Consider the following 135,313-nt stretch of genomic DNA (forward strand, 5'->3'; position numbering starts at 1 on the left):
GATGAAGGCGTCTTGTATAGGACGTCGAAACGTCGATTGTTTACAATAAAACTGCTGGATGAGCAATACTTAGTCATACATTATGCCTGGCAGCAATAGCTTATTTCATGAATTTAAAGGTCTGTATGGACCCAGCGTCCTTTCGCAGTTGCGGAAATACGTTGATCTAAGACGTAGCATTGTGAGACACAAGATGCACTTATTTTTCAACCATAGATGCCTTAGTGACAATGTGTTGCCTCGGTCGCTTCGGTTCAGATCGCCTCATAATTCGGCCGCGGGTAAAAAGATAATGTGGAAATGCGGAATGGCCTTCATTCGACTGCGCATAGGCCTTTCTCACCATCGGATAAGGGAATGCTCTGAGCTCTCAGAAGAACTTTTGCTCAGATTAGCCGCAATTCTTTCACACCATCACATGTGTCGCTTTGAACTGTATGTTAAATCGGGTAACGAAGCCCTTCAACGCCAACTTACGATTAACACGGAACGTCATCTCTGTTCGATTGTCCCAAAACGCCAGGAAGCCGTAAATGCAACCGGACAGCTTCAGAAGAAAAATTGGGTCGTTAATCTGTCCAGCTATCAGCCGAACGAAGTGGAGCTAAAGGTCCTGCAACTAGGAACCAACTTTGCAGTGGCACCAAGAACAGTTCCAAAGGCAAGTATGCTGGCCTGTGTTGAAAAGGGTATTTATTCTTTGCCGTTGCATGTCAAAAATCTAATACAAAGCAAGCTTGTTAATTGCATTAAAAGTCACAGGGGCAATCCTTGTAATCTTACGACATCCGAGCGTCGTGCAGTCACAGATCTAAAAGCCAATGACGACATTACCATTTTACCAGCAGACAAAGGTAATAGTACCGTTATTTTGGACCGCAAGGTTTATGAAGACAAAATCCACGAGCTTTTGCATGATTCAAGCACGTACAAGAAACTGCCACGTGACCCGACCCGAAGAACGGAACAAGTTCTTAACAAGTTTGTTGGTGTTTTGCACAAGGAGAAGAACTGTATTTCAGATGCGATGTTCCATCACTTGCACAGCACAGATGGTTCTGCTCCAAGGTTATATGGATTGCCGAAAGTCCACAAGAAGAATGTACCTCTTCGTCCAATCGTGTCGTTCATCGGAAGCCCCACTTACAACCTAGCCAAGTATTTGGCTCGAATTTTAGCGCCGTTGATCGGAAACACGGAATTTACCGTCAGAAATTCTGCAGAGTTTGTAAAATCTTTGAATGCGCAACAATCATTGAGTGAAGACGAAACGTTGGTTTCATTTGATGTTACTTCACTGTTTACCAACGTACCAATCGACCTAGCATTGGAAATAACCAAGTCACGGTTACTCGATGATTACAGCTTTAAAGACAGGACCACATGGACACATGAAGACATACATAGAGGTCTGGAGATTTGCTTGCAACAAACTTACTTCAGATTCAGAGGTTCCTTTTACAAGCAAATGTATGGCACGGCTATGGGCTCTCCTGTGTCAGTGGCCGTTGCCAACATGGTCATGGAGTCTGTGGAGGAACGCGCCTTGCAAACTTTTGACAAACCACCACGATTTTGGCGACGATATGTAGATGATACATTCTGTATCATTCATAAACACCGGGTAACAGAGTTTCTACGACATTTAAACAATGTGCAACGAGGAATTGCGTTCACTATGGAATTGGAAAGCAAGAACCGGCTTCCTTTCCTAGATGTGGAAATTTTGAAAGCGGCGGATGGTAAACTTTCCACGCGTGTGTACCACAAGCCGACCAGTACCATGCGCTATTTACACTTCACATCCCATCATCCTTTGTACCAGAAAAGGGCTGTTGTCAAAGCACTTAAAGACCAGGCCAGACGCTTGACGACAGACCCAGCATTGCTTCAGGCGGAGTTGCACAGGGTAAATGAGGCCCTGCGGTTAAATGGCTACCCGAACTGGATTCTCCGTGATCACAAAAAGATTTCACGGAAAGAAATCCAGTACAAAGAACGTGCCTTCGTCACCTTACCTTACATACCAAGGTTAACAGACATAATCCGTCGTATGTTGACCGATTTCGGAGTATCGGTTGGGATCAAACCAGCAAACACCCTACGCCAGATGCTGTCGCACCCAAAAGATCCTCTAGATGCTACTGCAACTAGGGGTGTGGTGTATGCTATACCGTGCGGGGAGTGTGACGAAATATACATCGGTGAGACTGGTAGAAGTCTAAATACGCGCCGGAAGGAGCACGAAAGGGATGTGGGCAAGAAGGATGCGAAGAAATCAGCGTTGGCAAACCATGCAACCACTCACCATCACAGCATTAACTTTTCTGCTGCTCAAGTGTTGGTGAAGGAAACTGATTTTCACAAGCGAAGTTTCCTAGAGTCTTGGAACATCCATTCACGCGCCAACACAATGAACGTTAAAACAGATGTTCTAATGCCGATAAATTATCGGTCGCTTTTACACCACTGAGCTTGTTTTATCGCTACGGTGGTGCGAGTTTGCAGCCGCGTGATCTTGTTATCGCTGTTTTACATGTGTGTGGTTTGCATTTTGTCGCTTTAAAAGAAATTTGTCCTGCAAGTTATGTCATTATCCTGATGAAGGCGTCTTGTATAGGACGTCGAAACGTCGATTGTTTACAATAAAACTGCTGGATGAGCAATACTTAGTCATACATTATGCCTGGCAGCAATAGCTTATTTCATGAATTTAAAGGTCTGTATGGACCCAGCGTCCTTTCGCAGTTGCGGAAATACGTTGATCTAAGACGTAGCATTGTGAGACACAAGATGCACTTATTTTTCAACCATAGATGCCTTAGTGACAATGTGTTGCCTCGGTCGCTTCGGTTCAGATCGCCTCATAATTCGGCCGCGGGTAAAAAGATAATGTGGAAATGCGGAATGGCCTTCATTCGACTGCGCATAGGCCTTTCTCACCATCGGATAAGGGAATGCTCTGAGCTCTCAGAAGAACTTTTGCTCAGATTAGCCGCAATTCTTTCACACCATCACATGTGTCGCTTTGAACTGTATGTTAAATCGGGTAACGAAGCCCTTCAACGCCAACTTACGATTAACACGGAACGTCATCTCTGTTCGATTGTCCCAAAACGCCAGGAAGCCGTAAATGCAACCGGACAGCTTCAGAAGAAAAATTGGGTCGTTAATCTGTCCAGCTATCAGCCGAACGAAGTGGAGCTAAAGGTCCTGCAACTAGGAACCAACTTTGCAGTGGCACCAAGAACAGTTCCAAAGGCAAGTATGCTGGCCTGTGTTGAAAAGGGTATTTATTCTTTGCCGTTGCATGTCAAAAATCTAATACAAAGCAAGCTTGTTAATTGCATTAAAAGTCACAGGGGCAATCCTTGTAATCTTACGACATCCGAGCGTCGTGCAGTCACAGATCTAAAAGCCAATGACGACATTACCATTTTACCAGCAGACAAAGGTAATAGTACCGTTATTTTGGACCGCAAGGTTTATGAAGACAAAATCCACGAGCTTTTGCATGATTCAAGCACGTACAAGAAACTGCCACGTGACCCGACCCGAAGAACGGAACAAGTTCTTAACAAGTTTGTTGGTGTTTTGCACAAGGAGAAGAACTGTATTTCAGATGCGATGTTCCATCACTTGCACAGCACAGATGGTTCTGCTCCAAGGTTATATGGATTGCCGAAAGTCCACAAGAAGAATGTACCTCTTCGTCCAATCGTGTCGTTCATCGGAAGCCCCACTTACAACCTAGCCAAGTATTTGGCTCGAATTTTAGCGCCGTTGATCGGAAACACGGAATTTACCGTCAGAAATTCTGCAGAGTTTGTAAAATCTTTGAATGCGCAACAATCATTGAGTGAAGACGAAACGTTGGTTTCATTTGATGTTACTTCACTGTTTACCAACGTACCAATCGACCTAGCATTGGAAATAACCAAGTCACGGTTACTCGATGATTACAGCTTTAAAGACAGGACCACATGGACACATGAAGACATACATAGAGGTCTGGAGATTTGCTTGCAACAAACTTACTTCAGATTCAGAGGTTCCTTTTACAAGCAAATGTATGGCACGGCTATGGGCTCTCCTGTGTCAGTGGCCGTTGCCAACATGGTCATGGAGTCTGTGGAGGAACGCGCCTTGCAAACTTTTGACAAACCACCACGATTTTGGCGACGATATGTAGATGATACATTCTGTATCATTCATAAACACCGGGTAACAGAGTTTCTACGACATTTAAACAATGTGCAACGAGGAATTGCGTTCACTATGGAATTGGAAAGCAAGAACCGGCTTCCTTTCCTAGATGTGGAAATTTTGAAAGCGGCGGATGGTAAACTTTCCACGCGTGTGTACCACAAGCCGACCAGTACCATGCGCTATTTACACTTCACATCCCATCATCCTTTGTACCAGAAAAGGGCTGTTGTCAAAGCACTTAAAGACCAGGCCAGACGCTTGACGACAGACCCAGCATTGCTTCAGGCGGAGTTGCACAGGGTAAATGAGGCCCTGCGGTTAAATGGCTACCCGAACTGGATTCTCCGTGATCACAAAAAGATTTCACGGAAAGAAATCCAGTACAAAGAACGTGCCTTCGTCACCTTACCTTACATACCAAGGTTAACAGACATAATCCGTCGTATGTTGACCGATTTCGGAGTATCGGTTGGGATCAAACCAGCAAACACCCTACGCCAGATGCTGTCGCACCCAAAAGATCCTCTAGATGCTACTGCAACTAGGGGTGTGGTGTATGCTATACCGTGCGGGGAGTGTGACGAAATATACATCGGTGAGACTGGTAGAAGTCTAAATACGCGCCGGAAGGAGCACGAAAGGGATGTGGGCAAGAAGGATGCGAAGAAATCAGCGTTGGCAAACCATGCAACCACTCACCATCACAGCATTAACTTTTCTGCTGCTCAAGTGTTGGTGAAGGAAACTGATTTTCACAAGCGAAGTTTCCTAGAGTCTTGGAACATCCATTCACGCGCCAACACAATGAACGTTAAAACAGATGTTCTAATGCCGATAAATTATCGGTCGCTTTTACACCACTGAGCTTGTTTTATCGCTACGGTGGTGCGAGTTTGCAGCCGCGTGATCTTGTTATCGCTGTTTTACATGTGTGTGGTTTGCATTTTGTCGCTTTAAAAGAAATTTGTCCTGCAAGTTATGTCATTATCCTGATGAAGGCGTCTTGTATAGGACGTCGAAACGTCGATTGTTTACAATAAAACTGCTGGATGAGCAATACTTAGTCATACATTATGCCTGGCAGCAATAGCTTATTTCATGAATTTAAAGGTCTGTATGGACCCAGCGTCCTTTCGCAGTTGCGGAAATACGTTGATCTAAGACGTAGCATTGTGAGACACAAGATGCACTTATTTTTCAACCATAGATGCCTTAGTGACAATGTGTTGCCTCGGTCGCTTCGGTTCAGATCGCCTCATAATTCGGCCGCGGGTAAAAAGATAATGTGGAAATGCGGAATGGCCTTCATTCGACTGCGCATAGGCCTTTCTCACCATCGGATAAGGGAATGCTCTGAGCTCTCAGAAGAACTTTTGCTCAGATTAGCCGCAATTCTTTCACACCATCACATGTGTCGCTTTGAACTGTATGTTAAATCGGGTAACGAAGCCCTTCAACGCCAACTTACGATTAACACGGAACGTCATCTCTGTTCGATTGTCCCAAAACGCCAGGAAGCCGTAAATGCAACCGGACAGCTTCAGAAGAAAAATTGGGTCGTTAATCTGTCCAGCTATCAGCCGAACGAAGTGGAGCTAAAGGTCCTGCAACTAGGAACCAACTTTGCAGTGGCACCAAGAACAGTTCCAAAGGCAAGTATGCTGGCCTGTGTTGAAAAGGGTATTTATTCTTTGCCGTTGCATGTCAAAAATCTAATACAAAGCAAGCTTGTTAATTGCATTAAAAGTCACAGGGGCAATCCTTGTAATCTTACGACATCCGAGCGTCGTGCAGTCACAGATCTAAAAGCCAATGACGACATTACCATTTTACCAGCAGACAAAGGTAATAGTACCGTTATTTTGGACCGCAAGGTTTATGAAGACAAAATCCACGAGCTTTTGCATGATTCAAGCACGTACAAGAAACTGCCACGTGACCCGACCCGAAGAACGGAACAAGTTCTTAACAAGTTTGTTGGTGTTTTGCACAAGGAGAAGAACTGTATTTCAGATGCGATGTTCCATCACTTGCACAGCACAGATGGTTCTGCTCCAAGGTTATGTGGATTGCCGAAAGTCCACAAGAAGAATGTACCTCTTCGTCCAATCGTGTCGTTCATCGGAAGCCCCACTTACAACCTAGCCAAGTATTTGGCTCGAATTTTAGCGCCGTTGATCGGAAACACGGAATTTACCGTCAGAAATTCTGCAGAGTTTGTAAAATCTTTGAATGCGCAACAATCATTGAGTGAAGACGAAACGTTGGTTTCATTTGATGTTACTTCACTGTTTACCAACGTACCAATCGACCTAGCATTGGAAATAACCAAGTCACGGTTACTCGATGATTACAGCTTTAAAGACAGGACCACATGGACACATGAAGACATACATAGAGGTCTGGAGATTTGCTTGCAACAAACTTACTTCAGATTCAGAGGTTCCTTTTACAAGCAAATGTATGGCACGGCTATGGGCTCTCCTGTGTCAGTGGCCGTTGCCAACATGGTCATGGAGTCTGTGGAGGAACGCGCCTTGCAAACTTTTGACAAACCACCACGATTTTGGCGACGATATGTAGATGATACATTCTGTATCATTCATAAACACCGGGTAACAGAGTTTCTACGACATTTAAACAATGTGCAACGAGGAATTGCGTTCACTATGGAATTGGAAAGCAAGAACCGGCTTCCTTTCCTAGATGTGGAAATTTTGAAAGCGGCGGATGGTAAACTTTCCACGCGTGTGTACCACAAGCCGACCAGTACCATGCGCTATTTACACTTCACATCCCATCATCCTTTGTACCAGAAAAGGGCTGTTGTCAAAGCACTTAAAGACCAGGCCAGACGCTTGACGACAGACCCAGCATTGCTTCAGGCGGAGTTGCACAGGGTAAATGAGGCCCTGCGGTTAAATGGCTACCCGAACTGGATTCTCCGTGATCACAAAAAGATTTCACGGAAAGAAATCCAGTACAAAGAACGTGCCTTCGTCACCTTACCTTACATACCAAGGTTAACAGACATAATCCGTCGTATGTTGACCGATTTCGGAGTATCGGTTGGGATCAAACCAGCAAACACCCTACGCCAGATGCTGTCGCACCCAAAAGATCCTCTAGATGCTACTGCAACTAGGGGTGTGGTGTATGCTATACCGTGCGGGGAGTGTGACGAAATATACATCGGTGAGACTGGTAGAAGTCTAAATACGCGCCGGAAGGAGCACGAAAGGGATGTGGGCAAGAAGGATGCGAAGAAATCAGCGTTGGCAAACCATGCAACCACTCACCATCACAGCATTAACTTTTCTGCTGCTCAAGTGTTGGTGAAGGAAACTGATTTTCACAAGCGAAGTTTCCTAGAGTCTTGGAACATCCATTCACGCGCCAACACAATGAACGTTAAAACAGATGTTCTAATGCCGATAAATTATCGGTCGCTTTTACACCACTGAGCTTGTTTTATCGCTACGGTGGTGCGAGTTTGCAGCCGCGTGATCTTGTTATCGCTGTTTTACATGTGTGTGGTTTGCATTTTGTCGCTTTAAAAGAAATTTGTCCTGCAAGTTATGTCATTATCCTGATGAAGGCGTCTTGTATAGGACGTCGAAACGTCGATTGTTTACAATAAAACTGCTGGATGAGCAATACTTAGTCATACATTATGCCTGGCAGCAATAGCTTATTTCATGTAACTGAAATATTACTCAAAACACAATGCTCCGTGGTTAGGCAAGATCGGTGTTTTTGGTCCAGTATTAGTCCCTACATTGTTTTATGACCACAAAGTAACTAAGTCGAGTTGGGCTTTTTGGGTCGGTTAGGTTCGGGTTTGGGATTCAGTTTAAACATAACAGACTCGATACAATACCTGATTTTAAATTCGGGCAAATTTGTGTTTTTTTCACGCTGGTAAATTTTTAGACCTAATTTATTTGAAAAATGAGTTTATCACGCAAACAATGTAATTTAACCTAAGTTTTTTTTATGTCACCATGAAAATTGCTCAGTTTGTCGAGTTTGCGGTTGTCATGTAATTCCACTTTTCTCTCTGAAATATTCCAATTGGCGTAAATACATATATGATTCATATCTTTTTTAACAGTGCACGAGGTGGCGGAGCAGGTGAATCAGACGCCGCTTATTCTGACTCGGTTCCATCTGGACTTGGAGGCGGTCCCGGTTCAGTTTACATCTTCGACTCTTCTACCAACTATCAAGTGCTGATTGTGAAGAACGACAACTCGCAAACGCGACTGTGCTACGCTCTGGTTGACAATCACATGCGAGATATTCTTATACTTGACGAATTGCATTTGAACGACTCTTCACGTGTCAGGATGTTGGATAGCGAAACGTCAAAATTGAATTTGCAGATCAATGAAATGATTGGAGACCGAACTGGTAAATTTCGGATTTTTGTTAGTTGGTCATTAGCAGTTTAAATGTGGCCGAGAAGCCCAAGCTGCGAAAGCTATTGTATTGTTGCTCCCCTTTACTTTAGGGGACACATATAGTTTTGTAAACCGAACGCTTGTTTCGCTCCTTTTTGTCAATCTTTTATGTGACTCAAGTATTTATAAACAGGTGTAACTGATGTGGCCCCTCATATTACTGATGATGACATGACTATTTGCCGAAACGTTTGAATAATAAAGCATGTCGCTTTTTAAGTCTATTTGGTCCGTTATTTTCCTCATTAAATATTGACAAAAACTTTAAGTTGATGCTTTTTACCAATTTGTCCTTTAGAATCAAAAACTATTCACACCTATTACAGTATCTTTGCATAAACACGTGTGTGGAGACCCAATCGTAAATAAGACGTATAATATATAAATTGCCAATGTATAGGAAATCCACGGCTCTAGTTTAAAGCAATAGTCGCAAAGTCATGTGCAAAATAACAATCCAAGGCGAAATCAATAAAAAAATAAATTGTGGTGATTTGGGAACGGCGGTTAAAGCTGTATACTACCTTAATATTCATTTCTATGTGTTTTACGACAGTAACAGCAAATTTTTTTTAAGGTGTTCTTCACATCATGAAGAACCGCACCATTATCATCCGACCTGACTCGAAACAAAACGAGACAAGCATTAAACCACCAGTGAACTTTGAAGTCGATTACCGCGGAATTCTTAAGCTCGCAACACACGCTCATATCTTGGGTCTGGGCGATCCGGCTCTGAGACTCGACGGTGAGGTTCACGAAGTACAACATCTCGTGCTGGGACAGAACGTGGTCGCTGTATTCGGAGAGACTGGTCGTATTTTCGCAAATGCCGAGGCATCAGGCACCGATTCCCCGCAAAATGGCTTAAAGACTGCCGAGGTCCAGCTCGCTTCGTTAACTCTCGAAGCTGGAAGCAAGATGGATTTCCCCAAGGACACTGGAGCGAGCTTGGTCACAGGATCAATGCGTGTCAAGACTGGAGCAAAGATTGTTGCTGACTTTATGTTGCTGGAAGCCGGAGATGTTCACACCGAGCCAGGCAGCATGATCACGTGTTCAGGAACTGAGCGATCGTCATCGAATTCACGTGACGTGACTGGACAAACGCTAGAAGTGCAAGATGGCGGCGGTCATGCCAGTGTTGGAGGTTCTGGAAAGGTAACAGCTTGTTGGTCGTTAATGTTGTGTGGAGGCTATGCGATGGGTCCTATCTCTATCTGGTACCTTGCACGAGGCTGTTGTACAATGCCGGCAGTTCTACCGACTTTTTGCTCTAAAAATAAATAAATAGAGCATTATTAATAGCGATCTTTGTTCCAAATCAATGTTTTCAATTGACATAAACGAATTTACACATACAATTTTCAAATTTGTCTCCAAAACTGTTTTACTTCGCCAATGCCAATGCAATCTCATGGCATTAACTATGATAATAGACTATAGACTGCTTCTATAGTCTATTATCATAGACTGAGTATTTGTTCAAATGTGTACACGCGTTGTTATGAAACCAATTTCCTTTTAGAACGGCCATGGAGGAAAAACTCACGGTTCAGTGACGGCTCCAACAGATTTCGGTACAGCAGGTGGAAATTACGAACCTCAACCGTACACAGGAACCGCATCCACAGGAGGCGCTGGTGGTGGCTTTATCTCAATTAAGGTCGGTACAACATTAACCATCGACGGTGTTATCGACACTAACGGCGCCCCTGGAAGAACATCATACGGCGGAAGCGGTGGTAGTGGAGGTTCTATCACTCTTTATTCAAGGTTTGTTTTTGCTCCAGTTTGCAAGTTTATATTTGTTGTAAGTTAACTTTGTATTTTCGGAACACTATACACGGACTTGAAGAGTAATTTAATCATAAATGTAACTGTCAAAGAACTTCTTTGTTATCGTATGTGACGTCACTTCACACACCAGGCATTCACCTTTTTTCTAAGTGCTTTATATACCGTGTTCTACAGCTCGATTGACAATCTGCACTGATGATGACAACAGTGATTGTTGAAACGTCTGCATAATGTATTCTATATATACATTTTTTTGACAGTTATGTTTATGATTAACTTTGTATTTTCGCCTTTAGAAACTTGTACGGATTTGGTTCGCTAACCGCTAGCGGTGGATCTGGGACATCACAGGGCAACACTGCGTTTGGTGGAGGCTCCGGAGGAAGGATTGCAATTCATGTGTCGCAGATTTACGACTACAAGGTACATGCATGAAGCATGGTTTGTTTCTTCATTCTCTAGGTAAATCCAATTTCACGCACTGTTTTACTATGCCCGTTTGTTTTTCTACGAACTCTTTCTCACCCTATCTTTTTCTCTCTTTTCTGTCACACGACTTTTTACACGTGACTTTATAACGGTTTTAAAAGTTGTAACGTTTTCAAGTAAAGGCTGATTGTCTTCGAATGAAACAAAATGTGGCTGTACTGCATCTTTCCAGCACTGTCTTTCCTCACATTTCCTCATTTTTGGTGCGTGTGTTGGACTCGCAGTATTTACAATTGAAAATCGAAACACCCCTTTAGAAACATCATTCGATGTGTGTATTTTATCTCTATTTTACCTGTTTATTTAGGGTTCAGCAACCGCCCTGGGGGCTTCTGGTTCATCATCAGGAAGCATTTCAAGATATGAGGACAGACATGGTGGTCCAGGCTCTGTATATATCCAAGAAACTCGTAACCAACTACCTTACTACTCCCTGCTTATCGATGGCAACAGCCTTGACGTCTTTAAATACGTCTCACTTACCGAGGCAGACCACAACGTCACTGCTGTATACGATCAGCTCACCATTGTACGAAACGGCGCATTCCGAATGGTACCAAGTGTCACAACAGGCGGTGAACTTAGGTCTTTGTCGATTTTACGGTTTGCCGGCGACAAGACTGGTCTTATTCGGGTTTACGACAGCCAAAGGGTAAGCGTGGGAATTGACAAGAACGGTTTAGCTGTGGGTGCAAGCACCGATGGTAACGCTACGAACAACGCCTTCGCACGGCCTTACGTGAACTTCATTATCCAATCTGGCGGTGAAATCATTCTTAACCGTCGCTTTTTGGTCTCTGGTATCGGAGTTTCCTTGCTCAACGATCCAGACTCTGACCAGTCCCAGTTCGGCTTCGCGCATTTCTCGAAGGTTTCGTTCTTGCTGGACGGCCGGATGACCAATGTTGACCACTTCCACGTCGGCCAAGACTCGGACGCCGTAGTTGACACCAACGCACATTCAGCTGTGATGGAGAAAGGTGATTATGTGATGATCGGAGAAGCTGGGCAGTTCCGTTTCGGTAGCGTGGACTTGTACACCGGGGCTACACTCAGGTAAGCAAATTAAGAGTGTATAGTCGAATAATAACCGGTGCAAATAATTTTTTGCAGACATAGTTTAACAATACTTGTATTTTTCTATTTTGACAATGTGGAAATGTAATTCTATTTGAATAAGAATTTGATGTTTTCCACTGAAATATTTATTTTGAATAACAAATAAAAATGTCTACATTTGTGATTATAAATGTCACTTTTTCACTTAACATGCAAGGTTTACTCATTGTTATTGACTCAAACTGATTGTTCAGATTTATGCCTGACCTGGGTATGATCGGTGACGTGTGCTTCGTGCGCTTGGAATACAATTCGGCTCTCATAGCGGAGAGTTTCTACCTGAAGATCGGCGAACTGGAAGTCGATGCTGGTGCACGAATGTCGGCGTCAGGTGGTGACAGAGAGCAGGACACCATCCACAGCAGTCATGGAGATGGAAAGAACGGAGCGGCCGGTGTGTCTTGTGTTAATTTTTTTCCAACAAATTTGTCAAAAGATCGAACTAGCCTACGAAGAGCTGTGCAGAGGAAACCGATTAATCGCAGAAACAATTTGTAAAGCTTGATATGCAATCAACCGGATTTGCGAATAACTGGATTTGCGATTTGCGAATACGATTTTCTTGACAGATGGTTACGGATTTGATTTACGACTGCTATGCCATTAACCGATATGCGATTAACCGTGTTTTTCTGTATTACAAACACAAACATATAAAACTTTGTTTTAGTGGCACAGCTGTTGTAGTCTTATAGCGTGGGTTCAATTCCAATTACAAGTCGATCTTCTATTATACGTTTTTTTTCGAGTAGTAATCGCCCGAGCGACGGTTTGAATTGGTTTAAAGTACTGTGATTTAATTAATTTGTCTTTTTCGAAAGTTTTTCATGCAATTCAACAATTATTTGACAAACTGTTTCTTTTAGCTCTTTTGGTAACCGTTTAAATACATGAAAATTGTCGCAGGTGGCTACGGTTCTTATGGAGGTCACGATGGGTCACTTGCTGATCGCGGAGGTTACTTCGGTACACTTTACCGACCCCGTCTACGCGGAGGATCGGGATCGGATAGCTCAGGAACCAAAGCGAGAGGAGGAAGCACAATAGAGTTGCACGTTGCTGTTCAGCTCACTGTTGAAGGTAAGAAAATAATTGCTCATAATGGCAAAATGAGAAAACGTTGATGTGACCTACATAGATGGCTATATTAGTTCATAGAAATGGTTGATTTTCCCAAAACAGAAAGAGGGGGAACCAAGTCGTCTTATTAGGCAAAAATGTCTGGACATCGTAAAATAATCAGTTGGACTTCACCAAACAAAAAGTGCGACGCAAAGATCATTGTATCTGACTTTTTTGATACATTTTGTTACCTTTTCCAAGTGTATCTTTTTTTGGTTATTTTAGCCTAAACGCATACAAAATACAACAACTTTTTTTACGTCGAACATGTGTGACATGGTAAATTACATGACTGGTACCGCTTTGCAAAGTAGATTTTGCATTTAAAGGGACAATCGAATCAAAGGGAGCATCTGCATCTTCTCATGGCGCCGGAAGTGGGGGTTCCGTCTTTGTGGTAGCTCATCACTTTGCCGGACATGGTACAGTGTCAGCAGATGGTGGAGCAGGTTTGACTGGTGGTTCTGGTGGAAGAATTGCCATCTACACGAACCAGACAACTGGTTTCCAGGTTGGTTGATTGCTTTTCTTCGTTGGTGATTTTCAATGATTTGACAATGAAGCTGAATTTGAAAAAACATTTTGACCAAATTATTGATTGTTGTGAAAAAGCAAAATGTCTCGCCAATTATATTACATGTAATGCAGAGATAAACTATTCGTTATCTCTACAACATATAAAATTTGCGTGTTTCATGGAGTTTTTGTTTAATCCCGTTTCGAAATGTAACAAAAAAGGATTGTACTTGTATTGACAAGGTACAATTCCATCTAATTCTAAAAGATCCCCGACTATAGGACAAATATTTTGTGTTCGTCAAATTTGACAAAACATTCGATCTTATCTAAAACTTTTTAGAGTGCTTTTTATTGCGTGCCTATTTGCTAGGCTGCTGTAAATACTGGTTAAGAAAAAAATGCCTAAAACTGTAATGATTATTTACCAGGGCTTTTACAATGCACGCGGTGGTGAAGGAACCTGCGCGAGCAACTCGATCACGTGTCACGGTTCCCCCGGGTCCGTGTACCTCAACGAGCTTGTGCCTGTTGATCCCAACAACGTCACAGCCGACGCGGCCCGAGAAGCGGTCGAAGTTTTGATGATTGACGGTGCCGGACGCCCCTGGGATTCCAACTACTACGTCCTGGACGAGGAGGACGAGAACGCCACTACAACTCATCACGTGACCACCCTCCAGGAGATTAACCTTCTTAACGGTGCCGCTTTGCAGCTGCCTGATGATGGACGAAATAGAAGTCTGGAAATTATCAAGTAAGTAAAAACTATGATACTTTTCTTTGCGACACTTGTTTTTTGGCTGTTTATAAAGGTAATTATAAAGGTTTTATTAGACTGTTGCTTTACCGTTTGCTCTATCCCTAAAAAAATATTGCAATATTACAACTTTTTATGACACAGTTAACATTGACAAACTTTAATGCTTGCAATATAGTATATATTTTCCTCTACATTGCTATAAAAGACCAAAATGAAACAATCTTTCGTTTTTCCTTTTTTTCTGCGTAAATCGTATCAAGGGCCTAATTTATTCTTCGGTTAATTTGCAACTGTGTTTTGTAGGTTTTCAGGCGATCTTACTGGTTTGGTTCACATGAAGGATAAACATACTTACTACATGTCTGTAGCTGAAACAGAAGCCACCATTATTAAGCCCAGAGCCAGTTTGTGGATTGATGAAGGGGCGAGTGCTCATCTTGCTACAACCACCGACATAATAGGTAAAACTACCTGGTTTTCATCCAAGCAACGCGGTTAAGCGTTTAAATATCTTTTGTAAATAAATTTCTGCGTTTACTGTAAAAAATGCCCAACTGTTAAAAGTGTAATATATCCATTTCGTCTACCGTGAATCAGTGTTTTTTTAAGGTGTTTTGGGGGACCGAAACGTTTTTTTAAGATGTTTTTGGGGGACCGAAACGTTTTTTTAAGATGTTTTTGGGGGACCGAAACGTTTTTTTAAGGTGTTTTGGGGGACCGAAACGTTTTTTTAAGATGTTTTTGGGGGACCGAAACGTTTTTTTAAGGTGTTTTGGGGGACCGAAACGTTTTTTTAAGATGTTTTTGGGGGACCGAAACGTTTTTTTAAGATGTTTTTGGGGGACCGAAACGTTTTTTTAAGGTGTTTTGGGGGACCGAAACGTTTTTTTAAGGTGTTTTGGGGGACCGAAACGTTTTTTTAAGATGTTTTTGGGGGACCGAAACGTTTTTTAAGGTGTTTTGGGGGACCGAAACGTTTTTTTAAGGTGTTTTGGGGGACCGAAACGTTTTTTTAAGATGTTTTTGGGGGACCGAAACGTTTTTTTAAGATGTTTTTGGGGGACCGAAACGTTTTTTTAAGGTGTTTTGGGGGACCGAAACGTTTTTTTAAGATGTTTTTGGGGGACCGAAACGTTTTTTTAAGATGTTTTTGGGGGACCGAAACGTTTTTTTAAGGTGTTTTGGGGGACCGAAACGTTTTTTTAAGATGTTTTTGGGGGACCGAAACGTTTTTTTAAGGTGTTTTGGGGGACCGAAACGTTTTTTTAAGATGTTTTTGGGGGACCGAAACGTTTTTTTAAGATGTTTTTGGGGGACCGAAACGTTTTTTTAAGGTGTTTTGGGGGACCGAAACGTTTTTTTAAGGTGTTTTGGGGGACCGAAACGTTTTTTTAAGATGTTTTTGGGGGACCGAAACGTTTTTTAAGGTGTTTTGGGGGACCGAAACGTTTTTTTAAGGTGTTTTGGGGGACCGAAACGTTTTTTTAAGATGTTTTTGGGGGACCGAAACGTTTTTTTAAGATGTTTTTGGGGGACCGAAACGTTTTTTTAAGGTGTTTTGGGGGACCGAAACGTTTTTTTAAGGTGTTTTGGGGGACCGAAACGTTTTTTTAAGATGTTTTTGGGGGACCGAAACGTTTTTTTAAGGTGTTTTGGGGGACCGAAACGTTTTTTTAAGGTGTTTTGGGGGACCGAAACGTTTTTTTAAGATGTTTTTGGGGGACCGAAACGTTTTTTTAAGATGATTTTGGGGGACCGAAACGTTTTTTTAAGGTGTTTTGGGGGACCGAAACGTTTTTTTAAGGTGTTTTGGGGGACCGAAACGTTTTTTTAAGATGTTTTTGGGGGACCGAAAATTTGCCAGTAGCCTAATAAATAATTCGTTTAAGCAAATATTTTTTGTATTTAAATGAAACACTTGCGGTCTCTTAAAACTACTTAGCGGTCACCCAAACCAAACCTTAAAAAAAACCTGCCGTGAATATTACTTTACAACTGAAATTAGCCATCGCGTTTATGTAGACCAGCGATCAGCATGAATCATAGTACGCCTTAGAGGTCGGTCCCGGAATAGCTCAGTCGTGGGTTCGAGTCCCACCGCAGGCTATATTTTTCTGGCCTATGCCTTGCCATATGTGTGAATTTTGGAAGACCGCCTTGATTCGGTATAACTCTTAACTGAGATGTCGGATTCTTGTTTTCATGAAAATATTTTTGAAACACGCAACCATAAGCTTAAAATAGCGTAATACTAACATACGAATAATTTTTCTTTTGGCTGTTTTTAAATGCAATTTATTGGCAATTTGAAATATTGTAACCTTATACACAGGAATTGGATCAGTTGCATTCAAATGGTATGGGGAGATAGTAGGAGTTCATTATTTGAGGATTGCACCAACACGTGCTGCTTTGATCGGACCAAACGCAAAAACATCACACGTCGTTGATAATGTTAAGGAAGTCGGAGTTCCTGGTCATTTCAGGTTTGACTTGAACTAAATGGGTATACGATATGATCTATTGTACGTTATACTGAAGTTTGATTCCTAAATTTATTAAAATTCACTTCAGGTAAAAAAATGTCGCTTTCGGACTTTTGAAAATTCGGGTTTTTGAAAGTCGGAGGAATAAAGTTAGTTGGAGGAAATGAGTAAACTTTCACCTCTTTGTTTTAAATGTGCTCAATTTAACGACGCTTGTGCACAACCAAAACATTTTCATTGCTTTAGTAATCATTGTGAATTATCGCGTGTTTTGTTTTTAACAAAATTATTTGGCATAATTTTGTTTTTGGAGAGGCTGGTTGTTTAATATTCAGGTTGAAACCATTTAAATGGTAATAAACCGTGTGTAAAAAATGTCTTTTAAAATCCGTGTATAATCCATTTATGTTCTCATGTTGTTTCGCCGCTTATTCATTTTTTATTTGTAAAACGCAGATTGACAACTTGGGAATTGGGAGCTTTATCATCAGCCACTATACCTCCCCCACACGGCATGACCTTTACTACCGTCACTCTCGACATGAAATGGTCGTCACAGATGGCAGCAGAGAGCTACACCGTGATTGCAACCGACGTCCATCTTGAACCGAGCGCAACAATGTCGTGCAGAGGAAGAGGAAAGGAAAGCGATCTGCCTGGCACTCCGACCACAGCCCGCGCCGGTGCATCTTACGCCACTTTAGGAGGAGACGGTTTGTGCAATTTATTTTCAGCAGCACTAATGATTTTATAGCGACCCGTTTATACGTTTTTTGTGAAGTGAAATCTTTATTGTACTAGAACTTTTAGTTTACAATTACGTATTCTGTAAAAAAAAATGTACATAAATTCTTGAAAAGACGAAAAGGTTAAATACAGTGACACAGGATTAATAACAAACTGTTAGTTTTGTTAGTTAAATCATACTAATACATTGTCTAAGAACCTTGTGTCAGAGGCGCTTTTAAATGATGTTTGGAGTGAAAACTATAAAATATTAGAAAATAGATCGACGTTTCCAGCAATCTCCTGACCTAAAACATGCACATAAAACGCATATTGCTTTATTTCTGTCATTTTTTACCAACTTGAACCTCGATTTTTACGGTTTAACAACATTATCCTTTGAATTATAATATATAAGCCTGACACTTTTAACGTTTATTAAGCCTTTTCCGTTTTTATTGAACGTTAATCCCGCTGGACACTTTACGATAGGACGAACAAAAAAAGCTGTTTTGTGTCAAATAAGATTAAGATTATCTTAGTATACGAATGTTAAAGTCGTATCCATACATTAACGATATAATTTGATATATGTACAGGAAATGGAAAAACCTACGATTCGATTTACGAACCAACAATCGGCGGATCACGTGGTGCAGCAAACGGTGGAACACAAGGGTCACGTGGTGGAGGTGTTTTCCGCATTGAGGTCGGGAAGGAATTCTTCCTGGATGGAATATTGGACGCAAGAGCCGATGACGCGACGTCAAGTTCTGGCGGTGGAAGTGGAGGAGCTGTCTGGATCACAGCAGGTTTGTCAACGGATGTTTTGATCTACAATTTTTAGTGGAATAAATACATAATCAGACTTTGTTTTTCTGCTATAAACCGGCTTTGTTTTTTTCTGCTACAAAGCAACTAATTTATTTTTCGGCCTGATTTGCACTTGGAACCCAAAATAAAGTTTTGTCTTATGAGCAAGAAACAATGCGATTGGTAAAGCCAAAAACATAATGTCATTAGGTTCATATAAGGTTTGTCTGTTGAAAAAACTTATGATTTTTTAACTAGTAACATTATTCCTTGAAATCGGTTTTCCATACGTGCGTTTTTTTGTAAATAAAAACTGTCCTATAATTCCAAAACATGTATCCGAAAAACTTAGTAATACCAGACTAAACATGTAATTTATTTATAAACGTACCTGTCAGTGAGCTTGTGTAGAGAGAATACAGACGTTTTAGCAATCGCTGCACTGATGATGACAACAGCGATTGTTGAACCATCTGCACTAAGATATGTTTTACATACACATGCTCTGTGGCGGTTATGCTTACAATTAAAACATGTATATTACTCTGTAGTATTGTGCAAAATGCAAAACTAACATCTCAAATTCCTAAATTTTGAGTGGGTTTATTCCTTATGCCCAGACGGCTCGTTTAAAGTAGTGATGTACCGAATCGGCGAAATTTCGATTCGGCCGAAACCGAATATTCGGCGGTTTTGCCGAATAAATTCGGCCGAATCAACCGAATCATTTATGACGTCACGCGAAGTCGTAGTTTACGTGTTTGACATGAAAACATAAGTTTATCTACCAGGCAATTAGTGCAGAATGGTTGTGTTTCGTCCTTATTTTAGTTCTGTGGGGTTTAACATTGCCTCAAGCATGATTGCCAACCCGACAATGAATTACTGATTTTTTGTCTGCAGTGGGAAAAGCGTCAATGTGTTAAAAAATAAATGCGATTTTCGTTGGTAATAAGCAGAAAGACGCGATTTTCGTTGGTAATAAACAGAAAAGACATGTTTAACGCTTTAAATGTGTGTTCGTAAAAGATTCGGTTTCGGCCGAATCGCAACAAATTATTCGGCCGAAACCGAATCTTTGCAAAAATGACCGATTCGGCCGAATAAATTCGGCAAACCGAATATTCGGTACATCTCTAGTTTAAAGACGTTTAACTTTCTATTTCAGATTCTTCAAAGGGTCATGGTGAAATTGACGTCACTGGAGGTTACGGCTACGGAGGAGGAGCGGGAGGAAGGATTGCTCTTCACGTTAGAGAGAGCGTCTTCCGAGGTGCACTGACTGCCGTGGGATCCAGAGGTAGCCATGACAACGGAGGAACGGGAACAGTTTACATTGAGGATGTGAGATACGAAACTGGAGGCAATGTGACAGAATTCCACTACACTACTCTTATATTGAACAATCAGGTTGGTTAGAATAAAAATGCTACTGTGTTTATGTGATATGAAACTGTAAAACTTGTTGCCAATTGTCGCTTTATAATCTTATAATGTGCACTTCTGTGACAAATAACCTCGTGTCCTATTCAACGTTTGCCCAGAAGTTGCTAGAATGCTTTTATATGTAACTTAAAAATGCACAACACATGCGCACACCACCAGTTTTCACAATCGACTGTCTCAGTCAACAAAACAAGTCACTGATGAGCAAGAAGGTCATATATGTGTGCACTAATCGTTTGTACTCGCGGGCATTTTACCAATCAATCCCACGTGCCTAACAAATGCACTCACATTCCGCACAAAGCACGAAGACTACACGCAAATTTTTTACAAGTATTTGTTTCAATTTTGTGTGTAAGTTGTACGACCTAGCTCCAAATATGAAGCAAATTTGGGAATATTTTAAACCTTAAAAAAGAGTATATTTAAAAATGTCATTTCTTAGTTAAATCAAGTTAGGAAACAATTTAGTTTAGAAAAACAAGTGGGATTTGGGGAAATACAACAATATAGTTTTTCCTTATCTCTTATCGACACAAAGTTAATCAAAAACCGTATTTTATTTGCAGAACTTCCTTCCGGTCAAACCTTTCGTTCTGAGCGAAGTAAACCCACGTAACGTAACCTCACGAGACCAAGCCTTAAACAACGGGGCAAACTTTACATTTGACGAGGTGTCAATGTGGGGAAGCGTGAGGTTTGAAATTGCTACACCCAAACCAGTCACTACTCTTAACTCAGCCGGCCTACACGCCAGTGTTACGATGGTCAACATACGGGGAGATGGCTCCTCTCTGTTGTACATCCAGCAGAACCAAACTTACTACGTGGAGTATGTGCCTGCGGAGGAAAGGTAAGTTTCGACGTCGAAAACAGGACCGACTTGTAATCAAGTCCTAAATGAGAGCCCGAACCCGAAAGTATAAGCCCGTAGTCCGACCCGATTTTAATCGTTTTTTAAAAGACTGTTTAGGCGAGGAAGTTTCATTGGCGTGGCTACATGAAAGCCTACAAAAAGTATAGCTGTACAGAATAGTGATAACATACACAATGGATTATAATAGATAATGGCTTAAACACGACCTTTTAGGGCTGTTGGTCATTAGGTTATACCCAGCAACCAGCTACTTAACTGAGGAATTTTTATTTTCCAAATTATGGACACAGAATGTGAAGTCAGACCCGAATCAAGTTTAACTTTATATGTTCTAGCAAATAAGACGCTTAAAAATAACGTTTAATATACACGTGAAGATAGAATAGTATGTTGCTTTATGAAAACTTTATGGCAATAGATTTAAGTTCAGAAAATATTACTGCATTTGTCCTCCGCTAAATCCGCTTTTCCAACACCTTTATTTTTTAAATAAGTTACTGACGATGTTGCTAAATTCAAATAGGGTCAGAAATGAAAAAATCGAAATAGGGTCAAAAACTAAAAAAGCCTTCAAAACTTGAATCTTTAAGATGATGTAATTTTTTACCTGTGGCATCTAGAAAATCAACTTTTACGTTTGTTTTGCGCGCAGGCGGTCAGTCCCACCTGTGAATTTCGAAGTTTTGGAGCAAGGTGATTTGATGCTTTCATCAGATGTGAGATTGATAGGAAACGAAGACATCCCCATGATATTACGTGGTCGCTTGCTTAAGGTTCTTAACCTTACTTTGCCTGAAGGAAAACATCTCCTGCTTGGCGAAAATGCGCAAATAATCCCGGAATACGACATCGTAACTGCAACTGGTAAGTAATGTTAAGTTTTCTAGTTGTAACCTAAAAAACATCTTAGGCTTGCCTGCAAAAAATTACATTTTAAAGTGGAAGAGGTTTTGCTCTCTTGGAACGCTCTTTAGAAGAAACTGATAGATTTGAGATTCTATTTCAATAAGGAAACTGACTTTATGTTTCTAATTATAACCAATTGGTTTAAACACCCGAAGATATGTGAAAGTTAAAAAGGACAAAAAATTTTTAATGTAAAATCTTTTTCTATCCATTACAGTAGAAGTTCTTAACCGTTTTAAACACATTACACTTTTACGCTAATCTCCAGCTATGCCGAAACCCTCTCTAACCCATTTTTCACCAATTTAAGAAAGCTTTTCGTATTTCATTTCACTGTAAACCGTAGAACGGAATACGATTTATTAATTTTGAATTCAATTTTGACCAAAAAACATATTACTAATTCAATGAGCATTTTCACAGGATATAGATTTAGTCTGGACGTTCTGACGATGGAAGCCTCTTCTGTGGTTGACTACGATTCAAACGAACCTCTCCGTTTGGAGCTCGGCACACTGACGATGAGATACGGAGCTCACATGAATGCCGACACTCTCTTTATCACAGCATTTAATATCGACATGGAAGGAGGTTCTTACCTTGATGTGACGGGACTTGGACCAACTGCAGGACAAGTAAGTTTGAATGTGGATACTAACAAGTTGGCCAAGCGCTAGTACTTTGTAATGACAAAGATGTTGGTTCCAATTTTATCTCGGTCGCTTGTGTTTCACTGAGCAAGAAACTTAAGCGCCATTTGCAGGCATCTCGACGACGCACGCATTGTGAGCATAATTGACCGCCCACTCAGGATAAAAATGAAACAAAAAAACAATTTAGAGACGCCAAATTACTTTTGCATTGTTAGACGTTGGCCCTACAGTATCTAGTCCTTTTCAATCCTGTTAAATACATGATTTACGGAACCGAAGATTTTAACGTAGTTTAAAAACGTGGTTTACTTTTTCGTCTGTTTTCGCAACAAATACCTTTCCAAATACTTCACACTTTCGATTTAGTATCGTTTAGAAGCATTTTAGTTGCCTAATATCCAACTCAAATCTCTTGCGGGATTGTATCATACTAACACGAAATCCAAATCTTTGGCAAATAAGCAAATCCTAGGATAGCCATATTTTGAATTGAGTTGAGTTTATATTATTATATTAGACGTTTAAGTGGACTCGAAATTGGGACCTGAACTCGATCTTTTTAAAACATAAAGCCTGAAATAGGCCCGAAAGTTTCAGCCCGTTAAATTCAAGCCTCAACCCGAACCAAAAAGCCTGACCCGATATATAACTGTTATACAGCATAGCTTAAATCTCTTTATTGTAAAGTCATTCCAATTTATTTCCAGGGACCTGGTGCAGCAACCGAATCTGGTCATGGCGCTGGACACGGTGGTCTCGGTGGAGGAAACGACAATAACAATGTCACATCTGGAAGTGCTGCTGCTTATGGTTCCTTCGTTACTCCGGAACATTCTGGAAGCGGTGGGTCAGGAAACCAGGTATACCAAGTCTTTATCAAACTCCTAGATATCCTCAGACTTTTTGGATTAGTTCTTTTACCAAATCTGGTTCATAAAATGTATGGCCAATCTAAATTAAAATCAAATTGTTTTGGGACTGTGTGCAAAAGTAAAAGAATTAAAAAGAAGCAGAAAGGTGAAAGGTCCTAACATTGGTTTTGTTTGTAGGGTGGTCGTGGTGGAAGTCGAATTCGCATCGATGTAACGCACACTCTACATTTGGACGGATGGTTGAAAGCGGATGGTGGCAATGCTGGTTCTGGTTCCAACGATGGTGGTGGATCTGGTGGTTCAGTCTACATCACAACAGGTAAATACTTTCCGCTGCTATGTTATTTTACTGGCTGCATGAAGCTTGTTTCTACACTTCAACAAGTTATAAAAAACATAAAACTTTGCTCTAAGGTCTAAGCGACCAAGGTTTTTTTTGTGGGCAAAAACTGACGTTGTTTTGTATTGGTTTTAGGTTCATTCACTGGACACGGATATCTGACAGTGAATGGTGGAAATGGTGCGGGTACAGGAGGCGGCGGAGCTGGTGGAAGAGCTGCTGTCAAATCCAAAGTCTCGACTAGATTCAGCGGAATTTACAGGTACTTGTCTCAAATTAGAGACTGCACTTTTAAACCTAAAAGGAAACAAAATACCTTTATGGGTTTATTAATTGTTACAAACCACCTAAAACGTGAAATATTATCTTGTGCGTTTAGCGCTATTGGTGGAAGCGGAGCTGATGTTTCGACACATGGTGGCGCTGGAACGATTTTCCATATCGGTGAAAGCATGGAGCTCTTTGACGGACGACAGCAGGTAAAAACCCTCACTGCATTACCAGTACTTAACCTTAACCTCATCCTATCATGAATCTTTACTTTACAGTCGTCTGCTGACAGTGGCGGATTTTATGGCAACTTGCTTGTAGACAACCATGAAAGGAAATCAGTGGCTCCCACTGTTTTAATGTTGGAGGGCGACGCAGCCTCTGCGCGTCTATCAGAGCTTCAGATTTACAACAGCACTCGAGTCGTGTTCGAGGGCACCGACACAGTTGTAACAGTGGACGGGTAAATAACCATTGTGAACTGTATGTTGACTGTATGCGTTTGTAATTATTTTATCTCAATCGAATGCATGTTTGAAATTGACTTGTAGATTATACCAGCGAGGTAGGAAACCTATGACTTGCGAGTGTCGGACTCAAATCTTAGTTTGCAACCCAAGAAGTGATAAATGTTTTGCTTTTTAATCGTAGTGTTGAAATTTCCTTCCCGTGTATTTTAATCATTTAAGCGTTTTAAACCATATTTATTTGTATGCGAAGTTAAAAACATAATCTATGACTTTCAAGAAAATACATTTTAAAATATGTGACTTATTTGGCTGTTTCGGCTAATAAGGTTCCAGACCCCTGCTGCGTACAGTACAAACGTATATTTTTGGGTCAAAAAAAATATTTGTGACATTTAACGCGAAGAGCTGGTGATTTTTTAGGATGTTCGTTACCAGACCACCATTCTGAGTCTATTGTTCTTGAGATGATTTAACCACGGCATGTTTTGCTTTACAGCTTTGCTGGCGATCGTACTGGTCAAATTCATCTCCGCTACTTCCAGAAAATGCATGCTGAGTCAACTGGACTCGCTTACGGGTTCACTGTCGCTCCTGTTGCATACTGGGTAAGGACTGTGCAGTTCGTAAAAAAAAATGCCAGGTCATTGAGCTGAAACAGTGTAGCAGACAAATGGTCCTTCAAATCTAAATTTTAGTATTAAATAGACAGTAAATTAAAGGTCACCGCGTTATAAATGTACAAACGCATATCGATAGAACAAGCGCAGTAGAGTAGGACCTTCGCTTACAAGTGCGTTTTTTCTTCGACTTACGACAGGTTGATAAGGACGCAGAACTGGTTCTTCCCACACGAACCGTGTTCCTCGGTACAACAACCAGAATCGAGGGTTTGCTGAGTGGAGCGAAGCGCGTACAACTCGCTAATGGAGCCAACTCTGTATTCACATCTACTGCAAGGTAAATAGGCAATAATAATAAAAAACCTTTATTTGAGTTTGAAGGGTTTGTAAAAAAACAACGATATTATGTGGCCTATGTCAGTGATTCTCAACCGGTTTTCCGCGGAACACCACTTTTTCGTAAAAGATCGTCAGGTGTTTTGCAAGAAATTTATTACTTTGACTAGCGTTCTTTGGAATACCGGTCGAAAATCACTGGTTTAACGCAATGGGCGTAAATAGCTTTATTTTTATGAAAGTAATTGTCCACTATTACCAATGTGAATGTTCCAGTGGTAGAGGCTTCCTTTATTATTGTGTAATAGTGTAATTCCATAAGAATGTAATTGCATGGGCATGTTGCTATACAGCTTGTGTGCAAACTTATATTTTATTGCATCACTTTTGTTAAGGTTGAAAAGAAGAAAAAAACACTGTTTGATGTAAAAGTTACAGTCTTTAATTTTAATTGTTCTGCTACAGAACTGGAATATGTGTGGACGGCGTGACGGTTTCTGCAACAGAACCTGGCAACCTTACGTTTTCTAGCATTGAAATACACAGGTAACCTATCAAAACTAAATCTCCAAATCTCAACACATCTAACACATTACCCGTTCCGTCACACAGATCTTCGGAAGTAAAAATTGAAGAAACAAGCGAATCCCTAACCCTGAGCGTCGGTGATTTGCGTCTCAACTACCAATCTCTTTTGTTAATGAACAAGGGAACTGTGGTCACTGACAAGGCAGACCTGGAAAGCCAAGGTGTCTTAAGCATGGTTGGAACTGGATACAACGCCGAAAAAGGGTACGGCAATGGCAGGACCGTCGACGGCGTAGGGTAAGTGTGAAGTTTGTATGTAAGACTTGCTCCCATATAAGGAGTAATGTTGATTTGGTGACTGTAGGTTGGGAGCGGGCCATGGTGGTTACGGTGGTTCACTGGAAAAAGACGAAAAAGGTGGAGACGCTTATGGGTCCCTGTACGCTCCCAGTCATCTCGGAAGCGGAGGCGGAAACGGAAATGTAAGTATATGTTGTAGTTTAACCTGCTAACACTACATCAGTTTATAAGCTCTGAAAGGAGAATTACTTAAAATATATCTTTCCCGGGCTTGTGACTCGACTTTGGTGGAGCGCAAGTCCCGGAAAGACAACCGTCGTGGGTTCCAATCCCTCCGCCTGTGCCTTGCCATGTGGGAAAGCTTGGAGACCGGCCTGATTTGGTATAATGCCTTTAATGGGCCTGGCGTACTATGACTTAAAATTTATGTTTTGTTTTTAATTCATTAAAACTTGAACTGCTGGAGTTTTAATTAATTCAAAACGTATTTGAATTAATAGTAGACAGCACTGAAATCCACTTTGTTCAGGAAATCTGGAGTTCAACGTTTAACTTTCATGCTTTCAGGGAGTCGGAGGCAGCGGTGGTGGCGTACTACTGTGGCTGAACGGCGAAGATTTCTTCCTAGACGGTTTAATTGACGTGTCCGGTTCAAATGGTGAAGGAGGAAATGCTGGAGGTGGAAGTGGAGGTTCTGTTATTATTCGCTCTCTCAACTTCTCCGGTCAGTTCAAAAATTAAGATTTGGTGGCTGTTTTTAACAAAAGTGCAATTACAAATGGTGTGATGTCTTGAATTTTTTATCTTAGGTCATGGTGAGGTTCGCGTAAATGGAGGCAATGGGGTCAATCAAGGTCACGGAGGTTCGGGAGGAAGACTTGCCGTTCGCGCAAAATGGAAGTACGATTTCCCTGGTAAGAAAATTATTCTCTTCACCAAATACGTATCTTATTCGATTTAGTTAAGTGTCCCTACTAAAAAAGTAAAAAAAAACGATCGTTCTCCTTCCTATGCAAAAATATAGCCACTGGAATCCGCTTTAATCATTTACTTTTTGGTTTCAGGTTATTTGCGTTCGGTCGGAGGCAGTGGGCAAATTCCTGGTGCCGCTGGGACCTCGTACGTTGAAGAAACAGCTCGTGGACCGCAGTATGCGCAGATGAAATACGAACAAGCAGGAGCTACTGTGCCTCACGTCTACGCCAATCATACACTAGTGATCGTAGATGCTGAAGACACACACGAATTCTTGCATCAGGACAAGTTAGTTTTCAACCTAATCATAGTCGTATTATGTTAACCTGATTTATTGCCTTGTTCAAATAGAATCATAAACAGACGATTAATAAACATAATCGTATAACATATAATGCAATAATTGATTTCGAAACACATTCAGAATAAATATTAAGTCAACTACATCTGTGCTTTAACTGTTGAACAGACTAAGCTAGGTCAAGCGAGTTGCTCCTTAGTACTTGTCACTTGGACAAAATTAGTCATGCATGGAACTTAGTCAAGCATAAATAAATGAAAAACTATTAAAATCGATACGACATCTAGCACAGGAACTCACACTAGACAGGTTTGCTAAATTCCGGTAGATGGCGCACGCAAATGTTTTAAATATAATTTGTGTAAAAAATGCTGAAGGGTAAGACTATTAGGGGTGGTCTGTGGTTTTGTAATAAATAATCATAATAATAATAATAACGATAAAATCAAACAAAAAAAAAAATTTTTTTTTTCTGTTAAATTTAGCCCCTGGCCCTATCCCAGTCTCCCTTTTAATTTTAAATAACTTCCATTTATCGGTATTTAGCAAGCTTTTTCAGTGTGAGTTCTTGAGTTAGTAGCTCTACCAAATCAACTTGAGACAAATTGAAAAATGTTTTGCTAATGTGCCATATCCGTTTTAATGAATTCACTGCAGGTACGCTGAGCCTTGGATGTACACAATGATTCAAGGTGGTTTAAGAGAAGAAGACGAACGGGAAAACGACGATTACGAGTTCAGTGAAGCGAGATTCACTCGACACGCCAACGTGAGATTTTTCCATCAGTCTCATGACGGTTTGGGCCAAGACTCGTCCAGGTAAAATAAACTATCAGAATTATTTGTAAACTATTTATTTTATTGCCTTAAATGGAATTGTGAAATCGATACAATCATAAAATATATTTACACATCATATATATAGTAGATGCAGAAACACGTTAAAGTAAACATAAAGTTAACTTGGGGCGGGAACTGGGCCGAATGGCCTGGCGCGCCTGACCCATATTTCGTCCTCGGGAGTGTCCTGGGATCGAACCCCGTGAACGACAAAGGGCAATTTTCAGTTCTCGGACTGTCGCCTGATTGTCGAAAAATACAATAAAAAAAACTGCAAACTGCAACTAAACAGACTAATTGCAAGGTCATACAGGTTGCCATATGGCCAAAACCAGCCAACCAAAAACCAGAGAACATTAGTCAGGCATAAATGAAAACAGCTGTTACGCTTAGCTGGGGACAAATTTAATAATACGTGTAGTGCAGTTTCATTTTCATTGTCAGTTTATCAAATTGTCGTTGATAAACGGTTTAGTAAAAAAAGCAAGGACACCAAAACAACCATGGGTTATCGAGTTAAGTGCCTTGTTCTTTAAAAACCTATTAAATGCAACAGATTATGAAACCAGTGAAAAAACATACGTGTGCACTTGTAGTATAATTGTAATTGTTTCTGACTGCATTTAAATAAACGCTTTATTAATTAATTTTATATTGTTTTGCAGCGACAAGACAGTTGCCATAGTCCACAAATTCTTGGGCGATCGCACGGGTAAAGTTCATCTGAGATGCAACCAGACTCTCTTCGTCGAATATTTGAGAAACACCGCTAATGAGTCAGCTGCTCCCTGCAGTTACAGGTGAGGTCAAAACAACCATCAAGATTTAAGTTGCATCGTTATGCGTTATGCGAGATTTTATTTTATTGGTCCAGTTTCGAAATTAATTTGTTTTAGTGAAACCCTAACGCAGTATGGATTTATTTCTTTTGAATACGTGTTAAACTTTGCTTTAGAATTCGTATTTAACGTTCGTGACCATACAACACTTACATACAAATGATTATTTAACTAAAAACACAAAACGTAAAATAGTAAAGAAACATAATTAAGTTGTTGTCTGAATAATGTTCAGTTTATTAGTAGCTCAGGCATGTTTTCTAAATGTACAAAATCACTCAGGTATCTTACAAAAAAGATGCGATGCAAACAGTGGCGTATCCAAGGGGGGGGTTTTGGGGGTCCGGACCCCCCCCCTTTTCAAAAAGTTGTGCGTAAATTAAATAGGCCAAAATCGTTCCGTTTACCACTGCGTGATAACAGGGAGTCGTTATCTCAAAGACGTGAGCCTTCAATCTCTTGTATTCGCTTGTTATCTAATCGCCAATTGTGACGTAACAAGGGTTTAATAAGGAGGTTTATGCGCTAACAATCGGAAAGTTACGTTCCGGCTAGGACGCTGATACCAGTTTCTTGCTAAATGGTAACTGCACTAAGTGCAACATATCAAACTGTTTTTGCATTTGAACAATGTAAAAGTGTTAAAAACGTGTAATGTTGTGTTGCTTTGATCCGCCAAACACGTAATAGTTTGTCAAAAACATTAGATCGATGTAAATCGAGTTATGTTATTAGGGTAATTTGTTACTTGCCAGGCACAATTTATGCCTTCTGCAGTTACCACCTTTAGTGCATTCGTGACTTTGCGCAACTTAACAGTAGGATTACCGCTTCAGCAAGAGATTTAGTTCTTTAGAAATTGGACCCTGTTTTTTTAAGCAACGATTTTGATTACCTGACAGTCACGCTTATTTTGCAGTTGCAGTTTGTCTGAGTAAGCTAGATAGCAGCGGCGAAATCAGAAAACTACAAAGCTTTCGCTAAAATTACCTGTTCTTCCTGTCAATTAGATGGGTAGAGAAACCGCCAATTTTGGAAAAAGTGCTTTGCCGCATAATGCGTCGTTTTGAACGACGTGTGACATCATAATGACGTCATTGGGGATTTCCCCCAAAAAAATTGTTGGACCCCCCCCCTTTAAAAATTTCTGGATACGCCCCTGGATGCAAATAAACATAAATGAAATATCTGGAAAATCTGCAACAAGTTTCAAATTTTTCCAGGGTTGATGTCGGTGCTGAACTGATTATGCCAACAAAGTCGGTATTGGTCGGCACACGATCGTGGATTGCTGGGATGTTGGTGGGTGTGGAAGATCTGAAGATCGGTAACGGTGGTGATGTTGTCTTCCTAACAACTGCACAAACCGCTCTTATCGAAAACGGAATCAAGGTAAAGTATTTTGTTACATTTTTAACTATTTTTGTTAGTTTGAATGTTTTTTCAGTAACAATAGCAACTATATACTGAAGAGTCTAGCAAATTGCATACCTGTTGATCGCATAATTTTTTTAATTGCTTGGGAGTGATAAACCTCAACCGCACCCATTTCTGATTGTCCAAAACTTCTTGGCAAATTGGTTATGTGATTTACCGCATTTGTAAGTAGTTAGATATGTATTTTGGCATTAAATAGACTGGATAACTATTGTGCTAGGAATTGTAAACGTTTTCCTTGTTTGAGCATATTGTCGTAATCTTCTTTGCTCGGCCAAACACTTTTCGGTCAATCTGACGTCACACATATATGACGTAGCAAACTGTTTGGCGAGTTTTTATTCTTGAAAGCTTTAATGTTACAAACATTTCTAAAAAATACGTTTGTAAAACGAATTTCTTCAGTCGCAAAATGAAATCGTTTATTCAATATTTATTGCATCAAGGTAACATATACTGCAAACGCTATAATTTTATTACTTTAATAGCACCAAATTACCGATCCTGGCACATTCATGTTCGGTTCGTTGGTTGTGATGAGAAACGGTCAAATCGAGTTTAATAAGATCGAGAAACCTGTGGAAATTGATAGCGGATTGCTTAAGGTACAATACCAAGGAAATATGTTCCTGCATCACGCTTACATCACTTCTGGTTATGGTGTCGTCGAAAGTGAAGGTAAGTTCGTTTAAAGTTGTTGCCGATAAACATGTGCAAAAATATTTTGTTGCGTTAGTGTTAAAAGTTGGCTGGGCGGTGGACCGTCAAATGTCTGGTTTTTTATGTGGTTTATGTACGTTTTGTGATCCCCACTAGGTAGTACATCATGTAGCAAGTCACCTGTGTACAAATACTTGAGCAGGTTGGTTTGGGTTCTATGACGCATATTTACATTTTAAATCTGATCGCGATCTACACCTATTAACGTTCTGTGTCCAAACCAGACGATGCAAAAAAAAATGGCCCAGCCCTTAAATTACTATTCTGTTGCAAATTTAATACTTTAAAAAATGGTTCAGAAATGGCACTATTTTTTGTGAAAACGCAGCACCTTCGTACAAAAATATTATTGTAAAAGAATTATTAACCCAATTGATAATAAGCTACAGACACTGCACACTGTTTCGGTCAATAACGTCTCATCAGTGCAGCTAGTGACAAGATGATTGTGTTTTAGGTGTTCTGCACATGGACAGTGCTGGTTACCATGCTGGGGAAGGTCCAGGTGCTGGAAAGATAGTAGGCGATGTTGGGACTGGTGGAGGACACGGAGGTGTTGGTGGTGCTCCTGAAAGCGAAACTGGTGGCAACGCTTACGACTCTGTGTACAAACCTGCTGAAGCTGGCAGCGGTGGAGGCAACGCAGGTTTGTGATTGTAGATGTTGGTGTTTTGACAAATATTTTTTTGTTTAAACCGATGTTTCGTAGCCTGAGTTTTTTTTTAGTCTTACCCTTTTTAATTGAGTTTTCCTTTTTTGTGCCTAATTTCGTTTTGACAAATTAAATTTATTTGTTTTAGGTTGAAACCGATCTAGAATTTAGGCTTGAAACTCAATGGAATTTGTTGTTTTAAATTGTTCTATCTATTGCCTATGCAGTGTTTTTTTAATTTCCATTTGTTATTTCGTGCTTTTTTTCAGACTGCCTTTTACAAATGAGTGTTTTTTTTGCCTGGGTAATTTTTCTTCTTTTGATTAGCCGATAATTATTTACTCATGACTTGGTTTACACTTACAGACTACAACTTTAAATTGACCTTACAATGCTAAACAAGTATGGAATTGGCCCTTTTTATCTTTCAACCGAATATGTTTGCACCAAATTTAGTGGTCAATTTTTGTGTCGTACAGGTTCGGTGAAGGGAGGTTCCGGTGGAGGATATCTTCACTGGAAGTTAGGAAAATTGTTGGAGATGAACGGACTTCTTTCAGCTTGTGGAGCGAACGCTACTGGGTCAAACGCTGGTGGTGGTTCCGGTGGTTCAATCCTTATACAATCGACCAACGTTACTGGACATGGTAAGATCATTTTAACTGGTACACTGTGTGTGGTACTGAATACAAGGTAATGAGTAGCAGAGTAGGCCCCAAATGGACATTTTTTTGTTTAACCACCAAGCTTCTTAAAATGTATGATAAGGTGTTTATTAGTTGACCTTATTACCGACTATTCGGCGACTTTTAACTCATTTAGTTTATCAAGTTGTCCAGTCCGAAACCCGGTCCGACATGACAATATTTGAAACATAGACCAAAATAAGCCCAAAATTTAGTGAAATTGCGACACAAAGTGTGAAGTCTAGCCAAAGTTACCCCGAACCTGACCCCAAAAACCCTGACCGACTTAAAATTGTGATTTGCAATGTTAAGTTTCCAAAACATCACAAAAACCAAAACAAGGTGAACATATTGATTTTATTTTTAGGTGAGTTCAGCGTTCGAGGAGGTAACGGAGGTTCGGACCGCGGAGGAGCCGGAGCAGGAGGAAGAATTGCGATCCTCTGCACGTGGAGATATCAGTACGGAGGAGCGTACACTGATGCGGGAGGACTCGGCGGCGGAAACTCACTCACTGGAAAATATGCTTTGAAACATGGCGCTGCAGCAGGTAACCAACCAATAAAGGCTGATTGATAAGCAAAACCTTACAGTAATGTACGCGATAACGGAAAAAAGTGATGGTGCATTTTCTTCTACTCTATTTACATAAACTATACTTGCCTAAAATCGCTATCCGTTTGCAGCCTAAGGCTGTACGTTTTTTGACACCATTTTAGGTTTTGAAATAAACATTAATTCATAACTGGGCGTGTGTCCTGAAAAGAATCCCACCGCAGGCTAGATTTTCTAGCCTGTGCCTCGCCATATGGGAATGCTTAGTGACCGCGGTTGATTCGTTATGACGCCTTTAATAGGCCTTGGCGTACAATGACTTATTTTAAGTTTCAATTATAGATCGTTAAGGAATTTACCACAAGTGAGTGTACGTTACCTGCTTTTGTCAATAAATAAGGAAACAAACAGTAACCAACATCTTAAACAAAACATGCATACACGTGTGTGTTGTACAGGCACGGCTTATGTGGAGGAGAATCTGCGTCCACCGCAATATCGTCATCTCAAGTACAACCCCGAGCAAAACACGACCTACCTGGCTGTGGATCACACATACGTACATGTTGATAATGAAGGTCGTGACGTACCACCTCCAAGCGTCATCATGGAGGAAGGAACACGTCACTATGAGTTCGATGAAGCGGAACTGACCGGTCACGCTCGACTGATATTCTACCATCCGGATTCTGAAGCTCATAAGCAGGTTGGTTAAAAATCAAGTTGTAATATCCACGTTTTCAACAGTAGTGCAGAATAATAAGCTGTTGCATTTGATACATTAAACAAGGGGTGCCCAAACTTTCTTAATGGGGATCAATTTTTATCAGGTAAAATTTTTATCGCCCACTGGCCGAAGTTTCAACGGTAGATTTAGAACACGAATATACGGGATTTAAGGAAATTGTAGGATTTTGTTGCTTCGGCACCATGTATACTTCCTTTTTGTCGGTAAAGTTCCATGAAGTTTTTGCGCGATTGTTTGCAACCCAAAAACCTAATCGAAACTATGGCGGGCCATATGCAACACAAATTGAAACCACAGCTGCGGGCCACAGTTTAGGCCCATAACGGGAACATGGAACCAACTTTTTTTATAAAACCCGAAACATGCCAGAACGTTGGTAAAAATGCGACACAAATCATGCCAAGTGTAAAGACAAGCCCGAACCAAGTCCATTTTATTGAAACTCGTGCCCGAACCTGACGCGATTTACAACTCTGTGGCCATGTTCTGTATGTATTAATTCAAAAATATGTACTCTTATTAAATTTATTTATGGAGCAGAATGCAACACACAGCAACGGAACAGCTGAGGAACTTGACATCAGTGTAACAGTGGAGATTCACAAATTTATTGGAGATCGAACCGGTTTACTTCACATGTTCGGTGGACAGCGGGTGTTTGTGGAATATACACCGTCATCTTGGACCAAAACCATCGCACCGTGCAGTTTCCTGATTGAAGCAGGATCCGAAATTATCTTCCCCCAAGAGGTTGATATTTTTACAGAAGTTTTTCTATTTTAAAACATTCTGTTTTAAGGTGTTTTGTATTTTTAACGATTGTGCATAGAAAAACTTTGGAGTTTGCAAGTTGAGGAACTGAAATATTGCTGTAAGTTAGTTTAATTTGTTTGTTTGTTTTCAAACGAACAAAAATACAAAAACAGGTTATTTCGATATCACACTTATCACAATCGGCTTGAACGTTTATGTCGATGAATGCTGTTTTCTTGTAGACTTTAGTTTTATAAGTGTGTCTTTATTTGTGTTCAATAGGGGCGCAATTATTTGCGTTGTTACAGTCAGATATGTTACTGTGGTAAACGATGGTTTATTAACTACTTTTCTGTAAACAACGAGATAACCACAATAATTGTCAAGAAGAAACATGTGTTTATACAAACAGCATAGAAATGAATAAAAGGGTAATTTTTGACGTTACAGATATACAGCAACTTCGGTTTTTACCATTTTTTTCCTTACTTAATTATATACAAATGATAGTGCATCAGGCCGATTGAAGGCGTCATACCGGCCGGTCATCATGTATTCCTTCCATATGTTGGAATGCATGGTGGTCAGTCGGTATGACGCCTTCAATGGGCCTGATGAGAAAAAATACTAGAAAAATTTATCCTGCGGTGCGATACTACCCACGACAGGAGTTTTTCCGGGACTCGCACTCTACCAACTGAGCTACGCAGTGGAGAATCCGCTGAAACTCGATGTTTGATTTTGACCTGGACGAGTACAAATTGCTATCATGTAATCCAAATTATTATTGCTTTTATGTCTCATAGACACACTTGGAGGGAGTTCGAAGCACTTTTGCCGGTCGCATCACAGGCATCCACAAGCTCTTTGTTTCTCGTGGCGGCGACGTTGTTTTCATTTCAACCTCGAACACCGCGATTCCGCAAGATGGCAGCAACGCGACGAAGGTTTCATATAGTCACATGACCAACCCCGGCAACTTTTCGTTCAGCTGGTTTTACGTGAAAACTGGTGGAACTGTCGAGTTCACTCAAATCGTCAATTTCATGCTGCTCATGTCAACTGATGTAAAGGTCAGAAAATTATTATTTCAACTTTTTTTAGGATTTGTGTCACCCCGTTTAGGAAAATTAGTTTAAAAAACAGTATTTGTTTTTTGAGAGGATGAATTTTTTGAGCATTATTTCTAATAAAACGTAGGTTCTGATTCTGAATTTGATATAAATGTTACAGTGAAAACGCCTAGTTGAAAAGCCTTTTTTGGTTTCGGTGATCGAAAATCACTTTATGATACAATTCACTGTTTGTCTAATACTCGAGGAGCTGATATTATTAAGTTGGTACTATTTTATATAACCTACGCGCTTGTAACTTATTTCCAAACCCAAATATATTTCCCAAACAAATGAAATTTGAATGTTATACCTCGAATTTAAAAATGGAATCATTAAGCTCGTTGCTTGGTGAAAGAAGACTATAATGTCTGAAGATTGTTCATGGTCGTTCGAAAACAAATTGTTCGTATTTGAGATTGTAACATACATATATATAAATTTCGCCGTAATCACATACAATCTTATAAGGGCCAATGACTTTTTCATGAATTTTTCCCTTTTTCCGTGGACCAAAATCTGAGAACCACATGTATCAAATATTTACAGATAAAATACTTCGGCAACTTGTACGCAAACATCGCTGAGATTCAATGCAGTTGTGCGAGAATTGAAAGTGGCGGCAAATTCCATTTGGACGGACGCGGACACAAGGCTGAAGAAGGGCCTGGTGCTGGACGAACAGTTAACGGTGGGAGCAATTTAAAAAGAAACCCAAAAATACCTTTGTTTTAGATTCAACACTATTGTTAACGTTTTTTAACATTCCACTTGTGATCTGATTTTATCATCGATTTGTTATGTTTGTTTTTATAGGAAACGGTCTCGGTGCAGGACATGGCGGTCAGGGAGGTGGCGTTGATGTTACAAATCCACCAACTGCTTACGACTCAGTGTTTACGCCAAGTCTGCCAGGAAGCGGGGGAGGTAAGAAAAAATGCTGTTTCGCCAAAGCAATTCTCAATAATCTTAGTCTTGGAACCGAAATCAATACCACATACGTGTGCAAAAACCGTACAATACATTTCATAAATGGAGCAATATATGAGACAAGAATAAAAATTTTATACCAAACAGTATTTTTTTTTTAAATCAAGAATTTAAAATTTATACCAAGGCGTTATTTTTTGCCAAAACATCTTACTGTTACATTTGGCTGTTCACTAAACCCATTGAAAATTTTGACTAGTTTCAGGCTTTAAAAATTTGTGTATTTATTTTACTGCCTGATTCTAATAAAATCTGATGAATAATTAACAAATTAACATATTTATTCAACGCACATACATGAGTTAGCATATAAGTCAAATTCAACTTCAACTGTAAACCCACTGCAAATGAACTTTATGACTTTGCGCAAGGTCATGCAAGTTGCTGGGACAAGTCAGGCATAAACACAAAATAAATAAACTTATTAAAATCAGTGAGGGGCAAACTAATGCCAACAACATGCTGAGAATAACAACCTCAAAACTAGATTAATATTATTAACTTATCTCAGGTAATGGTCTCAGTGGAAACAACATAGTGGACCAGGGTGGATCAGGTGGTGGCTACTTACAGTGGTTTGTCGGAGACCTGATTGAAATGGACGGTTGGCTTGCGTTGCGAGGAGAAAACGGACAAGGACAAAACTCTGGAGGAGGATCTGGCGGAACTGTGCTCATCAAAACCTTTAATATGACAGGTTTGTTACGTTTTTAAGCTTTTTTAGCATTTATTCTACCCGTCTTGCATTGAGGCAGAGATTATCGAACTTGTAAAAACGGTCAAAAGGCTTAAATTTTCGAGAATGTTTTTACACGTATAGTTCGTATTCAAACTACTGCATATGGTTGGTTTAAAGCAGTGCCTTTTTCAAATTTTATCGAACAAGGAGCTTTTCAAGCTATCTGTACATAACTCTCCAAATCGCGGAAATCTCTCGAATTTCTTCCTTCTATCGCATTCTTTGTTGTAGTAACGCTATACACGGACTTTGTTGTTTAGTTCGAGACTTTTGCCAAACCCCTTTTTGAGGTTTACCAAGAATCAAACAAGGTTAAGGATAGGTTTTAAATCTTACAATCAATACAATACATTTTTTGCCCAGGACACGGTTTGGTTGACGTACGTGGCGGAAACGGTGGAAGCTCGCAAGGTGGAGGAGGAGCTGGTGGAAGAATCGCCATCCACTGCACGTAAGGGATCTACACATAAGTACAGTATTCAGTACCAATTGTATTTGTTCCCTATCATGTTTGTTCTGTCAATCCGCTTGTTTGGCTTCTGTTGGTCTTAGGTTGCCAAGATTTGCACTTAAATCTATTTTTACGCAATGCTTCAATAATTTCCAGCCCGGGGTTCTCTACCCCTAAGGGTCTGTGGGATGGTTTTAGGGTTTTTTTAGAACAAAAAACATATTTCTACAATAGCTTTAGGTAAACTCTGCGTAAAGGTTCGTAAACCCAATAATTAAACTTGAATTTAAAAATGCTACCAAAAGATTTAGGGAGCACCCAACTATTTGCATGAGTTTCTAGTTTATTAATCAGCTATTTAAAATGACCTATTTGAAAAAGCATAATTAGCCAAAAATGTGCATTGATTTGTCAAACACCATTAACTCACGGGGCAAGTTTACATTAGGTACCGCTACTCGTATGGAGGATCCTTCCTTAATCGTGGAGGCGCTGGTGGAAACAGCCCAGAGAGCAGCTTCTTATCCGAGAACGCTGGTGAATATCAGGACACTGACGCCATAAACATCGTACACGACCCACTTGGTGGCGCTGCCGGCTCTTCGTATGTCGAGGAAAACTTGCGACCGCCTCAATACAGAATCTTGAAATACGATGAGAACGCGAATACAACTTATCTGCAGGTTGATCACATGTAAGTACAGTTTGAACACGTTGCATTAACGAATGAATCACATTAAGCAAAAATGATTCAAAATAATTTTCCGCCAAAATCTTTTTTTTCTGTGTAAACCCCATTTATTAAAAAAAAACTTACATTCGTTAAAAACTTTCCGAAAATTCAAAGACTATTGATCTACGCTGTTGCTGTTTATGGTATTGTATTAGAATTCTGTTGGTAAAAATTATATTTCAAAGGGTAAAATTTATCGATGTTATCCTACAAAAGTAACCAGACATGAAAAGCCAATACCCAACTTCTTGCCTTTTTTTTAAAAGTATTTGCATGCGAACATGCAGGTTTATACATTCCATGAATTTCACAGGTATGTTCATGTGGACAACGAGGGTATCTTGGTACCTGTTGCTTCAGTGTTGATGAACAACGAAGCCATCTACTACGAGATCGACGAAATGCATCTTACTGGTGCTGCTCGCCTCATCGTGGAACAACCATCATCAACTAACGAGACATCGGCTGAAGCTCCCGATGACCTAGGTAGAACCGGTCAATTGGTCAATGTGGTCATTCATAAGTTCCTGGGTGACAAGACAGGCAAAATGCATATCCGGCATAATCAGGTAACGCTTTTAATCATGTTAGGTGTTATAACAAAGCATGTCCGTTCCTGGGGTTTGCATTATCGCAAGTATATTTAAACGGAATAGGTTGTGCGCCCATTACTGTGTCTTTTTTATTAATCGTTTTTTTTAAATGAATGTTGTAAATGTTTAAATGTTGTTTTTGCTTTCCTCCTATCCCAATGAAATTAAAACGGTTTGGGAATAACGGTTTTGTAAGGTATTGTAAATTTACCATTTGTTCTGTTGCTATATTTGACCCAGAGTTCGGGCCAAAACAACGGAATTACGATCTCTAATCCCCTTTACTAAATCCTTGACCGGTTGAGAAGTTCTGACTCTACAGTTTAATCTGTTTGCAGGTGGTTCATGTAGAAGTGAAAGAATCGACGAACAACAGAACAGAGGCTCCTTGTAGTTTCTTGGTCGATGAAACAGCTGAAATCGAAATGCCAACTGAAGTTCACTTCCAGGGTGTCGACACCGACATACATGGTAAACAGTGCTACACGTGGCTTTTTGAATTACATTTTGAAAAGCACGCATCAAATTTTTCTCTTCGAACTTTAAAACCTATTACAGACTCCAGGTAATCGCATATTTAACTTCCAAGCTTCTTTAAGACATCAACCGTACTATCCCTTTAAGCGGACATAACAAGGGTTAGTCTTCAGGTTCACACTCCTCATGCAATTAAACAGCTTGTGCGATAAAGTGATCTGCAATTAACCGGATGCGTCTCTATTAGTTTCCTAAAATGTGCGGTTGTTTGGATGTCACAGTTCCCAACGTTGCCTTTGTGTCTAGGTTTTCAATCCCTCCTGATAAATCACTAACTTAACCTCGTCTTCGACAGGTACAATGACCGGAGTCCATTCGATGTTTATCGAAAACCTGGCACAAGTTCACTTCACTTGCACGTCGCGTACAGCCCTCAAGGTTGCCGGAATCTACCAAATCGTTACAGACCAGGGCAACTTTACCGTGAGCGTGGCTGACATCAAATATGGAGGTTCCCTCAACTTCACTGATCAGTTCGAAGATGATGGCAGAGACATGCTTGTTACCATTCCTGATTTGGAGATCAAACACACTGGAATTATACTGCTTAGAAATAGGGCGACCATCGACAGTGGTTTGGTGGACTTGGAGAGTCAAGCCTTTATTACTCTGGATGGAACCGGTTATGAGGCCGGTATGGGACCCGGAGCAGGTGAAAGTAGCTCATCTGGGGCCACAGGGGCAAGTCATGGCGGCGCAGGAGGACACTTGGACAATGGTAGGTTTGGTTAATAATAAGAATAATCCAAATCCTCCGGTGTTATAAAAATACGTTATACAGTCCGTGACAACTTGCTCATGGTTGCTTGTTTCAGATTTTTTTTTTTTGGAGATTTGTAAAAAGAAACTTTATGTGTTTAGAAATTTGGGATAAACACCGGTGTTTTTTCCACTTTGTTAAATGTAATTCGCCCACATACGGTCTAGAATTGCAAAAAAAAGGTTTAATTTTTTATCATGCTATTAACACAAAATTTTGAATGAAAAAGCCATACTCACTCAACTGAACAAGAAATGAATATTTCAAACCAATGTACAATACCAGCTAGTCAAAGTCCTCTTTTTCGGTCGTTTCTTAATCCACAGTAAATGTAATACGAATACCGGTCAATTTTGTTTTAGCAATGGCAGTTAGCAATTCTATGAACGATACTCACGACACAACCGCAATCTACCACGGATTCTACGGATCTGTCTTCACTCCAACAACCAAAGGAAGTGGAGGAGCTGGACCTCATGGAGGACTCGGAGGAGGATCTCTGATCATGAAGGTTATTGTTTTATCTTCTTATCTTGCAAAAACACAGAAATTTAACAATAGTTGCAAATTGACAACTCGTGAAAGAAACGGTTACCAATACCATGCAAGTATATGCACTATACATAAACATTCTTTGCTAAAAGTCTTAATTGGTAACTGTTTTTTAGAACTTGAAACAGTGTTTAGGCGTTGTGCAAATCAATTAAATACTTTCGATAGGTCATGTGTCAAAAATAAAGTATGTTTCATGTTACTTAAAAATCCTATCGCTGAAAACCACTGTACTCCTCCCTTCACAAGGAACAGATTAATTTCATCTTGAGTACATTCCTAACTTTTGTCAAAATAGGTGGGAAAAACTTTGCACCTCGACGGCTTGCTCTCCTCACACGGAACCCATGCTACTGGTTCCAGCTCGAGCGGTGGATCAGGAGGCAGTATCCTTATCGAAGCGACCAACTTTACCGGCCACGGAGAGCTCTCAGTGCGTGGTGGCGACGGCATGGGACACAACAACGACATTGCAGGCGGCGGAGGCGGTGGTGGTCGTATCGGAGTGCATCTTCGCCACCAGAACAACTACGGTGGAAAATACACCACCGAGGGAGGTAGTGGCTATGTCGGGTCCTCGGCTACTTTAGCGGAACCGATAGACGGATCGGCCGGCACGCTGTACAAGTATGAGTCGCGACGTGGGCCGCAGTACAGGGAGCTCAAATACGGCGTTGAGAATGTTACCAGCTTTAAGCCGCAGCATTCCCTCTTGAAGATAGATGCTGGCGCGAGGACTGGCTTTACAGGCGAAGCTGGACTCACCGCTCTGCCCACCATGGTCATGGAGGACGCAACTGAGTTTTATGAATTCGATGAAATCCAACTGCATGGTGTAGTCAGTGTGCTGTTCTACCACCCCACTGTAAGTAGTGGCAAATATTTGTATATTCAAGATACTATGTCGTTATAAATGTTCCCTATAGGCAAAGTATGTATACCAACGGGCTAGTGTTGCTAAGTTGGTAGCATATCATTCCCTAAAAAGCTTTTGCGTTAGTTCGAACTGCATTTTAAACTAGATTTTTCGTGCAGGTTTGCGTTTATAACGACTTGATTCGGTATAATGCCTCTTTCAGCCAGACTCGTTTTGCTTATAAAATCTGCATCATGACATTAACGTGAATAAATTGCTTTGTTTTTGCAGAACACTGACACTGTGGATATGGTTGCCCATGAACTGACCGGCGACAAGCAAGGTATCATCACCGTTCGAGATCGACAAACGCTTTATGTACATTACGTCGAATCAACACACACATTCCTTGACGCTCCATGCAGGTTCGTACAAATCAACGTTGATTACTACGTTTACTAAAGACGTTTCCCAAATCGTTCAGTAAAAATGGGTTTAACTTGAATTTCTTTTTTTCAGCTTTGACATCAGCGAAGGAGGTGAAGTTGTTTTGCCGACCACCGTGATCTTACTTAGTCGAGTCACTAGATTAGCTGGCAGAATGACTGGTGTACATGAACTTGTGGTTGAGAAGGACGCAATCCTTTATATCATCGGATCAGCACAAACTAGCCAGGTTTGTCTTTAACAACTTTTTCAGATACTTTATTATGTGTTTTTTTTACTCGATTGCTAAAGTTTTACAAACATTATGACTGCACTAATAACAATTTCACAGAAATACTAGTTGAACGAGAAAAATAACAGCCCTGATTGACCTAAAAAGCGACATGCTTTATTAATCAAACAGTTTAGTCAAGCGCTAACGCGATCACTGGTTATATGAGGGGTCACATCAGATACACCCGTTTATAAACACTTGCGTCACATAACATATTGATAAAAGTTGCAAAACAAGCGTTGCGTAAAAATGTCGTTTTTTAAGTCTATGTGGGCCTGTTTTTTTTCCTCATAAAACTTATGAACAGATCCGCGTATAGTATTCCGGTTAATTTGGATTTAGGAAAAATGGTACAAAACTCTGTTGTGTGTTTTTATTTGACAGCTATTCGACAAATCGAATCCATACGACAAACGTCGAACTGGTGTGCAAGTTCCAAGCACGCTGCTAATGGGAATCCTGACAATTAACAACAAGGGACATGTTCTATCAAGACTCCCAGCTACAACACCAACAGACACTTTTATCCCGACTTTTAACGCCGCCCAACTTACACTGAAGAAGGGAGGTTTGTTCACATCAGAGACAAGAAGACTGAGGTTCGAGAGCAGCTGCACTTCGATTGAATCAGGTCAGTTTTACGAGGTTGGTCATCGAGACGTTGTAAGTTCGAATCCCAACGTTGGTTCTAGTGCCAAAGATTCGTTTTATAGTAAAAGTCTGTAAGTTGAACCTATAGTTTGTACACTGCTGTTGTTGTCATGCTGAACTGGAACTGTGCCAATTAATAGGCGAATAAGAATAATAAATTGGAGAAACATCATTTTGAATTTAAAATAAATATATTTCGCCTATACCGACTTGATGTTTTAATAAATTGGAAATCAATAAGCAAGGTTCATTGAATCAAATTTATAAAGTTCTTCTGGCAATTGTAGGTTCATTGTAGTCTTTATCCACCAAGCAACGAGCTGGGAGATTCTAGTTTGAAGTTTAAAGTGTACAATAAGTTTGGAGTGTTTTCTTGTTAATATAAAACATATAAAATGAATGACTTGCTTGAGACATATCAACCCTGCCGAGTAGATAACTTTCTTTGTTTTTTTAGGTGCTATCTTATCGGCTGACAAAGCTGGTGATGGACCGAACACTGGACGTGGCACAGGAGTTTGTGGATCTTATGGATGTTCTGGAGGTTCTTATGCATCCAGCGGTGGAAGCGGATACAAAGTTTCGCCAGTCGGAATCAACAAAGTTCCTTACGACTCGATTTTCCGACCCTTGTCGCCTGGCAGCGGCGGCGGAGGTAAAAAACAAAATGTCAAATGTTAATATCTAGCAGACGTACAACCCAAACTTTAAAATGCCTGGCTTTGTATGCACCTTTTCAGAATATTGCATTTCTTTGAAATGTTTTAGTTTTGTATTTTGGCCTATGCGTTTGTGTGGTTCCAATTTGCAACATCTTTTTTTGGTATTACAGTCATAGTTTAAAAAACATTGCACGTATCAGTGGTGCAACCAGCGTTAAATAAGGGAAGTGTGTAATAAACTGCCAATATATTTCTTTGCCCCAAAACGCTTGCATTCGCCAATACTTGAAGTTGCTATAAGACAACGGTTCCCTAACTGGGTTTGCCTGACAGTTTGCCTGGATGGTTCCCAACTTGTTTTAGGCCAAGAACTACTAGCCCAAATTAAGTCAACTCGACTACTTCATTGTTGCGAAAAAATACAGTCAATTTCAATACATACCCTAACTAATTTTATCTTTGGGGTCACCGCAACTTGGCAAATGTTATCAAGGGGTCACGGAAAGGTTGTGAACCGCTGCTCTAAGAAGTTTGATTCAGACAGACATAAATCTACTTCCATGGTCCGTGTTACAGTACTTTGTTACTCGGCCTATATCTTCGAATGTTTTCATAGGAACTGTTGGAGGACGAGGCGGTGGTCACATTGACATTATAGTGGGTGAGAAGTTTGTTATGGATGGAGAGTTGTCTTCCAGAGGAGAAGACGCAAGATCCAACACTGTCTCAAGCTCCGGGGGTTCTGGAGGAAGCATCGTAGTTGCAACTTCCACTTTCTCTGGTGTCGGAGCCTTCACCGTAAGTTGGATGTTTGTACGCAATGTTTCCACTTACACAACGTCGATTTACGTATTAGAACAGTCTTAAAAAGTTAGCATGAAGACAATTGTTAACTGAGAATGGTAAGTAACAGGTGTCAGTCAATGAATTTACACGGAATATATATATTTCTTGAGTTTCTTATTCAAATAGAAGATAAAGATTCCAGTTAGGCAATATATATATATATATATTCCATTGATTTACCTTGGAAATATCTTCCATTCTCAGTTATTTATTCTCATAAACAGTGATCGTCAATGACCATGCTGTCTGTTAAACGGTCAGGTATTGTTCAGTATAATTACTCTTAGTGGACAATTGTGTTTTTTTTTCCTTTTTTACATGTATATGTTTACAAGTGTTCGAGAACAAACGGTTTCATTCAGGATGGTGCTTTACCATGTGTACTGTTTCTAAAGCTTTTTGGAGCCGATACGGTAGAGCATGTTAACAAATTTCGATACAACCCAAATAAAGTCTTTAATTCGAAGCATAGCAATTTTGAACAAAAAAACATTTAACCAATTTGTATGCATGACACAAACTTATAGTCACGACACTTTTTGTACAGACACTAGGCGGCCGAGGATACTCTTGGACCAGTAACAACCAACAATACGGCACAGGCGGTGGAAGCGGTGGTCGCGTTGCAATGCACTTGTTCCTGAGAAGAAGCAACGTACGAGCCTCTGCATCGGCCGACGGCTACCAATTCCGTGGAACAACAACCAACCATGGCGGCACTGGATACGGATACGGGGCTCCTGGAACGCTGTACATCGAAGAAGGCTTTGGAGAGCTTGAAACCAGTCAGTCTGCTGCTGCTAACGATTCGTCTAGACGTCGACGCAGCACTGACAACACAGGTGAGATAAATCTTCACCCAGAAGGTTGCTTTAATTTGAAGCATGTAATTCGCTTTCCGATGACCGGCCTTTGGTGAACTGTTGTGGTTGATATACAACTTCATAACAAAGTTAAAATGAACATAAATTCACAACTAAGAGCAGCCCTGAATTGCTATGTGGACCAGCAATCACGGCACTCGTATGTAAATCACAGTACACCAGGTCCATTGAAGGCGTCATACCGAATCATTCGGCCACCAAGCATTTTCACATGGCCAAGGCGTAGGCTAGAAAAAAATCTAGCCCGCGGTGGAATTCGAACCCGCGACAGGAGTCTTTTCGGGACTCGCGCTCTCCCAACTGAGCTACGTAAGCTCAGTGGTGAACCCGTTTGAATCAGAAGCACCTTTGCCTGGGTCGTATATTGCACATGTCAGCTTCGTAGTAGGAGATCGCCATCTACTCCTGTCATTTAGTGAGATATTACATTGTTTTTTTAGACAAACGACAAATACTGGACCAAGAAGCTTATAAGATGCTGATCGTGGACAACGAGAACCGACAAAGCACCCAATACTGTGTTATGCTGGGCTGGTCAAACGACGAAGAAATCTATTCGCAGAATGACAACCGAACTTCCAGACTTAGGCTAGATGAACTGCGCCTGACGAGAAAAGGTTGCGTTTATCTGAGGAATTCCATAGACGTGCAGAGTACACCCAATGTTGCTCTGAGCGTTTGGAGAATGACTGGCGATCGTACGGGCCAAGTGTTAGTTGCCGACAATCAGATGATGATTGTGTCGACTGGAGAAGACCGAACTGAGATTGACAACAAGATTATTCTGTACAGGTAGTTGTACAACCTTTATACGAAGCTGCATTGTTACCCTTTTAAAGTAACACTGTCTAGTGCTTAATCCTTCCTGGTGCATTTTAACACTAAAGTTGCCATATTTGTTTTTTTTTCAAATATTTTAGGTCAAACTGACTAAAACAAATCTTTAAGAAACTAATGCAGTACTATATTTTTAAAGCATACTCTTGTTTCCAAAAAAAACACAGAGCCTCTGGACTACTTTTTGCAATGAATGAAAGCAAACCTTGTCAGCTAAAAAAATCTACATTAGATAATGACTTTTTCACAAAAACAATATTATCAGCTTTTGGAACCCAACTAAACTCGGCAGAACCTAGCCTTAAACTCCAAATATCCATTTGTTTTCAGGGACGGCTTACTGAGACTTCCAATGTACACTCGTACGAACACATACATGCAACTTAGCGGACACGCCGCTGGAGCTCTACACATGACTGTCGCTACAAGCACTGGAAGTTTGGATCTACAATCAACCGGTTTTACATCGACAAGCGAATGTTTGTTAAATACTAACAGCAGCAGCAACATCACGTGTGTGGTCACTGACGAGGAACGCGGCCAATATCGCTTCAGCACTCTCACTATGAGAGCGAACTCCTATCTATACTCCGACAAGTCTGGAATTGTAAGCTTCGCAAACGGGTACAGGACCATGAACTTGAGTGTTTGCGAAAGGTCAGTCACTATTTTTGAGGCGTTTTACAACATTTTTTGATGATTGTGTCGAACTTGTCATGATTTGTCGCTTATTAAAGCACCACTGATCTTTGAAACGCCCAAATAGACACCTACTGGTTAATGTACCGTGTCAAATTTTAACAGTTTTATTGAAAAATTTTCCTGTTTTTTTAATGAATGTTAATTTAAGTTGAAAACCTCTGATTGTACCAGATTTATTGTGGTTCTGTCGGGATAGAAGTTCCAAAAAACCGCTTGGTATTGAATTTTGTCTGTAGTCTCTGCCCTATGTAACATTATGTAACTTCTAAGAATTTGCATAAAAAACTGTTTTATTTTCCGGCGCGTTGTACGAAAATTGGGTAAAATATACTGATTAAATTCCTTTGCTATCCAGATTTGACATTGATGCGGGAGCTCGGTTTAAAATTGGCGACACAATTCAAGTGAACAGTCACCAGTTTAAGCTGGAATTGGACGCTAAGATCGACGCTGACGTATCTGGATACGCCACAGGCGGTGGTAGTGGTGGAGGATACACGTGTAGCAGATGTGGTGGCGGAACTGGTGCTGGATACGGAGGAGTTGGTGGTATAGCTGACGGGTAAATGTCTATGAATTGTTCTACCTTGTAATTTGAGTATGCCACAAGACTAAACTTGGCTTCTGAGCGTAAGTTTTAAAATATTTTTAAAATATGTTTAGAAAAATAGAATTTTTCTGCCCTGATATTAACAGGTTAACAGATCTGTCACCAATTTATTCAAAATCTTAAAAAATACCTGACGGGCTAACTTATGGGAAAATTTATTAATGTACGACTATGCTTTATGTGTACAGCACATGTTCTGGTGGACGACAACATGGTTCAACGTGCTTCCCGTCAGTCATTGGCAGTGGTGGAGGCAGAGTCAGCAGCAGCAACAATGCTGGAGGAAGAGGTAAGCTTGCCACACAAAGCGATATACACAGTTCAGCGCGACCTTCTGACAAATATATGTTTGTGTAGCGACTTTTATATAAGACAGATTCATAGTCATGGTCACCAAAATTTAACACAACATAAAGTCAAAATACCGCATCAAAAATTTTGGTTTTCTGCTTGTACAAATGATTGAGATGCATATAATATAGGTGTGTGTCCAAATTGATAACTTTAGGTTTACAACATCCTGTTTCATTGTACGCCTATTCTTTCACTTAGGTGGTGGTGCACTTCATCTGACCGCCAGTGGTCTTGGTTTAATTGACGGAATAGTAACATCGCATGGAGGCAACGTCGGAAACAACAACGGCGGTGGATCTGGTGGCAGTATCCTTATCAACAACCACTGGTTCGAAGGTTGGGGTAACTTGAACGCCGACGGTGGTTACTCGACCGGTTCCACACACAACTGTCAACGTGGAGGTGGTGGTGGCGGAGGCCGTATCAAGACCCACTCGCGTGTTGGTGTGCCTAAACCTCTGTTCTGGTACCGATCGGTGTTAGGAGGCTCGGGTACCACTCACGCCGGCGCTCCTGGCCAGCTCTGCCCTATTTCGACGACCGACTACTTCACTCACTTTACCAGCAGTGACGAACTTTCCACTTGCGGCTGCTTAAGCGGAGTCAACGAAACTGTAGCGAAGAGAACACACTTGTGCTCCGACAGAGGCGACTTCAACGACATCACCCAGGTTTGCGACTGCGACCCCGGCTATGTTGGCTTTGCTTGTCAGCATCAGTGCGACGCTACATCGACTTGCAACGGCCGAGGAACCTGCGACCCAGAGGCGGGCTGTTGCGTGTGTGATCCTGGCTACGTCGGTTTGCGATGCGAGCACACCTGCAACTCGGAGACCGATTGTCATGGCAACGGAGTATGCAACGACATGGGAGAGTGCGAGTGCGACCCGTGCCACCACGGAGTCAACTGCGAGTTCCATTGTGGTCTCCATGTCGACGAAACTACCGGGTTGGACCACGGAGTTTGTGTCGAGGGACAATGCCAGTGCAACTCTTGTTATTCAGGTACAACTAAGCTTTTTTGTTGATTTTTCGCAGTGTATTTTTTTGTTTTGATAACCTAGTTGCTGTATAAAATATTTGACACATTACCTTAATATAGATAGGTGAACAGACGCAAAATTTATATTGTCAAATCTTATGTTAATTGTACATATCACTGTGCGTATTCAAATAGAAAAAAGAACGTGCCATTGGTAAACACTAAAAAGTATTTGGTCTCTGAAGTTGGCGTGTAAGCTCACAACAAAGGACCAACAGTAGCAAAGGTAGCGAAACATCATACATGCTATCACATGTACTAATTCAGCAATGTGAAAAATTAAAGAAAGGGCATAGTAATTACATTTACTTAAACTAAATTAAATTAAACAACTTCCTCTTGATCTAGAAATAATATGCATTACTGCACTTTTTTAGGTCAAGTACATATATTGATTTTGGTACGGAACAATACTTGTAACAAATCCTTGACTTTTTTTCTATGCAGGAACCTACTGTGACATTGAATGCTCACTACGCGGTGCATGTACCCTTAACGGCACGGCATCCGAATGTGCGTGCGATTATCCGGACTTCTGGACTGGTGAAAAGTGCGAAGAACCGAGATGTCCAGGTGACGTGATTGTACCAGGTGAACCCACGGACGAACCAGGTGTTACTGCACCATCCACCACCAAATACTGCTCTGACAACGGCTTCTGCAACACCGCTCTCCATACTTGCTTCTGCGAACCTGGCTGGATCGGTCACGACTGTGGTACCCCTGACTGTCCTGGTGAACCTGATTGCTCTAACAACGGAGACTGCATCGTGCCTAACGGAAAATCCACACCAGAATGTAAATGTCATGGCAACTACTACGGAGATTCGTGCGAAAAGTTTTGCCACAACGGCGATGTAAAACAAGCCAACCTTTCGGCAACAGTTCGATTCGACCCAGTTACTGGATTCCAGTTCTACATTCAGCTTGCTGATGAATGTGAATGTCACTCATGCTGGACTGGACGCGACTGCGATGTGCTCTGCTCGGGCTATGGCACCTGTAGCAATGAGAGTGTATGTGCCTGTGATCCTCTATCTGGTTGGCGCGGCGACCTTTGTGAAGTACCTGGTTGTCCTGGTTACGGTGAAGATTGTACCGGTCACGGAGAATGCAACAGCTTTACTCACGAATGTTATTGCGATGCTGGCTGGCGTGGTGTCGCCTGTCACGAGCCTGACTGCCCTGGCGAACCGGATTGTAATGGACGTGGCACCTGCGTGGCAGAGGAGCCTGAAACCGGAGTCCTCTTTGATATCTTTGGAAGAGCTGAATGGTCTCCGGTTTGCAAGAACTGCTCAGACGGTTGGATGGGCCCGGCTTGCAACGATCCTTGTGTACATGGAACCCAGGTGCGAACATATTTTGTATGAAAGCTTGTGCAAATTATATAACTTGTATTGTGATTTATTGTCAGGTGCCAGCTGACAGTGGCAACTGTGAGTGCGACCCTGGTTGGTCTGGCGTAGGATGTAACTCAGAATGTTCTGGAAACGGGAAGATCGTGGACGGATTCTGCAAATGTTTCTACCATACGGGATTCAAAGGAGAACTTTGCGACGTACCAGGTCAGCTTATACTCCTTTTGAATGTTTAAAACCCAGTACACACGATTTCTATTATTTGCATACAACCTTGTAAAGTTGTATTATCGCCTTATCCAAATTGAATTATAAACAGATGCGTAATTAACATAATCATAGATCATACATGCGATAGTTGACATATTAAAAGTATACACCAATTAAGTTTAACTGCACATCAACTGCAAATGAACAAACTGAGTATAAGGTCATGTAAGTAGCCATTTGGCACATGGACAAAATCAGCCATACATGACACTCAATTAAACATACACAAAAGAACAACTATTAAATTTAACAAACTTATTGCTCAGTCCGGTTAATTGCAAAAAAATGTATGGATGTAATAGATGAGTGATAAACCGAAATCGTCCGCAGTACGTTTAAAATCTATAATCTGTTTGTAGGTTGTCCTGGCCTGGATCTTGTAGATTGCTCTGGACGTGGTGATTGTGATACAGCGAATGCTGAGTGTACTTGTAATCCAGGATGGAGAGGAATCGGATGCGAGTATCCTGATTGTCCAGGTTTGTTAAACATGGATCTGCATTATGGTGATAAGTGAACAACACGATACAAAATACTGCGACACTAGCCCATATTTACCCTTGCTACATGAATGCCAAATGTTAGATTTCAAACCTTTGTCTTAAAAAGTTACGAGCAAAATGATAGGGTTTGTAAAAGAATTAAAAGCAAAAGCATCATTATTAGGCATTTGTAACGTTAAATATTGCTTAATATTGTTAACAGGTGCGCCTGACTGTCATGGCCGTGGAACATGTGATTCGCAAGTCGACCCTCCTGTGTGTGTGGACTGTGAACTGGGTTGGATGGGAATTGATTGCAACTCGCCATGTGTGCACGGTGGACAGGTTAGTTTCAAACCAAGATTTCCATCAGCTCCGGGTTCTTTGACAACCAACATTCAACGGTTGTCGCCTAAAACTACAGATCGGCTAAACTAATCAAGCCCTTGGGATCTGATTATAATGTTAATTACTTCCTTGTGAGCTCCCGCCACATATCGCTTTATAAACGGTGTAGCTGCAGCGGGTTCAGCCATTGTTCATCAATTGTGCCTGACACATTTTTGCGCTCCATGACATTTTAACGTTGCGTAGCGATTTCTGGCTTGGTGATGGTTTTAGTGCAATTGTGTTACTATGTTGTCTTTCACCAAGCGAAATAAACTTAACTTAACTCATTAAATCGCAAACCCTAACCCTCAAACCTGTGTATTTTTAATTTTTTCAAAAAAGTATAATTTGCCCGCAGCGGCAGAGAGTGATTGGTGGAGTTTAACATGACCTAGTGGGCTAAGTAGACGTGTAGTTTTTAAATTGGATGTAACCGACATTTGACAACCCGCATTTTCTAGGAACCTCCAAACAGTGGAAATTGCTCATGTGATCCTGGTTGGTCGGGTGTTGGATGTAATTCGGAGTGTTCGGGACATGGCACTGTAACTGATGGAGTTTGTGAGTGCGATTATGCTTCTGGATGGAAGGGACCGTTGTGTGACGTGCCTGGATGCCCCGGAACTGGCGGAATCGATTGTTCTGGAAGAGGTAACATAGCAAAGTCACCTAGACCTGAAATGAGAGGGTTGTTGTTTTCTTACTAAAAGTGTAGTTTACAAATTTAATTCAATCAAAACATATTAGCTACGACCAAGCGTGGTCTTGATACGAAGTGTTGATGCCGTATTGAGTTTTCTTATTCCTATATCCTTTAGCGAAAAAGAAACCAGCTAAATTCATTTCATTGCACTCCGCACTTTTAAAGAATATACAACTGGACTGCTATGACAAGTTCTCAACCTTTTTCACGTGTTTACCTTTTGGCAGATTTCGATTGTAACACCCAAGTTTTTTTTCACGCTAAAAATTTAGCGCAAAAACCCCAACTTCGCTTTTCCAACAAAACTTGTCACTTTCATTGGCCCCTAAAGCACGCCACCTTACCCGGGTTAAAAAAAACCTTCTGCTATTGGCAACTGAATTCGACAACTTATTTTGAAAATATACAGGAACATGCAACAGCGCTTTAGCGTTTTGCGAATGCACACCCGGTTGGATTGGCATCGGTTGTGAAACACCTGACTGCCCTGGTAAGCCGGATTGCAACAACCGCGGAACCTGCGACGGAACGAACTACGACCCACCTCGATGTGCTGACTGTGAGCAGGGTTGGATGGGTGACGGATGTGAACAAATCTGCGAGCATGGGACGCAAGTTCCACCGAACAGCGCACAGTGTGTTTGCGACAGTGTAAGTTACTAATTTGCTGATGAAGTGAATTTTATAAATTAGCTTTCTTTGCTGTCGATTTTGTTGGTGTGTTTTGATTCAGTAGGAATTTACGCATGCTTTGCCTTCAATTAGGAAACAGAAATAAGAAAATATGTTTATTTATTTAAAATATTTTCAGTGCTATTCTGGCTCCGGTTGTAACGCCGAGTGTTCGGGTCGCGGTAAATGCTCAACAAACGGAACAGAGTGTGAGTGTGATACTGGATATTGGGGAGATTTGTGTGAAATCAAAGCTTGTCCCGGTGACACAATATCATGCTCAGGTCATGGCACATGCAATGCACAGGAACAGGTAAACATTTGTTTCTAAAACAACATGTACTATTGAGCAGTGGTTTCCAAGCTGTGGTTCGAGGACCTAATTTGAAAAAGGGGACCAGTGCTATACCAACAGATTTAAAACCACTGATGTAGAGCGTAGTAGGTGAAAGACATTTCCACCAACCCAATATACATTTTTGCAGTTATTTTCTCTTGCAACGTTTGGTCACAAAAGATTTGTTTTAATATTGTACAAGTTAAGTTGGATATTTTATCCCAGCTGACGCAAAACTGTCCAAAATGAGAAGTTATTGTGTTTATTAAAGTAACAGACCGAGGGCTTTTAAATTTTGATTTAATAATACATTACAAGAATTTAAATAAGAATTTAATAAAGAATGGTCAATAAATCAATGTTCATTTTAAACCATTTCAAATGCCTGATCATGTTGTCACAAGGTACAAACTTGTGCCTTTGATTATCAGTAATGTAGTACTTTCTATAACTTTTACCAGATGTAGTACTGTTGTACGAAACATTATTCATTTAGCAGTCAACAAATTTTATAGGTTTGCCTCTGCGACGAAGGGTGGTCAGGCGACGGTTGCTCGCAGCCTGATTGTCCCGGCGAACCGAACTGCAACGGCCGGGGTATCTGCTCCATTAATCCCTACTTTAAATTGTTGCCTGATCAGTTCGATGTCGGCGCTTTCGTGAACAGACTCGTTACCATTCCTCACTGTGTGAAATGCGAGAGTGGATGGATTGGGGCGTCCTGTGGAACGCAGTGCGTGAATGGCGAACCAGTAAGTAAATTACAATACTGTTTGTTTCTATTGCACCGCCATTTTAGCGCCTAAAATACATCTAAACAAAATGTGCTTCACGAAAAATTGGAGTAAATAATACAGTATTCGGTATCGAGCGTTGCAATTTAATTAGGGCGCAACAAATCTGGTAAACGTGAAAAATGATCTGCAAAAGCTGAACCGAAGTGTGTATAGTTGTTTTCTGCAATTGACTAATTCATCCTAAAATTGAGCCTTGCATAAAAGTCGAAATCCGAACCCCGAAAGCATAATTCGCTTCAACGCATAATTCACTTCAACGCATCATTCAGATAAACGCATAATTCACTTAAACGCATACGCCCACTTAAACGCATAATTCCACTTAAACGCATAATTCCACTTAAATTGCATAATTCACTTAAACGCACAATTGAGATAACGCATATTTCACTAAAACGCATAATTCCCTAAAATCCCTAATAAACGCATAGTTTGCTCAAACGCATCATTCAGATAAACGTTCAAGTATGAATCTGATATGACCAAATGTTACGAACATAATTATGTGTTTTGCAGTCGAGCGACGGTCAGACTTGTGTTTGTCATCGCTGCTACAGCGGCCTCGCTTGCAACATCGAATGTTCCAACCAAGGAAAATGCGATCCTGATCTACAGGAATGTGTTTGTGATCGAAATGTAGGAGATGCTTGGGTCGGTGACAAATGTCAATTTCAAGGTAACGTACCTGAGCAATCACACACGTTAAATGTTCGTTTTCTGTTTACGTGTTTGCATATATTTTCTCGCTTCCTATGACCATGTTTTGATATATTTTTCGGTGAATTTTTTTTACAAATAAAGTTTGCATTCTATCTACAAAATCCTAGTAAATTGATTATTGGAAGCATTCCCTATTTTGTTATCATTCTTGTAACGATTTTCACCCACGAAATCAGATCTTTAGTAAAATTATTTCTATTTATCAAATATTAATTGGTTTGAGTACATCAATCTTTTCTCGCCTTAAACTATGTTAAAATTTGCCTTAGTTTTTGTTGCGATTTGAAATGGTGTTTAGGTTGTCCTGGTAAGGATGGTTCGTGCAACGGCAACGGAGCTTGTTCGGATAAAAACAGTCAGTGCGAGTGCTACCCCGGATGGGAGGGTGACGATTGTGGAACGCCATCTTGCCCGGATCAATGTAACGGACATGGATCCTGCTTGGACACGTATCCGAGACGCTGCAAGTAAGTATGACCAAGCCAACCAATTACTCTGCGCCGTTTTGACGCTCAATGCCCGACCCTTAAAAGTTGGGAGAAGAAGTTTAAAAATAACGTTATTCTAATCCTCAAACGCCTTTTTTGAGGTCTAGTCTGTTATAGGTAAAATTCAGGAATATATTTCTTAAATGTATCGGTGTATATGTTTGTACATCGTATCGGCATTTGTTATGCACGTGTGATGTTACCAAAGTCTAAACGGACGCCGTAGTAGCTCTAAAAGTATGCAGGTTAAGCCCATCAATATGATCGACATTGCGGTTTTAGCACTTTTGGAGAGAAACTTGAAATATATTTCTTCCAGGTGCGAATCAACCTGGGGTGGAGAGTTTTGTGATCAGCCATGCGTGAACGGTAGCAACGTGGACGGATTCGGTTGTGTCTGTGAAGCTTGCTATGCTGGCGTTGGTTGTGACTCTGTCTGTTCAGGTACAGTATTTTTTTAGCAATAAAACTGCTGTTGCCTGTATCTGTTAGAATTAATAAATTAAAAAATCAGTTGGCCTAACTACATTTTATATAATCATGCACAATACTTTCGGCAGCAATATTGTACTCACATAACCTTTTTAGTTAGTAATAAGAATCACTTAGCTCTAAGTAAAGTTGTTAACTTTCAAATACTTTCATCCAAAAGTTTTACTGATATCTTGGAGTTTAGACCAAGTCAGCCTGCAATACCACTTTGTAATGGTTCGATTTCGGAAGCTTCTATTCTTTTAAAATTTTGAAAGTCTCTATTCATTTACAGGCGTTGGTGAATGTCTGCAAGGAACAAACGACGCCCTATTCTGCCGTTGTTACTACGAACTTGGTTTCAAGGGACCGACTTGCTCAGTACCTGGCTGCCCCGGTTGGCCGTTGGATTGCACAGGACATGGACAATGTAATCTTGCTGACAAATCCTGTCAGTGCGATACTGGATGGAAGGGAGTGGCCTGTCACGTGCCAGACTGTAGCGGTAAGCTTTTCGTTGTGTTGCCTTCAATATTTTTGTTTTGTTGACGTTTTGAAAGAATCTAAGCCAGAATGTTGAATCAATAAATAACTTCTAGACCTTTTAATAAAAATATCGCCGATTTTAAGTCAAATTAAGTTGTTCTTACCTCAGGTCAGTAGTTGTTGACACCATCATGATAAAAACATGTTCATTTTACTATTTGCAAACTGAAGTCATCACCTAGCAATTGTAAGCATTTTAAACTAAATTGAAATTGGCAAACAGTCAAATACTCGAAAAATGTATGGATCAAAAGACTTTTCTTGCACAACAAACATTTTCGCAACTAAAAGTCGAGTCGTCACTTTTACTGGATTGAATCACTACTAAATCTTTTCCTTGCTATAGGTTCACCAGACTGTTTGGGACGCGGTACCTGCAACCCGCCTCGTTCCTTGGCTGATGGTGCTTCCCCAACTTTGGATACTCTCTACCAGTTCCGAGAACCCTACTGTCAGTGTGAGAACCCGTATATGGGCGACAGCTGCGAACTAACTTGTGTGAACGGATCGCCTCAAAGAACTTTAAACGGAAGCTGGTGGTGCGAGTGCGACCCGTGCTACTCCGGAGACTCTTGTGATAAACTCTGCAACTTACAGGTATTTATTGCTGAATTTGTTAGCTTTAACGAAGTTGAGTTGTGTATACGAACATAATGTATGTGTGCGTGTTGCATATTTGGTGTTTTTAAACTCTCCAAAGTCATATGCCATATGTAACAGGCGAAGTGTTGGTCCCGTATGCCAAGTCTGCTTTCCAAATCGGTCATTTTTTCAACCTGACAGCGACTTACCATGAACGTATATCGTTTTAGGGCAATTGCACTGCATCTGGCATTTGCGATTGCGGTTTCAACGGCTGGCGCGGTGACGTTTGCGACGTACCCGGTTGTCCAGGTAACCTGATCGACTGCAGTCGTCATGGTGACTGCAACAAGGCGGCCGGAGTTTGCGTGTGCGTTGAAGGCTGGTCCGGCAATGGGTGTCACATTCCTGATTGCCCCGGCGATCCCGACTGCAATTCCCGCGGATCATGCATCGAGGCTCGCCTACCGGCTAACGACGACGGGATCTCGGTGCTCGAAAGCTTGCCAGTGTGTGAATGCGAACCCGGTTTCTATGGAGTGGCGTGCGAGTACAGATGCGCCAATGGAAGCATCGATGAAGTTGCGCAAAACTGTTCGTGCGCTCCTTGTTATCACGGCCACGCATGCGATGTTCTCTGCTCGGGCGTCGGTTCTTGTACCAGCGAAGGAACTTGTCTTTGTGGATTTGACGGAGGTCGAGGAGAATTCTGTGACGAACCCGGATGCCCAGGTTAGGAAGATGAGGTGGATTTACACCAGTGTGTGTTCAAACTTGTTGTCGCATACACAAACAACGCTTCAATTGTATTTTTAACCACATACAATTAGTAATATTAGTTATAATGTGAAAATATTTTTGTTGACACTTTGTACACATTTTTGCCATCATTTGGACTCTTTGTTAACACTTTTTCCACAATAAGGCTTTATGTATAAAATGCTCTCTCTATGTTTTGGTCGTTATCAACACGAACATTCCTACTTTAATCTTGCTTTCTACCTGTTGTCAAATACAAATAATATTTACTGTTTGTTAGGAACCAACGGATTGGATTGTTCCGGTCACGGCACATGTATTACATCAACGGGGCAATGTTTCTGTTCTCCTGGTTGGATTGGAGAAGGATGTCACGTGCCGTCATGCGTCGATGACTGCAACGGAAGAGGCGAATGTTATCCGAGCGACCCGAGTTCACTGGCTTACAAACGAGGTTTATTATTTTTTTTAAAAAGCCTTTTTTTACCGTCTAAATTTAAACGTGATTACATCATAGCGTTCTGTGGGGAAACATAGAACTTATTCTTTTGTGAGACCCTGCGTTCAATTTAACATTTTAAGAAAATAATCTTTTTTGTATAATTCTAGGCCTAAATTTTAAACCTACTTCTGCTTTATCCCAAAAAATCAGTTTGCAAAAGGGAAGAGGCATCAAAAATATATACAGAACACAATCATATAGGTTGCTAAATTTCTTATCAGGGAGTTCAGTAACATTCCATTTGATTTTCCAGCAGCGTGTAATTAAATATGTATATTTTTCAGCAATCACGCCGTATTGCCGCAACTGCGCCGAAGGTTGGATGGGAACATCTTGCCAGACGCGCTGTGGCCCAGAACACGGTCGTCAGGTGCCAATGGACAGTGGCATGTGCCAGTGTGACGCTTGTTACCATGGCACGTCATGTGACATACTGTGCGGTAGTCAAGGCAACTGCACGAGCGGAGAGAACGTCATGTGTGACTGCACCGACGAACAAGGACTGAACGCAGGGTGGTGGGGAGATTACTGCGACCAACCAAACTGTCCCGGAATCGGTAAGTTTGTTGATTTTTAGGACAACCGTTTTGTACCAATTTCAAAACATAACCAAACTGTCATGGAATCGGCATATTGTTAATTGTTGAGACAAAATTGTGTGCAATATTTACCAAACTGTCTTTGCAATATTTACCAAATTGTCTTGGAATTTACTTTCTTTAAAATAAAATTTTAGTTAAGACGATTAAATCTAGTATATGGACTAAAGACGGTTAATTAAACAAATGTAAACACTGTGCTTAAAATACTTTATTATGGTGCTTGTTATATCAACTGTAATCACCTATATATTTTTTCAATTTACTACATTTAATTCTTCATGTATGTCCAGCTCTAAAGTGCTGAAAGTTGTATTCACGTGGACTGGGAACTGATCTGTTTTTTCAATGATGTGACACGTTGTTTGCAGGTGTTCCTTGCAGCAACAAGGGTGAATGTAACCTCCTCACATTGACGTGTTGGTGCAACCAGGGTTGGACTGGAAGTGGTTGCCACATACCTGATTGTCCTGGAGAACCAGATTGCAATTACCGTGGAACTTGCGATTCCTCGACTGAACCTCCTTCATGTGTTAGCTGTAACGATGGTCAGTATTAGATCACCATGTAAATGGTTTTGTACGTTTGACATTTGTATCTTACTCAGAGTTTAAAAAACTAACATTCTCTGTTTAATAAAAGCTCTTTGTGACTGCTTGCAATCGGTTTTACATGGATTTAAGTGTGGGTGTAACTTGTATTGTAAAACTTAAGCGAAAATCTAAATCTGTTTGGGGTAAATTCACAGTCGCCTTAAAATAAGCTTACTGATTTAAAAATGGTTGGTGATGAGATATATATCTTTTATATAGACTAAAATTTTAATTAGTTTTGACAAATTGTTATTGTTCGATTAAAAAAGATTTGCTGACGCAAGTTCAGATACAACTTACACCATTTACTGCTGTCAAAATCATGGTTGAGGTTGTTACCAATGAAATAACTGAAGTAGCTAGAAACCTATATTAAACTTTGTTTAACAAGTACCAATTTTAATAAAGTGTCAATACAATTGCGTGGGCGCCGGCACGTAGAGGGAAAAAGGGGGGCGCTGTGTAGTGGTGGTTGCTTTCATACAGCATGTGGGTTTAAAGTTAGCATTTTACCTTAGTAGGATTAAAAAACAACAGTTTGAATCGGTTTTGCTACTGTCTTACTGTTTCCAGGTTGGTTCGGTGAGGCTTGCGAAACGCCATGTGCGTTTGGAACACCGAATGAGGAGGAAGGAATATGTGTTTGTGATTCCTGCCACACTGGACTAGCGTGTGACGTTGAATGTGCTGGACAGGGAAGTTGTCAGGATGGAAAATGTACTTGCAACTCCGCGTGGTGGGGTAAGAGATCACTATTTGAATCTGTCTCGTGCACAGAAAACAGCAAAGAAAATAATGCTGTTTACTCAGTTCAGGTACGGTAAGAAAATCTAAATTTGGGAAATTTGCCTAAAATTTTGAAATATTTTGGAAAACTTTTTGCAAGGGGAAATTCTAAAATAATTCAAGTACAATTTTAACATAATTCGTAATAAATTTGTAGGAGTTAGGAATATTACCGCATAGCTTCACTTTAAACAAATTTGCATGCGAGTGGTAAGTGGGTTTAGCTTAAAAAATCGACTGAAGGACCCTTGTAACAAAGTAGTTTGAAGTTGTATTTGTTAAGTGCGACATATCAAATTTTACCTTTTAATTGGTTTCTGGCAGCATTTGCTTACTTTCTACACCTTTCCCTGTTTTTACAAGAATATTTTGTTGTTATTGGATGCTGAAAAGAATCTTGATTTATTTTCATGACGCATCTGATTTTGTATTGATTAGTTACTAAACCTCAGTCTATACAATGTTATTTGCCCTAAAAGAACACATGGGAATCCTACTATTAACATTATTACATCATTCACGATTGTTTTGTTGTCAGGTGATAAGTGCGAAACCCAGGGATGCCCGGGTATCGGTGAATATTGCACTGGACGGGGTCACTGTGATATCTTGGAACAACTGTGTTATTGCTACAGCGGCTGGAAGGGAGACGGTTGTGAAACACCCGACTGTCCTGGTTTTCCGGATTGCTTCGAGAGAGGTAAGTAATAAGTAGTGAAGCAGGCTACAACGTTTTTCTTAATAGTGTGAAGCCAAATATAATAAGGTTTTGGAAGAGATAATATTTTTTCGGTCCAACACTTGCATCTAATGCAACTGATTTTAGTCTATTTATGTCATTCACGTATGCCCAGAAAATTATTAGATCGCAAAAACTAGGTAAATAACAAACCAAACCACCTTACTCTGCTAATACTGCTTAAGAATGTCCTGCTTTTTCCTACAATTATATCTCACCTTTACTGTCACAATGTATGATAGCGAATTATCTACGGTGAGAAGTTTTCTTTCATGGGGAAAACTAACGTCGCTGATGCTAAAACAAAATATGTACACAAAAAAATATGTAAACACAAGGACGTTGTCTATCAAAACTGGCATTGAGCCCATGGATATAGGCGTTTTTTTAAACAATCAAGGTTAAAATTTTCTTTGCTGTCCTAAATCCGGCGCAAACGTTGTGGCACTAAATTGTATGTACAGAAAAAAAAGTGGAAAACATTAAAATATCGGACGCATAACAAGCAGGCATTCTTAAAATTAAAAAAACAACAGTCCTTTACAGGGTTTTTTTAAGGTTTGGTTTAGGTGACCGCTAAGTAGTTTTAAGGGACCGCAAGTGTTTCATTTAAATGCCCAAAAATAGCCATATTTGCTTAAACGAATTATTTATTAGTTAAATTAAATTTTGGGAAACCGCTGGAGAAATTTGGGGGACCGTTTCGGTCCCCCAAAACACCTTAAAAAAACAATCTCCTTTACTTTGTACGCTTCTCACCTATAAAAATTCCTTATTCATCTTACAGGATCATGTGACGGTGAAGCGTTCTCGCCACCTCGATGTGTCAACTGTTCATCGGGTTGGATAGGATCTTCGTGTGGAATAAGCTGCATCCACGGCACTGAGAATCCACCGGCAAGCGACATCTGCGAATGTTCGAGCCAATGTTACTCGGGTGACGCTTGTGACGTGGAATGTTCTGGAAGAGGAACTTGCACCAACGGCACGACCTGTGTCTGTGACGAAGGTACTAAATGATCCGTTTTTTTTATGTCGGTAACTTGGTAAATAGTTATTTAATTGTTTAAAGTATCATATATGGTTTGGGCTCAAACTTTAGGCTTTCCGAAATTTAAATGTCAAATAAAAAACACAGGAGCTTTTCAAACATTTAGAAATATATAAACTAAATCACAAAGTCAAAATAAGGATCAAACCACAATTGGTTTCTTTGTTTCTTGGCTTGACGTTTTGTTCACTATAATAACAAAACTAAATCTTTGATTGTTGCAGGCTTCAAGGGTTCGTCGTGTCAGGATCTGCACTGTCCAGGTGAACCGATGTGCACTAATCGTGGTACTTGTGTGAGGATCAATGACCAGTCAGTGTGTGTATGTAAACCCGGTTTCGGCGGTGACGACTGCTCTGAACTCATTTGTCCAGGAACGCCTTACTGCAATGCACGCGGTTAGTACTGTGGCTTTACAAAAAAACTTAATTCAAAGCAGAAAATACGCCAGTTTGATTTGTATTGTAGTGTGGGTAGCTCAAAGAGGAGTATTTCTCAATAGCGCTCCTATACGACATTGCCAAACGAAAATGTTTGGGCTAACTTTCTGTAGCAAAAGTCGAAATTGTTTCACAGATTTTAATGCCGTTCTTAATTAAACTCACAGGTTTAGTTTAATCAAATTGCATATTCAATTGCTTAAACTATTTTTACTACACGTGTTCATGAGGCCTCTTGCTGTGTTGAAAATAAATTAAACAGTTTCGCTTCGAAAAAAAAAATGCCTAAAACGCCAAAAAAGTTGAGAGCCGCCGCTGTTGCTTGCGATTTTGGGAGTTTACACATTTGCTTTTACATTAAGGCTCGTGTCTACTCGTCAACGAAGCACCACAGTGTGTGTGCGAGCATAGATTTGATGGTGATGCTTGCCAGAGATGTCGATCAAGATATACTGGGTCAGATTGTGAGCGCTGTGTGAGTGGAAGTATCGGATACAGCAGCGCCTGCGAGGTAAAACGAAGCTCTTCATATTCCCGTGTACAACACAAACATATCCGCCATCCCTTAAACTTTTAACAGTCTTTTTGTCCAGCATTTTTTGCCGTTTTTCCTACTTGTATTGCCACGCAACTATGCAAACTGGGATAACTTGTTTACGTAAATACTTTTTTACGATCTACACTCGTGCAGCATGTATCTTCTTGTGTAAGATCCACTCCCATACTTGCAAATACATCGTTTAATTGTTGTTCATTTTCTGCGTATTTTAACTTTGGGGTTGTTTTGTAACCCTGTGTACTCTTTTTCTAAAATGACTAAAATGAACAAAGTTTTCAAACTGTAATGCATAAAATACCGCCGAATATAATTTGTTTTCCTATGTTACAGGTACCTTGTTTCCATGGCTACGGGCGCGCCGGGAACGACACACAATGTGTATGCTACGACGATGACATCAATGGTCATTGGGTGGGAAGCACTTGTGACACGTAAGTTAAGCAAATGAGTGACCTTAACAAAAATAGCTTGCCGTTCAAAACGCTATTATCATTAACAGATGCAAGACTGGTTGGGATGCTCCACTATGTACAACCTGTCATCAAGACTACGTTGGAGCCGGACACTGTACAATCAAGTGCGCGGGCACTCAGGGCGAATACAAACATCCGAACGAGGGCAGCGGTGGCACACAAGTCATCACGGTATCTATATTATCAGCTCAACCTTTGTTTTGGTTGTTGTCATCTTAGCTACACTATCGCCAAAATAAAGATATAAAACAAATAGATTAAGCAGATTGTAGGAATGATTGGTATGATCAAAACTAATGTATAACTAAGTATATCATGTATTTTTTATGTACATGGTTCAGCTGGTTTGACTTAACTGAATATTGGTGGCTGTTTTTTTATCTTTAAAACAAAACCTCCATAATTTTACTATTTTACGTAGGAATACGGGAAATCAGGCATTGGTTTGATTTGACTGTTTTCTAATAAAACTGTATGGCAAGAATCTTCAAATATCATAATTTTTTTTTTCATGGAATGGCCCAAAAATGGATGTTAATCTCTAGTTCAGGCTCAAAAATGAAAATTCAAAAAAATCATGGAAAAAGTATAGCAAAACATGAAAAAAAAATGAAAAAGGGGTGAAAAAATGTAAAATCCTACAAATGCACCACGATTAACAAAAGTATTACTCCATTTCATGAAAACTAGTGTCTAGTTTTACCGTTCAGAACATTATTATTTGGATTCTTTCACAGCCTATCATCAACTGTGTGACTCCTCGATCTGAGGAAAGTGATGGAATTGCATGGTTTGGTTACGAAAATCTCAACGAGCATATTGTGAATGTTGAAAGAGGACCCGACAACCATTTTATCGTGGATCAAAACAACCAACGGCGAATTCAAGTTTCTCTTCAACAAACTACCGAGTTTTATCCCGGCAGATTCGATTACGTATACAGTGCTAGGTGTGTATAAGAAATAGGGAAATGTGTATTTGCTGTTTTGGGTTAAGTAATTTTAAAACACTAAATTCAAATTTCTTTATCATTCTCGTTAAAAATACCAAGAAATTCATTTGTGCTTTTTGCTTTTGGGCTGTTATCAATTACTTTATGAAACTATTAACGTTAAACCGAATTGCAACAGAACAGGATTTAAACTTTAAAGCGAGTGTAAGTTTATCAGTGTTGACTATAGTGGTTCTTAGAGGACGAGCATTTGATAAGACATATTTAATTTTGTATTGTTTTTGCATGTCTTTTGTCCAGCCTTACTGATGAATTGATGATAAACTGGTACGTGAAAAATCCACTAAGTTCAAGGGTTTCCGAAATGGCATCAACCAACGCAACAGACCTTCCTATCTGCAACCAATCACAGACTGCCACGCAGGTAAAACACGTTACAGTTCCAACGGAACATTTTTCACACAAAAACACGGAACGGAAGCTATAAGTTATAAACATTTACCTATATTTTGCACAGGTCGCTGGTCCATATCCTAACCCTAGTAACGACCCAGGCTATTGCGCGTGCATCCATGGTTACTGGGGATCCAGTTGTCAAAACGAGTGTCCAGGGGGTGGTTTGAATCCCTGCTACGGACATGGCGTATGTAACTCGGGAACTGGGGTTTGCAGTTGTGGTTCGAACTACCAGAACGAAACCAATTGTCGAACTTGCAAGGACGGATGGGTTGGAATTGACTGCAACGTCGCCACTTGTCCAGGTGAGTGTTAAAGTTGTTGTGATTTTTCGATTGAAAAAAGTACCTGTGGTGGTAAATCAGTTCCCCTTTTCTTGTTTTTTATACTAACGGCGTCAGCACTTGTGATTGCCATTTAAATTTCGACTTGTGATATTGCGAAAGCCACAGTAGCCTATTGTCGAAGCAACTAAAAGTGTTATGTTTTACCCTTTTTCAATCGCAATACTATTTAGTAAAAATTTGTATGTTTGTGTTGACTTGTGTCTAAAGTTATTTTTTTTAAAACAAGTTTTTGTATTTTTTTTACGTTTATAATCTGTTTGATCGCGTGCACTCCTTTAACAAGTAAATCAACGTATTTCACGACGCATCATTTGGTTATGGGTATGGCCTTTACATGAAGTAATGATTTAACCTCTTTGGAAGACCTAGCATTTCAGCGAGCATGAGGATGACCAGACTAAATTCAAAACGTTATTTTTGTGTACTACTTTAATACTAACAATAAGTGTTTTTGTTACTTAGGCGGCCTAAACAAGTGCGTGGTTTCACAAACTGCTTCAACCTCAAACGAGACGCAGAACGATGAGGCAGCAAACCCACCAAAGAGCGAATTCGCTGCGTTGACCTTCTCCGCATCGCATTTCACCACATTCGACGGTTCTCTGTATAACATGCAAAAGAGTGGAGATTTCGTACTTTATAAGTCGCTGTCGTTGAGCGTACAGGTATATAGGGCTGTTAATACTGTTTGAATGTGCTTGAAGAGAAATAATGTATTGTTTATGCTGCAGATACGAACTGTACCTTGTAATGGATTGGCTTCATCTTGCGTTTCGGCCGTTGCCTTCAAACTGAGCAATAACAACGTGCTCGTGGTTCAAGCTGGGTAAGTATTAGTTTACCTTTATTGACAAGTTTGTTGTGTTGTTTGGTCACTGCTTAATATCAGTACTTTTCTGTATATTCAAATCTTAAGTAGCTTAGGTGAACGTACACAGGTACTCGGAATAGCCCTGAAGCGTTCATGCAGACCAGCGATTATGGCATATTTATTGATCAATCATAGTACGTCAGGCCCATTGTAGGCGTCATACCGAATCATTCGGCCATTTCAAGCATTCTCATATCGCAAGGCACAGGTTATAAAAAAATTAGCCTGCGCTGGGATTCGAGCCCACGACAGGATTCTTTTCGGGAATCGACCTTGCCATATGCGAATACTTGAGAGACCGGCTTGTGTCGGTATACCGCCTTCATCAGACCTTAAATCCCCTGAAAACACGGGAACCTTCAAAATGGCATGAAGATACTGGCAGCCTAATTTTTCGTATTTGTAGATACACTGATAGTGACACCGACGGATCGATTTGCATGAATGGCAACAGTTTGGTCGTCGGTGAAGGCAAGAGTTTTGATTTGTTTAATGTCCGTCAACCATCATCAGGCAGTTACGTCATCGAACAATTCGAAACGGCCAACTCATCTCAGCCTTCGTCACTAAGGTAACGAAAATAGCCTAAAATTTTAAATACCCGCATTTTCTTTTTGTATACTTGCGTTAAATGGACAAAAACACATTTACCACTGTGATTTTTGGTTTTCAGCTGTGAAGTCCACGTGGTTGGTCAACATCTCAACCTGGTAATAAAGAGCAATCAGGCCAACTGCGACCAGTCTGTGGGTTTAATGGGTTCCTGTAACGGAAACACAACAGACGATTTCACGACAAGTGATAACATGGTATGCACAGAATTTATGCTAAGTAATACCAACAAGTTTTTTTTCTGTAATATGTTGTTAATCAAATACGTATATTCAACCACCAACGTTTGAAAAGGTTCTGCCAAGCGACCAACTTACTGCCGAAGACGTGGCGCGCTTTGTCGAGTCTTGGATGACGTCAGCTGAGGACGCATCGCAAGAAAATCTCTTCACAAACATGTGCAGCGCATCTTACAGGGATCTTTCCCAATCTGGGTCCGACGGCTGCCTGGCATTTAATGGAACCATCATCACTACCAAACCACTACGATCCTTCTCCGACTATGACGTATCATTCGAACTTGACGTAAGAGTTGGCGTCATCGGCCTCGCCACCGGTTGCTATGCCGTCATGACGTACGAACGCGAGGAGACCAAGGCAGTGACGTTGCACGTATGCGCGAGTGACGTCACTGGCGAGTTGCTTCTCCGTGTGACGTATTCCATCCCGAACAAGGTGTCATATGTAGAGGAGGTTATACGTCACGATCTTCCCTTCAGGATTTTCATCAATACTTGGTATCACGTTGCGGTCACGTGGAAGAAGAACGATGCCATGATGCAGGTAAATTTCAATGCACGAAAAGTCTGTTGGCATTATGTTTACCCCTGAATGGATTAAAGAAGCTCTTGTATTTGAAAAAGACTGAGCATATCGACCATAGAGTTACAGTCTTCGATTGTGTGTCAGCTATAAATTGACAATCGAGGATTTTATGCTATCCTCCTAAAGGGCATTACTTTGAAAGAGTTACTTTATATTTCGATCATATAAATACCATGTAAAACTTTTACAGTATTATTAAGTACCAAGGAATGAAACTTGTTACACTTTTGTCTGTAAAGGCCGATTTTCGTCCAGGGTATTTTAGATATCTATGCAGTATTTATAAAATATAATATTTTGTCATTATTTGCACACCTCCTATCTGGTCTAAAATTTCCTTACCGTAAAGGACAAATTTAGTAAAGTCAATTGATATTCTCTACAGGTGATAGCTTTCGACAGTCCGGAAGCAGCAGGATCTCTTGCCCGATTCTCCTTCTCTGATGTCGGGGAAAACATCTTTGAACCTGGAGGCATCTTGTCACTGGGTCAGTGGCGTCCTCCGGCAAGAAGCAAGGACGGATTCGGAATGAGAGTTGACAATGTGAGGATCTGGAAGGGAGAACTGGAAAGAACACAAGTTCAAACTAACATGAGACGGATCATTGAGCCCACAGAGAAGAACTTGGCTAGTTTGTTTACTTTCTCAGAAGGTACGTTTGGCCATCTACATGCCATTTTAGTGACATTTTTTTCTCATGTATAATTTTCATGAAAAGTTTGTGTGCATGAAATATGCATTAGACCAGTGGTTACCAACCTTTTTGGAAGAATTCCCCTCTTTAAAAACCTAAAACATTTCCATTCCTTCCCAATAAATTACATGGCAGATTCTTAACCATACAAAGATTATTTAAAATTGGTTATTTTCCCTTTACGGGTAATATTTCCAAAACTGGAGTGTATATTTACAAACCACGTGTAAAAATTAAAGTAAATTCCCCTCAAGTGTTAAAACTCCTCCCAGGTTGGAAACCACTGCATCAGAAAATTTATAGCAAACGCAGCAAATTAATACTCTTTTTATGTCACTCGAGTGCTAAAATGTCAAGTTAAAAATAACTTGAGATTTTATTTGCAGGTCAAGGTCACGTGGCTAGGGATTCAGTATCTGGCAACAACTTCTACATGATCGGCGTCGGTCGACCACGTCCTGTGTGGACTCTTTGCTCGAGAACCAGCTTACTGGTCGGACAGCAACCAAACGACGAAGTCAACGTGCAAAACAGCGACACAGTCAGATCCACTGTCGAGGAAACTTGTCAAAGCCTTATATACAGTGACACATTAAACCAGCAATGCTCGGCTCTTGGCACAGCAGTGGCAATGTACTTCTACCAGAGCTGTGTTGCCGATGGATTGGGTGTTGGTGGATTGGATAACATCGCTCAGTCCGTACTGGCTTATGCTGATTTCTGCCAGACCGCCTTGTGCTTGGATGAATGGCCCGCTACTGCACTGTGTACCAGCCAACCGCAATACCTACAGACGACGTACAGATGTCAACAGCTGGCCGCTGCCCCTTGTATCTCAGGAACAAAAGACACAAGCGGTAAGACGACGTGAAAATCATAAGTATGAGTTGCGTCAAATTAGAATCCAAGTTCTTGGTACAGAGCATCATTACTGTCAGCAAAATGTCTATGTTTAAGACCAGACGTTAGAAATTCCAAGCATCTTTTGGCACATTAAAACTGGGTCGTTTTAGTTTTTAGGAATTCTAAATATGGAAACTATTTTTTTTACATCTGTGACGTAATAATAACTTGACCACTAGATGCTCAGCCAAATAGAACATTTACATTTTTGCCACGCGCTAAAACACTACACAGTATAAAAGTTTATTTTGCCGAGGAATGTGATTTTTGGGTCAGTAAAGTGTTTCAAGGATTCCGTTTGTAAACATTTAACATGTCTATGTTTGACTTCTTTCTCCAGGCGTGTGCTCCTGTTTCACTGGTTGGTTCGGCACCGCATGCGACCAGCAATGTCCCGGTGGTTCCTCGAACCCTTGTAGTGGATTCGGCAAATGCGACCCCTTTGCTGGCACATGTACGTGTCCCATCAACTTTGCTCAAAACTCTGTGGACTGCTCATCATGTGCCACTGGCTACACCGGCAAGGACTGTAGCACTTATCTTATTGCTGCTGACCCCGAACTTGAGCAGGTCACCACTTCTGGTTACGGATCGGGCGAATATATTACCTACGACGGCGTAAGCTACAAACTTCCCTTGGATGGCGAGTTTGTCCTGGTGAACTCATCGGAGCTTGGAGTCTACGTCCGGCAGGTAAATACATAGGGAACAGTGGCAATAAGAGATTTCAATCTAAGGGTTTGATATTACATTGCCATACAGTAGGCTGCTATAGCAAGATCAAAATACTGGCATTACCAAATTACACGGTTTCGACACGTAATTAAGTTATTTAAAGGAAATAAGACAGAAAATCATTAATTGTTCAGTCAAATCGTATGAATTTTTTTTGTTAAATTACCGCTGTTGGTTTTCGCAGTCTCGCTCCCGAAGAAGCAGTGATTCTGGCAGCCACTACGTTCCATCCTCTCACTCGATCAGTCAGGCCGTAGTAAACGTCGGCTCCAATTACGTGGTGATCCGTGTGCCTCTTCCCATGACTGGCCTTAACGAGCAACCGTCGTCCTACAACAGTTACGGCGTTCCCGAATACGACCCATTGTTCTGGATCAATGGAAACAAAATCTACATCGAGAAGGGTTTGGAGAACGGCTTTACCCTTACCGACGGTTCTATTATCACGCGTATTGCTACAACTTGGGTGGAAATTGTGCAAAACCATACACAACAACTAGGAGTCAACCTTACTCATAACATCGTAAGGGTCAACATTCAGAATACCTTCCTTAATGTTTACTGCACAACGGACAAGCCGTATCGCTATGGAGGTAGCAATGAGACCGAAATTCTAAACATCCTCGCACCCGGTTTGGGTGGGACTCCAGACGGCAACAGAGACACTGACATTGTTGATGTGGAAGGAAACTTTGTAGCGGTTGATTCACTATCTCAGGAAACGATTTCGAGTCAGTTTGGATCTGCAACATCTATCATTGACCGGCCCGACTCGTTTTTCGTTTACGAAGACGGGGACTACCAAGAACCGCGTGTCGGAGACGACGGCCGAAACTGCCTTGCTTTTGGAAGATACAACCACAGCGAAGAAGTAAACGTCACTGAAACCGGGAACCTCACTGTTGTAGCTGAGCTCACAGACGCGCTCTTTACAGACACCGAAGATATCGCAGTCGAGTGCTACGTAAAGTTGGCGCACAAAAACGGCTTCGGTGTTTTCTTCTCCTATTCACCACCGTCTAGCGATGCATCTACAGTCACTGGATTCGACCTGGCTATTATCGGAAACGGCGTGAAACTGGGATGCAATGGAGTTTGGTTTGACACTGGTATCTGCCCGCCAACATACGAGACCTTCCTTGATTGGGGTATGTTCGTCATCAACTGTCATCGTTCGAGCGGTGACGTATGGATCAACTACGTCACGTCCACTGGTATCGTCATCATCGGACGCAGGATCACTGGAAGCGAGATCAGTGGCGCTGTAAATCTCAACGGAGGAGGATCGTACTGGTTCCGACCAGGAGGAAGCATCAATCTTGGAGGAGGATCATTTGTAGCAAGAGGAAGTTCAGGAACAGGTGGTGGAAATCATTTCGGTTATTCGCAGTCGTTTGTGGGCAGTATAGACGAGTGCCACTTGTGGACTCGCAATTTGGACAAGACGGATTGTCAGCAGAATTTCGGCGTTAAGTTTGGATCTGGTACTGCTAAGTCTGATTCGACTCTCACTGGAGTTTGGCAGTTCGACGAAGGAGCTGGATCACACTGTTCCTGTGCAATCGTTGGTAAGTGTTATAGAAAAGCTAGAAGTGTTGTGTTTATCCATGTTGGTTAATATGCAACAGCATTTCTTAATCAATAACGGTAAACTCTCACTATAAACTTTCGTGGAACAATAAATCTACGTTCTTGTACCTTATTGTTTTTAATTTGTTGTGTAATTTATCGAGTCCACGGGTTTTAGATCGACAAACATGGTACAGGTGGATAACTTGACGAACAAAACGTTTAAAATAATATCCTATTCATGTGTTACAATTAAAACAGACTCAAGCTCATTTAAGTCCAACTTTTGTACAGGTTGTCCATCATTCGACATCATCTACTCCGGCACTGGAGGCAGTGGAGGTTCTGGTGGTTCCGGTGGATCTGGAGGTAGTGGCGGCTCCGGTGGCTCTGGAGGTTCCGGAGGCTCTGGTGGAAGCGGCGGTTCTGGTGGAGGTGGAGGAGGAAGCGGAGGAGTTGGATCCGGTCTTACACATGGAACATTCTGGACACCATCAGATTGCCCAGTGGTGGGTCCTGTGGATGATGTTGACTCGCCCGACGATTGTGGATGTACAAGGTAGAATTGTGTAGGGATGTGCCAAAACTGCAAATGTTCTGTTTGGTCGAGCACCGAGCATCTCACTTTAATGCTCGGTGCTCGGCCGAGCACGCTCGGTGCATTGTGACGTCACAAAAAAATCCCCTTTCTACGTTTTAGCTCTACAAGGTCTCTTACGTCACCGGGGCGGTGTTTTATTAAGCTGTACATGTCCACAAAGTTCGTGTTTTCCACCATCTAGTACATTTGAAAAATCTTTCGTTTTTGTTAATAGACACCCTTTAGAACGCTAGTTACGTATGCTAGCAGGGCATAAATATGCAAATTTAACGCTCGGGTCAGTTTGTGCAACTGCTCGGCCGAGCACCGAGCATTAAAAACAGCGATGCTCGGTACCGAGTACTCGGGTTCTGGCTCGGCTCGGCCCATCCCTAACAACTTGTTTAGAGATGGGCCGTTATTATTGCAACTAGTCGCATTTGTGGATAGTTATGTCCTATGCATTTCCAGACGATACTGTTACCTACTTTTTGTGATGAGTTTTGCAAATTTAAAAACACGTTTCAGCCTATCCTTATAATTTAAAACATAACTTTGACACAACCTAATCGAATTGTGTACATGCAAGTACAAAATATTAAAATTCATTAGCGAACTGTTTTGCTCGTAGTATTGCTAGCATCCGTAACAAAGAACTTACAAAATTCTGTTAAAGTAACGTTTGAAAGCAGTAACAAGGTAAGATTGTTGTACAACTTGACTCGGTTATTAGTTGAGTAAGAATGGTTGGGATTGGTCGCTGTCTCGGTTGATAAGTCTTGTGCATTTTCAAACGAGACTGCTGCTTGTTATTATATTAAGTTGAGCTACAATTTTTACAGCATATTTCAGCCTTATTATCTCTCACATAATTTTATGCTTGTATGTATTAAAGTTTATCAAAACTGTTCAGCTAGCTTTTATGCTTGTAGTATTCTTAGGTAGCATAGCATCCGTAACCAATTACCTAATAAATATCCCTTATCCCTAAAGTGGATGGTCTTTGCTTTACGATTTTCTGTTTGTGTGTGTAGTACGCCCGAGCCCCCGATTCAAGTATTCGATGACAATGACACGAGCTGGGCTGAAGACGCCTGTAGAGACGCTTTGTCCCCAATGATGGACAACCCGTTGTGTGAAGAAGGGCTGGGTGAAAATCAGGATATCTTCATGGAGCAGTGCATCCAGGAAGTCTTACTACACAACGACACTGCGTGCGCACAGACACTGGCTGATGCATACGTTGGCGTCTGCAGGTAAGCGCTCCTATTATCTACTGAGAGAGAGCCAAACGAACACCTGAAACATGTTTGATTATCGAAATAATGCCGTTTTTTTCGGTTCGAGTCTACTTTTTCAGTAGTTCAGTTGTTCAGTTATACTTTTCTAAATGCGCAAAGTAGTAGAAGCCCAGCATTCTAATTACAAAACTTTTTGCCGTTGCACGCAATTTTTAACCACGATTAGCATAAACTGCCATTGACCAATACCTTCGGATTTAAAAATTTATTGTACCAAATGACATGCGAACTGAATTTCTACAGATTTACCTTAGACCTTCCCGACCCTTGTATATCGAATCCATGCCAGAACGACGGTGTTTGCGACAACAGGGATGGTACAACCTACCAATGCAACTGCACTTGTGGATGGAGTGGCGTAAACTGCGAGATCAACATCAGTAAGTTGATTGACAGGCAGACTTTTGTTGCTACCTTTGTCCGATTTCTAATCTACGTATGTTCATGTGCAGACGAATGCGAAGTGAACTTGTGCCAGAACGGAGCGCAGTGTGTGGACGAGATATGTGGATATCATTGCATCTGCACTGCTGGATACGCCGGCTTCTTCTGTCAAACACGTGAGTTCAAATCTAAAATTTTTGTTAAATTTACCTCATCAATTTACATTTAAATTGTTGAGGTGATGTTAAATATTTGCTAAAATGAAATCGAGTAAACTGGCATTATGAGCTACCTCGGAGCAGCTGTCTAATCGGGAATGTGTGACATTTACACTAATAGATTAGATAACAAACACAGTCTAATACCCTTTTTAACCTTCTTTACTGTTTCTAATGCTCATAGCTGTGCTGGTAGGGCAGATGAGTAAAAAGACAAGGGTTTTGGTACCAATTAAAGTGACTATACTAATCAGCAGTAAGATGCCAAAAGTAAAAACTACTTGAAGAATAGAAAAAAGAAAATCATATACTAGAAAACAGTAAAAGAAAATGCAAGAGAGAAAATGCCTTGTAAAAACGCACCTTCTAAAATCAATGCATTTTAACAGTAAAAAATACATTCGTTTATTACTTATTCCAGCGTGCATGGATCCATTGGGCATTGAAGAGTGCACAATAGCAGATGAACAGTTCAGTGCTTCTTCTGAACGTCGTTACCAGCGCGTCTGGTTCATGAAGTGGTCTGCACACAAGGCCAGACTTTACAACAGCGGATGGTAAGCAAACTAAATGTTTCTTCAGTCGTCTTTATTTACATTTGGACTAGTATATTTTTGTTCCCAACGGTATAAGCCGGGGTTAGAAATCCACCTGCAATGCTGTATATGTCAGGCGTTGGCAATCTGTTGAACTCTGCGTGCATATTTAATTATTCTATCTGATTAACTGGTAATGGCTTCGCGTATGGGCATTTTGTGTGTAATAGTGGTTTGTACAATCTTCTTAGTTAAATAGCAATCAGCAAGCACATCGATTCGTGCTTGTCGGTTCGATTTTAAACACTATGACGTCATAACAAAAGCAATTAATAGTTTGAATTGTATAAAGTGAGTAAATATAATTCTGAATTATTTAGGGCTTCCGCGTGGATTCCATCTGACGATGACTGGGAACCTTGGATTCAAGTGAGTTTCCCCGAGGAAACCAGAATTACAGCAATCGCCACCCAGGTATGTTTTCAGCACCAAACTTCTAATTTAACAGAAATCAACGCGGTTAATTCGCATTATTCTGTTTATAGGGAGTTTACTACAACGGCTGTACACCATCTTGGATCAAATCGTATGAGATTCGCACTGGAAACAACCTGACACACTGGAACAAATATCCTGAGAAGTTTGTCGGCAACAGCGACGACTTTTGCGTCGTGAAGCGGGATGTGCTGCCGCTAGTGTCAGGAATGCACTTCCGACTTTATCCACTGGAGGCGCAAGAAAAGCGCGCTTTGAGAATGGAACTTTATGGGTGCCCAGCTTGCGGTAAGCCAAAAAAAATTGCTTTATTCTTATAATGGTAGTAATCACATTCCAAATCTTGCCACCTTAAAGACAAAATGATAACAACACGAATGGATACTGATAAGTTTTAGGTTGCAAAAATCTGGAACTTTCATTGTGGTTTGTACAGAGTGATTTTTCTTATTTAGGCATGCAAGGCTTAAAATATTTCGAACAATGGTTACACCCACTACCAATATTCCAATCATGCGCTCAAATTTGTAAAGGTCTTTTTAAAGTATTTTACGCCTGTGTAAAGCATATTGTTTGAACAATACCAGTCTCTCAAACGTTGCACTATAATTTCAGGGAGACTCTAAGTTATTTCAATATTTTTTGTGTGTACAGACTGCTGCGACGTGCTTGGAATGGAGAGCTGTGAGATCTGGGACACTCAGTTAAGTGCTTCCTCATTCTTGGGACAGAACTGCTACCGATGTTCGAGATACAGCAAGGCTTACCCCAAGTACGGACGTCTCAACTACGACAGCTTCCGCGTTCAAGGTTGGATGGCAGACAGTCATGACCTTGAACCCTGGTTCCAAGTGGACTTTGTCATTGAAAAGAACGTCACCGGAGTTATTACTCAAGGTCGGTTAACTTACGCTACTGGTAACATTCAAGTAAATTTACGGGATAGATTGTTTGTTGCTGCTCTTAAAATTGACACTTTACACCAGTGCTCTTCAACCTTTTTAGTGGCACGGAACCCTTATGTGTTTTGTCAAACTTTGCGGAACCCCAATAAAAAAAATTAATGAATGTAATACAAGTAGGCTACATCAAAGAAAAAACATGCATTTCCCCAAGCACACAATATAAGTTGACTTTAATTAAACGATTCACTGAAATGCATTGACATGTTACTTGTAACGGTCATTTCTACATTTATCTTGCAATTTTGCCAGGGTGTATCAAGGCTGTGTTTATTACGTCACAATTGATCACTGGCGCAACCAAAGTTAACTAGATTGTACAGGCAAAACGTTGCTGTTTGCAACAATGATATTGTTATGATACATTTACGTTTGAATTTGTACACCGAACCGCTGAGAACCCCTGCGCAACGCCTAAAGATCACGGAACTCCTGTAAGGGTAGTACCCCGGTTGAAGAGCCCTGCTTTACACCAATAGTTCTCAACCTACGCGTAAGAGTTACAACTCCATTGACCCAACTGAGCAGACCTGGTTGTGGGCGAAACTCGTGTTTTTGACATTTTTTGAATTTGCTAACCTTGCTGGTTGTCAAAATATGCCAGCCTAGTCAAAAAGAATAGGCCTGTCTTTTAGTCTACCCATTCCAACATGGCTTAGGGGAGGTGGTACACAGCGACGCAACTCGTCGGGTGACGTTAAGTACAAGGTTGAGAACCACTGCTTTGCACCAACTTGCAACTACAACTGAACATGTTCTGTTTTTAACGGCTTTATACATTTTTGAAACGAAAACGGTTGACGCGTAATTTTTACTGATAAACACCTGACTTATTGGATTACACGTTCTGTTACATTGTATTGAACTTTACAGGCGGCAAATATCGCTGGGACAGATCGTACGTGACAACCTTCAACGTATCTCACAGCACGGATGGTGGAAACTGGACAATGCTAAACGATGTAAGATGAGAATATATGCAGCATACCTTTGTCCTGGCTGTTGTGTCTAGCAACTTGTTTACATTTTGCTTATTAGTTATATCAGTCGTTCACCAAAATTCCTTCAAATGAAATTGAAGTTTTGTTCTCAGCGACAATTAATGAATAAGAATTTGTAATTATATTTTGAAACATGGAAAGAGTGTCATTCAAAATGAAATGAGACTAGCTCGAGTCACTTTTGTAGAGATTACCTTAAGAATGTTTGGCAACATGTTTAAACCTGGATTTCGTGACAGACCTTCGACGGAAATTGGGACTCCTCAAGTCACAAGAAAACGACCTTCGAGAGAGCTTTCGTTACTCGGTACATGCGGATCCACCCGATCACCTGGAAGAACTCTGCAACTCTGCGCTTGGAAGTACTCGGTTGCAGACCTCTAAAACCCGTCAAGCCCCAAAACGATGACGATGCCCAGGATGGTGAAAATGGAAATCAAAGAGGTATCGACGACTTATTGAACAGAAGGAATTAAATGAAAAATGGTGACGGACTGTCTTTACCTTGACGACCACGGATTTGCACCCTGGCTTCGGCCAATCTATTAGCTTTTTTTCTTTTCCATTTGTACATATCTACATTTCATTAGCGAAAGTTTATCGTGATTTACTGTAATCGTCATTACCATATGTAGTTCGATTTGTTGTTGTATTGTGCCTTTATCATGTCTTCATTGTTTGTGCTTCACCTTCGAGTGTTTTAGAGTCATAATAAACGGTAGAGCAATTATGTTGATAGTTTAAGGGGTGAAGAAACAGATAATGAATTGGTGACATGATTTTTTTCTTCTGGGCGTGGGGAAGGAAAGTACCAATAGATTTAGTCCAAACGTTCGGAACAAGCAGAAGCAGGCTAAATCAGTCATTAATGCAGTCAGAAGGGCCATAAAATTTGAAATTGCAATTTGGTTTAAAGTCAACATTACCCCACCAAACAAATTTTACGTTTGGTTCTGGCTGCGCCACTAATAACAGTACAATTGTTTTCATCCTAAAACTGAAAAATATATTTATAACTTTAAGCCACTCAAACCAGTTAAGACAATCATCCGCTATCTGCTAGCCTTTCATAGATTTGGTGGCTCGTTGGAAATTAAGTAATAAGTGACACTTTTGGCGTTCAAATCGGCCATGTTGTGCAGCATCTGTTAGACATAAATTAGGTTGCAATTGTGCTGTCAACTGTCTTTACAGCAAAATATTTCAAACTCTGCCAAATAAATTTGTTATAAAGGGTGAATAAGAAATCATTTTACACCAATTCAGATTCAACTGCATCAGACTGTTTAATATGGTTAATATAGCCTGTACATGACCATTGAAGTATATTGCCAGTTTAAAAATCCGACACAGAAAACACCACCCGGAAATGTTTCGTTTTCAACCAGTACAAAGCACCACAAATCTTAATTACAAATTCCTTTGTTTCTCGTGCCACCTCAACATTTGACACGCCTGAGTGGGTTTTAGAATGGCGCAACCAATCCGATCTCACTAAAGTTTTCTCGTGCCAAAGTCATTCCTGGCCAAGTCATTTGAATCGTTAAGTTTGTGCTGTGCGGAGGTGGAAGGCTGGCGAAGCAAAAAGGTAAATTCTGCTTTGTATTTTACTCTGCGCTGTTCACCGCTGCAATATAGTGTTGGTATTGCAACTTTATTGTTGAATTTAACCGCGTTTTAAGTGGTTTAGTTACCAGTTGTCTTGTTGGTGTTAACTGAATCATGTGTATGTACATGATAAGATAAAAACGATTATAATCATTTTATAATGTAATCAGACTATAGTCTATAATGTTGTTTTGTTATCACAGTTTTACTGTTTTTACGCCATTACCAACCGAACGTTAACTGGCAGCTACAATGCTACAAAACCTACACGCATAAGTTTGTTAAACTGAGCGCGCTTCGGGCATTATGTCGTCATACACGCGGGCGTTTTTTTTTAATTGGCACAGATGCTGGAACTTTTTCTCCCTTATGACTTAAGTTGACTGGCGTTATATGACCACACCAATTAATGCATTATTTTGTTTACAGAATACGGATGTTTTCAACCCGGTGGTCTTATCACCTTCGATTCACCTCCACGTTTCTCAACTTCAAATTTTTATTTGTATGTAAAAATAGGAATCTGTCGTGGGTCAACCGGGATAGCGGAGCTGTTAGGCTTAACTTAGGTTGACTGGCGCTAGCGTGAGTGACCTTCACTTTGTCCGCATAGGACAAATGGGAGGCCCAAGTCGGTAGGAGTGCTACTAATGACAGCTAATTGGCGCCAGGGCTAGAACTACTGTGGCACTCATTAACTAAGGTTAGGTTATAGGTAACATATGTGGGGTACGTTTGGGATTCGCGCGCCACCTAGGGACTTTAGCTTAGATCGATTTCTAGCTAGGTGTGGCGCGTTGCTAAATGGCTTTAGTTAAAATAAGGTTCGCTTAGAAACACGGCCTTGGCATGGCTTCCACCGCATTGCACTGGCCGCGGTGCAGGCGGAACTCAGTAGGGACATCGCTACTCCCAATGAAGACCCAGGCTCGTGGGTTTGAGGGGGCCGGCATAGCATTTTGCCTGAAAAGTTTCGTGAGCCACCCTGATAGGGCGCAAACTGTTGTTAAAAATACTCAGCCCGGCGTTTGCGTAATTCATTTGGGTCCTTGCGGGGGGGACTCTGAGGGCAAAGGAAAGTGACCCGCAGTTGTTGAGTTATACGCTTTAAACGTCATCTTTCCTTTTTAAACATTATGCTGCGCCTGTATTAACTGTAATTATAGGGATGTTGTGGATTTTTTTTCGGGTTTTGACCAGCTTGTTTTTTCATGCCTGTATATCCGTTTCAAAGTTTTCTTCCTTAAGAAGGCCGCGAAATGGATACCGAGCATGTGATGTAATTAGCCTACTCCCGTTATTACCAAAACTAATGCCAGATCAACTAAATTGTTGCCGATTAAAAAGCCCCAAACCTTCCATTTTGCTGGTCAAGCCCATTTTTTTCGTGAATTTAGGCTAACTAATCTATTACATACTTAACCTCAGTTGCGCTGTCCTGCTTGGCCCGGCCTCCCAGTCATGATGGGGCAATGGCACTTTGGGTGGTTGTAAAACACGACAGACTCACTTTATATTTTTCTAGGCTAAAATGCGGCGGTTGTATGCAGGTCAGTTAGTCGAGGCAAGCTTGTATTGTGTACTATTACGTCGGCCGCGTAGGGACGATGGTGGTTCCAACGTTTTTTTCAGAATCTATGCTTTGCAACAAAGCAGACGAACAACCTTGTCACTCTTTCCATGGCAATATCTTACTGTATTCACTAATTTTGTATGCCGAAAATTAATTATTTTTTATTGTCGTTTTCCCTCTTTCATCAAAAAAGCAGAGTGTGGAGTTCACTTTTTCTATCCTTTCAATTCTTTTTAAGTAGACCAGTTCTTGGGGGGTGTTGTGCCTTTTATATCAGTCTGGCAGGTTCTTTATCTTATTATTGTGTATTTTTATTGTCCGTCGCTCGCTCTAACCATGCGAACCACCATCGTCAAAAGTCAGGCAACGAAAACGTTTAGATGAGACGTGAGGTTTTTGTTGTAAAAGTATCAAAGTCAAGAGTGTAAAAAAGTAAGTTGTTTGTTGTTGGTCAATTTATGCCACAAAACTAACCTTGTTATCTTTGTCTTTTTCAGCATTGGAGTCAAAATATGGGATATGTTTTAAAATATTAAAATGTGAAACCATACAACCCAGGATATTCAGGTACTTAACGTACAGCAAATGACATATCAATGTTTTTCAGGTTTTACATCAATTAACATTTCAATTTTTGCAGGTTTTACAGCAAATTAAATTTACCTTGTTTTGTTTTTCAGGTTTTAGGGGTTTATAACTTAATTTGTTTTAGGATAATGGTTTTTTTGCAGTTGTTAAATGTTGTTTGGTATTCGAAACCTTTACTTCTGTTTTGCAGGTGTTAGGGATGATAGTGTTTTAAAAGAATGTATTTTTCAGGTTGTATGTTTGCTGTTTTAAATTTTCTTGTTTGACAGGTTATAGAATAGAAGCTACTGCCGTTTTAATTACTAATGTTTGTTGCCTTTTTTGCAGGTTTTACCAAACATTGTTTTTCAGTTTAATACATCAATAGATTATTTGAATCTATAGATATTTAGTGTTACATTTTTTTATTGCAACCATTGAAACCAAAGGAAAAAGGAAAAACAAGTGACAAAAAAAGGCTACTGCCGTTTTAATACTAATGTTTATTGTGTTTTTTGCAGGTTTTACAAAACATCATGTTTTTATTTTTCAGTTCAATACAAAAATAGGTAATTTGTTTCTATAGGTGTTTAGTGTTCCATTTTTTGTGCAAGCATTGAAACCAAAGGACAAAGGAAAACCAAAGGCCCCGAGCTTTTGTAAGTCATTTTCTCGTACGTACAAGTTATTTTTAAAAACATATGAAAAATCAGTTTTTCGATTTGTATTTAGATGCACTAGGCGAAATGACGTCATACCCCATTCGAGCGAATACTAATTGCAACGAGGATCTACGCAGAAAAAAGGTAATTGTGGTTGACATAATTATGCTTCGGATAATAGTGTTAATTGTTGTAAAACCCATCTTTAAATGACTCTATTGTATTTTTAAATTGACTAATTCTGAGTGTACTTACATGAATGTGTTAACTTCACTTGTTATAGGTTTTGGTTTATTCCAATAACAAATGTTGTTTTGTTTCAGACGCCTACACCACTTGCTCGATCTCACCGCTTCGCGCAGAGCAGTCTTCAATTGGGGAATTCCTCTCGTGACGTTTCTATTGTCGGCCAATCTATCTGATGACGTCAACCGAACCCTACAATCCAACTGAACACCGATCGTCATTCGGGGCTATATAGGCAAGTTCTTTGTCACATGGACACAAAGTCGTGACTTCCAGCTACGTTTCTATTCGGTGGTAATTCCAACAACAATACCTACAGAGAAAGGAAACATAAAACTGGAACTTTAGCCAATATTTTCGGGCCAGTAGCGCGCTATGTTCTGCTTCACTTGCTTACCGCGAGTACGACGTGCAAAACGCGCAACGGACATGTTTTATGTACAGTCGAACAAGAACATTACCTTTATTTGACAACAACGCCACAGTGACGCAATGTTTCAATATTTTTTTTTGCAACGGAATGGCGTACAGTTTACTACTATTATATAATGTACTTTCGGGTGCTAGGAAACCGATTTGTTTTTAGACTTTGAACAAAGTATATAAATGTTATTTTATTGTGACATGTTTCAAACGTGACATCACTGTAATTTGTACAGATTTTAACATTATTTTTGCAGTGATATTGTTTGTAAAGAAAAGTTGTTTGTAACAAAGTTTGTGTTTTTATTCTTGGAGGTGGTTGAAAAGTGTTTTGTGGGCAGCTAAAATTGTTCACTATGCTGACAGTACCTTGTTCCTTTGTTGTGTTTGTATTTAATTAAATCGCTAAAAGCATGCTGCTACTTTCCTCATTCTATATTTCTGCAACTTCCTAAATTTACTTCGTTCTAATTATCGGGCTATAAATGAGTCCTTTTGCAGATGTATGGTTTAGTGTAGTGTGTGCAAATATTCGAAAAAAATGCTTTGCTGTTTTGTTGAGCAGCCGCGCTACTTCTGTTAAGAGACAGCAATGCAAAATATATTTTGTAAAAAGAACCAGACACGCTTCAGCGCAAACGATTGTTAAATCGCCACGAGCTAACCCATGATATGTAACGGAAGTTTTGTCTTGACGCAAAACCGACATTGTAATCAGAAAATAACAGCCAATTTTTTGAAGCATTCTGGCCTATAGAGATAGAGCACTGAAGTCAACCAGGCATTGCTATTGGACAAATACTTAACAGAAAGTTTCTTGATTCCAGTGATACGATGGGTTTCCTTGGGCTTTCCAATTACTAACAGCTTTAGTTTATCGGATCCATCCACGTTCGTCGCTATTAAAATATCGACGAACATGGATGGATCCGATAAACTAAAGCTGTTAAAATAAGTTTTATTCGACAACCAAAGTTACTTTCTCAGGAAGCTTACGAAAATAGAGGTCCGTTTCGTCACAACTGTACATGTCTGAAGCTGAGTATCGGGTTTCTCCTGTTGTCGCTTCAAATTAATAGCGTGGCGTTCTGTCCAGAGAACCCAGCTCAGCGACGGAATAAATCGACGCCCGAAATCAATATAGCAAGGTCCATTGCTTTTTTGCGTCACCGACTAAGTCCCTAGTCTTGGCAAGTACTATTCCAAAAATGCATCTCCAAAGTGTTCATACGTCTGTTGTCTAGCCCTTTATACGTTGCTTTGATACATAAAAGTTTCTCTTTTGAATGCACAATATGCGACAGTGATACCCCCAACTTTTGAGATACTGCCCTTTTCAGAGCTCCCTGGTCCAGTGCTTCAATTACTTTTTGTCATTCAGTGAAAGTTTGTGTCGTCTCCTTGCCATTGTGTGGCTTTCTTTCCTTTGCATTTGAAGTTGATAGCTATTTTTTCTAAAAACCTTTTCTAAAAAAAACGATATATTTCAAGATTTTATGTACCTGTGAAAAGAAATACAAACAAATCGAGCGCATGTTAAATATGAAGCGAAAAGTCATGAAGCTGGAATAATATCATTCAACTAAACCAAATCAAAACCAAACCCCAAGTAACTATTAAAACAGAATATACCTGTTCAATTCTTAAAGTTGCTGTTTTTAGATGACACGAGGACAAAAGAATGATTCAAGCGAACGCACGCAGTATTAAATATGGCAACGAGAGGAAATTAAAACCACAAAACTACACCGGATTAAGAAATGTTGTGCCTGTGGACTTTATTCGAAATCTATAGCCTTTCCGTTTTTTCGATTTTTGGGGGTCAAAAAATCGATGAAAAATCCGATTTTCGGTGGGTTTTCGCCGGAATATTCCAGTTTCAAACTGGTTTTGACCGGTTTCTGCCTTCTACCGAATCTCCAACCCGGTTTAAACCGGTTTTTTAAATCGAAAATTTTGACTCGATTCTTGAAAAAAACCTAAGGCTATGGCCTTTCCGTTTTCTCGATTTTTGGGAATCAAAAAATCGAGGAAAAATCCGGTTTTCGGTGGGTTTTCGCCGGAATATTCTAGTTTCAAACTGGTTTCGACCGGTTTCGGCCTCCTACCGAACCTCCAAACCGGTTCAAACCGGTTTTTAAAATCGAAAATTTTGATTCGATTTTTGAAAAACCCTAAGGCTACAACCTTTCCGTTTTTTCGATTTTTCGGGGTCAAAAAATCGAGGAAAAATCCGGTTTTCGGTGGGTTTTCGCCGGAATATTCCAGTTTCAAACTGGTTTAGACCGGTTTCTGCCTCCTACCGAACCTCCAAACCGGTTTTTAAAATCGAAAATTTTGACTCGATTTTTGAAAAAACCCTAAGGCTATAGCCTTTCCGTTTTTTCGATTTTTGGGAGTCAAAAAATCAAAGAAAAATCCGGTTTTCGGTGGGTTTTCGCCGGAATATTCCAGTTTCAAACTGGTTTTGACCGGTTTCTGCCTCCTACCGAACCTCCAAATCGGTTTTTAAAATCGAAAATTTTGACTCGATTCTTGAAAAAAACCTAAGGCTATAGCCTTTCCGTTTTTTCGATTTTTGGGAGTCAAAAAATCGAGGAAAAATCCGGTTTTCGGTGGGTTTTCGCCGGAATATTCCAGTTTCAAACTGGTTTAGACCGATTTCTGCCTCCAACTGACCCCCCAAACCGGTTTGAACCGGTTTTTAAAATCGAAAATTTTGACTCGATTCTTGAAAAAAACCTAAGGCTATAGCCTTTCCGTTTTCTCGATTTTTGGGGGTCAAAAAATCGAAGAAAAATCCGGTTTTCGGTAGGTTTTCGCCGGAATATTCCAGTTTCAAACTGGTTTTGACCGGTTTCTGCCTTCTACCGAATCTCAACACCCGGTTTAAACCGGTTTTCAAAATCGAAAATTTTGACTCGATTTTTGAAAAAACCCTAAGGCCATAGCCTTTCCGTTTTTTCGATTTTTGGGGGTCAAAAAATCAAAGAAAAATCCGGTTTTCGGTGGGTTTTCGCCGGAATATTCCAGTTTCAAACTGGTTTTGACCGGTTTCTGCCTCCTACCGACCCCCCAAACCGGTTCAAACCGGTTTTTAAAATCGAAAATTTTGACTCGATTCTTGAAAAAACCCTAAGGCTATAGCCTTTCCGTTTTTTCGATTATTGGGAATCAAAAAATCGAGGAAAAATCCGGTTTTCGGTGGGTTTTCGCCGGAATATTCCAGTTTCAAACTGGTTTTGACCGGTTTCTGCCTCCTACCGAACTTCCAAACCGGTTTGCACCGGTTTTAAATCGAAAATTTTGACTCGATTTTTGAAAAAACCCTAAGGCTATAGCCTTTCCGTTTTTTTGATTTTTGGGGGTCAAAAAATTGAAGAAAAATTCGGTTTTCGGTGGGTTTTCGCCGGAATATTCTAGTTTCAAACTGGTTTTGACCGGTTTCTGCCTCCTACCGAACCTCCAAACCGGTTTGAACCGGTTTTTAAAATCGAAAATTTTGACCCGATTTTTGAAAAACCCTAAGGCTATAGCCTTTCCGTTTTTTCGATTTTTGGGGGTCAAAAAATCGAGGAAAAATCCGGTTTTCGGTGGGTTTTTGCCGGAATATTCCAGTTTCAAACTGGTTTTGACCGGTTTCTGCCTCCTACCGAACTTCCAAACCGGTTTGAACCGGTTTTAAAATCGAAAATTTTGACTCGATTCTTGAAAAAAACCTAAGGCTATAGCCTTTCCGTTTTTTCGATTTTTGGGGGTCAAAAAATCGAAGAAAAATCCGGTTTTCGATGGGTTTTTGCCGGAATATTCCAGTTTCAAACTGGTTTTGACCGGTTTCTGCCTCCTACCGAACTTCCAAACCGGTTTGAACCGGGTTTTAAAATCGAAAATATTGACTCTATTCTTGAAAAAAATCTAAGGCTATATAGCCTTTCCGGTTTTTCGATTCTTGGGAGTCAAAAAATCGAGGAAAAATCCGGTTTTCGGTAGGTTTTCGCCGGAATATTCTAGTTTCAAACTGGTTTTGACCGGTTTCTGCCTCCTACCGAACCTCCAGTCCGGTTTTTAAAATCGAAAATTTTGACTCTATTCTTGAAAAAAATCTAAGGCTATGTAGCCTTTCCGTTTTTTCGATTCTTGGGAGTCAAAAAATCGAGGAAAAATCCGGTTTTCGGTAGGTTTTCGCCGGAATATTCTAGTTTCAAACTGGTTTTGACCGGTTTCTGCCTCCTACCGACGCCCCAAACCGGTTTACACCGGTTTTAAAATCGAAAATTTTGACTCGATTTTTGAAAAAAACCTTAGGCTATAGCCTTTCCGTTTTTTCGATTTTTGGGAGTCAAAAAATTGAAGAAAAATCCGGTTTTCGGTGGGTTTACGCCGGAATATTCCAGTTTCAAACTGGTTTTGACCGGTTTCTGCCTCCTACCGAACCTCCAGTCCGGTTTTTAAAATCGAAAATTTTGACTCTATTCTTGAAAAAACCCTAAGGCTATAGCCTTTCCGTTTTTTCGATTTTTGGGAATCAAAAAATCGAGGAAAAATCCGGTTTTCGGTGGGTTTTCGCCGGAATATTCCAGTTTCAAACTGGTTTTGACCGGTTTCTGCCTCCTACCGAACCTCCAAACCGGTTTGAACCGGTTTTTAAAATCGAAAATTTTGACCCGATTTTTGAAAAACCCTAAGGCTATAGCCTTTCCGTTTTTTCGATTTTTGGGAGTCAAAAAATCGAGGAAAAATCCGGTTTTCGGTGGGTTTTCGCCGGAATATTCCAGTTTCAAACTGGTTTTGACCGGTTTCTGCCTCCTACCGAACTTCCAAACCGGTTTGAACCGGTTTTAAAATCGAAAATTTTGACTCGATTTTTGAAAAAACCCTAAGGCTATAGCCTTTCCGTTTTCTCGATTTTTGGGGGTCAAAAAATCGAAGAAAAATCCGGTTTTCGGTGGGTTTTTGCCGGAATATTCCAGTTTCAAACTGGTTTTGACCGGTTTCTGCCTCCTACCGAACTTCCAAACCGGTTTGAACCGGGTTTTAAAATCGAAAATATTGACTCTATTCTTGAAAAAAATCTAAGGCTATATAGCCTTTCCGGTTTTTCGATTCTTGGGAGTCAAAAAATCGAGGAAAAATCCGGTTTTCGGTAGGTTTTCGCCGGAATATTCTAGTTTCAAACTGGTTTTGACCGGTTTCTGCCTCCTACCGAACCTCCAGTCCGGTTTTTAAAATCGAAAATTTTGACTCTATTCTTGAAAAAAATCTAAGGCTATGTAGCCTTTCCGTTTTTTCGATTCTTGGGAGTCAAAAAATCGAGGAAAAATCCGGTTTTCGGTAGGTTTTCGCCGGAATATTCTAGTTTCAAACTGGTTTTGACCGGTTTCTGCCTCCTACCGACGCCCCAAACCGGTTTACACCGGTTTTAAAATCGAAAATTTTGACTCGATTTTTGAAAAAACCCTAAGGCTATAGCCTTTCCGTTTTTTCGATTTTTGGGGGTCAAAAAATCGATGAAAAATCCGGTTTTCGGTGGTTTTTTGCCGGAATATTCCAGTTTCAAACTGGTTTTGACCGGTTTCTGCCTCCTACCGACGCCCCAAACCGGTTCAAACCGGTTTTTAGAATCGAAAATTTTGACTCGATTTTTGAAAAAACCCTAAGGCTACAGCCTTTCCGTTTTTTCGATTTTTGGGGGTCAAAAAATCAAAGAAAAATCCGGTTTTCGGTGGGTTTTTGCCGGAATATTCTAGTTTCAAACTGGTTTTGACCGGTTTCTGCCTCCTACCGAACCTCCAAACCGGTTTTTAAAATCGAAAATTTTGACTCGATTCTTGAAAAAAACCTAAGGCTATAGCCTTTCCGTTTTTTCGATTTTTGGGAGTCAAAAAATCGAGGAAAAATCCGGTTTTCGGTGGGTTTTTGCCGGAATATTCCAGTTTCAAACTGGTTTTGACCGGTTTCTGCCTCCTACCGACCCCCCAAACCGGTTTGAACCGGTTTTTAAAATCGAAAATTTAGACTCGATTTTTGAAAAAACCCTAAGGCTTTTCTCGATTTTTGGGGGTCAAAAAATCGAGGAAAAAATCCGGTTTTCGGTGGGTTTTCGCCGGAATATTCCAGTTTCAAACTGGTTTTGACCGGTTTCTGCCTCCTACCGAACCTCCAAACCGGTTTGAACCGGTTTTTAAAATCGAAAATTTTGACCCGATTTTTGAAAAAACCCTTAGGCTATAGCCTTTCCGTTTTTTCGATTTTTGGGAGTCAAAAAATTGAAGAAAAATCCGGTTTTCGGTGGGTTTACGCCGGAATATTCCAGTTTCAAACTGGTTTTGACCGGTTTCTGCCTCCTACCGAACCTCCAGTCCGGTTTTTAAAATCGAAAATTTTGACTCGATTCTTGAAAAAACCCTAAGGCTATAGCCTTTCCGTTTTCTCGATTTTTGGGGGTCAAAAAAATCGATGAAAAATCCGGTTTTCGGTGGGTTTTTGCCGGAATATTCCAGTTTCAAACTGGTTTTGACCGGTTTCTGCTTTCTACCGAATCTCAACACCCGGTTTAAACCGGTTTTTAAAATCGAAAATTTTGACTCGATTTTTGAAAAAACCCTAAGGCTATAGCCTTTCCGTTTTTTCGATTTTTGGGGGTCAAAATATCAAAGAAAAATCCGGTTTTCGGTGGGTTTACGCCGGAATATTCCAGTTTCAAACTGGTTTTGACCGGTTTCTGCCTCCTACCGACCCCCCAAACCGGTTCAAACCGGTTTTTAAAATCGAAAATTTTGACTCGATTCTTGAAAAATACCTAAGGCTATAGCCTTTCCGTTTTTTCGATTTTTGGGAATCAAAAAATCGAGGAAAAATCCGGTTTTCGGTGGGTTTTCGCCGGAATATTCCAGTTTCAAACTGGTTTTGACCGGTTTCTGCCTCCTACCGAACTTCCTAACCGGTTTACACCGGTTTTAAAATCGAAAATTTTGACTCGATTTTTGAAAAAACCCTAAGGCTATAGCCTTTCCGTTTTTTCGATTTTTGGGGGTCAAAAAATCGAAGAAAAATCCGGTTTTCGGTGGGTTTTCGCCGGAATATTCCAGTTTCAAACTGGTTTTGACCGGTTTCTGCCTCCTACCGAACTTCCAAACCGGTTTGAACCGGTTTTAAAATCGAAAATTTTGACTCGATTTTTAAAAAAAACCTAAGGCTATAGCCTTTCCGTTTTTTCGATTTTTGGGGGTCAAAAAATCGAAGAAAAATCCGGTTTTCGGTGGGTTTTTGCCGGAATATTCCAGTTTCAAACTGGTTTTGACCGGTTTCTGCCTCCTACCGAACTTCCAAACCGGTTTGAACCGGGTTTTAAAATCGAAAATATTGACTCTATTCTTGAAAAAAATCTAAGGATATATAGCCTTTCCGTTTTTTCGATTTTTGGGGGTCAAAAAATCGAGGAAAAATCCGGTTTTCGGTGGGTTTTTGCCGGAATATTCCAGTTTCAAACTGGTTTTGACCGGTTTCTGCCTCCTACCGAACTTCCAAACCGGTTTGAACCGGTTTTTAAAATCGAAAATTTTGACTCGATTCTTGAAAAAACCCTAAGGCTATAGCTTTTCCGTTTTTTCGATTTTTGGGGGTCAAAATATCAAAGAAAAATCCGGTTTTCGGTGGGTTTTCGCCGGAATATTCCAGTTTCAAACTGGTTTTGACCGGTTTCTGCCTCCTACCGAACCTCCAAACCGGTTTTTAAAATCGAAAATTTTGACTCGATTCTTGCAAAAACCCTAAGGCTATAGCCTTTCCGTTTTTTCGATTTTTGGGAATCAAAAAATCGAGGAAAAATCCGGTTTTCGGTGGGTTTTCGCCGGAGTATTCCAGTTTCAAACTGGTTTTGACCGGTTTCTGCCTCCTACCGAACTTCCAAACCGGTTTACACCGGTTTTAAAATCGAAAATTTTGACTCGATTTTTGAAAAAAACCTAAGGCTATAGCCTTTCCGTTTTTTCGATTTTTGGGGGTCAAAAAATCGAGGAAAAATCCGGTTTTCGGTGGGTTTTCGCCGGAATATTCTAGTTTCAAACTGGTTTTGACCGGTTTCTGCCTCCTACCGAACCTCCAAACCGGTTTGAACCGGTTTTTAAAATCGAAAATTTTGACCCGATTTTTGAAAAACCCTAAGGCTATAGCCTTTCCGTTTTTTCGATTTTTGGGGGTCAAAAAATCGAAGAAAAATCCGGTTTTCGGTGGGTTTTTGCCGGAATATTCTAGTTTCAAACTGGTTTTGACCGGTTTCTGCCTCCTACCGAACCTCCAGTCCGGTTTTTAAAATCGAAAATTTTGACTCGATTCTTGAAAAAAACCTAAGGCTATAGCCTTTCCGTTTTTTCGATTTTTGGGAGTCAAAAAATCGATGAAAAATCCGGTTTTCGGTGGGTGTTTGCCGGAATATTCCAGTTTCAAACTGGTTTTGACCGGTTTCTGCCTCCTACCGACCCCCCAAACCGGTTTGAACCGGTTTTTAAAATCGAAAATTTAGACTCGATTTTTGAAAAAACCGTAAGGCTTTTCTCGATTTTTGGGGGTCAAAAAATCGAGGAAAAAATCCGGTTTTCGGTGGGTTTTTGCCGGAATATTCCAGTTTCAAACTGGTTTTGACCGGTTTCTGCCTCCTACCGAACCTCCAAACCGGTTTAAACCGGTTTTTAAAATCGAAAATTTTGACCCGATTTTTGAAAAAAACCTTAGGCTATAGCCTTTCCGTTTTCTCGATTTTTGGGGGTCAAAAAAATCGATGAAAAATCCGGTTTTCGGTGGGTTTTTGCCGGAATATTCCAGTTTCAAACTGGTTTTGACCGGTTTCTGCTTTCTACCGAATCTCAACACCCGGTTTAAACCGGTTTTTAAAATCGAAAATTTTGACTCGATTTTTGAAAAAACCCTAAGGCTATAGCCTTTCCGTTTTTTCGATTTTTGGGAATCAAAAAATCGAGGAAAAATCCGGTTTTCGGTGGGTTTTCGCCGGAATATTCCAGTTTCAAACTGGTTTTGACCGGTTTCTGCCTCCTACCGAACTTCCAAACCGGTTTACACCGGTTTTAAAATCGAAAATTTTGACTCGATTTTTGAAAAAACCCTAAGGCTATAGCCTTTCCGTTTTCTCGATTTTTGGGGGTCAAAAAATCAAAGAAAAATCCGGTTTTCGGTGGGTTTTCGCCGGAATATTCCAGTTTCAAACTGGTTTTGACCGGTTTCTGCCTCCTACCGACCCCCCAAACCGGTTCAAACCGGTTTTTAAAATCGAAAATTTTGACTCGATTCTTGAAAAAAACCTAAGGCTATATAGCCTTTCCGTTTTTTCGATTCTTGGGAGTCAAAAAATTGAAGAAAAATCCGGTTTTCGGTGGGTTTTTGCCGGAATATTCTAGTTTCAAACTGGTTTTGACCGGTTTCTGCCTCCTACCGAACCTCCAAACCGGTTTTTAAAATCGAAAATTTTGACTCGATTCTTGAAAAAAACCTAAGGCTATAGCCTTTCCGTTTTTTCGATTTTTGGGTGTCAAAAAATCGAGGAAAAATCCGGTTTTCGGTGGGTTTTTGCCGGAATATTCCAGTTTCAAACTGGTTTTGACCGGTTTCTGCCTCCTACCGAACCTCCAGTCCGGTTTTTAAAATCGAAAATTTTTACTCGATTCTTGAAAAAAACCTAAGGCTATAGCCTTTCCGTTTTTTCGATTTTTGGGAATCAAAAAATCGAGGAAAAATCCGGTTTTCGGTGGGTTTTCGCCGGAATATTCTAGTTTCAAACTGGTTTTGACCGGTTTCTGCCTCCTACCGAACCTCCAAACCGGTTTGAACCGGTTTTTAAAATCGAAAATTTTGACCCGATTTTTGAAAAACCCTAAGGCTATAGCCTTTCCGTTTTTTCGATTTTTGGGGGTCAAAAAATCGAGGAAAAATCCGGTTTTCGGTGGGTTTTTGCCGGAATATTCCAGTTTCAAACTGGTTTTGACCGGTTTCTGCCTCCTACCGAACTTCCAAACCGGTTTGAACCGGTTTTAAAATCGAAAATTTTGACTCGATTTTTGAAAAAACCCTAAGGCTATAGCCTTTCCGTTTTTTCGATTTTTGGGGGTCAAAAAATCGAAGAAAAATCCGGTTTTCGGTGGGTTTTTGCCGGAATATTCCAGTTTCAAACTGGTTTTGACCGGTTTCTGCCTCCTACCGAACTTCCAAACCGGTTTGAACCGGGTTTTAAAATCGAAAATATTGACTCTATTCTTGAAAAAAATCTAAGGCTATATAGCCTTTCCGTTTTTTCGATTCTTGGGAGTCAAAAAATCGAGGAAAAATCCGGTTTTCGGTAGGTTTTCGCCGGAATATTCTAGTTTCAAACTGGTTTTGACCGGTTTCTGCCTCCTACCGAACCTCCAGTCCGGTTTTTAAAATCGAAAATTTTGACTCTATTCTTGAAAAAAATCTAAGGCTATATAGCCTTTCCGTTTTTTCGATTCTTGGGAGTCAAAAAATCGAGGAAAAATCCGGTTTTCGGTAGGTTTTCGCCGGAATATTCTAGTTTCAAACTGGTTTTGACCGGTTTCTGCCTCCTACCGAACTTCCAAACCGGTTTACACCGGTTTTAAAATCGAAAATTTTGACTCGATTTTTGAAAAAACCCTAAGGCTGTAGCCTTTCCGTTTTTTCGATTTTTGGGGGTCAAAAAATCGATGAAAAATCCGGTTTTCGGTGGGTTTTTGCCGGAATATTCCAGTTTCAAACTGGTTTTGACCGGTTTCTGCCTCCTACCGACGCCCCAAACCGGTTCAAACCGGTTTTTAGAATCGAAAATTTTGACTCGATTCTTGAAAAAACCCTAAGGCTACAGCCTTTCCGTTTTTTCGATTTTTGGGGGTCAAAAAATTGAAGAAAAATCCGGTTTTCGGTGGGTTTTTGCCGGAATATTCTAGTTTCAAACTGGTTTTGACCGGTTTCTGCCTCCTACCGAACCTCCAAACCGGTTTTTAAAATCGAAAATTTTGACTCGATTCTTGAAAAAAACCTAAGGCTATAGCCTTTCCGTTTTTTCGATTTTTGGGTGTCAAAAAATCGATGAAAAATCCGGTTTTCGGTGGGTTTTTGCCGGAATATTCCAGTTTCAAACTGGTTTTGACCGGTTTCTGCCTCCTACCGAACCTCCAGTCCGGTTTTTAAAATCGAAAATTTTGACTCGATTCTTGAAAAAAACCTAAGGCTACAGCCTTTCCGTTTTTTTCGATTTTTGGGAGTCAAAAAATCGATGAAAAATCCGGTTTTCGGTGGGTTTTTGCCGGAATATTCCAGTTTCAAACTGGTTTTGACCGGTTTCTGCCTCCTACCGAACCTCCAAACCGGTTTAAACCGGTTTTAAAATCGAAAATTTTGACTCGATTTTTGAAAAAACCCTAAGGCTATAGCCTTTCCGTTTTTTCGATTTTTGGGGGTCAAAAAATCGAAGAAAAATCCGGTTTTCGGTGGGTTTTGCCGGAATATTCCAGTTTCAAACTGGTTTTGACCGGTTTCTGCCTCCTACCGAACTTCCAAACCGGTTTGAACCGGTTTTAAAATCGAAAATTTTGACTCGATTTTTGAAAAAACCCTAAGGCTATAGCCTTTCCGTTTTTTCGATTTTTGGGGGTCAAAAAATCGAAGAAAAATCCGGTTTTCGGTGGGTTTTTGCCGGAATATTCCAGTTTCAAACTGGTTTTGACCGGTTTCTGCCTCCTACCGAACTTCCAAACCGGTTTGAACCGGGTTTTAAAATCGAAAATATTGACTCTATTCTTGAAAAAAATCTAAGGCTATATAGCCTTTCCGTTTTTTCGATTCTTGGGAGTCAAAAAATCGAGGAAAAATCCGGTTTTCGGTAGGTTTTCGCCGGAATATTCTAGTTTCAAACTGGTTTTGACCGGTTTCTGCCTCCTACCGAACCTCCAGTCCGGTTTTTAAAATCGAAAATTTTGACTCTATTCTTGAAAAAAATCTAAGGCTATATAGCCTTTCCGTTTTTTCGATTCTTGGGAGTCAAAAAATCGAGGAAAAATCCGGTTTTCGGTAGGTTTTCGCCGGAATATTCTAGTTTCAAACTGGTTTTGACCGGTTTCTGCCTCCTACCGAACTTCCAAACCGGTTTACACCGGTTTTAAAATCGAAAATTTTGACTCTATTTTTGAAAAAACCCTAAGGCTACAGCCTTTCCGTTTTTTCGATTTTTGGGGGTCAAAAAATCGATGAAAAATCCGGTTTTCGGTGGGTTTTTGCCGGAATATTCCAGTTTCAAACTGGTTTTGACCGGTTTCTGCCTCCTACCGACGCCCCAAACCGGTTCAAACCGGTTTTTAGAATCGAAAATTTTGACTCGATTCTTGAAAAAACCCTAAGGCTACAGCCTTTCCGTTTTTTCGATTTTTGGGGGTCAAAAAATTGAAGAAAAATCCGGTTTTCGGTGGGTTTTTGCCGGAATATTCTAGTTTCAAACTGGTTTTGACCGGTTTCTGCCTCCTACCGAACCTCCAAACCGGTTTTTAAAATCGAAAATTTTGACTCGATTCTTGAAAAAACCCTAAGGAATATAGCCTTTCCGTTTTTTCGATTTTTGGGGGTCAAAAAATCGAGGAAAAATCCGGTTTTCGGTGGGTTTTTGCCGGAATATTCCAGTTTCAAACTGGTTTTGACCGGTTTCTGCCTCCTACCGAACTTCCAAACCGGTTTGAACCGGTTTTAAAATCGAAAATTTTGACTCGATTTTTGAAAAACCCTAAGGCTATAGCCTTTCCGTTTTTTCGATTTTTGGGGGTCAAAAAATCGAGGAAAAATCCGGTTTTCGGTGGGTTTTTGCCGGAATATTCCAGTTTCAAACTGGTTTTGACCGGTTTCTGCCTCCTACCGAACTTCCAAACCGGTTTGAACCGGTTTTAAAATCGAAAATTTTGACTCGATTTTTGAAAAAACCTAAGGCTATAGCCTTTCCGTTTTTTCGATTTTTGGGAGTCAAAAAATCGAGGAAAAATCCGGTTTTCGGTGGGTTTTCGCCGGAATATTCTAGTTTCAAACTGGTTTTGACCGGTTTCTGCCTCCTACCGAACCTCCAGTCCGGTTTTTAAAATCGAAAATTTTGACTCGATTCTTGAAAAAAACCTAAGGCTATAGCCTTTCCGTTTTTTCGATTTTTGGGAGTCAAAAAATCGATGAAAAATCCGGTTTTCGGTGGGTTTTCGCCGGAATATTCCAGTTTCAAACTGGTTTTGACCGGTTTCTGCCTCCTACCGACCCCCCAAACCGGTTTGAACCGGTTTTTAAAATCGAAAATTTAGACTCGATTTTTGAAAAAACCCTAAGGCTTTTCTCGATTTTTGGGGGTCAAAAAATCGAGGAAAAAATCCGGTTTTCGGTGGGTTTTTGCCGGAATATTCCAGTTTCAAACTGGTTTTGACCGGTTTCTGCCTCCTACCGAACCTCCAAACCGGTTTAAACCGGTTTTTAAAATCGAAAATTTTGACCCGATTTTTGAAAAAAACCTTAGGCTATAGCCTTTCCGTTTTCTCGATTTTTGGGGGTCAAAAAAATCGATGAAAAATCCGGTTTTCGGTGGGTTTTTGCCGGAATATTCCAGTTTCAAACTGGTTTTGACCGGTTTCTGCTTTTTACCGAATCTCAACACCCGGTTTAAACCGGTTTTTAAAATCGAAAATTTTGACTCGATTTTTGAAAAAACCCTAAGGCTATAGCCTTTCCGTTTTTTCGATTTTTGGGAATAAAAAAATCGAGGAAAAATCCGGTTTTCGGTGGGTTTTCGCCGGAATATTCCAGTTTCAAACTGGTTTTGACCGGTTTCTGCCTCCTACCGAACTTCCAAACCGGTTTACACCGGTTTTAAAATCGAAAATTTTGACTCGATTCTTGAAAAAAACCTAAGGCTATAGCCTTTCCGTTTTTTCGATTTTTGGGACTCAAAAAATCGAGGAAAAATCCGGTTTTCGGTGGGTTTTCGCCGGAATATTCTAGTTTCAAACTGGTTTTGACCGGTTTCTGCCTCCTACCGAACTTCCAAACCGGTTTACACCGGTTTTAAAATCGAAAATTTTGACTCTATTTTTGAAAAAACCCTAAGGCTATAGCCTTTCCGTTTTTTCGATTTTTGGGGGTCAAAAAATCGATGAAAAATCCGGTTTTCGGTGGGTTTTTGCCGGAATATTCCAGTTTCAAACTGGTTTTGACCGGTTTCTGCCTCCTACCGACGCCCCAAACCGGTTCAAACCGGTTTTTAGAATCGAAAATTTTGACTCGATTCTTGAAAAAACCCTAAGGCTACAGCCTTTCCGTTTTTTCGATTTTTGGGGGTCAAAAAATTGAAGAAAAATCCGGTTTTCGGTGGGTTTTTGCCGGAATATTCTAGTTTCAAACTGGTTTTGACCGGTTTCTGCCTCCTACCGAACCTCCAAACCGGTTTTTAAAATCGAAAATTTTGACTCGATTCTTGAAAAAACCCTAAGGCTATAGCCTTTCCGTTTTTTCGATTTTTGGGGGTCAAAAAATCGAGGAAAAATCCGGTTTTCGGTGGGTTTTTGCCGGAATATTCCAGTTTCAAACTGGTTTTGACCGGTTTCTGCCTCCTACCGAACTTCCAAACCGGTTTGAACCGGTTTTAAAATCGAAAATTTTGACTCGATTTTTGAAAAACCCTAAGGCTATAGCCTTTCCGTTTTTTCGATTTTTGGGGGTCAAAAAATCGAGGAAAAATCCGGTTTTCGGTGGGTTTTTGCCGGAATATTCCAGTTTCAAACTGGTTTTGACCGGTTTCTGCCTCCTACCGAACTTCCAAACCGGTTTGAACCGGTTTTAAAATCGAAAATTTTGACTCGATTTTTGAAAAAACCTAAGGCTATAGCCTTTCCGTTTTTTCGATTTTTGGGAGTCAAAAAATCGAGGAAAAATCCGGTTTTCGGTGGGTTTTCGCCGGAATATTCTAGTTTCAAACTGGTTTTGACCGGTTTCTGCCTCCTACCGAACCTCCAGTCCGGTTTTTAAAATCGAAAATTTTGACTCGATTCTTGAAAAAAACCTAAGGCTATAGCCTTTCCGTTTTTTCGATTTTTGGGGTTCAAAAAATCGATGAAAAATCCGGTTTTCGGTGGGTTTTCGCCGAAATATTCCAGTTTCAAACTGGTTTTGACCGGTTTCTGCTTTCTACCGAATCTGAACACCCAGTTTAAACCGGTTTTTAAAATCGAAAATTTTGACCCGATTTTTGAAAAACCCTAAGGCTATAGCCTTTCCGTTTTTTCGATTTTTGGGGGTCAAAAAATCGATGAAAAATCCGGTTTTAGGTGGGTTTTTGCCGGAATATTCCAGTTTCAAACTGGTTTTGACCGGTTTCTGCCTCCTACCGACGCCCCAAACCGGTTCAAACCGGTTTTTAGAATCGAAAATTTGGACTCGATTCTTGAAAAAACCCTAAGGCTACAGCCTTTCCGTTTTTTCGATTTTTGGGGGTCAAAAAATCGAGGAAAAATCCGGTTTTCGGTGGGTTTTCGCCGGAATATTCTAGTTTCAAACTGGTTTTGACCGGTTTCTGCCTCCTACCGAACCTCCAAACCGGTTTGAACCGGTTTTTAAAATCGAAAATTTTGACCCGATTTTTGAAAAACCCTAAGGCTATAGCCTTTCCGTTTTTTCGATTTTTGGGGGTCAAAAAATCGAAGAAAAATCCGGTTTTCGGTGGGTTTTTGCCGGAATATTCCAGTTTCAAACTGGTTTTGACCGGTTTCTGCCTCCTACCGAACTTCCAAACCGGTTTGAACCGGGTTTTAAAATCGAAAATTTTGACTCGATTTTTGAAAAAACCCTAAGGCTATATAGCCTTTCCGTTTTTTCGATTCTTGGGAGTCAAAAAATCGAGGAAAAATCCGGTTTTCGGTAGGTTTTCGCCGGAATATTCTAGTTTCAAACTGGTTTTGACCGGTTTCTGCCTCCTACCGAACCTCCAGTCCGGTTTTTAAAATCGAAAATTTTGACTCTATTCTTGAAAAAAATCTAAGGCTATATAGCCTTTCCGTTTTTTCGATTCTTGGGAATCAAAAAATCGAGGAAAAATCCGGTTTTCGGTAGGTTTTCGCCGGAATATTCTAGTTTCAAACTGGTTTTGACCGGTTTCTGCCTCCTACCGAACTTCCAAACCGGTTTACACCGGTTTTAAAATCGAAAATTTTGACTCGATTTTTGAAAAAACCCTAAGGCTATAGCCTTTCCGTTTTTTCGATTTTTGGGGGTCAAAAAATCGATGAAAAATCCGGTTTTAGGTGGGTTTTTGCCGGAATATTCCAGTTTCAAACTGGTTTTGACCGGTTTCTGCCTCCTACCGACGCCCCAAACCGGTTCAAACCGGTTTTTAGAATCGAAAATTTGGACTCGATTCTTGAAAAAACCCTAAGGCTACAGCCTTTCCGTTTTTTCGATTTTTGGGGGTCAAAAAATTGAAGAAAAATCCGGTTTTCGGTGGGTTTTTGCCGGAATATTCTAGTTTCAAACTGGTTTTGACCGGTTTCTGCCTCCTACCGAACCTCCAAACCGGTTTTTAAAATCGAAAATTTTGACTCGATTCTTGAAAAAACCCTAAGGCTATAGCCTTTCCGTTTTTTCGATTTTTGGGGGTCAAAAAATCGAGGAAAAATCCGGTTTTCGGTGGGTTTTTGCCGGAATATTCCAGTTTCAAACTGGTTTTGACCGGTTTCTGCCTCCTACCGAACTTCCAAACCGGTTTGAACCGGTTTTAAAATCGAAAATTTTGACTCGATTTTTGAAAAACCCTAAGGCTATAGCCTTTCCGTTTTTTCGATTTTTGGGAATCAAAAAATCGAGGAAAAATCCGGTTTTCGGTGGGTTTTTGCCGGAATATTCCAGTTTCAAACTGGTTTTGACCGGTTTCTGCCTCCTACCGAACTTCCAAACCGGTTTGAACCGGTTTTAAAATCGAAAATTTTGACTCGATTTTTGAAAAAACCCTAAGGCTATAGCCTTTCCGTTTTTTCGATTTTTGGGGGTCAAAAAATCGATGAAAAATCCGGTTTTAGGTGGGTTTTTGCCGGAATATTCCAGTTTCAAACTGGTTTTGACCGGTTTCTGCCTCCTACCGACGCCCCAAACCGGTTCAAACCGGTTTTTAAAATCGAAAATTTTGACTCGATTCTTGAAAAAACCCTAAGGCTATAGCCTTTCCGTTTTTTCGATTTTTGGGAGTCAAAAAATTGAAGAAAAATCCAGTTTTCGGTGGGTTTACGCCGGAATATTCCAGTTTCAAACTGGTTTTGACCGGTTTCTGCCTCCTACCGAACCTCCAGTCCGGTTTTTAAAATCGAAAATTTTGACTCTATTCTTGAAAAAACCCTAAGGCTATAGCCTTTCCGTTTTCTCGATTTTTGGGGGTCAAAAAAATCGATGAAAAATCCGGTTTTCGGTGGGTTTTCGCCGGAATATTCCAGTTTCAAACTGGTTTTGACCGGTTTCTGCTTTCTACCGAATCTCAACACCCGGTTTAAACCGGTTTTTAAAATCGAAAATTTTGACTCGATTTTTGAAAAAACCCTAAGGCTATAGCCTTTCCATTTTTTCGATTTTTGGGGTTCAAAAAATCGAAGAAAAATCCGGTTTTCGGTGGGTTTTCGCCGGAATATTCCAGTTTCAAACTGGTTTTGACCGGTTTCTGCCTCCTACCGAACCTCCAGTCCGGTTTTTAAAATCGAAAATTTTGACTCTATTCTTGAAAAAACCCTAAGTCTATAGCCTTTCCGTTTTCTCGATTTTTGGGGGTCAAAAAAATCGATGAAAAATCCGGTTTTCGGTGGGTTTTTGCCGGAATATTCCAGTTTCAAACTGGTTTTGACCGGTTTCTGCTTTCTACCGAATCTGAACACCCGGTTTAAACCGGTTTTTAAAATCGAAAATTTTGACTCGATTTTTGAAAAAACCCTAAGGCTATAGCCTTTCCGTTTTTTCGATTTTTGGGGGTCAAAAAATCGAAGAAAAATCCGGTTTTCGGTGGGTTTACGCCGGAATATTCCAGTTTCAAACTGGTTTTGACCGGTTTCTGCCTCCTACCGACCCCCCAAACCGGTTTGAACCGGTTTTTAAAATCGAAAATTTTGACTCGATTTTTGAAAAAACCCTAAGGCTATAGCCTTTCCGTTTTTTCGATTTTTGGGGTTCAAAAAATCGATGAAAAATCCGGTTTTCGGTGGGTTTTCGCCGAAATATTCCAGTTTCAAACTGGTTTTGACCGGTTTCTGCTTTCTACCGAATCTGAACACCCAGTTTAAACCGGTTTTTAAAATCGAAAATTTTGACTCGATTTTTGAAAAAACCCTAAGGCTATAGCCTTTCCGTTTTTTCGATTTTTGGGAATGAAAAAATCGAGGAAAAATCCGGTTTTCGGTGGGTTTTCGCCGAAATATTCCAGTTTCAAACTGGTTTTGACCGGTTTCTGCCTCCTACCGAACCTCCAAACCGGTTTACACCGGTTTTAAAATCGAAAATTTTGACTCGATTTTTGAAAAAACCCTAAGGCTATAGCCTTTCCATTTTTTCGATTTTTGGGGTTCAAAAAATCGAAGAAAAATCCGGTTTTCGGTGGGTTTTCGCCGGAATATTCCAGTTTCAAACTGGTTTTGACCGGTTTCTGCCTCCTACCGAACCTCCAAACCGGTTTTTAAAATCGAAAATTTTGACTCGATTCTTGAAAAAACCCTAAGGCTATAGCCTTTCCGTTTTTTCGATTTTTGGGGGTCAAAAAATCGAAGAAAAATCCGGTTTTCGGTGGGTTTTCGCCGGAATATTCCAGTTTCAAACTGGTTTTGACCGGTTTCTGCCTCCTACCGAACTTCCTAACCGGTTTACACCGGTTTTAAAATCGAAAATTTTGACTCGATTTTTGAAAAAACCCTAAGGCTATAGCCTTTCCGTTTTTTCGATTTTTGGGGGTCAAAAAATCGAAGAAAAATCCGGTTTTCGGTGGGTTTTTGCCGGAATATTCCAGTTTCAAACTGGTTTTGACCGGTTTCTGCTTTCTACCGAATCTGAACACCCGGTTTAAACCGGTTTTTAAAATCGAAAATTTTGACTCGATTTTTGAAAAAACCCTAAGGCTATAGCCTTTCCGTTTTTTCGATTTTTGGGGTTCAAAAAATCGAAGAAAAATCCGGTTTTCGGTGGGTTTACGCCGGAATATTCCAGTTTCAAACTGGTTTTGACCGGTTTCTGCCTCCTACCGACCCCCCAAACCGGTTTGAACCGGTTTTTAAAATCGAAAATTTTGACTCGATTTTTGAAAAAACCCTAAGGCTATAGCCTTTCCGTTTTTTCGATTTTTGGGGTTCAAAAAATCGATGAAAAATCCGGTTTTCGGTGGGTTTTCGCCGAAATATTCCAGTTTCAAACTGGTTTTGACCGGTTTCTGCTTTCTACCGAATCTGAACACCCAGTTTAAACCGGTTTTTAAAATCGAAAATTTTGACTCGATTTTTGAAAAAACCCTAAGGCTATAGCCTTTCCGTTTTTTCGATTTTTGGGAATGAAAAAATCGAGGAAAAATCCGGTTTTCGGTGGGTTTTCGCCGAAATATTCCAGTTTCAAACTGGTTTTGACCGGTTTCTGCCTCCTACCGAACCTCCAAACCGGTTTACACCGGTTTTAAAATCGAAAATTTTGACTCGATTTTTGAAAAAACCCTAAGGCTATAGCCTTTCCATTTTTTCGATTTTTGGGGTTCAAAAAATCGAAGAAAAATCCGGTTTTCGGTGGGTTTTCGCCGGAATATTCCAGTTTCAAACTGGTTTTGACCGGTTTCTGCCTCCTACCGAACCTCCAAACCGGTTTTTAAAATCGAAAATTTTGACTCGATTCTTGAAAAAACCCTAAGGCTATAGCCTTTCCGTTTTTTCGATTTTTGGGGGTCAAAAAATCGAAGAAAAATCCGGTTTTCGGTGGGTTTTCGCCGGAATATTCCAGTTTCAAACTGGTTTTGACCGGTTTCTGCCTCCTACCGAACTTCCTAACCGGTTTACACCGGTTTTAAAATCGAAAATTTTGACTCGATTTTTGAAAAAACCCTAAGGCTATAGCCTTTCCGTTTTTTCGATTTTTGGGGGTCAAAAAATCGAAGAAAAATCCGGTTTTCGGTGGGTTTTCGCCGGAATATTCCAGTTTCAAACTGGTTTTGACCGGTTTCTGCCTCCTACCGAACCTCCAAACCGGTTTTTAAAATCGAAAATTTTGACTCGATTCTTGCAAAAACCCTAAGGCTATAGCCTTTCCGTTTTTTCGATTTTTGGGAATCAAAAAATCGAGGAAAAATCCGGTTTTCGGTGGGTTTTCGCCGGAGTATTCCAGTTTCAAACTGGTTTTGACCGGTTTCTGCCTCCTACCGAACTTCCAAACCGGTTTACACCGGTTTTAAAATCGAAAATTTTGACTCGATTTTTGAAAAAACCCTAAGGCTATAGCCTTTCCGTTTTCTCGATTTTTGGGGGTCAAAAAATCAAAGAAAAATCCGGTTTTCGGTGGGTTTTTGCCGGAATATTCCAGTTTCAAACTGGTTTTGACCGGTTTCTGCCTCCTACCGAACCTCCAAACCGGTTTGAACCGGTTTTAAAATCGAAAATTTTGACTCGATTTTTGAAAAAACCCTAAGGCTTTAGCCTTTCCGTTTTTTCGATTTTTGGGGGTCAAAAAATCGAGGAAAAATCCGGTTTTCGGTGGGTTTTCGCCGGAATATTCTAGTTTCAAACTGGTTTTGACCGGTTTCTGCCTCCTACCGAACCTCCAAACCGGTTTGAACCGGTTTTTAAAATCGAAAATTTTGACCCGATTTTTGAAAAACCCTAAGGCTATAGCCTTTCCGTTTTTTCGATTTTTGGGGGTCAAAAAATCGAAGAAAAATCCGGTTTTCGGTGGGTTTTCGCCGGAATATTCCAGTTTCAAACTGGTTTTGACCGGTTTCTGCCTCCTACCGAACTTCCTAACCGGTTTACACCGGTTTTAAAATCGAAAATTTTGACTCGATTTTTGAAAAAACCCTAAGGCTATAGCCTTTCCGTTTTTTCGATTTTTGGGGGTCAAAAAATCGAAGAAAAATCCGGTTTTCGGTGGGTTTTCGCCGGAATATTCCAGTTTCAAACTGGTTTTGACCGGTTTCTGCCTCCTACCGAACCTCCAAACCGGTTTTTAAAATCGAAAATTTTGACTCGATTCTTGCAAAAACCCTAAGGCTATAGCCTTTCCGTTTTTTCGATTTTTGGGAATCAAAAAATCGAGGAAAAATCCGGTTTTCGGTGGGTTTTCGCCGGAGTATTCCAGTTTCAAACTGGTTTTGACCGGTTTCTGCCTCCTACCGAACTTCCAAACCGGTTTACACCGGTTTTAAAATCGAAAATTTTGACTCGATTTTTGAAAAAACCCTAAGGCTATAGCCTTTCCGTTTTCTCGATTTTTGGGGGTCAAAAAATCAAAGAAAAATCCGGTTTTCGGTGGGTTTTTGCCGGAATATTCCAGTTTCAAACTGGTTTTGACCGGTTTCTGCCTCCTACCGAACCTCCAAACCGGTTTGAACCGGTTTTAAAATCGAAAATTTTGACTCGATTTTTGAAAAAACCCTAAGGCTTTAGCCTTTCCGTTTTTTCGATTTTTGGGGGTCAAAAAATCGAGGAAAAATCCGGTTTTCGGTGGGTTTTCGCCGGAATATTCTAGTTTCAAACTGGTTTTGACCGGTTTCTGCCTCCTACCGAACCTCCAAACCGGTTTGAACCGGTTTTTAAAATCGAAAATTTTGACCCGATTTTTGAAAAACCCTAAGGCTATAGCCTTTCCGTTTTTTCGATTTTTGGGGGTCAAAAAATCGAAGAAAAATCCGGTTTTCGGTGGGTTTTTGCCGGAATATTCCAGTTTCAAACTGGTTTTGACCGGTTTCTGCCTCCTACCGAACTTCCAAACCGGTTTGAACCGGGTTTTAAAATCGAAAATTTTGACTCGATTTTTGAAAAAACCCTAAGGCTATATAGCCTTTCCGTTTTTTCGATTCTTGGGAGTCAAAAAATCGAGGAAAAATCCGGTTTTCGGTAGGTTTTCGCCGGAATATTCTAGTTTCAAACTGGTTTTGACCGGTTTCTGCCTCCTACCGAACCTCCAGTCCGGTTTTTAAAATCGAAAATTTTGACTCTATTCTTGAAAAAAATCTAAGGCTATATAGCCTTTCCGTTTTTTCGATTCTTGGGAATCAAAAAATCGAGGAAAAATCCGGTTTTCGGTAGGTTTTCGCCGGAATATTCTAGTTTCAAACTGGTTTTGACCGGTTTCTGCCTCCTACCGAACTTCCAAACCGGTTTACACCGGTTTTAAAATCGAAAATTTTGACTCGATTTTTGAAAAAACCCTAAGGCTATAGCCTTTCCGTTTTTTCGATTTTTGGGGGTCAAAAAATCGATGAAAAATCCGGTTTTAGGTGGGTTTTTGCCGGAATATTCCAGTTTCAAACTGGTTTTGACCGGTTTCTGCCTCCTACCGACGCCCCAAACCGGTTCAAACCGGTTTTTAGAATCGAAAATTTGGACTCGATTCTTGAAAAAACCCTAAGGCTACAGCCTTTCCGTTTTTTCGATTTTTGGGGGTCAAAAAATTGAAGAAAAATCCGGTTTTCGGTGGGTTTTTGCCGGAATATTCTAGTTTCAAACTGGTTTTGACCGGTTTCTGCCTCCTACCGAACCTCCAAACCGGTTTTTAAAATCGAAAATTTTGACTCGATTCTTGAAAAAAACCTAAGGCTATAGCCTTTCCGTTTTTTCGATTTTTGGGAATCAAAAAATCGAGGAAAAATCCGGTTTTCGGTGGGTTTTTGCCGGAATATTCCAGTTTCAAACTGGTTTTGACCGGTTTCTGCCTCCTACCGACGCCCCAAACCGGTTCAAACCGGTTTTTAAAATCGAAAATTTTGACTCTATTCTTGAAAAAAATCTAAGGCTATATAGCCTTTCCGTTTTTTCGATTCTTGGGAATCAAAAAATCGAGGAAAAATCCGGTTTTCGGTAGGTTTTCGCCGGAATATTCTAGTTTCAAACTGGTTTTGACCGGTTTCTGCCTCCTACCGAACTTCCAAACCGGTTTACACCGGTTTTAAAATCGAAAATTTTGACTCGATTTTTGAAAAAACCCTAAGGCTATTGCCTTTCCGTTTTTTCGATTTTTGGGGGTCAAAAAATCGATGAAAAATCCGGTTTTAGGTGGGTTTTTGCCGGAATATTCCAGTTTCAAACTGGTTTTGACCGGTTTCTGCCTCCTACCGACGCCCCAAACCGGTTCAAACCGGTTTTTAGAATCGAAAATTTGGACTCGATTCTTGAAAAAACCCTAAGGCTACAGCCTTTCCGTTTTTTCGATTTTTGGGGGTCAAAAAATTGAAGAAAAATCCGGTTTTCGGTGGGTTTTTGCCGGAATATTCCAGTTTCAAACTGGTTTTGACCGGTTTCTGCCTCCTACCGACGCCCCAAACCGGTTCAAACCGGTTTTTAAAATCGAAAATTTTGACTCGATTCTTGAAAAAACCCTAAGGCTATAGCCTTTCCGTTTTTTCGATTTTTGGGAGTCAAAAAATTGAAGAAAAATCCAGTTTTCGGTGGGTTTACGCCGGAATATTCCAGTTTCAAACTGGTTTTGACCGGTTTCTGCCTCCTACCGAACCTCCAGTCCGGTTTTTAAAATCGAAAATTTTGACTCTATTCTTGAAAAAACCCTAAGGCTATAGCCTTTCCGTTTTCTCGATTTTTGGGGGTCAAAAAAATCGATGAAAAATCCGGTTTTCGGTGGGTTTTTGCCGGAATATTCCAGTTTCAAACTGGTTTTGACCGGTTTCTGCTTTCTACCGAATCTCAACACCCGGTTTAAACCGGTTTTTAAAATCGAAAATTTTGACTCGATTTTTGAAAAAACCCTAAGGCTATAGCCTTTCCATTTTTTCGATTTTTGGGGTTCAAAAAATCGAAGAAAAATCCGGTTTTCGGTGGGTTTTCGCCGGAATATTCCAGTTTCAAACTGGTTTTGACCGGTTTCTGCCTCCTACCGAACCTCCAGTCCGGTTTTTAAAATCGAAAATTTTGACTCTATTCTTGAAAAAACCCTAAGTCTATAGCCTTTCCGTTTTCTCGATTTTTGGGGGTCAAAAAAATCGATGAAAAATCCGGTTTTCGGTGGGTTTTTGCCGGAATATTCCAGTTTCAAACTGGTTTTGACCGGTTTCTGCTTTCTACCGAATCTGAACACCCGGTTTAAACCGGTTTTTAAAATCGAAAATTTTGACTCGATTTTTGAAAAAACCCTAAGGCTATAGCCTTTCCGTTTTTTCGATTTTTGGGGTTCAAAAAATCGAAGAAAAATCCGGTTTTCGGTGGGTTTACGCCGGAATATTCCAGTTTCAAACTGGTTTTGACCGGTTTCTGCCTCCTACCGACCCCCCAAACCGGTTTGAACCGGTTTTTAAAATCGAAAATTTTGACTCGATTTTTGAAAAAACCCTAAGGCTATAGCCTTTCCGTTTTTTCGATTTTTGGGGTTCAAAAAATCGAAGAAAAATCCGGTTTTCGGTGGGTTTTCGCCGAAATATTCCAGTTTCAAACTGGTTTTGACCGGTTTCTGCTTTCTACCGAATCTGAACACCCAGTTTAAACCGGTTTTTAAAATCGAAAATTTTGACTCGATTTTTGAAAAAACCCTAAGGCTATAGCCTTTCCGTTTTTTCGATTTTTGGGAATGAAAAAATCGAGGAAAAATCCGGTTTTCGGTGGGTTTTCGCCGAAATATTCCAGTTTCAAACTGGTTTTGACCGGTTTCTGCCTCCTACCGAACCTCCAAACCGGTTTACACCGGTTTTAAAATCGAAAATTTTGACTCGATTTTTGAAAAAACCCTAAGGCTATAGCCTTTCCATTTTTTCGATTTTTGGGGTTCAAAAAATCGAAGAAAAATCCGGTTTTCGGTGGGTTTTCGCCGGAATATTCCAGTTTCAAACTGGTTTTGACCGGTTTCTGCCTCCTACCGACGCACCAAACCGGTTCAAACCGGTTTTTAAAATCGAAAATTTTGACTCGATTCTTGAAAAAACCCTAAGGCTATAGCCTTTCCGTTTTTTCGATTTTTGGGAGTCAAAAAATTGAAGAAAAATCCAGTTTTCGGTGGGTTTTCGCCGGAATATTCCAGTTTCAAACTGGTTTTGACCGGTTTCTGCCTCCTACCGACGCCCCAAACCGGTTCAAACCGGTTTTTAAAATCGAAAATTTTGACTCGATTCTTGAAAAAACCCTAAGGCTATAGCCTTTCCGTTTTTTCGATTTTTGGGAATCAAAAAATCGAGGAAAAATCCGGTTTTCGGTGGGTTTTCGCCGGAATATTCCAGTTTCAAACTGGTTTTGACCGGTTTCTGCCTCCTACCGAACCTCCAAACCGGTTTTTATAATCGAAAATTTTGACTCGATTTTTGAAAAACCCTAAGGCTACAACCTTTCCGTTTTCTCGATTTTTGGGCGTCAAAAAAATCGATGAAAAATCCGGTTTTCGGTGGGTTTTTGCCGGAATATTCCAGTTTCAAACTGGTTTTGACCGGTTTCTGCCTCCTACCGACCCCCCAAACCGGTTTGAACCGGTTTTTAAAATCGAAAATTTTGACTCGATTTTTGAAAAAACCCTAAGGCTATAGCCTTTCCGTTTTTTCGATTTTTGGGAATCAAAAAATCGAGGAAAAATCCGGTTTTCGGTGGGTTTTCGCCGGAATATTCCAGTTTCAAACTGGTTTTGACCGGTTTCTGCCTCCTACCGAACCTCCAAACCGGTTTAAACCGGTTTTAAAATCGAAAATTTTGACTCGATTTTTGAAAAACCCTAAGGCTACAACCTTTCCGTTTTTTCGATTTTTGGGGATCAAAAAATCGAAGAAAAATCCGGTTTTCGGTGGGTTTTTGCCGGAATATTCCAGTTTCAAACTGGTTTTGACCGGTTTCTGCCTCCTACCGAACCTCCAGACCGGTTTTTAAAATCGAAAATTTTGACTCTGTTCTTGAAAAAAATCTAAGGCTATATAGCCTTTCCGTTTTTTCGATTTTTGGGAGTCAAAAAATCGAGGAAAAATCCGGTTTTCGGTAGGTTTTCGCCGGAATATTCTAGTTTCAAACTGGTTTAGACCGGTTTCTGCATCCTAGCGAACCTCCAAACCGGTTTTTAAAATCGAAAATTTGGACTCGATTCTTGAAAAAACCCTAAGGCTACAACCTTTCCGTTTTTTCGATTTTTGGGGGTCAAAAAATTGAAGAAAAATCCGGTTTTCGGTGGGTTTTCGCCGGAATATTCCAGTTTCAAACTGGTTTTGACCGGTTTCTGCCTCCTACCGAACCTCCAGGCCGGTTTTTAAAATCGAAAATTTTGACTCCATTTTTTGAAAAAAATCTAAGGCTATTGCCTTTCCGTTTTTTCGATTTTTGGGAGCCAGAAAATCGAAGAAAAATCCGGTTTTCGGTGGGTTTTCGCCGGAATATTCCAGTTTCAAACTGGTTTTGACCGGTTTCTGCCTCCTACCGACCCCCCAAACCGGTTTTTAAAATCGAAAATTTTGACTCGATTCTTGAAAAATCCCTAAGGCTATAGCCCAGGGGTGGCCAACCGGTCAAAGCCTAAGAGCCACATTTTTTACTGTGTTACCACAAAGAGCCACGTTATACACATAAGCACATTTGTTAAATGGCTCGTCCCTTCCTCACACACAGAGACCAGTGCTTAGCCAGATCTATTCTAAATGTCGCACACCAACATAATATTGACACAATTTGACTTGTACAGATCACGGGCCAGTCATTTTCAACAACAAATGGTCAGTGCAAACACTGTCTCTCACACAAAACTCTCATTTCAACGAATCCATCAAACAAAAACATATGAATTAAAATCCCCCCTTTTTCTCATTCTATAAATAACGTGCGGTGAGATTCATTTCTGGTGAATTACTAAAATCTTTTTTCACTGCCAATTTGAAGGCTAACTTGACAAAAATTGTTTATTTAAAAGATTTTCCCTGCTGAAAAAACTTGCGGTATTTTATTCTAACGCGCACGCGGGCCGAAACACCCAGTGCCGGATTAAGGGTCTGCTGGCCTGTCGGCACATTTTGTAAGTGGCTCGAAAATCAGGGTTGCCAACTAAAAAATTAGACTGATATAACATAAAATTATTTACCACAGCAATTTTAATGCATACACCACAGTAAGCAAGTAGTGGGGGATTGCGGTAGACTTTGGCCGCGGGCCACATTATCATGTAAGACCTGAAACTGTCTGCGGGCCGCTCAAAGGCCCGTCGCGGGCCGGATCCGGCGCGGGGGCTGTATGTTGCCCGCCCCTGCTCTAAGTCATACCCAGCTAACAAAATCATTGATTCAACGTCGCCAAACGTTAACAACGCCATGTTTGTTTCGTTGCGTCACTCAACAGAAATGCGATTTTTTAAAAACATCAAAAAGGTGGGAACATGTCTCAATTCGTCTTTTTTTAACGATTTTTGCAACCTTTAATTTATCTGAAAAAACAGAGCTATTAAGGTAAATACTTATTAGTTTAGAAAATAATTATTTTGAAAACATGACTAAATTTCTACCGGTTTTAAAGTGGCCTGGATTTTTGACTGGCCTGTAGGCACGTGCCTACTTTGCCTAATGCAGGGGTGGCCAACCCGCGGCTCGCGTGCCGCATGCGACTCTTCGCCTGGTTTTATGCGGCTCTTAAGTTTTATGCGGCTATCGTTAAATTTAAAGTAAAGCTTTAACAATTTTGCTTTTGAACAAACTTATTATCGGTATGGCCAGAAACCTTGCCTTAAAACTGCAACTTTATGTGGCAAATGGCTTGATTATGATGGCATATAACAATGAATGATTGCTCAGTGTTGCGTACAATGCAAATGAGACACAAAGCAATATTTGCAACAAATGTGTTCCAAAGTAAATAATGCTTCAATCCTTTGTTTTTCGGTTTTTGAGCGATTGTTGGTGGTGAATGCATTAAAGACGTCGCAATGAATTTAGTTTCGCCACTTTGCACTTCAGGCACATGCGCGTTAGGTGTTTGCAGTGCCGGATTAACCATTATATAGCCTTTCCGTTTTTTCGACTTTTGGGGGTCAAAAAATTGAAGAAAAATCCGGTTTTCCGTGGGTTTTCGCCGGAATATTCCAGTTTCAAACTGGTTTTAACTCGCGTTAGCCTGAATTTGATTTTCCTGTTGTTTTCGGCTTTCCTGGTCAAAAAAAGAAAGAAAAACATTTTCAGTATCTCTTTGCTGTCCGTCTAGACTTCTATCAACCGCCAAGTCCATTTCAGCCTCACTAACTTGTTTTTTTTTCAGAATTGAATGACGAAACATTGTGACTCACAAACCCAACAATGGTCAGAAGCAAACATTGACTTTTTCAATGAGAGATCGTCATTTATTGAATTTGTTTTTGTTGTGCAAGGTCAGTTTCCTTCACAGCATTGAAATGTATAAACTTTAACACTTTCAGATACATAATAAGTTATTTGGCATGAATGTGTTTTACTTGTATTTTGTTACTATTTGGCGTTACATTATAAAGCAGATTTTTGGCTACCTAAGTTCATATCACATGATTTGTCGTGTGCCGTTTACCACTATTTTCACATTGCTAGTTGCATTTTAATTGACCCGAAATGAAATGAGCTCACGAGGCCAGGTTCATGTGATTCACAACACGTTCTCACTCATAAGAGAAATGGATTGTCAAATGAAACCGTAAATTCAGGGTCGAATACCCCAGCCAGCTTTGGAGAAAGAAACGTCAGGATAACTACCCAGCGTGCCGACCGTGCAAAATCACGACATCAAATATTACGCAAGATTAAAGCTAGTGCGCAGGCAGTGTAATACTCGGGCGTTGGCTGAAGAGCCACTTGATCGATCAGCGTTGTAACTTATTAACCAATGCCCTTTCAGCATACATAGGTTAAAAAGACTGTACCTACGTGCGGGCCAGAGTAAACATAGATGCATGTTTGAACGACGCGAGTTTAGGCTTGCTTGTTCAGTTGGCAACGGTCTTTATGTGAGAGAGCAGTGTTCGTATGTGGAAAGTTATTGGGAGATGTACAGGAGGTTAGATAGTATCAGATGTAACATTGATTAAATTCTTGTTTGTTAGTTTAAGTTAAAAGATAATTTTGGGAATTAGTTACAGGTTAGGACCAGCAGAGACAAAAAAACCAAAAAAAGTTTTTTTTTTTAAATCATTAAAATGTATGTGTTTGACGACATTGTGTGTTGATCTTTACAGTTTTTAGTTTTCTAAGTTGTAAAATTTACTTTCGTTTCGCTAACATGGGACAACTGCCTCCTGACTACCACATTCAGCATGAAGTACCACCAGTATTTTACTGCTGGAAATATTGGATGACTACTGGAGAATTACACGAAGGATGTACTTCGCTGAAAATTGGCCCAAACCAAGATTTTCTCGATCTCAACATTTACGGATGGGTTTACATCACTGTTCCACTACTTTGCCTCTTTCTCCTTCTATTCCTTTTCTACTGCTGCTGCCGTGGTGGCTCACCTGCCCCACCGAAAAAGCAGCCTCTTCTTTCTGATGTCTCGGATTCGGATAGTGAAATAGTGGAGCGTCATCCTCCTCGTAAATCATATGCTGTGCCTGTAAAAGGAGTGGACGCCAAGAATTACTACACCATGGTGCCTATTGATCACACCAACCAACGTAAACTGCCTATGCACGGTGGCGTGGAGGTGCCATACGATCCCAGACATCATCAACAGCTCCAGATGCAATCTATGCCAACCCAACATCAGCAGCAACGTCTCTATCCACGCCTTACTGCCATGAAGAAACAAGCAGGTGTCAATGGGCAGGTGCCACAGGGAAAGAATGGAAAGTTCAAACAAATGGTGACAAAAGTGCAGCCAGCTGTCAATGATTATCAACCGGACCCGACTAGCATTGTGACCACCCGAGGTGCCACCGCCCCTCCTCAACACATCGAGGAACGTCATGACGATACGTCATCATCAGAAGAGAGTGAAGAAGAGCAGTAAATTTCGACCCGCTACTGATATTGTTTGTCCGGCAGGTAGCGCTGTGGAGCCACACCGATCAACCGCTGCAAAGTTTTCGCTTGCCCCCAGAGGTTAATTGTGTATCAAGCTTATTTTTAAGTTGCACTGCTTTTTTATTTACTCGAACAAACACGCGTATTATGCGATCATAATTTGTTGTTTTGACACCATTTTTTTACAGTGTGTTGTGCCAGTTTTGTTTGACGCAGTCTTGTGCTGTATCGCTGTGCATATGTGATCTAATTTTAAAATACAATTTTGCCACAATCACGTCGTTATGCCATGTTTAGCAATAGTATATAGATCAGCAGCCGACACAAACCTTTGCCAGTCAGAACTTTACTTGCTATTTAATACACTTTCAGTTGGGAAAGTAAATAATCGTCTACTTAAACTAACGCCGGATTTAAAGCAAACATATTTTAAAAACCAATTAAAATTTATGTTGTCCTTTGAGCAATCTTTTTCCTCGGAACTAACCTCGTATAAAGGTGGTTTAAACGCAGCTATTAAACTTTGTGGTGCGCTTTTATCGCTAAAGGCAAAATACCGCAACCAATGCACAGTTCTGGGAATCGCAATGAGAACAACGTGTCCTATAAACAAAGCCAAATGCTATCTTGATGGTTTTTACGTGGTGGCAGACGAGCCACGCCCAAATGCTTATCGCTGGCTGAAATACAACAAACGCACATTAGCTTAGGCCCAGACAAGCTGATTTGTTGTTGCGTATGCCCGTCTAGGCGACATCAGACTGTTGTTCTTTGAAACAAACACAAATTCTCGAGACAACGTGAAAATCTTCTTGTGGTCTAGACTGGACGGCTTAACCCTGTCATTTGCTGTCGCTTGTATGCAAAGTGCCTGCACATCACAAACGTTTTATGACAAGTAAAACAACAAACAAATTATGCATTATATTGTTAAAGGGTTTTGCAACCTTACGGTTTTTGAAAGTGAAAAAAGCATAACGCGTGCCAGATGTTCAAAATAACAAACGACATTAAAAGTGAAAAAAGCACAGCTCGTGCACCATATTTGAAATTACCAATGGCTTTGGAAATAAAAAGTTTCTAAAACGTTCCAAACAACCAGTATTACATCGAATACCATATTAACATAGTTTGTAATTCTGCGCTAAACAACGGTAAACTTGTGTCCAATGATTTTCCGCGCATGAGAAAAAGAAAAACGCAAATTCGAGCGAAAAGAAGGGTAAGATTTTGGTGAATGCGTATTAAACTAAGATTGGCCATCATGGTAAAATAGTTTTAAAGTTCAGCTTCTTGAGGCTGATTCAAACATAGCAGCACTATGAGGAATATTGTGTCTGGTTTGACTTTGCTTCTTGCATTGGCAAGTAAATGTTCAGGTGATGTTTTAATGAACAACGAAACGCGACTTGTGCAAGAAAACAACGCCTTCTACGAAAGCAACGTCACCATTGATGTTCACTTTAACACTGGGCTGCCCACTATGCTCTGCCCGACCATGTCACCTATCAAAGTGGATCAAAGTGGACAGTACGTCTGCAATAGGGGTTGGAACAATCGTCCGGACGACGCTATGGGCAGTTGTGATGCTCCTGACCGTCGCCAAGTCCGGCCGTGTCTTAGCGTGATGTTCCCAGAATTTCGAATCTATGATCAGCGCATTGACCTCGGTGGAATTTTTTGTTATCGCAAAAGGTTGACTTGCTTGGGGTCGTTAATTATTCCAGGTGACGCGCAAGTGCTTTCAGCGAGACAAAACCAACTGTCCGATAGCGCTGAACTCAAAGAGGCGCTTAGCTATCTATCCATGCTGGTAGCAATTGATCTTAGTTCAAACAACTTTATCCTACTTTCACGTTGTACTTTTGAGTTCAATTTAAAACTACAGATGGTCAACTTCGACCTGAATTTTCTAATCGACATTGCAGATGATACGTTTCTTGCAAATCCTCTTCTGAAAAGTGCGTCTTTCGCTGGAAACCAAATCGACTATCTGCCTTGGAATCTGTTTGAGAACAATTTCGAACTCAAGGAAGTGAATTTTGATAGGAACAACATTTCCATGCTTCCAGTTGAACTATTTAGTGCAAACTATGAACTGGAAGTGGTGAAATTAGCCCAAAACAATTTGCTCGAAGTGCCAGCTGAGATTTTCCATTTTAACCCAGAACTGCGTGTAATAGATCTTTCGAGGAACAGACTTACATCATTGGATTCCATGCTGTTTTACAATCTAACCCATCTCAGTCTGGTAGACCTGTCGTTTAACTCCTTGGACTCCGTCGAACCATTGCTCTTTAGCGAGTGCCACAGTCTTACCACCCTTATCTTAGCAAACAACGACATTGACACATTGGAAGCAGGGTGGCTCCAAAACAACGTTAACCTAAAATACTTGGATTTAAGCGGAAACCTTTTGCTCGCTAAGCATAGAAACACCATACCAAGTCTACCACACTTGACATTATTTGGATTTGAGGAAAACTCGTCGCAAAAGAAGATAGCTTCGTGGCCGTGGTACCAGCACCGCTATATCATCTCGCAGAAAAACGAAGACGACGATAATATAACGACGGTGCAGATCAGCGACAAACAGATGTGGGGAGCGAGACAACCGAATGCCGTTCGTCTGTTTACCGGTTTCAGTTGGCAGGCAAACTGATGCCTAAGCAAGAAAACAAGGAGTGTATAATATGACTCATTTGTTTTTCTCGCATAAAAGCGAATTGTACATGTATAAGCTGTGCGCATGTTTGTATTTGCTTGCAACCTTTGTATTTTGCTGACAAGGCTAATTTCAATAAATCTTTGCGCTGAATTCACATGTTTTGAAAACAGGTGCCTAAATCAGTGGCAATGAAACACGAACCGATTAAACTCGATGGCTCGACTTTGGTGGTTATAATAGTACAAATTAGAATTTTGAGGTAACAATCAACGAAACAATGTTACTCCCAAATGAGTAGTAATCATGGCAATTTAGATATTTTAAAGTTCGCTTAACTTTAAATTTTGTTTTCAGTTTAAAATGCACAATTACATATTCTCGTTTCTAAAACATTGCTGCAAATTGTCGGGCAACGAGTTGTAAATTGATACAAGTCCTTGGTTCAGAATATCATGTTTCATGTAGAAACCAGGCGTTCGTTAGATATTTGAATAAGAAGTGAGAAAGCCGTTATAGCGCCGAAATCGATTTTACATTTATTTCATTGCCCAACGTATTAAACTGATTTAGGTTTACTACAAGCTTAAGTTTTGCACAGAGATTCGTTAATTTTAAGTTTGGAAAGGTTATCCCAACAAACAACATTTTTTTGGTTTATTATATTCAATAAAAAATGTGCTTGCGATAACAAACTGTAAATCAGAACCCCGATCGTCTGTCAAGCACGAAAATTGCATTACTATAATGTCGATAGGATTAAAGAAAATTAAAAATGGCGTACGTTGTGGAATTTGATGGTTAGGAAATACGATTTAAGGTCAGCCATATAGCTAAAGAGATGTTATCAAGTACCGTACTAATTTCTCACCATTTTTAAATAAGTATTTGGGCGTTGGCAGAAATGTATAACTTAATCCCAAAATACTAAGGGTACACACTAGATATAATGTAAACTACATAGGCATTTGTGGAATTACAATGTTATAAACTTGTCACATATGCTTCCATAAAAACGCACTTCAAGATAAAAATAGCTCCAACATTTATAACACCGGAATTAAAACCGCACTTCGCCCAAACAGGGTCAAAGATGACAGCCAGACGAATCAAAATTTACGACGGTCAAATCGCAGCGACGAAGGTTGTAATGTTAAATTGTTAGTCAGAAGAGTCGAGAAGATAACGACTGTTTATCCGTGTATTTTCCGGTAAGTTAATTACACATCCGAAACATAATTATTAAAATGTAATCCTACCCGCCACCTGTTACAGAATAATGCTGAATTGGGTCGTTTGTGCGCTTTTCGCCATTTTGTACTTTGTGGTATTGGGTGGGATTACTGGGCAAAACGGAATTGCACGATGTTTAATTACACCGTGTCAAAACAGCCAGAAACCTTGTAATCAACCCGTGGAGGAACATTGCGGTGGGAGAGTGAAATACCAACGATAAAGAATTCTCGTTTACTCGTTTACAAATTTCTAGAAAGTGTTTAAATTGTCAAAGCGCATGACCGCATGTCGAAAGTTGGTTCCAATAATGAATTGCAAAACCACGTCTCTTAATAACACTTTGCTGCTTTACGACCCAATGCAAACGACTCATGGGCACCATCACGCGATAAAGGCTGATAAAATGCTCCGAGTACTGGGGTTTTTAACCTTTTTATGTTGCGAGACACTTGTTCACTTTATTTTTGTTCTCGGGACGCTTTTTACGAAAATATCACCATTTTTGTAAGCTTTAATACGGTGATAATTTAAAACCTCACAATGACGATGTTTATGGGATAAACTGATTTTGGTAGCAAATATCATACGATTTGTATCACCCTGCGAAACAAACTCAACTCAACGAGCAGTTCTAGCGAAAAACTTCGACGATAGATGCATTTATTAAAAAACGATTTTTTTGCGGCACACTGGGCAACCTCTCGTGGTATACTAGTGTGGAAAAACACAGTCCCATAATGTAACATACGGTGTCCAACTTTGAATTTGGGGTCTACGGCGAATTTTGTCAAGTGCATTAAAAAGATAATTGCGATTTTGCTTGTCAGTTTGCTGCGTCATAAATACCTTAAAGAATTAAGCAAGGTGTTGTGGTTTACAAACCCGATTCAATATGACAAAGCAGGGTCTGTTGCGAGAGCACGAAAATTCTTTTGATGGAAGGCTTGGTCGGGAAGCGGCTTGGAAATCCTCAATCTCTATAGCATAAGCGCGGCACTTTAAGGTAATAAGCAGCACGATATGAATCATGTTTTGCGGCTTTGGAATTAGCTCATTAATCCATAAACAAGTGGCCACGCCTAAAACCAGTTAATAGGCGTCGATAAACGATGGCTGCTAAAGGTCGAGTGTGGGTGTGACTTTTAATCAATTGATTACCCATGTTGTTAGGTAAAACCCTTTAGATTGGTGCAAAGTCTAATATAAGTCAGATACGGGCAATCTTTTGGTAAAAGTGCTAAATTAAAAATTTCAGATTTCGATTAGTCCGCATACTAATTTATTTATTAATTAAAATCATTTTTATTTACAAAAGACGTGAAAATCTGATAAAAAATATTTTTATTCATTACAAAAAAAATTCACTTTTTCTCTTTATTAAAAACTGTTTTTGATATTTTTATTTGGCGTGCGATTATTTGCGATGGTCAAGTTTGGTTAAACAACTTTTTAAGTATCGATCACTGGTTTCGCCACATGCTTTTAGCATTCACCAAAGTGTCCGTTCTTTCGCCAACTTGTGAAGCTAGTTCGATTTCTTTGATAGAAAGCTACAAGCAATTTCGTCAAAGGTAAAGTAATGCTAAATATGGCTTCTTAAAGACATGTTATTACAAACATTTTATTAAAACTTTTAGGTACACTATGATTCACTAAGGTTCTTATGAATTGTTGTATTTTGTAAAGTGAAAACTGTGTTGCAAAAGGTATACCCCTGTTCGTTCCTAACGTTATTTTCACCAATGGCAGGTAGATCAAGCACAACCCAACCTACAAAACCCGTTTTCCGATAAGTTCAATGGATGTTTACACGACACACAAGTCTGTGGAGGCTTTATGATTACCGATAATAATCCGTAAAACCCGAAACCAAAACGACTGGCGTTATTTTTGAAATGTTTGTTGTAAACGTAACAAGCCGTGTAACCGAAACCATCTTCAAGGAATTGTTTCGCCCAAAACAACATTTTTTAGACGATCAACATCAAGTTTCTACCTCTTACGCGCTGTGGCGTCTGGACACATTTTTTAATTAATTTTGTGCAACATAACAAGACCAAGTTTTTAGTACCGAGTGTATTTGAGCGAATGGTATATTTATTCACATGTCATTCCATTTTATAACAGTGAAGTTCATTTGCGAGCACATCGGGCTTTAAAAATATAAATTACTTATTTTCTTGTGGAACAAACAAACTAACGAAATTCAGTTTATTTCCTTCCTGCCAGCTGGTGCTTCTGCAGACATCTGAATTGAACAATTTCAACATGCGTTGTACTGAAACACCGAAAGGCTTGCATTAGCAGCCTACGATTCGTTAGCGCATGCGGCCATTGCAAGCTTGTCGGGGCCGGTAACAAAATGGCTATAGCTGCAACCTGCAGTTTAATATTTTATTGTTCGACCACAAGAGATAACAGTTTGTCAGATAAGCCTTCGTAATTATCTTCACACATGCCTGCCTGAAAGAGTTATTTTAGCGTTTGCTGTCTTGTAAATAGCCCAGCTACTATCATTGCCTAAGATACAATGGTTATTAGTCGCGTATGTAACTATCTGACCATACACTTCTTGCCGGTCGGCAAAAACGATTAAAGCAACACAGTCCAACCGCCAGAATATCATGAGATCTTATAAGACGCCGACCAGCCAAGAAAAAAAAGATTTTTACTGCGAATTTAAGCAACCAGACACAAAACAATAAATCTACAAAAATGGGTTTTATTACACAGGTTTTGGCAGGAAACAGTGCAATAAATTTGGAAAGAGCATCCTTAATGGAAACCGAAGTGAATAAATTACGTCACAGATTGGCGTCAACACAGTTGTAAAATGCCTTACGTTTGAAATATAGCCAACACGCTCTCCGTAATTCAATATCGCGTTTCTTTAAACACCTTGGCATACGTTTTCTTGTTTCTACTTGAAACTGGTGGTTTTCGTCTTATCCCTGTTATCGCTGCAGGAATGATGCGTCGAATTTTGAAAACAACGGATTACTGGTAAGTTTTAGTTAAGTCCAACGATTTCGATTTATAATCACTTATATCAGACACATGTTTGATGAAATGTTTGTTTTGTAAATTTATTGAGCAGAAGTATCTGGAAAGCGGCTTCCTTAGCTAACGCAGTAAAATGACATTTATAGGTGACGTAAAACCCGTGGACATCTCTTCGATTTTCAAAAAGGTTCTGTGAATTTGTGGATTTAAATTTAACAGCGACTCTACCTGGAGCTTAACTTGAAGGTAAGAGTTGTGTGGTCCTAACTTATTGTTTCGTCATTGTGGCCTAAGGCTAAGTCAGGGGTTCCCAAACTTTTTTGGTATGTGGCCCAAATGTCTATTTAATAGCGATTCGTGGCCCACCACGTGCTGTAAATTTGGGCACAAACAAAAAAAATACTCAAAAACAGGCGAAATGGTTTCTAGCAATTTATTTTTAATGAGATACATGCTCCTGAAATTCGGCTACAAGATTCGGAATTGTTTGCAAAAATTACGTTTTTCAAAACAAAGCGAATAATATCTACAACAGCATAACAAAACAGTAGAATCTATTCAAATGGCTCTGTGGCCCATTGAAAATGTCTTGGTCGCCTAGTACTGGGCCATGGCCCACAGTTTGGGAACCACTGGGCTAAGCGAATAAAATAAACCAACACAAAGTTGTGACAGTATCTTGTATTGTAATTTATCATTGTCAACGTTAAATAAAATCGCACGTAAAAATGCAAAAACATTTCTTAACGACAAATTCTGCGATCAACAAATATTTCTTTACAGGCCTATCGTGTCGACCCAGTGCACCAGTTGGTTTGCTTCGTCATGCTAGAAAAGTGCAGCGTCACGATTTTTCATCAATCACCTTTTCGACAAACTCACTGGTAAGCTTTGACACGTCACCGGGTGAAGGGAAAAGCTGGATTTGATCGAGATAGTGGAAAAACCTGAAGAAAAAGGCTTAATGTCATAAATGATGTGACTGTTTTGTGTGGGAGCAGTCCCTAATCTATGTCCCTGCTGGGTTTCGTACACTCAAAATGGACTGTCCAAATACTGTATAATCTATTATTCGCAATTATTAAGTTAAAATTCGAATTCTTATAGCTTTCTGCACTAGCATAAATTTGAGGCTGCCAAAATACATCAAAACAGCTATTTTCAAACGTATTGCTTAATAATACGTTATGAATTAGGGTTGCCATATTTTATGATACACAATCCCTGACAAAAATTTTCTTGGTTGCGTTAACCCAGTTTTTTTCTAACATTTTCGTTATTTTTTCTAAGCTGTCCCTTTTTCGAGGGCTCGCGGTCCGCAAGCCTGAATGTGTATTTCAGAAAAACGAAAGTTGATTGCAGGATTTTAGATAGTTATGCAAAATTGCGCATAACAATGATCCAAATCTGACATCACAGACAAGACAAAAAGCATTACAATTGTGCGCGAACAATTGCATTTTTGTTGGTTGTCATGCAATAAAGCCTATTGTTTAGCAATGGCAACGGTCGATCCTCACTTTCTCTTTGATTTAAACTTGTTCAGTTGCACAAACTGACGCCAAATATAAATATAGAATTACTTCCACCTTTCCGCGGTCCCCGCAAAACACCCTAAAGCAGGGGTCGGCAACCTTTTTTGCACTGCGGGCCGGTTTGAAACTAAAATTTTATATCACGGACCGGCCTTTAAAAATCACAAATAATCAGTACTGAAAACTAATGACAATTATTACAACTTGGATTAAAAGTGAACCTTGAGCAAGTTTTATGCGGCTCGGTAACAAACTCCTCACGGGCCGCGGACCAGTGGTTGCCGACGACTGCCCTAAAGGACCGCGGACCCCAGTTTGAGAACCGCTGCGTTAACCATTTTTGCGATCTAAACACTTCTATTCCGGAATAAATTTGGAATGTTCGGAAGTCACGGCGACACGAGAAAACGTTAGATACGGTGCTCTGATCCTTGTCAATTAACTTTCTGTGTAAGCTTCCGTTTAGTTAAGTTTATTGGGCTAAGCTCACTATTCTTACTATCCTTAAAACAATAAGCACATATATCAGGGGTCTCCAAACTTTACCACTCTAAAAACCATTCGGACCTATTTTACACAGAAAAAAACTAACAACGGGAGCCACAAAGACCTTTTTAAATTTGAAATAAAGTGCCACTAAAAAAACGTTTTTTGTCTCACGACATTCGACTTTTCGTTGTCAGTTAGTTCCTTGCATATTAGGTACACAGTTAAAGCAAATGAAATTTCCCACGTTCCAACGTAGCATCGAATGGTGTGTTTTCTTAAAACGCGGATTTTTATTTGTGCATTTAACGCGTACTGTTAGAGTTACACAACTAGTTACAAACAGGTACTGTTACGCGCGCACACACAATGCAAAACGAAACAGTAACTTTGTGCGTTAACTTGCGCGCTGCCAGTTTACCTCTTTACGTTTCATGGCATAGACGCGGTTGTAGCTAACTACAAGAAACTTTCTCTGTTGGTACATTAATTTCGTAGTATATATATATATATTTCTTAAATTCCTGACTTTTAAGTACATTTTAACATTTCTCCCTGACGCAGATTTAAACACTAAATTCCATGACATGTCAGGGAAAATCTTGACGTATGGCAACCCTATTATGAATCAAAAAATAAAATGGCGCGGTGCCTGCAGTGCGCCCTACAGCTTCATTTTTTTGGCATTTATGTAAAGATTTCCGCATAACACAGCGGCACACACCAGTTGTTCGAAGACTACATGTCGTGTTCCTGCAGAAAAATTTTAATCTCGGAGGAAAATTTTGAGCATGAGCTTAGGAACATGCATAAGAATTATTATTTACACAAAGGGGCAAAATTCTATCAAACGAACCTTCTAGAAGCCTTCGCGGCCTTTCGTCTTTCCTCAGTACGACAAACGAATCTCAAAGCCGGCAAATAGTCGAGGTGGAGGGAACGGCATAACTTTTGGGAAGCTTTTGAGTCATTACAGTAAGACAAACGATCAAACAAGGAATCGCTGTACCTGTAAAAACGTGAACGTTGCAAAACCATTTACTACAAGTGCATCTTAAGGCTTATGTTGTCGTTAAGTAGACAGACGGAAAATTACATGTCGGCAACAATTAATACGCAACGTTATATTCGCTACTTGTAAATCGCAGGTTTCGATAATGGGTTTGAAGTAGTTTTCTGAAAACTGTTTCAAAAATAAACTTAATTGGAGGTTATTTCTGCTAACTTAAGAATGGGATAATTTGCAAGTCATATAATGAGACTTGCCTTGTCCGGAAATCGCCAACATCCTCCAGCGATTTCATGTCTAATGGTTGATGTTGGATTTTGCACTGGATCCTTCGCAGATTTCGAACTCTTAACGAAGCTTGGCAATCGGCGAATATTGAAGCCACAGCAGCAGGCGGATCTGATACTTTGGTCACTGTACGTAAAATATAAAATTTATCATTTTTTCGCATTTAATATTTAGCGCTTAAAAACATTATGTCGCTAAATACCGGGCGCATGTGACTAATGTAGTTGTTTCCGAAATCGGTTGCGTGAGATAATGCCATGGGGTCCTTGTGGTAAATTTATAAGAGTCCGTTAAGACATAAAAACAATAAACTAGAGTGAATTTACCACAACAAAAGAGAAATTTGTTTACGTTTTTATGTCAATAGGAGTGTATTAAATCCGACCACGCCATATTCTTAAAATCAATATTGCAGTAACAATACAAACCTATATCATCTGAGAGCCCATCAAAAAGCTGGATGTGACCAGAATACTTTGAAGCAAAGGGATAGGTCTTTGTGTAGCTATAGCTCAACCGGTCACACAAGGAAACGTTGTCAAAATATTTCGACAAATCATGCAATAAAGCATTGCTAAATGAACTACTTGCAATGGGCAGGTTTTGGTCATTTCCTGAAGGGACCAGTGATGTTGGGTTGCCGTTGGAAATTATGCTTGCTGTGCTATCATCGTTGAAGCCGTATGCAAATGTTGTGGAGCCATAACTTGGCATGAGAGGTCGATTATAGGCGAGAGACAAAAAGTCAGTGTCAATGTCAGGATGACTTTGATTAAAGTTATCCTCCCAGGAGACTGGTGAGGAATCTGAAACAAAATTCAAATTTTTGTTCTATGTTTTTCAAATTCTCTATCATTCCAGTACTACCTGCAAATGTTTAAATACTAGATTTTTGATAGTTTAAACATTTTTGGTAGAGAGTGGTTTAAAATGAATTATCTACAGTTAATTGTTAACACTTAGGTTTTAAGTTTGGGCCGTTATTTTCACCATTAAGTTTAAGTTAATTGTTTAACAAACAGTAGCAGCACAATTGCACTAGCTTTTTCTACCAATTTTACTTTAAAATAGAATATAGTTGTAAAGTGCAACATATTTGAAGTCAAGGAAATTTTTTTTTACACAGTGGAGTCTGAAGTTTTTTAACTGAATCCACAACACTGGTTTAATGTTGTACCTTTTGGAACATGAATGGTAAGAGGTTGGTTTACATTCTCTGCTACTTGTGCTCCAGTCAGACTAAACCGAGATTGAAAAATCACATCAGGAAGATTATTTTGGATCATATGTGCAACAGAATCTTCCACAGACTGTAAACTGTCTTGCTCTATTGGAGACAGGATGTCGGCCAGGTTTTTTGAGGATTTTAAAATGTCCTCTACACCCCAACATTTGGATGTAAACCTGTCAATGGACAATTTGACAGGTGATGGAACTTTCGGTAAAGTGGAATTGGACTGTGACCTCCGTTTGGTCTTTGTCGGTTTTGATTTTTCTTGAGGTATTTGAGTCCAAAAATGCAAGGACATAACTGAGTGTCTGATGTCGCATTTCATACTAGATACAGCATCATCACAGTCTAATACATCCAAAGTTGACCCTTCATTTGATGCCACATCATGTAGTAGGCTACAAAGCTTTTTCTAAAGAAAGTAATTTTGCACAATAAAAACATGAACTATACATACGAAAGACAATTAAGCACAACACTTCGATATTAAACAAGAAAACAGCTAGAAAATGTTATCTAGGCAAAAATTACGACTGTCACACCTTCGAGGCAGCAGATACATAAGATGCAATGTAGTTTCCCGTCAAGTTTTGCAGTGCTGATTTCTTAGTGGTTGTTAGTAAAATAGGCCGCTTGCTAATGCTTGAGAATGACTGAACAGCCGACCAAAATCCTCGATCATTTTCAAGTATTGCCTCCACCTTAAAAGTAATTGATGGGTATTGACAATGTTCAGCCAGCCACCAAAAATAGTTGTTTACAAGCAGCCCTTACTTTTATCAACAAACACAGATTTCAGTCATGTACTCAATTTACCTCATCAAAAAGAATTAATGAATTTTGATCCTTTGCTGATGGAATGCTTAATGGAGTCGATTTTTGAGTCTGCTTCTTAAAAAAACTTTCCATCCCCTTACATGTTGCTGTTTTTACTAAATCTGAAAACAGTTCTTAAAATGTAACTCTAAAAACAGATAAATGTAAAGTTTTAAAAAATCATTGATATTTTTACTTGTTTTGGGAGCAGTGGTTTCCTTATTAGATTGCTTCAAAATTAAATGGGATTGAGTTGCTTCTTGTAGTTGGGCCATGACTTGTTTGTAACTTCTTTGACAGGAAGCATTGATTTCTAAAACCTGATTAAAAACAGCAATAACCTTCAGTTAGATGTAGAGATGGACTGATGTAGCTTTTTAAGACTGATACCGATATGTGTTATCGGTAGTTAAGTAGGGTGATAACCGATACTTAAAGCTGATACTTTATTTATAGTAAAAGGCCAAAATCTGTGCCTTCTTAGCCGCTAAAAAACTCCAACACTGTTTAGAATGTGATCGTTGGGTGATTGTACCATACCAATACCTTAATCGGTAAAATGCTAAATATTGGTGCGATAATAATCTCTAGTTAGACGAATTAAGTGTTTTTAGAAGTATTGGCTAACTGACGAAGTAAACTTAAAATTTCCTTACCTTAAAGCCCAGTTCATTTGCACATGTGTAAGCAGTGACAGTTTTTCCACAACCTGTAGGACCGACAAGCACAAATGTATTACACAGACCATGCCCCCTTGAATCCTCATCAGATAAGCGAAAGTCACTGTCTGATGATGAGCCACTGGATTTCTCTGCAAATAAAAAACAATAGTTTTTAAGACTTGAGGCCATGTTTTCAAGTTTCTGTGTACGAAGCATGTTGGCAAGCAAAGCCAATACCATTTTTAAAGTTAAAGTAAATTGACATGCAGTGTTCACTGTTGCCCATCCCTGCAATACATCAAAAATGCCAAAAATTACATCTGAAGTGAAGATAGTTATATTTTTTAAAATAAATCCATTGTCTTTACTTTTCTTTTTGTTTTGTTGTCTTTCAGCTTGTTTTCGCAAGGAAACGCTTTCCTTTTCAATCACTTCTTTCCATTCCTTTAACCATTTTTGCAATTTCAAAACCGTAGACTGGTTGACAAGTAGATCAACTGGTGACTTTGGTTTATGTTTTTCAGCCCATAGTGGTGTCTCTGAAACAAAGCGATGTAATGAGAAAACATGGAACAGAAGAGAACCTGTTTTTGTACAAACACAAAAACTTTTTAGAGGGTATTGTAGACAATTCATGACACATATGACACTAAAAAGTCATTCATGTGGGACAGACATATTAGAACACAAAACACATAGAAAAACTAAATAACTTCAATGATCACACACGGTATTTACCCACATGTTAAGGTGTAAAAAAATAATGCATGCAATGATGTTGTATACTATTGTCCTAAACCACTTCTTTATGTTACACAGTACAACTATTTGTCAATAATTGTTAGTCAAGCAAATAATATAACTGATATGTTGACATGTTAAGCCAGCTTGCAAAAGTAAATTTAATTGTGAAATAAATCAACAAGCATGGGTGTGGAAACGATATTGGTATGAAATTAAATTGTAAGCTATTTATATATTATGAGCAGCGGCTTACAAATGAATAAATACATTACAATGATTTTTGAAAATGATAATATTAAACACTCTTACCTTCCTGAGGTACTTCACATGATACAGTATCAGTGTTGGCAGAGGGCTTTTTTGTGACTACATTTTTCTGGATTTGAGGTGGTTTAATCACTTTAATTTCTATTACGTCTGAAGATGACCTTCTGTGTTTGGTTTTGGCAGTCTTCTTAGTTTTCTTGGAGACAGTATTCTGTTCTGGTAAACTTTTTGGTTGCGGCTTTTTAGTTTTAGCTGTCTTTGGAGCAACATTATCATCAATGCACACAACATCTCCATCATTTGATTTCTTTCGCTTTGATGCAGTATTGGAGTCTGTTGTTGTACTATGCTTTCTCTTTCCAGTTTGTGCAAAAAATTGCTTGTGCTTGGTTTTTGTTCTGTTAGGTTGGATATGATGTAAATCATTGTTCACTAAAGGGTTTGACTTCTTGGGAACAATTATGTCAGAATTCACAAAGTCCATGAAAGATATCACCACAGGTGAGTTTTCTTTTAAACCGTTCGCTTTAGACATTCTTGTGACAGTTTGTTTTGTTTCTGGTAAATGAACCATTGACATTTACAATGACATTCTGATTCTGAAATTATTTAAAAGCAAACTGGCATACTAAAAAAGTTGTTCTGCTTCTGACTTTCTGTCGATTAGAATTTATCTTAATAATACAATTTATTAAACGTTTACAAGTCCTGCAAGTTGTGTTCGACATAAACTTACGTTTTAGATTCTAAATTACCTCGTTTTTAGTGAGTTAAAATAGATTTAGAGCTTAACAATTTCGTAAAAAATACCCGCCAAATTCATTCAACTGCAAAAATTCTATGTTAACGTTCGTGTTCAGTCGAGCGTCAAATTCAATTCTTTAACAGTTCACATAGTAGTACGGTGTCGGTTGTCTGCTTAAAAATACACCATGCCAGTACTTTTCCACCTGTGGGATGGTACGCACTTGTGCTGATGACAAAAACTGCAGTGTGGATGACAAACGTGGTGCGGAAACTGCCTTTTTTATTGCATGGAATTAATGCCTTAAATTTCATTTTGAATTACAATTTATTAACAAAATTTTAAATGAAGATAGTAGTAAATACTATCAGTACAGACTCAAATTTGCAACAAGTTCCTGAAGTGGAAATTTCTCTCCCTTAAGGCTATTGAACTTTTAAGTTCGGTTGAGCTAAGCTTCTAAGGAAATTACTGCCAGACACCCCTTGAAAAAAGCCACAATTCATCAATGGAAAAGCATAAGCTAAAAAGACACAGATACACTAAACCAGTGGTTCTTAACCTTTTTATCACGGCCGAACCCCTACTATATACTTCAGCCTTTGGTCGAACCCCAAAGTTACATTTTAGGTTTTTAACCCAAAACCTATTCCCTTTGTTTGGTGGGTCGTAATTAGTTTTTGTTTAAGCGTAGTGGCAACAGTTACTGTTTGTCATTTTGTTAAATTCTGACATAATAATACAAGCAACTTGTTTCAGGGTTGCTTTAATTCCGGCAATTTTTATTTTTTATTTTTACCAAAATCAAGCATTGTATTTTTAACATCTGTACACAAACATGAAAAATATAAGTAATAAGTTTTTGCTGCCAACAAAATTTCGTTGTTTTTCTGCTCACGAGCAACGCTCACAGTGCTCTTTGTTGCGTCAAAAAAAGAAAACAAAACCTAAGTGCAGGGGTGCACAACCATTTTGCTACGACAGCCGCATCGCAGATTCTTATTTCACCAACGGCCACCATTTACCTGCTTTTTTGTTTTAAAATACTTGGTATATACATATATACAGTCAAACTTCGATACTATGCCACCTTGCTATTATGCCACCCTCGCTGCTATACCATTTTTGATCGTCACCAACTAAATTCAATAGAAAATATATTTACTATGCCACCCCTTACCCTTGATACTATGACACATGAGAGTACAGTACTGTATTAACGGTCTGGTTATGGATTGAAAAATTGGGCCTTCTGACAACTTTCGGTTTGAGCTCATGATAAAACAGAGAAAACACGAAAAACAAATCGTTGAATAAACAAACATGGTCATGTTAAGAGGTTTCACGGCTTTGCAGCGAGTTATGTAAACGCCGTTCTGTGCTTGCGTCACGGCAAAACTAACAGATCTTGTTTGTTCTAGGCACGATCTATCCGTATTATGGAATAAATTCTACTGTATACTGTAATAAATTATACTGTATACTGTAATAAATTATACTGTATACTGTAATAAATTATAATCGTACAACAAAACGTGGCATTACGGTACATTGTCACGTCACAAGGCTATGTTTAAAAACAACCCTCGCTATTATGCCACTCCGCTACTATGCCACTTTCTCTCGGTCCCAAAGGGTGGCATAGTATCGAAGTTGGACTGTATATATCATCTATTAGATTCTAATAGCGCTCAAAAAGCCCAGATTAATTTCAAGCTTGGTGCACAGACTGATCTGCACGGTATAAAGATCAGTCCTAAGTGTTTATGATGTCATATTCGATATTGTGATGCTTGTGGTACCTGATTAGTTCGAATTTTTATAGGCGTACAAAAAGTCTGACGCATATGGTTATTAGGCTGGTAATATTCTTTTTAGTTCCGCAAAAACTGTTTAGAGCAGTTTAAAAATCTACGTCTCGGCCGCCTGTACATATATTTTAATAAACATGTTCATGGCCGCACAAACACGACTGCGGCGCCATACGGCCGTACGGCCGCAGGTTGTGCACCCCTGCATTGGTGCAACCTTCCAGCGTTTTGATATTTGGCAAATGGACATGCCATTTTAGCCACTATAGACCCTAAAGTTTGACGAAAACGAGTATTTGTATTATACTCCAAAAAGACCTTCGTCGAACCCCTGATTCGGCTTTGTCGAACCCCTGGGGTTCGATCGAACCCCGGTTAAGAACCACTGCACTAAACATTCTGAACATAAAAACAAGTCGGTATCGTTCTTCAAACAACAAACACGAGATTTCGCTGAGCAACAGCAACAATTCGAACAATTAATAATGGCACGCCCCCATCAATCTTTCGTTGTAGTATCTCTAAAATAGCTCATATCCTTTTGTCTCAAAGGAAGCCATTTACCTTGGGAGAAAGTGTCACATTTTGGACAATGGATTGACATACACAAAGCATCCACATGCTGAGGAAAACATTGCAGTATCAAAAACAAACGATAATTTTGTTTTGCTATTGTTCAAACCAACTGTTTAATGTAGGGCTGGGGAACCTGGGGCCTTTTAGGGCACTAAGTGCGGCCTCCGATGTCAAAATATATTTGAGGATGTTTATATTACGGACTGCACCAGGTGCTGAAAATAGGCAGAAACGTATTTTTTAACCTTTATTCCACATTACAACTTGATCAGTTCTATAGGGCAGCGGTTTTCAAACTAGAGTCAAATGGTCCCGTAGTGGTACACAAAGCGATTTCCGTAGGACTGCCAAGCCCGAGGTTCTATAATCTTACTTGCGTTGCAAAATAACAATTGTTTGCGCATAATGGAATGTATTAAACTCGTCTGTGATGTCACAAGCTGCTCTTAGATCGTTGATATTTGTAAACAAGCGAGTTTCTAGGTTAAATAAATCCTGAATGTTGTGGTTAAAGTTGAAACTTGAAATGTAGTGAGGAATTTTATCAGCTTGGACGTAAGTTCTACAACTCTATGAGGTAATAGCAAAACGACCATTCTGTACGTCAAAAAGTTTGAACACCACTGGCCTTGGCCTGGAAAATAGTCTATGCGGCCTAAACGAGTGCCGATAAACCGTTTGGTGGCCTTTGTAACCAAAAAAGGTTCCCCACCCCTGGTTTAATGGGTATTTAACAGCTTGCCCACCAGCTATAATCATAGTGTGACTGCATTTTGTGTTAAGTATTCTGCAGTTTAACTGCGTATTGCTGAGGCAAAAGCTCCTACGATTGGTCGATAAAAAGAGATTTCATTTGTGTCATAAAACAAATTTTATCAAAAAAATAATAAATCATGCAAAATATAATATACGCTCAAAAGTACCACAAGTAAAATAAAAAATATTTGTCCCAGCATTCGCTCATTGTTTTTCATTTTTAAACCTGCAGGACTCTGCTGAGGTTTTCTATTTTCTCAAGCAGAGTTTTATCCAACTCGATAAAACACATCTTTGGTGCTTCAACATGAACCAAAAAATATATATACTGCTCCGAGCATACGTGAAACGACATTCACAGTGTTTTTTTGCTACCCTAGGACTTGCCCTTCTAATCAGCGGTGCTTTGTCAGGTAAGTGATCAACTATTCCAATGTTGCATCCGTTTTATGACTTTCTTTCATATCATTTCAGGTTCTGTGGTGGACTTTTTCGGGAATTTCACTTCGGTATTTTGGCTTAATATGATTCTTGTCGGGACAACTTACATAATTTTTGCCGCGTGCGCTATGACTGCCTTTCTCCGCAACAATGGACAAATTGTATTTAGTAGAAGCAACAGCAATGAAGCAAACTGACTTTCGGTATTTAACGTTCTACTTGACGCAGGCATTTCTCGAAAACACTTAAATTGTGATCAAATTGTGCGCAAACAATCGCTGTTTTGTTAATTATGTAGTTGAATAATTGGACCATTGTTTCGTCACAGTAAAACAATCCGACCTCACTTAAGATTTTGGAAATTCTTTAGGCTCTTTGCAGCTCCCTGAGAAATCCCCAGTTTAGAAACTGCCGCTACATAGCAATGATCAAGTAATTAACTCACAATGATAGTGTGTGTAATCAGAAGACCAGGGTCCACACCCAACGCCTCAAAGGTCCGGATATAGGCTGCGGTCCGCTATTTGAGTAGTACTGCCATAGACCTTTGAAGGGCTTAATCAAGGGTAATCATTCACGCATAGGCGTCGAGTTTAACAAAAATGCAGGGTGGCGGACGTAAATTATGACGTCAGATGAAGTGACGTCACCAATGCGTACAACCACACGAGCTCCAACTATAAAATAGAATGCAACGTTATAGTCAATTTTTTTTTGAAATAACATTCATTTGAAACACTTTGCTTTAACGTTATTATCCAAAACAGGTTGAAGTTTCGGCACGTTTTGTTGCTTTTTCGCCATTACGCTTGTTTAAAAGCAAAAATGTTGCCAGATTTTACGATGTTTCGTACGATACCGCGGGTTGTAAAAGACCGAGTTGCCTTAGCTTCAAGAAAGGTAAACAATGTAAGCAGGTTTTTTTTAAGGTTTGGTTTGGGTGACCGCTAAGTAGTTTTAAGAGACCGCAAGTGTTTCATTTAAATACCAAAAAATAGCCATATTTGCTTAAACGAATTATTTATTAGGCTACTGGCAAATTTTGGGAAACCGCTGGAGAAATTTGGGGGACCGTTTCGGTCCCCCAAAACACCTTAAAAAAACACTGAATGTAAGCGTAATGATGCAATAGACATCACAAAAAACTTGGATTTCTCCATGAAAAAAAGAACAGCTGAGATGCGAAGTAACGGCATTGATGTAACATGCACAAGCCGCGAAAATGTTCTTACTTTATTCAAAGTTGTCAGATAGGCTCAGCCTTGCAGGTCGGTCGTTCAGAGTCTGCAATTTGGTTTTAGTCGTCTTCTTAGATTTCTTGGAACAATTCTGTCAGCCTTTACAAAGTCCATGAAAGATATCGCCACAGGCGACTTTCTGGTACAGTCAAACTTCGATACTATGCCACCCTTTGGGACCGAGAGAAAGTAGCATAGTAGCGAGGGTGGCATAATAGCGAGGGTTGTTTTTAAACATAGCCTTGTGACGTGACAATGTACTGTAATGCCACGTTTTGTTGTACGATTATAATTTATTACAGTACACAGTTTAATTTATTACAAAAATACGGATAGATCGTGCCTAGAACAAACAAGATCTGTTAGTTTTGCCGTGACACAAGCACAGAACGGCGTTTACATAACTCGCTGCAAAGCCGTGAAACCTCTTAACATGACCATGTTTGTTTATTCAACGATTTGTTTTTCGTGTTTTCTCAGTTTTATCATGAGCTCAAACCGAAAGTTGTCAGAAGGCCAAATTTTCAATCCATAACCAGACCATTAATACTGTAATACGGTACTCTCATGTGTCATAGTATCAAGGGTAAGGGGTGACATATATCCCGTTTCCATGGCCGTTGGTCCGATCGGACTTTTAAAAGTCCCATCGGACCTCCTCGCGAGTAGGTCCGCGAAAACGCTGAAAAAATTGCTGAGTCATTCCTTATTGCGTCCTATCGGACTGAAATAGCGGAAAAGTCCGATCGTACCAGCGGCCATGGAAACGGGATAATAGTAAATATATTTTCTATTGAATTTAGTTGGTGACGATCAAAAATGGTATAGCAGCGAGGGTGGCATAATAGTAAGGTGGCATAGTATCGAAGTTTGACTGTAACTGAACCATTGATATTTACAATAACATTCTGAAATTAGTTAAAAGCAAATCGGTATGCTAAAAAGTTGTTCTGCTTCTGACTTCCTGTCAACGATTAGAATTTATCTTAATGATACAATTTTTAAAGCGTCCACAAGTCATGCAAGTTGTGTTCGACCGAAACTTGCGTTTTAGATTCTAAATCACCTCATTGAGAGTGAGTTAAAATATATTTGGGGTTTAACAATTTCGTAAAAACTACCCGCTAAATTCATTGAATTACAACATTTCTATGCCAACGTTCGTGTTTAGTCGAGCGGCAAAATCGATTATATAACAGTTCACATAACAGTACGGTGTCGGTTGTCTGCTTAAAAATACCACCCGATTCGTCAACAAGTGCTCGATTAGAAGCGCTTGTGTTATGAAAAAATCCCCGTTTCTTATCGGGCGGTGTTATAATTTTAGAACATGTGTTATAACACAGCCCGATTTTATCGGCAATGGTAGTGAAGCATTAAATTTATTTTTTATTGAAAAATATTATATTTTCTGTGGAAATAATCGCCGGTGAAATGGGTTTTACATGAAATTGGCAGTTAAATGTGAACTGTTATGACAAAAGCAAACGCATTTTAAGCAGCGAAATAGCAGCAGTCCCAGATTCTCCTCGATTGTAAACTGTAAAATACAAAATGGGCAAAGGTTGTTGTATCTAATAGGCATCCATGTTCTGATAACAAATGGAGTAATAAAAAGTGACAGTTCAGGTGGGGGAAGCATTTCCAGTGCTTCATGAAGCAAACTAAGGCCCAGCACACTATCAAATGAAGGACTTGGGACATTGGATTTGAAAAGCAATGATACATGGTAAGTGGTTGTCAATTGTCATGATATGCTTGTCATTCTCAACTGTTTCTATTATTTTAGCAGATGGTCATTTGTTATTTTTTAGGCATGTTAAAAAAATATGGTAGCTCATCTCTAGTGTGATCCTGGTTTTGTAAAACATTGGCTTTCATTTCTACTGGCCTAACTCAAGCATTTTTGTGTAAACTCCTACTTGTCAAATTAAATGTTGCCTACACTTTTTCTTTTATTTTTTGTTGCAGTTCAACATCTGGAAAACTGAATAGAAGCAGAAAAAAGCAGCACAATCATTCCAAAGGTAATTCAAGATTGCCTTGGACAACATGGAAGAAAGTAATTGATTGTGGAAGAATGGTGTGGGTGAAATGAGCTCACTGAAGTGTCAGCTAAATCATTGATGCATACAAAATGCTTCTTGCCTCGCTTGCATGGGAACATTTTATTTTAAGATATTCACCACACACTTCAGTTTTACATGAATCGAAATATGTGTGTTTTTTGCCGCTGTACTACCCGAAGGCAGGTTTATTTAACAATTCTTGTGCCCAATTTAAAGCAAACTTGTTATGTTAGATGTGTTCAATGATTTGTTGGTGTTATTTTAATCTCGTACCCAAATTAAGGCAAACTTGTTGTGTTGGTTAGATGTGTTTAAACATTTGTTGGTATTAACGCTGTCTTACCTACATGACATAATCATGGCGTCGTTAAAAAAGCATCTTTTGGGTAAATATTTATACATTTTCACTTTGATGTAGACTCTTTCAGTAAAAGTGATTCATCAGACAGGAATGAAAAACCTTTATTTTCAACCAGTAATCTCTATGATACAACCTCATCTTTCACATGGTAGCTGGTTTAATTTTATTTCAGTAACTCGCAACACATTGCATTTTCAGCTGAACAATGTTGTTTCACCTTTTTTGTTTCTCAGTCTGTTCACTTGATGACCCCTTTTTAGTGTACTCATTGTAAATGCAGGTTTTTGCTTGATAAATCAATCTTCTAATTATTTATCCTCTTCACATTTATTTCTTCTTTCATATAACTGTGGCACCCAATATGAGTATGTTATTGTGTGGAAATTGGGTTTATGAGGTGCTTTATTTTTTCATTAATAAAATGTTGCCCTTAACTGTGCATTTGTTATTTCATCATTTTAAGTACTAGTATTAACTGGTTTAAAATCACAAAGGGCTTGATGTAAACAAAAACGGTTTCACAGGTCAACTCTAAACTACATCTAGTAAACGCATAAAAAATATCTTTAGAATCTAACCACCACATGATAAATGAGAGGCGTACATCATAAGCGAACGAAGGGCATGACCGCTTTAAAATGATTTTTCGCGCTGACGACCTTTGTAGCATATACAGGCTCCAGATCACAAACGGATTAAGATAAATGAAAACGGTTTTCACAGGTCAACTCTAAAATACATCTAGTAAACACATACCAAATATCTTCAGAATCTAACCACCACATGATAAATGAGAGACGTACATCATAAGCGAACGAAGGGCATGACCGCTTTAAAATAATCTTATGCGCTGACGACCTTTGTAGCATATACAGGCTCCAGATCACAAACGGATTAAGATAAATGAAAACGGTTTTCACAGGTCAACTCTAAAATACATCTAGTAAACGCATAAAAAATATCTTTAGAATCTAACCACCACATGATAAATGAGAGGCGTACATCATAAGCGAACGAAGGGCATGACCGCTTTAAAATGATTTTTTGCGCTGACGACCCTTGTAGCATATACAGGCTCCAGATCACAAACGGTTTAAGGTAAACAAAA

The 135,313-nt window shown here is 40.0% G+C and overlaps 3 protein-coding genes and 2 long non-coding RNA genes across 5 annotated transcripts; 4 read left to right on the forward strand and 1 right to left on the reverse strand.

Annotated features, from left to right (window-relative positions):
- Positions 1–7,942: 7,942 nt before the first annotated feature.
- LOC145215084 (uncharacterized) lies at positions 7,943–77,754 on the forward strand. The gene is made up of 107 exons (XM_080083733.1): positions 7,943–8,622; positions 9,250–9,833; positions 10,201–10,448; positions 10,769–10,895; positions 11,269–12,017; positions 12,275–12,474; positions 12,987–13,160; positions 13,532–13,713; positions 14,150–14,475; positions 14,785–14,942; positions 16,814–16,967; positions 17,424–17,680; positions 18,293–18,505; positions 19,675–19,916; positions 20,522–20,805; positions 21,482–21,693; positions 22,159–22,370; positions 23,096–23,248; positions 23,438–23,579; positions 23,736–23,862; positions 23,980–24,079; positions 24,149–24,333; positions 24,837–24,945; positions 25,158–25,297; positions 25,762–25,842; positions 25,909–26,121; positions 26,189–26,306; positions 26,692–26,848; positions 26,934–27,038; positions 27,189–27,387; positions 28,058–28,219; positions 28,906–29,040; positions 30,303–30,471; positions 31,005–31,194; positions 31,694–31,882; positions 32,368–32,535; positions 32,942–33,124; positions 33,588–33,835; positions 34,418–34,627; positions 35,437–35,703; positions 36,292–36,433; positions 36,559–36,669; positions 37,244–37,429; positions 37,835–37,922; positions 38,371–38,616; positions 38,969–39,224; positions 39,587–39,719; positions 40,081–40,503; positions 40,908–41,056; positions 41,396–41,962; positions 42,245–42,378; positions 42,473–42,629; positions 43,059–43,305; positions 43,783–43,980; positions 44,604–44,785; positions 45,381–45,675; positions 46,158–46,509; positions 46,885–47,211; positions 47,612–47,818; positions 48,055–48,155; positions 48,419–49,225; positions 49,710–50,614; positions 50,680–50,830; positions 51,253–51,372; positions 51,599–51,720; positions 52,227–52,416; positions 52,878–53,119; positions 53,280–53,453; positions 53,993–54,229; positions 54,791–54,950; positions 55,293–55,461; positions 55,802–55,926; positions 56,249–56,458; positions 56,846–57,096; positions 57,312–57,813; positions 58,121–58,294; positions 58,627–58,899; positions 59,313–59,489; positions 60,108–60,275; positions 60,859–61,020; positions 61,847–62,068; positions 62,335–62,508; positions 62,913–63,061; positions 63,440–63,540; positions 63,609–63,753; positions 64,320–64,531; positions 64,835–64,958; positions 65,052–65,295; positions 65,800–66,002; positions 66,069–66,163; positions 66,615–66,779; positions 66,882–67,017; positions 67,115–67,603; positions 68,031–68,298; positions 68,727–69,197; positions 69,584–69,936; positions 70,163–71,546; positions 71,842–72,106; positions 73,162–73,383; positions 73,672–73,808; positions 73,881–73,988; positions 74,452–74,587; positions 74,947–75,040; positions 75,112–75,349; positions 75,716–75,958; positions 76,897–76,985; positions 77,264–77,754. The coding sequence occupies exons 1-107, from the start codon at positions 8,301–8,303 to the stop codon at positions 77,498–77,500; spliced, it is 24,918 nt and encodes an 8,305-aa protein (XP_079939859.1). The 5' UTR covers positions 7,943–8,300; the 3' UTR covers positions 77,501–77,754.
- A 3,543-nt stretch (positions 77,755–81,297) lies between these two features.
- Positions 81,298–82,664, forward strand: LOC145215225 (uncharacterized). The gene is made up of 3 exons (XR_013857235.1): positions 81,298–81,431; positions 81,505–81,578; positions 81,758–82,664. It is a non-coding gene; the product is annotated as an uncharacterized LOC145215225 (long non-coding RNA).
- Positions 82,665–113,570: 30,906 nt separating this feature from the next.
- Positions 113,571–115,026, forward strand: LOC145214490 (uncharacterized). The gene has a single exon (XM_080083032.1). The coding sequence runs from the start codon at positions 113,588–113,590 to the stop codon at positions 114,926–114,928; it is 1,341 nt and encodes a 446-aa protein (XP_079939158.1). The 5' UTR covers positions 113,571–113,587; the 3' UTR covers positions 114,929–115,026.
- A 4,810-nt stretch (positions 115,027–119,836) lies between these two features.
- LOC145212267 (ATPase family AAA domain-containing protein 5-like) lies at positions 119,837–126,921 on the reverse strand. The gene is made up of 11 exons (XM_080080347.1): positions 126,251–126,921; positions 125,566–125,736; positions 125,192–125,346; positions 124,732–124,855; positions 124,536–124,657; positions 124,262–124,420; positions 123,666–124,131; positions 122,917–123,294; positions 122,458–122,614; positions 122,048–122,200; positions 119,837–120,117 (listed from the first exon to the last, which is right to left on the reverse strand). The coding sequence occupies exons 1-11, from the start codon at positions 126,786–126,788 to the stop codon at positions 120,015–120,017; spliced, it is 2,526 nt and encodes an 841-aa protein (XP_079936473.1). The 5' UTR covers positions 126,789–126,921; the 3' UTR covers positions 119,837–120,014.
- A 6,017-nt stretch (positions 126,922–132,938) lies between these two features.
- On the forward strand, positions 132,939–134,644 carry LOC145212295 (uncharacterized). Its single transcript, XR_013856669.1, has 2 exons — positions 132,939–133,504; positions 133,747–134,644. It is a non-coding gene; the product is annotated as an uncharacterized LOC145212295 (long non-coding RNA).
- Positions 134,645–135,313: the final 669 nt, after the last annotated feature.

This window comes from Phallusia mammillata, chromosome 2 (assembly GCF_965637545.1).
Source record: "Phallusia mammillata chromosome 2, kaPhaMamm4.hap1.1, whole genome shotgun sequence".
In the NCBI taxonomy this organism is placed as follows: Eukaryota; Metazoa; Chordata; class Ascidiacea; order Phlebobranchia; family Ascidiidae; genus Phallusia; species Phallusia mammillata.

What these genes read in the sequence shown, in the direction of transcription:
- LOC145215084 (XM_080083733.1), top strand. Translation starts at nt 8,301, where the DNA reads ATGATTCATATCTTTTTTAACAGTGCACGAGGTGGCGGAGCAGGTGAA. An exon ending in AATGATTGGAGACCGAACTG is followed by an intron (nt 8,623 to 9,249) that starts GTAAATTTCGGA and finishes ATTTTTTTTAAG; the next exon opens with GTGTTCTTCACATCATGAAG. An exon ending in GAGGATCTCTGATCATGAAG is followed by an intron (nt 41,057 to 41,395) that starts GTTATTGTTTTA and finishes TTGTCAAAATAG; the next exon opens with GTGGGAAAAACTTTGCACCT.
- LOC145214490 (XM_080083032.1), top strand. Translation starts at nt 113,588, where the DNA reads ATGAGGAATATTGTGTCTGGTTTGACTTTGCTTCTTGCATTGGCAAGT.
- LOC145212267 (XM_080080347.1), bottom strand. Translation starts at nt 126,788, where the DNA reads ATGTCAATGGTTCATTTACCAGAAACAAAACAAACTGTCACAAGAATG. An exon ending in CATTAATTCTTTTTGATGAG is followed by an intron (nt 124,421 to 124,535) that starts GTAAATTGAGTA and finishes ATTACTTTTAAG; the next exon opens with GTGGAGGCAATACTTGAAAA. An exon ending in GCCGCGAAGGCTTCTAGAAG is followed by an intron (nt 120,118 to 122,047) that starts GTTCGTTTGATA and finishes CTTTTTCTTCAG; the next exon opens with GTTTTTCCACTATCTCGATC.